Below are 144179 nucleotides of genomic sequence, written 5' to 3'. Positions count from 1 at the left end.
TTAGTTGAGATTTGCATAGGTGGTCAGTCATTAACAATAGTCATGGCTTTGCTGGTCTACACTGAAAAAAGCACCTTACAACCATTCTGGTTTATGGAGCTTTAACTAAGCCAGTCCTAGTGGGGTCATCTCTGAGGCAGCAATCAGTTTATTGAGAGCAACCACCAGATGTGGGCAGTTACAAATAAGGGCTGTGCTGGAACCAGTAACCGAGGCAAAAAGCATCAGTAATTCTCACCACCAAAGCATCCTGTCACCTAAGCCGTGTAATATCTTCACTATCAAGCCCAGCATCTAACACTGTGGTCTACCCTGGTCACAGAAATACCGTAGGCATACTGCAAAAATAAACATAAATTCTTGAATATGTGCTTTCTACCATTCACAAATCTTCAAGCAGAAGAGTTCAGCAAAAATAAATGAACTCAATTTCCAGAAGTTCTTAGATTTCCCCTGTTGTCCCTTTTTTTCTTTTTTTTTTTTTAGTACAGATTAGGTGATTCTTCAACTAGAAAGTTTTAGAAGCACTGTCTTCCACAATCAAACATGTTTATTAAACAGGTTATTATCTTTCCTGCTTTAAGTAGTTTCTAATATTTTGGTGCCACAGAGGAAGAACAGCAGCAGGTTTAGTTATTAATAATATGTTGTCATGACAATTTTTTTTGCAATGTTGGAAAAATGCTCTCAGTAGCATTCTAGGTACACCCAACTTTCAAGGTAGTTACAACGGCTGATTTCTTTGGGGAAGGGTGATAAGGGACAGGACTTGCCCTCTGTCGACGTTCCACAAATTTTCTAGGAGACAAACTGCGGTCTTTTTGCTTGCATCTGTAATTGTCCACTCAGGTAAGTGGTCCCGTGAGACTTCTAAGATTATTGGGTCTGAAGGAATGAAGAGGAACACAGCATTCATGGTACAGTTGAGATTTCTTTTTACTTTCAAGTTCACAATGCAAGGCGATCTCAGACAGGTCTTTGAGAACCTTTTTTTGCCAGTCTTGGACTCCAGAGTTCAATGACAGAAATCCTCAGAGAAAAACCCTGCAATTCCCCAGAAAGAGGTCTGTGTCAGAATGAAAAATGTACTAGAAATTTATCCATTTTGAAAAGAGGTGTTGTCTAAGCCAAGAGAGATAAGGAGGTGATTGTGGCTCTGGGTTTTCATCATCCCTAAACTCCATGACATTTTAAAGGAAAAATATTGGATATTAGCCAAATGTGACTTTGGTCTCATCACAGGAGTAAACTTTACATTAGAGGAAGTCTTTTTAGAAGACCAGAGTTACATTTTAAACTATTTAGATGCCTGACAAATCAAGGCCTGAGAAGCCTGCTAAGACATCCCATTCTACCCCATGGCAACCACACCATCCAGAATGGGAGCTAGGGACCGCTTTTAAACTCTTTGCCTGCTTGCTGCACACCTCTGAGCATCATGTGTTCCCCCCAGGCAATCAGATACTCTGGTCTTCCAGTTAGTCTACTTTGTATGAAAAGTAAATATCCATTGAACTGGAGGAGGAGCACACTTGCACATGTGTGAGGGGAGAGAGACATACTCTGCTGCCAGAGATTAGCGCACTAATGTGAAATAAGGAAGAGAAGTCCAAATCTCTGGGTGAATAAATATTTTATTATCTACAACAAGTGGAAGGGCTTGCACAAGAGAAGTCTTGCTGCTGAGAACAGTGTACAGTTGATTGGGCCTCTTCTCAGCGGAAACCTGGCCTTGAGCTCAGGCAGGATGGTAAGAGGAAAGTAAGCCTTCTGTGTTATATCCCTGTCCAGAGGATATGGGAGGAGACATTTTTCTTCTCTCCACAAAGTGTTTATGAGAAAAGGCTGACCTGCTTTAGCAGCCCCCGATTTAAAACAGCGATGGATGATTATCTGCTTTTGTGGGGCAGGAGTTAGAACCATTTTATCTTCCTAGTAGAAATACCTCCATTTCCAGCAAAAATAATTCACCACATCACAAATCACTTCTGGCAGCAAACAGCTGGACATGAATGTAACAACAAGCAGTGAGTGAACCCTCCCTAAGCAAAACTGATCCCAACAGGCATCTCATGTCCGTGTTACCCAGAGCACGAGCTGCAAGAACAGGAGCAGGATTAAGAAGCACTTTTGTGCTTGCTCAGTCACTCTCCCATGACAAAATCTCTCAAATGCTTGTCCCAGCCACCAGCCTGTCCAGTCCTGTAGAGGGTCTGACAGCAGCAAGGTGCTACAACAGGGCACTGGGCACACTGGGTTGTTCGGGGGTTTTTTATTGTCCAAGTTGGCATTGCATTTATTTTTAAGCCAAGCTGGCATTTTTTATCTGATCTAAGTGAACAGTTACTATTAAATGTGTTTAGTACATAGTGCTGTGCCACCTCCTTACATCTGAGGATGTGGGGAGGTTGCTTTAGTTTCTTAACTTCCCTGTTCACATGGATGAGTAGCCCCAGGAAGGACAGCCTCAGCTTGAGCCTGGGGGAGGCACAGGATCACTATATAGGGGAGAGATACGGGGGCAAACAGCAGCAAAGGAGTGCTGATAACCTGTCCAAGGAGGTTTGGTGCTGGGTTTAACTTCCACTGCATGGGATCGACATAGCTTTTGCAGAAAAGGCCCCATAGCTCTTTAGTAACCCCATAGATGAAAGAGGGAATGTTCTTAGCATGTGTCCTGGGTTCAGCAGTAGCAGTCATGTTTCTCCTTCTTGGTAGCTGGTGCAGTGCTGTGTTTTGACTTTCGGCCTGGGAACAGAGCTGATAACAAGGATGTTTTGGTTTGGCCAAGGACTTTGTGAGCCTCATGCTCTGCCAGGGAGGAGAGGAAGCCAGGAGGAAGCAGAGACAGAACACCTGACCCAAACTGACCAAAGAGGTTCCATACCACAGCACATCATGCCCAGCATGTAACTGGGAGTTAGCCGGAAGGGCTGGGTGTCTGCAGGGTTGGAGGAGGTATGGGTCGGTGCTTGGTCGGGCTTGGGGGGGGAGTTATCGGTCGACTGGCGGTGAGATGTTGTATTTTCTTCCCTTGTTATTTCCTTTATCATTATTATTGGTGGTAGCAGCAGTGATTTGTGTTATACCTTAGTTACTAAACTGTTCTTATCTCAATCCGTGGGAGTTGCATTCTTTTCGATTCTCCTCTCCGTCCCTCCAGGAGTAGGGGGAGGGAAGGAAGGGGGGGAGTGAGTGAACAAGTTACCTGACTGGGTTTAAACCACGACAGTTCTTTTTTGGCGTCCAACGTGGGGCTCAAAGGGTTGAGATAACGACAGATCTGTCCGGATTAATAGTCATTTGTCACAATGCTGATTTATTGGCTCTCAGAGTTGTTCCTCTTCCGCCCCCCCTCGGCTCCCCGCGACCTCACAAAGATGGAGCATGGAACTTTGGGAAGACAGGGTGATGGCCTTTTCCCACCATCCTAAGTTGTGAAAAAATTGTATATCATAGTTGTGATCCCAGCCCATGTCAGAAGGAAGAGGTGATGGAAACATCTTTGGCAAACACAGAGTGCAATGGCTTTAGAAAGTCTCCTTACCTGGGAAAACCTTGACAAAGACATGCATCCCACATCTTTGCCTCTCAAACTTTGGGAAGACTGGCAGTGAGAAGCATGCTTTCACATGTGGGTAGTGGATGCCTGATTAATGGATGGGTGAGCGCATGCATGGTGGATGGGTGCTGTATGTACAATGAAATTAGGTGTATCGTGAGGCACGTGCTATCTCACGTGTGCAGAAGAGTGCCAATCTGTGTAGCACAGAGAGCTGTGGGAGAAGTGTTACAACAAGGGGCACTCCAGCTGGGATGTGGTTGCAGGTTCCAGTAGCATCTGTACACATGAAATGCCCATAGTGAATGCAGCCCGGGGAGTCTCTGATGTGATTGTTCCGCCGCAATCGTTTGGGGATGGCAGAGGTCCTGGCTGCAGTACCAACAGGCGTTTCTGTGGGGAGGATCAGGTTGCAGCGCTGTGCCAGCTGACATGCAGGGAAGATGGCTGAAATCAGCCTGTGTTCCCATAACATATGGCTGGGCCAGGAAGGATTGCAAACGCAGTCTCTACAACTGTAGACATTTAAATCACTGTTGAGCTGTTACTGCAGTGTGGTTTTGTTGTTTTCCCAAGGCATACTAGCACCATGTATGTTTGGGGATTAAAGCATACCTTGGGTACCTGGACACTACGTGTTGTCTCGTGGCTATGGTGTGGAGTAACGTCCAGGACATATGGTTAGCTTTATTCATGACTAGCACTTAAGGCTTTTACACCTACCTGTGCTGTGACTAAGCATGCATTAGGTCACATGAGGTTTGTAAGGGTAAGTCATATGTTTATTAGAAAGGTGATGGACTTGGAAAGAAACGGACAATCTCCCAGGCACACAACTTCCTCCAGGCAAAAGTAAGAGCGACAAACAATAAGCATATCCCTTAAATCACATCATTTCCTCCAATGAAAGATTTTAGCTCTCCCTGTGCAGCTTTCCTTTCTTATATGTTTATGAGGGATGCAAACCTACAAAATCTAGTTTGTCACTGTTGTGATGTAATGGTACAACCTTGCAAGCAGTAGCCCCAGACAGGAGGTGTTATGTTCCCATGCATACTGTTCCTGGTGTCCTCACAGGCAGAGATAACTCAGAAACGCTGGCCATTGCTGAAAGAGTTAAGAACATCTTGTCAAGGATATGCAGTTATCTGGAACTTTTGTTTATACAGAGAGGCAATAAAACATTCAGCGCCTTAGACCAGTGTAAGAAGGGTCAATACAAGCTCCAGCAGTTGTATATAAATTAACCTTTTAAGTATGGCCTAATCCATAATGCTTCATTGACAGGAATTATTCCTGGAGACTGAGCTGCAACAAATTGTAGCAGTTGTAGCTAACTACAGCACCACACAGCTGCTGAAAGCTTGGCTGCCTCTTAAGATGAGGTATCTAAGGGAACATTTTAAAAGGCTTTGACAATGTATTTCCACAATACTTGTTAGAACTAGGACATCTCCAGTGATCTTATGTTCCTAAAGTAGAATAAAAGTATGAGGAATCTGAATATACACATGAAGGATGTTTTGAGAGGTTTTTGCTTTTGCTGTAGCTCTGACAGAATATGAAAAGGATGCTTCACTCCTACACACTGGAGTGGTCACCCAAGAGAGCTCATTTCTTCTCCTCAATAGGATTTAGCCAGGATAGTGCAACAAGCGTTTGATCTGAGAAGCCTGCAGTGTATTTGTAATTGTCAGAATTAAAAGTGAAGGAAGACAAAACAACCTCTCCACTCCCACCCTCTGTCAAACATGCCTAATGAATAGCTCTACATGCACTATATCAGAAACCCCAAACGTTGACGGTGGTGCGAGGCACTAATTTGTTAGTTATCATAGCTGACAAATTGTCATCATGGTTCCACTCCTTTAGAGGGTGTTGTGCATGTGACCCGGGGAAGGGCTCTCAGGCTTGAGCTAATGGGTGTATGACTTGGAACAGAAGATGATGTGCCAAGTTGGGAACCACAGAGTGGGCTGCCAAAAAAGAACAGTATAATTATCTGTGCATAATTCACGGCCGGAGAATAAGCTTTCCTCCAAAGTTGTCTGCTGTAGAGCTGTACCAGATTCATGGCTTTTGCAGTGAGCATTCACAAAGTAGTGACAATCTGTGCAGAAATGTTCACTTCTCCAAACTTTTTTTTTCCCTATTGGACTAAAATAGACATTTCTATAGCACTCTGCTCTCAGGACCGGTCTGTTAAGACAAGTGATGACTCACAGATGTATATTATTACTTTCTTGGATATTTATCTCTCCCCTCACCCCACCTAATCCTTTCACTGATGGGATTTGAGGAAAAAAAAAACCAACACAAAACCTCTGCAAGAAAAAGCACTAAAATACAAACTATTCCAAGAGTATTGGCTCATTGAATCTTCAGAACTGCTGCTATACTGGGACAACAGTGGTCCTAGTTCTCAGATTCTCAGGAGAAACACTCGGACATCATGAGCCAAAGGAAAATTTCCTTTAATTCTTAGCACTTTCAGGCAACACAACTTGCCAGTTCAGGTTCTGCTCAGCAGATGGCAAGGTATGAATGTACCTGTGAGAGTACATGTATATAGCCCACTGCTTTTTCACTTATTACTGGACTGTATGAGGGTTATTTGGTTCTTTTAACTTCATCAGAGATACCACCTCTTCATCCCTGTTATGGAAGATAGCTATTTTCCCTCAGCAATAATCAAAAATTCCTTTTCCAAACCATGTTAATTTTCTTGAAGGAGATTCAGCTTTCAAAAGAGAAAGCTTGGGAAATTCCTTAGCTAGTGAATCCTTCTGGAGGAGATCATGGTGAAGGACTGGATGTCCCATAAATTCTATTCTGAATGGGAGGGAGAAAGCTCTTACAGAAAGGCAAAGGAGATGGAAAATGTTCCCATAATTGCTGGCAAGGAAGATGAAGATTTTGCTTGGGCACATTTCTCTTTGAAAGCTGATCCTGTTTTGTAAGGGTAGACAAGGAAGAGTTGCCAAATTCGTAGGACAACGAAGTTTGGAAAGTGCTGGCAAAATATGTGGAATTGGATTAAATTTGACAAAATGTCATATTGCTTTGAAGCTCCTCAGGGTGTCCTGAACCACTTTAGTTCCACGCAGTGCAGCTTTCCTGTAAAGCTTTGGCACCACCACCTCCATCCTGAGCTGCTCAGAAATGCTGCTGTGTCCATGCTAAAGCTGTAGGGATTCCATCTCATGGGAGTTTTCCCAAAGAACTGGTGCTTACCTCCTTCTGTGTGTAGGAACCCCCCAGGGAAAGTTCTGGTGCTGCAGGGAGCTTGTGGGTATGTGCATAGGGTCTGTGCCATCCAGGGGTGCTTAGGCAAAGCTCACTGGGTCCAGCTAGGGCCAGAGGGGGCAATGCTAAGTGGACATGAGAGTCTGGATCTGGAAGCACAAATGTGCTTTCCAGGTTCCAACTAGCTGTTTCTGGGGTTGGTTGTGTGGGATAACACTTGTGCACTTGTGGTGTAAGTCTACCTTGTGTCTCTGCTCTGTCTTCCATTACTTTGATAATGAAAACTCAGGACTGAAGAAAGATGTCCTGATTTTGGCAGAGTGTTTCAGCAGTGGGATATAATTTCAAGCACATGCTTAATTGCTTTGCTGGATCAGGGTGCAAATTTCTTGGTAAATACTGCAAGACTTTCACTTTCTGGGAATGCTCTTAGAAGGAAACAAAAACATTTCCTCTATAAATGTTTGTGGAAAATTAATAAAAATGTGTGATGAATTTCCACTGCTTTATCATGTTCACCAAACAACTCAACGTAGAAATAAGAACTTAAGCTTACACAAACAGTGAGGAATGAGCTCTCAGCCTTTAACCTGAGTAAGAAAGCCTTTAGGTATGGACATGTCCAGCAGACCTGCACTCATATAAATGTCTTTGTCACACTGACCAACTGACCAGAGGGCATCAGATTGGAGCTACCTGAGGGGTGTCTACTGGAAAGAGCCCAGGGACCAGCTGGTTCTACACCTGAGGCTGCTTTGATCATAACCAGATGACTTCAGTTTCCAGACATCCCAACCTGAGAGCTTTCATCAGCCTTGCATTTACTGTGAGGAAAATACAGGGAAAAAAAAAAAAAATCATAAAAGTACTGAAAAATCAGTACTTTTAATACACATTTTTTCATACATGTAACTAGCCCCAGCATTGATCTAACATAAACGATAGCATTTATGAGGCTGATAATCCAGCTTCTCATTGATCTTGGCAGTACTAGTAGGGGGCAATATTTACATTTGGTTGAATTGCTCTTGGACAAATTTTCTCCACAGTATTAAATACAAAGAAGCCTTCCATTAACACCAGGAGACCAGGAATTTTCATTCATCTATTTTTTTTATCTATTATTAAAAAAATAAATACATGGCCTGTTTCTCTATTCTGTTGTTGGTCTTATACTGGGATAGCTGCACTCAGTAAAGGAAAGTAGTGGCAAAAGAGAGCTGGACCCTGAATATTTGCAGAAAATAGCAGACTGTTCTCCTTTTCTAAGTACAAAAGAATTCTTATCCTCCTTCTCCTAGCAAAACAGAGCAAAATCAATATTTTTTCCTTGGTTATTTCCCTAAGCTTCCGTCTTTCCTCAGCACTCTTGCCTCATGCTATTTCCATTCTGGAGATACTCTGCTCTTTTGATAAAGAGGGAAATAAGCTTTTTTTTTTTTTTTTTTGAGTATATCTTTGGATGCATTTTAGGCTAAGATGAATTGCACCATAAAGTGTCTGTTTCTTTCTGGGTAGGATAGAGTTCAAGCCCTGAAAGTGTATGTGTGTGACTGTATAAGTTCTGCCCATTGCATCTGGGCAGTCCCATCATGTCTGGCCAGTTTTATCCTGCTAACTGGTAAAGATTCTGACCCCTTATGAAAGCACAAAATAGTTGCTGTTCCTGCATGTCTCACCCCACCACTCTGGCAGCAGCTCAGGGTACTGTGATGGATGATGCCTTTATGGACACCTCCAGCCTCCTCCTGGGAACACAACAGGGAGACAAGAATTTCAGGACAGAAGCATTTATCGGCACCAGGAAGCCAGTGTCTGTGGCATATCAGCACAAACAAAGAAATTGTCTTGATAGAGAGACACACCTAGAAGTATTACAGTCCTCCCATGGGATCATGTAGCATGTGATGCATGAACCCAGGTAGTGAACCCATAGCAAGCAAGGAAGAGCAAGTTTACAGAGCAGCAGCTAGAAAAAGAACAAACAGGTAATGTGAAGGGAAACACACACACACACACACACCCCCAGTATAGTAGCTGGGAAGCCAGAACCAAGTCCATATGCAGAGCTGACCATGAAAGATAAAGGTGAGAAAATGAAGGTAAAGGTTTTTACTGTCTCACTGGGAATTAAAGGACAAGAAGCAAGTGAGATGCTGTTGCCAGGAATAATGCCTGAAACACTGGAATAGCTGATAAAGGTGTTTGATTAGGATCATGACCCTGCAGACAGAATGAGACTCTGGAGAAATATTGTATCTTTTATCCCACCTCAAGAAGCAGGAGCTGAGATAGACACCCGCCTTCCAGAGCTGCAAAATCTATGGCTCTGGAGATGTTAAACACTCCCTAAATGGAGCCAAGATCATCTGTAGGACACAATTCCCTCTTACAGAAAGGTATAAAAAGAGGAGATCTAGCCCTAGAGAAACACCTCAAGATAGCAAGGGAACAGCTAGCTATCCCAGGAAAAGGTCAAGCCAATACAGCAAAGGAAGGCAGTGGGTGCGAGGGAACAGCCTACCAATAACACATACAGAAGAGGTCAGTGTGGGAGCTCTGTAGTGAAACAACAAGAAAGGCTGAAAGAAAAATGCCTGGCAAGGGCAAAGCTGCAAGAAAGGTGGAGAAACAAAACATTTGCATCAATCCTGCAGCTTCTTAAAGAATTAGAAAGCAGAATGTCTTTCAGATACCTGCAGCGCAGCTTCAGCAGAAGGAGGGACTTTGGGGGTCCACGCACCTGGCAGAGCATGGTCAACTGCCTTCAAGACCCACATCTGCCCTTACCTCAACAGCCAGGTCAGAGCCAACTGAGTCATGAAGCTGTGATGCCATTGACAGAAGCGATAAGCAGCAATTCTAACCTGGAGAAATGTGACCACATCATGGTGATGAACAATAAAACTACCTTGAGGTCAATGGGCAATGCAGGCTGTTGATAATAAATCCATGAAACATGGAATGTTATTGCTCAGAGTTTATAGCAGTTGACGTTCAATATCAGCACCTGGGCAGAGCACTGGGGCAGTGCACAGCCTTCCTCTGGTCACGGTACAAACCCTCAGCACCTTCCACTTGTACAAGGAGACAATCTCTGTTTGCCATGACCAGGATTTGAAGAGGTCTAAAGGGCATAGCTCTCTTTCCTGTGCCACATCAGAAAAGATAACATGGCCAGAGAATTTGGCTCAGACACTGCCAGCATTGTGATCAGAGACCTCCTGACTACATGCCCCTGTGGTGTACAAAGGGTAAAAGGGCAATAAAATATTCTGCCCTGCTTTGGGCACCCATTTTTAGACATGTCTGAATACCTACACAAGCTACCAGAGATGGATCAGGTCCAGCGCTTATATGTTCCTGTTTCAGCAAGTGCATTATATTCTTTACAATAGATCTTGTGCTGCTAATTTATATAATCATCAAAAATTATGTCTTCAGCCTGTATTTTTAAGAGATGGCTAAATTCGTGGTTTGCCTACCATGCCAAGAGACTGGCATGTGGCCACGTGCTTTCACACAACTCCTTGCAGGCTATGGGGTCGAATTCTAAAACCAGTGGTGCCATTCTGCGGATGAAGATATCCCATCTACATGAGCTCAAGTGCAATCACAGTGGGACCAACTGCCTCTTTGTTTGGCATCAAGATGTATAAATATCTGCCACATCCTATGCAGGTATCTATATATTTCAAAGTAACTGACATGCTAGAATTATCAATAAAAGAAAGATAACTTACTTACACAACAATCATCACTTCCTGACAGCTGAAATTTCAAAGGAATCCGCTCTGCCCTTCTTTTAATGAAAATAAGCAACAAAACCTGAAGTTTGCCTCTCACTATCAAAACAGCTTGGCTGACCTGTATTAAAGGCAGAGTAAGAATTTTTGAGAAACAACAGGAAAGGAATAGGCAGAGATTTTAAGCTGGACATTCTCTCCAATAAATATGCGGCAGCACAGATGACCTAGCTTTAAAACATGGCCTTGTAGAACATCTGCTCTGTTACTCCAACGCATACTAGGTAAAGCACGAAACATACATTTAAACATGTATTTCTTTTGTAAATACAATTTTTGAAGCACAACTTGAGATAAGACATCTGTGCAAAAATTGTAGATATAAATACAGCATTTAATTCTCTTGGAAAAGTTACACTTCACAATATCCTTCATGGGGAATTACGGATTTTTTGTGCTGGCAAGGTACAAGCAAGATCCAAGAAGACAATCCCTTGCAGAAAGTGCTTACACAGCACTTACTTAGAAATCAGTTTATTGGGTACTGAGGACAATCATTCCATTCTGCTCCAAGTAATATTTAAACTAGAATCGAAGACGGGTGGGAGATGAGGGAGTGGGGTGGAGAAGAGAAGCATGTTAAACTGGATGATGATGCTGATAGTGGTTGTTACTAAGTGCACCTGCCTCTCAGAAGTCCCAAACTCATGCTCTGGCCAGTAGGATTTTGAAGGTGTATGTGTCCCTTGAAAATGCAATTAATACCTCGGTGGAGTCTTCAAAGGGCAGGAGTTCCTGGTTGCTGTCTGTTTCAGCAAAACCAGAAAAATACTGGGCATCCTCTGGTTTGAAGCGAAGTGGAGATAATAACCAAAGGAGAGGGAGGACAAGGGTAAATACAGTGAAAATACCAGGATGTGAGACAGCAGTGATAAGGATATGAGGGCTCTGCAGTGATGTGGCAGATTCCTTTAGCCTGTGGCAGGAATATTTCTCGCTGATTAGAACTAATTAGGGAGGATGAGGCTTGAGTCTTTTTTATTCTCCTCAGTAAATTTGCCTTTGATGCAGACTGGTTATAGCACAGCTCTGGTTCTAAAATGGGTTTTGTGCATCCTTTCTTCACCAGTCCATTTAAATAAATACAAAAAGCTCTTTAGGTCGGTTATGCACAGTAAATCTATTTTGGTTCCAGATGACTGATTTCTTTGGCTCTGCAAACAAGGTGAGAACACCAGTTTTGTTTCTTTTTAGCACTGTGAAGGAAGTCTTGTTTAATTTTGTGAGTGCTGGAAAAAGTTCAGAGAAAAGGTAAGGAGATGGTAAGGATTCTGGTTCTGCACATCTTATTGAGGTAACACAACTGACTTATGGGGAGAAAGTTCAGAAATTTCATGACCAGAAATTGAGTATGACCGGTATTAGGGAAAGGATTCAGTTGTCTGTCCTAGCACAGTTAGGACAGAGAACTGAATCAGAATCAAATCAATTAGTCAGATCAGTTAGTTGGAGGCTGAAGCTGAACAAATTCAGGTTGGCAATAAGGGAGGCAATGTATTACTGAAACAATTCACTTAGGGTTGTTGCAGCCTTGTCCTTAAGACAAGTCTGGGTGGCTTTCTACAATTCAAATGTGAGCTGTGGGTTTGGTCGCTCGAAAGCCTGGGTGAGCTTCTGCTGCCTGCATTATGCAAGTAGCCTCTAGCCTTCAAACCAACTAATCCAAGTACTCATGAGCAATGGGCAGATCTCTGAAAGTGGAAAGGTTTGAATTGCACATGCCCCAGAGACATGCAATTTGAATATCAAATGTCCCAAATGGCCAAAAAAGGAGACTCCTTGTGAAATCCAAACGTTTCACCATATTCATCAGTAAAATTAAGACCTCAAGCATACAGGAATATGCCTGCAGTTAAACATGCAGTTAAATCCAGGCAGCACCCAGCAGCTTACAAGCACACGTATGCTGTGTCAGGGAGCAGTGGGCACTTCTACACTGCACCATGGAATGTAAGTGGATTGAGAAGCCAAAGTCAGGTCAATGCCTGGCCACATCAAGCAGCCTTGATCCTTCCATCTGCTTTCTGCACCAAAGCTCACCTGCTGAACTCTGATAGGTGAGCAAAGCACAGCTGCTGACCTCTCACACAGCCCATCAGGCTTTAACTGCAGCTTCATTACTATGCTTTTAATTGCTGTGCCCCCAAAGGTGGTTGCTGGTCAGCCAAAGCCCCCCAGCTCTGCAGGTTTCTGCCTTGGCCAGTGTGTACCCAAGCTGGTACAGAAGAGCAAGATGGTAACCATAGGCACTTGGGATTCATGTGGTAAGGCTAAGTGCTGTGTGTGTGATTGAAGAAGCATTTGCTGGTTTAGTTCCTTTTATTGTGTTTAGTAAAGTGTCCTTTTTTTCTCTGAAATGCTGAGCTTTTTGGTTGGCACAGTTTGGGCTTTTGGCACATTTCAGGGATTTTTTTTTTTCCCCTCTGCAGTTAGGAAAAGCTCTTTTTTTAACCGTGAACTTTTTCACAAAAAAAAAAGCCCAAATTTTAATAAAATCTGAAGATGGCAGCAATGAAACAGTAGCAAGGCTATGGCTACAGCTTCCTGGGCAGATTTGCATCACATGGTGAAGAGATCCCCAGCCCACTGCTAAGATGAGTTTGTAAGGTCTCATATCCTGGCAGTTTGGGTCCATGGCTGAGTTGGCTAGCTCTGCATCACCAGCAGGACTGTCCATCCCTGTGTTGGGAAGGGCAGTGCTTGCCCACCATGGAAGCCCACAAGCAGAATCTGCCTGCTCTCAGAGCCCACTGGCAAGCCCAGCCCTCCTCAGCATGTTTGAACACCCTCCTGCAAACATGACACAGGTGTGTATACAGGGTAAGAGTATTTGCTGGTTTTGTCTGTACTGAGTTGATGTACACTGAGGCTTTTAGGGATGATGGTTTTACTGTGTTCATATTTTATATCCTTTCTAATATCAGCAGACTGTATCACACTGAAACTGTAAATTGATATCATGGGTTGGTCATTTCAGAACAATGTCCAGCCTGCAGCAGACAGATATGCTGTACTTAGGTTCAGAGATAAGGCTTGCTTTGTCAGTGGTAAAAGTATTATCACCAGTGTTACTGGTCGGTAGCTGCAGTCTGGAGCACCCCACTTCCTCTCCTGCTGGTCCCAAGGCTCCTCCTCTGACTTTCCCTGCAGGTAAGTGTGGAGTTCAGCAAAGTTCACCCACCACCACCAGGAACAGCCTGAGCAACGTGGCTGTGATAGAGAGTGATAAAGCAACAGCTATCACCACAAGTTACCAGCACGGGATTTATGGCAGTGAAATCCACCTTGAAGAGTGAGGCTTCATCCTGAAAAAGGGCACAGAACAGTTCAACATGCCAGCGAGCTGCTGCAGAGGACAGGAGACAGTAGGTCTAAGTGCCTCATGGAGGCTGTTTTGAGATTCTTTTATAGATTGCCAAATAAATCACAGGCATGGCAGCAACAACAGCCTTGGTGGGGTCTTTGGAGGGGGAGAAGATCCATCAGCTGCCTAACACTCGTGTCCTCAACTGTAGTGAGTCCAGAAGGTGCCCGAGGCTCCTGGCTGTGGTGCTAATGCCTGATTTCCCCCAATTAGTTGCGTGATGGTCGGTGGGACAGGAGGCTGAGAGGGTGAGCAGGTCTTCCTGGACAGCACGGTGGGGGATGATTAGGCAGGGACTGGCAGCGTTCTCCTGCTGCTGCTACTGCTACCGTACAGTGCTTCATGGAGGGGATGCAGAGGCGTAGCAGGCAAGCAGCAGGAGAGTAGGATGCCACATGGCGAGGAGGAGGAAAAGAAAGAGGTGGAGGAGTAGGCAGAAGGGAGATTCAGTTTAACATGGCATGCCAGGCCTCCACTGCTGCTTCCCTCCCTCAGGCCTGCTCATCATGAATTTAATTTGCGCATGGGGTGAGGGGGATTTTGTTGGCATGGTTTTATTCTTATTTGATGTACTCCTTTGCATGGCAAATGCTGGTAGTGTGCTCATCGTTGTGCATATAGGCAAACGTGGCCTTGAGTGTACTTTAGTATAAGGCCCTGAATCTGCAAACACATGAATAATCTAAAAAGCAAGAGGACTTAGTAATATGCTTTAAATGACACCTGCTTGTGTCTCTATCTCTTTTTCCTTCCACCTCCCAGTATACTTTTGCTTCTGGATAGCTAGTTTTAGCTCAGTATCTCAATTAAGATTTGAATACAGAAAAGATAGTGGTTTTTGTTTTTGTTTGTTTGTTTGTTTGTTTTTTGTATCTATAGGTTCACCTCACCTACATATATTCAGTAAAACAAACAAAATCCACTTGTACCCTGTCCCAGGTAAGATTCAACACAAGACACCTTCTTTAGCAGGAAAGGCTCAGAAAGGGTCAGGCTTCAAATAGTGGCAGTTGGTATGCAAGGGCATTGCTGTTTGGAAAGATTTGTCTTAACCTGACTCAGAAGAATTTAGGAATGCACTTTGGTAGATGATTGTTTGCTTCGCTCATAGGCATTAACTTGCTTTCTTAAAAAATTATATTTGGGAAAGCATCTATTGAATTTTTGAGCAATTTAGCAGAAGGCAACGCAATTACCTGTAATTCTGAAGGGGGATCAGAAAATTCACAAAAGGTAGAATAAGCATATATATATACACACGCACATATATATATATATATATAGGTTTAAAAAATCAATTCCTAAACACATTTCTAGGCTGAAAGTCAAAACACAGCACTGCACCAGCTACCAAGAAGAAGAAACATGACTGCTACTGCTGAACCCAGGACAGGTATGGAGGCTCGGAGCAGCAGCAGACAGCTCCCTCTTCTCAGAGGCTGAAACATTGCCACACAAAGATACAGAGACACAGGAGCCACTATTCAAACGTAGCCCCTCAACTTTGCCACAAGTGGGTTCTATTTTGGTCCTTGCTTTTGAGGCTGCTTTTCATGAAGGGATCAGAGTTTTTCAGCTCCCTGCCATTACATGTTGCTGTTGACCTCTACGTGCTTCTAGCTTTTAGAACTTTGTTTCCATTTCCATTTCTTTAGTGTGAAGGTTAGGGATGGGAATCTGTATTTTTACAATCTTGGCGCCAACTGCTGTGTGCTGTTGTACTGTGGCTCATTTTTACCTCTCTTACATTTCCTCTTGTGTTTCTAGACCTGAATTGTCCAAAATATCTGCTGGAATACAGCCTCTGGATCTACATATCCTGGTGACCAGGGACGTAAACTGTTGTATGGCAAATCCCGACTTGATCAAATTGGCAACAAAGCCTCAGGAGTTATTTAGGCAACAAATGACCACTGATTTCGGTAGCAGGTAAGCCCCAAATTAAGGATCTGCACATTATTTTCTCTGTGGCTTGATGTGTCCCCTTCAAAATCAGTCTTTTCTAAACTACCTTTTTCTTTCCTCCTCTCAGCAGACAGTTGTTTTGGTTATCCCTGTGCTGCTGTTACATGATCTCTGGCCAACATTTCCAGTGGGCTATCATAAATCTTCAATTTCTTGTGTTTCATGTTATCTTCCGGCAGCTCAGTTACAGCCAGGCCATGGGGAAGCTAGCAAGGGAGTGACCCTGCAGTCACTGGACATCTGCAAATTCAAAGGTGTGCAGAGACAGGCACAAACCTTGAGTACCATCCACGTATGACACTGACTAACTTATTCCAATTGACTCTCTCCTTGTACAGCTCAGTAGCCTCATACTGAGTAATAACATGACGTTTAATATTGCTGTTGTTGAAGAAGAGAGGTAGAGGTGGTATTGGGAGATGGATTTTTAGCAGTTAAAGAGAACTGGCTTTTAGTCTTTATAATCCTGCATTTTTGTGTTTGTCCCACAGCTTGGCTGGGTAACCTTTCAAGGTTATAGGAACACCTTTTATGCCTAATTTTGCTCATTACTAGCAGAACCATCTCAGCCTTTATGAATCACTGGGAGATGCAAGTGAGACATAAATGCAAAAATAGTATTACTGGTATTGTATTATTATTTTTCCCAAGGAAATCGCTGTTTTCCACAAAGCAGAGCACATGATTTCTTGTTTATTGTGTAATAATAGCCTTGTGTTCTGATGGTAAGTAGGACACAGATACAGCTTTTCAGTGATGTATAGTACTCTTTATTATCTTTAATTAAATGCTATTCCCTTGTATTGGAATATATTCTATGATTACACATGTTTACAGTATCTAAGTAACTTACCATCAAATACACTAATGAAAATCAGTGCCCCAAAGCAACTTGTGCCTTTTGTCCTGTACTATCCCACACCTCTCACATTTTTTTTTTTTATTATTACTTGTAGTTTCCATTTTTAAAATTAAAGGGTTGAATTAAACACTTCTGTATGAATTTCCTCCAACCATCTCTGCTTTTGATCTAGGGACATGTACCTATCTAGCTCTCTGCCCTTCCCCAGAACAGTAACCCCTGGGGATACCATAGAGCATAGAGATGATACAATTTAATAAAGTCACAATAAAACATCCAAGGCCTTTCATACTTTTTCACTTTCTTTAACTCAATTTATTTTTCATTTCATGGACAGGGATTTAGTCCTGGTATTAGTTTATGATTTTGCTGAAAGAATTACCAAACACATACAAAACGGAAATATTACTTTTATTATTTATTTTGTGCCATGTATACCATAGGAAAGAAAAAAAAAAAAGAATTGAAATCACTTCAGTACTGCTGTGTTTTTCATTACAAAGTTATTACATATAGAAATTACTCCAAATTATCTGAAATGAATGGAAATTATGAGGTTTAAATTCCCCAGGTTACTGCAAGCACAGCACTGGAAATTTATTTTGTCATCTTGCTGAACATAATTGCTACAACAAAATTTCTTCCATTTTACAATCGCAGCATAACTTATTTATACCAGTGTTGTTGTAATTTTACATCAATAAGTTGCATGGGAAGGAGTACACAGGTGGTAATTGAAAACAATAATTTGTAGTGGGGTCCAGGTGGAACAGTTGGCTCAGAAAAGGCTTCATCTGCTGTTCCATACATGCTTCACATCAATTTGGCCTTTGACTAGGGTGCTATCAAACCTCTGGTCTACCTAGCACCAAGGTGGCCTGATCATCCTAAATTACATTTCAAAGTGTCAGCGGAGGTGAGAGCTACCAATCTGTCATCATGGCACTGACCTGCAGCCCACCAGCAGAAGCAAAAGCGAGCTGCCTGAGGAGAAGGCAAAATCAAAACTGGGAAAGTGGCAAGCATGATCCTGGATTCAGGAGCAGCATCTTTCAAGGAACTGACCGGGAAGGAAACACAGTCCAAGACTGGAGTGTGCACGTGGGAGTGCACAAGCATATGTTCTTGGCGTGTTACAGCCAATACCAGCTGTTGCCCATAGCTTTTCAGCTTGACCTCATCCTCAGTGAGGGTGGCAATACATTGTCATTTGTTTGTCAAAGGGAATGCTGTTATTTGATCATTTTCAATTAAGATGTGAATAGTTGCCTGAGACAGAGCAATGACGTTCACATTCATACTTTGTTTCACTCTTTATGAACAGGAATGTGTAATTTGGGTGCAATACACAAGCACTCCCAGGCCAGGCATCTGCACTTCTGCGATCCGTAATTGTCAACAGGAATAATGAAACTGCAGAGGCTGGTACTGAATCTAAAACTGATGAATTTCCCCGATTGAGTTCTGTTGCCCAAGTTAAAATAATAAAAATAATAACAATAACAGTGCTAACACGTTACTATGGATATACCCTATTTAAATAAAGTAGGAAGAACATAGAGGAATAAAGGACAAGAATGAATGAGTTGCTGTTCTCTTCTGATGTTCAGATTTGGATTTTCATGATTCACAAGAGACAGGCTGGAACATTTCTGTCATGAGTTCAAGCAGAAGATTTCATTGCTATGTTCAGAGCTTATAGCCCTTTGTTAATTTAGACAATCCAAAGATTTAAAATCCTCTTAAAGTCATCTAAGAAGGGAAAGAGAAGAAATTGGTTGAAACTTGCTCTTGAAAGCAGAGGAGTTCTGTATGGATCCCAAATTTCAGGTTGTATAAGTTCTGAGGAGAACCCATGGAGGGAGGAGGGGTTCTTTGTCCCCTTCACATGCAAACCAAATCGCACATGAATATCTGTCTCTCACTAGACAGTGTTAGGAATTTCCACAGTGGAGCAAATTTTAAAAGTACTTTTTCAGATAAAAATACCCCTAAATTTCTAGGAGCTTTTCCAGGATTCTTATTTTTTTTCTTACAGCACAATTTATGCTGGTTCACAAAACTCAGCTTATTGCACCAAGCAATGATGGCATTTGTTTTCTAAAGACAAAAACAACCCTTGGATTGAAGTTGTTAGGGAAGACGTGCCAGCTTTTTTAAAAAAGCCTCCTCAGCAACAGTGGGTTTTGCCCATCTTCCTTTCTTTCTTCGATTTTTCTCTTTATTTTTTGTAAATAGCAGTCCTCACCGGGGTGTTATGTGGATGCCCAAATGGCGTTCACTGGAGGACAGAGCATATCTAGTAGATGGGATGCTTGACTCTTATTTACTTTCCCCTCTACCTTGGCCTGTCAACATGTGTATGTAAATGCAGGTGGCCCATTGCCGGTTGAGAGAAGGTGCTGGAGAGAATTGTTATCAGAGAGAGCCTCAAGTCACAAATGTAGGGGCAGGTCTTGTCCTCACTGCATTCCCTGAGAGTCCTGCAGGTGATTTTGGTGGGGACACAACTGAATCTCTACTATCTGAAAGTATGAATCTTAAACAGACCAAATTCTGCCTTTAGGAATGTACCAGCTGCATTGAGGAAAGGAAACAGAGCCAAATACTTCATTTTATCTGAGTAATAAATAAATAAATCAGTGTTTTCCTTGTGCTCTGGCTTACTGGTTCCATGATTATTACTCTATTTTCTTTTTTTTTTTTTTTTTTTTTTTGGGGTGGGGAGAGTGTGGGGAAAGATATTGTTTTGATCTTGTTAATTTTAATTGAAAAAAGGTGTGGGAGAAAACTGAACCTCAGCATTTGCACTGTTACCTGGTATGTTTAACATTTGGAAAGAATTGGAAAAATAAGACTCTGGAGGAAAAAGCAGAAAAAACAAATACAAAACAAAACAAAACAAAAAACCCTCAACACAAAACAACACACACACACAAAAACACAACCAAAAAACCTCAAACCCACCAAACCCCACAGCCCATTGACTGAGCAGGGGACTCCAGGGAAGGTTTAGAATGCAAATGTTAAGAAAATTTCATTTTCTGCTTTCACTCCTGGAAACATCAGGAAGTGACAACCACCAAAAATAAGGAGACCCCAAATGTCTTGAAAACACAGCAAAATCTGCATTGCTTTTGCCTCTCTCAAAAAAGTCTTGGGAGTGGGGCAGAAGATAATACATTTTCCTCTTAAGCCTCCATTTCACTGCACTCTCAAATATACCAGTGTCATGGAAAAGAAAATCAAGTGAATAAATGTTGCAATTTATATATATTTGAATAGATAACAAGAACAATTTTACTGTTTGCCATAAATGAAAAACCCCACCAAATCATTCCTCTAATTGAGGTTCTGAAGCTCTGTTTATGGCTGCAAAGTGATTTGATGCAAAAAAATTACACATTTTGAGTTATTATATCACCCAGAAATTTGATGCCACTTAACTATGTAATTTTCAGAAATGATATAAACCCACTGCAGAAAAATATTCAGGGAAACCCAAAAGACCTCTTTTTATCTTTTTTTATGGGTCTAAAATGAGAACTCGCAGAGATCCTTGCACTGTATGTGAAGGCTGAACTGCCACCTCGGGAACTTTATTAATATGTATGTAAGTATGATCTGGTTAGATCCTGTGTTTCTGTGTCTTTTCACAAGGTGGAGCGGCTAACTAAGCCGATCAGATCAACACCCTGTGTTTATTATTATTTCTCTTCCCAAGCAGCAACATTTAAAGATTCAAAGAGAATGAGGACAGCAGCCACATTTATGTCAAGACTGTCTCAAACCTCCTTCCTCCCTTCCCTTCCTCTCTTCCCCCCCCTCCAAGTCCTAGATCTGTATAAAAAACAATTTGCTTCTAACTTAGCATGAGCTTTCTCAGTAAAGACTGGGAAGAAACTAAAATCACATCACACAGAATCTGCAGCTCCAATTTTTCTTCCACTGAAAAGTTATTTGAGCAAATGGAGAGAAAGTGGAAATGCATTCAAAATGTGTCCAAGTGACGTATCAAGCTTATCCCCTGTGAGGATATTTTGACTTCCTCTTTGCACTGAAGCCACTGCTGTTTATGTATCTATATCCATTCAAAATTTTATCTGAAGACATTGCACAATTAAAAATAAAAAATAGAAAAATAAAAAAAAAGAAAAAAGAAAAAAAGAAAGAAAAACCCAGAAGCTGAACATGTGTATGCAGAGCTCTTGACTCAGCATGCCTTGTTGTATATAGGATAAAATGGAATATTTAACATCATATGAGCTTGATTTCCCTTATGATGAGGACAGTGTTTCTGGATGAGAACTCTTCAAGTCCCTGGTATATTATGAAGACAGAAAAGATGATTACCTTAATACAAGTTATTTTCTGCAAGAGAGTGCTTTCCCCCCCTAATTTTAAACAAGGGACTTTAGCACCTTTGAAGCTAGCTAAAAGCCTGTTCTCTTCTTGCAGGTTTTGCTCCCGTTTTGCCTGGTTATTTTATTCCTTTTGGAGACTTTTTGTTGAAGTCGTTGTTGGGTTTGTGGTGTTTTTGTTGTGGTTACGTGGAGCTGCGACCCCAGGTTCCCAGGCTGATGGCGGGAGTCCGGGCTGTACCGTTCCCCTATGGCGGGCGAGCAGGGGCCGAGGCACGGGCCCCCTTTCCCGGCCGCCGGTACTCAGCACGGCCGTGCTAGTCCAGGACAAAGCGGGGAGATGCCAGGGCCGCCGCCGCCTCCCGGGGCAGCCCTCGGGGGTGGGGGGGGGCTGCCGCCACCGGCTACGGCAGGGCCGGGGGGAAAACAGAAGCTCGGGGCCAGCTGCAGATGGAGGCGGGTCGAGGGATAGGTCAAGGTTAGAGAGAGCTTGCTATTGATCTGGCTTTGAACGCGAGACAGGGAGAGCAGAGAGACTAAAGGGGGAGCTGTGAGACAAGACATTAACAGCTTTCAGTGCTAATGATCACAAGTGCCAGACGGGAGGAAAGAGGAGACTGAGAAATCACTTTGGAATTTTTTTTTTTTTCCTTATTGGGATGTATTTTCGGAGGAGGAAGAGGAGGAGGAAGGTTGGGGGCTCGCCTCCCTCAGTCCTGCCCGCACCCGAGGGGAGGGGGCTCCGCAGCCGGGCGCCCGCCTGGTCAGTCATTGCCGGCCCTTAACTCTTGCTCTCAGTGCTCACTGGAAGACACTGGTTAATCAACAGATGATGCCCAGTAACTTCCTGATAAGCTGCGCTCCGAAGGCCTGCAGCTCGCTGAGAAACGGCCGCAGCCGCTGCGGACTGGACTTTGCCCCCCACGGCCCCGCCGTGACCGGGCCGCAGCCCCACCGAGCCGGGCCGCGCTTTGTACGGCAGGCGCGGCCAGACGAAGCCTCCCGGCCTCGCAAGCTGGGAGGGAGGAGTGATCAAAGCGGGGAGAGGAGTGAGGGCAATCCCCAACCCCGCTGACAGGCCCGGGCCCCCTTCCCCGCGGATGCAGCGGCCAACGGAAGGGAGCCCTTTCCCTCCACCCCCCGCAGGGTGCCGCATCTCGACCCCGGAGGCTCGTACGACGCTGCCCGGTAGGGTCGGCGCGGGGCCACCCGTCGGGGCCCGAGGCCGCGGGGCCCGAGGCCGCGGGGCCCGCCCTCCCCTGCCCGGCGGCGGCGAACTCCCGCCGCTAACACGCTCGCCTTTCTTTGCAGGACCCTTCTAAACAACCCAAAACACACTGCGAATAACCTGAACAGCTTCAGCGCCGTTAAATGGCTTTTACGTGTTTGCCGTGCGCTAACACAGGCGAGCGTTGAACCGGGGGGGGGGGGGGGCTGAGGAGAGGGGCACTATGAGGCTGGCCCGGCTCTTCCCTTCCCGCCCGGGCGGGGAGCTGCGTGGGGGCCGGCTGCCCTCGGCGTGCGGCCGGACCGGGTGCCGGCAGGCCGGGGTCTGGCAGCGAGCTGTGAGCTGGCGGGCGGGTGTGGGGAGGGAAAGGCAGATTTGTTGGAGGAGGCGAGAGCGATGCTGTTTAGCCAAATTCTACTCAAAGCTGATTAAAGGCACCGAGATGAATTCTGGTTCCCCCCCCCCAAAGGCTCTCACGCAATTTAATACCAAAAAATACTTAACGTGGAAAGTAAATGACAAGACTGAAGAGCGGCTCTCAGCCTGCTCCGGGTGGAAGCTGGGTTACTTGGGTTTCTGCTCCATCTGCCTCCAAGCCCTCCCCCCTTCCAAGTCCCTCGCCCTGTCCAGACCTGGTGCTGAAAAGCTGTTCGCAACGAACAGTTTCCTTGTCTGGGGGCGGGGTAGGGGGAGATGGAGGCAGAGAGAGGAAAAAAAAAACAAATAATCGCAGGAGATGTGGTGGGAGAGCGGAGGTAGAGGAGAAAAAGTTGGTTTCCAAGAATCTCCCAAGTTAGAAGCGCAGGCCGTTGTGGGCATTTACCTGCGTGTGAAAAAGGAGGACAAGTGCACCGAGATTCGGTCCCTGGGAACTCGGCGTCTCCCGATTAGTGGCTGATACTTAGTTTCTCCACGGGAAAATCCTCTCTGCCAGGATTTTAAGGGGGGTGGGGGGGAAGAGAGAGAGAAGAGGGTCGGAGCGCGTGTGCGGATCGGGTGTGCGCGCGTGTCCCGCTACCATCACACTTCGGGTAGGGAGAGAGGAGGGAGAAAAAAAGAGAAAAACCCGTCTCCCTCAACCCACACAGATATTTGTGTTGTTGGAAAACTGTTCGAAAGAAATGCAAGGGGGACGTGCTCGCCGCCGAGGAGCTGCGGCGGCGCCTGGAAGAAAGAGCGGCCCGAGTTCCCCCTGGGAGCTGCCGCTCCCGGGAACGGACGGCGGGGAGCGTGCCCCAGCGCCGAGCCCGGACGGCGCAGAACGGCCGCCGCAATGAACACCAGCGCAGCGGCGGCACCGGCGGGCAGGGCCCCGCAGCTTCCAGCCCGCACCTGCCTCCCCCGATCCCGGCCACCGCCCCCCGCCCTGCCGAGCCCCCGCCGCGCCCGGGGAAGTTTGGCCGTGCGTGAGGATGCGGATCTGCTTCTTGCCCCCCCGGCTCTCCTCCGCTGCCGGCACTCCGCGCACCACGAAAGCGAAGCTGCACAAAGCCCGGAGCGGCTCCGAGCCCTGCATGGGCTCGACTTGGTGTGTGTGCGGTGCGTGGTGTGCGGGTGCGGGTGTGTGTGTGTGTGTGTGTGTGTGTGTGTGTGTGTGTGTGCGCGGGTGTGCGCGGTGTGTGCGAGTGGCGTTTCTTGTTCTCTCGCAGGGTACAGTGTTAAAAAGCCACCGCTAGTCGCCCCCAGTGCTCCTACTCTCTGGGTCTTTTTGTCTCTAGTGCAGATTAAACGTCACGTCCGCACTTGAACTTGAATTTTATCCCATTGTACAGAGGCAGCCCCAGCCATAGAGAGACAGAGCGCTCCCAGAGAACCAGGACTCCGCCATCTTCACATTGCAATATATAATAGTAATAGCCAGCACCAGCCCAGCTGCACTGGGGGCTTCCTTCCTTCCAGTCCCAGTGCCAGGCGAGGGGGGAAGAGTGCAAAGTGGTGCAGGAGCATTGGCAAGCCAAAAGCACCCGGGCAGAGCAGTGCCACTTGAACTGGGAAAGAGGAGACACAGTTTTGGCTACCCCTTTTCAAAAAAATTCTCTCTATATATCTACCCAGCAAGGGTCAATTTCTGAAAAAACATTTTTTTTGGCTTTTTTTTTTTTTTTGTGTGTGTGTGTGTGGGGGCAATCCCAATTCTAGTACTTTTTTTTTTTTCCTGCTTTTCAGATTTTTGCTTTTTATTTTTTTTTTTCCTTCCTTTTTTACCCTCCTGGTGGAAGAACGCACTTGCCAATTTGCCAAGCACTCTGGAAAGAGAGAAAAAGAAAAGTGTCACTGGCGGTGCATATCCTCCTAAGTTCAAGAAGAGATCTGGAAGTCCAAGTGGCAGAAGCAGTGGAGAAAAGACAGTGTGTGAAAGAGAGAAAAAAAAGAGCGAAAAAGACCTGATGATGATGATGATGATTTTTAATTGAGAGGGGATCCCATCCAGTGCACCACAGCAGCGACAAAAAGGAGGCGCTTTTTCTTTTTTTTTTTTTTTTTTTTTTTAAGAAGAAGAATTCGATAAAGAAGAAGAAGAATAAAGAGGAAAAAAAACAGAGGAGGATCGGCCCCCCACTACATCCCCCCAAACCAGTGCAGCTCTCCAGGCGATGCCAGTGTAAATGCCAGGGCAATGTCCCGTCGCAAGCAGGGAAACCCGCAGCACTTGTCACAAAGAGAGATTATCACACGTAAGTTTGAACTTGGAACCAGACCGAGACGAAATCGAGGAGCAAGATTAGGGAAGGGGAGGAAGCTGGGGGGGGGGGGGGGGGGGGGGGAAGGAATGACTCCAGGAGAAACCAAAGCTGGTAAATGACTTCAGAGAGAGGGAGAGGAGAAGGGAATTAAAGAGGGGAGGGGGGTGTGCGGCTAGGGGGATGGGCTGGGGGTGGAGGGGGGGAGAAGCCCGAAGTTTGCTGTGCGTTTTTGCAGCGGTGCGGAGGTGAGGCGGGCAGGCAGGCGGCGTGGAGCGGGGAAGGCGCTGCCAGCGGGGCGAGCGTCGCGCGGGGCTCCCCCGGGGAGCGGGAACAGGGGGCGGCGGGGCGAGGCCCGCTGCTCCGGGCTGGGCCGGGCCACCCCGCGGGACTCTGCTGCTCGCCCCCGGCCCTGCTCCTCGTTCCCTGCTCCTGGGATAGCGCGGAGCGGTGGGAAAAGTTGCTTCTGCGTGACAGGCGGGCCGGGGAGGGGGAGGCGGATCAAGGTGGGCAGCGAGGGGGAAAGCAGCGGAGCGGCCGGGAGGGAACTTAACGGAAAGCACGTGGAAGGGGTGGCCGGGGCAGCTCGGGCCGGCAACGGCGGGCGCCGAGCTCCCGTCGCGGGGCCGCGGGGCAGGTAGCTGGGCAGGCTGCGCCCTGCCCGCCCCAGGTGCATTGCCGGAGGGGGAGATAGCTCTCCTCCAGAGAGGGGAAGAAGCAGGATCAGCTCGGCTAGGGTTAGAGGCAGGACAAGGGCTGCAGAGCGGCCGGGGGCGGGCGGCAGAGTCTGTTGGTGGCGGGGGCCGCAGGGAAAGCCGAGGCGGGGGACGGGGCTGGGGGGGCCCGAAATGCAGGCCGGGCAGCGGCGCCGGCTCCGATGCTGGGGCAGGAGCGGAGGCTGCACTTTGCCGAAGCTCCCATTGTGAAATGAAAACACACACATACCCGCCCCCCGAAAAAAAAATAGGGAAGGGAAAGATAGAGTGGGGGGAGGGAAGGAAGTTCCCCCCTCCCCCCCTCCATCATCCCCCCTCCTCCCCGTTCCCACCCCTAAAGCTCCGGGAGAGGGGCGAGCGCTTGCAGGCACAGTCGGGGGCAGGTCCCCGCGCCGGGCACCCCGCTCCTCTGGTCCGCTGCTCCCGCAGAGCTTGTGCCGCGGGGGAAGAGGAGAGGGTCTCCTCCCGGGGCGCGGGGCCCCCAGGGCTCTCCGCTGCTCCGCCGCCACCGACGCACGGGGAGGGGGTGGGAGGTCAGGAGGTCCCCATTTACCTCCTGTAGCATCGGACCTGTTTCGGGGAAGGGGGGGTAAAACATGCCCGGGGCTCCGTTGCGAGGACTGGGGGTGCGGAGGCCGGGATGGGGCCCCGCACCGCGCCGGGAAGGCCGGCCGGACGCACACCCCCCACCCCACCAACCGAGTCCGCAAGTTGCTGCGGGGGGCGGCGGCGCTCACGGAGCCAGCCCGGGGCTGAGCCTGAGCTGCAGCGGATCCGAATATTTATGTTGAGATTTTAAAGAATTTAAATAAATAAATAAAATATTCCCCCGGCTTCTCTCCCCTCCCCTGAAAGCCAAGAATAGGAGCCATCTGCCAGGAGCATTTGGTGCTTGCGAGCTCTTCTCTTTGTTACCGGTGATAAATTTCTGTTTGTAAGATCTCCTTGGGAATCGATATATATATGTGTATATAATTTTTCCACCTCCTGTGAGATTTTTTCCTTTCCGGAGCGGAGGGTTGTGGGGTGACGGTTTGGGTCCCGAAATCGCAATTTCTTTTGCTCTGTCTTTCCTTTTTCTTTTCTTTTTTTCTTTTTTTTTTTTTTTATGTGTGCCTTTATTTTTTAACCCATTCCTCCTCCACCCCCCCCCCCTCCCCCAGCCCATCAGCTGGCGGAACATAAATGAAGATGCATCTGATATTCAGCTCTTTCTGGTGTGTATGTGTGTGTGTTTATGTGTTTAATTCATTGTTATTTTGGAGCCAGATTTGCATCACCATAAAAGGTGGCTTTCCCCCCTCCTCAGTTTCCTCCCCTTCGTTAATTGCATTTTTGTTTTTAACCATCCTGTTTGGAAAACGTGTTTACCATTTTGTTGGTGGCTTCTTAATTTCCCCCACTTTTAATTTTTTTTGAAATTATTTTTAAAGGAAAAGCACCCACAACCCTCTAAATCCCCCTGTGCAATTTCTGCCACTTCTTTTCTGTCTCACTTGTGAGGAGATGTGGGGTGTTGAAAGGGGGTGCCTGGAAAATCTGGTTTGTTGCACGCGTCTGAATTTGTTTAAAAGGGTGAAACACTTATTTTCTCCCTGCTTTTGCTGCTGGTGAGGGTGGGGGTAGAGAAGAGAGCCAGGTAGGTTTGTTCTTCCAATTTGATCTCCTTTTCTGATCGGTTTACTTGAAAGTAAATAATGAGGCAGGAGAGCATTAAAAGGTACCGAGTTGCTGCGTGTACAATGGGTTTAGCGGGGAGGCTGGGGAGGAATGGAGAGCAGAGCGGTACGCAGCTTTCTTCCCTCCCCTCTTGCATTTATCTCCCTCTCCATCCTGAGGAAGCTGGCGGAGCAATCAGACTGCATACTGAACAGTGGCAGAAAAAAAATGAAGGTATCCAGGGGCGGTGGGGGCCGGGACGGGGGCACCGGGATGAGTAGCATTGCAGCGCACAGGCGCTGAGCCTGGGCTGCGAGGGTAGGGGGTTGCAATCTCCGCACTCCTCGGGAAGGTGTCTGTCATTCCTGGGGAAAAGCAGCCAGGGAGACTGTGTTCCCTAAAGGGGAGTTTGGAAAGTAGAGGGCAACGGAGTGGGAAACATTGCAACAAAATAAAGCCAACCCAAGACAAGCCCCCAAAGCTGGGATGAATTGATACTGTTTTAAGAAATCTTGCGTTTATGTCATGCTTATCTTGGGCTTCCCCTCCCCGCGACTCCTTTTTTGGCATCTGTCAGGAGAGTTACATTTCAGGATGGATTGGAGGTCCTTGCCAGGCAAGAAAAGAGAATGGGAGAGAGATGGGGAGAGAGGGAGAAGGGTTTTCTGACACTGCTCAGCTGGAGTTTATTGGGTTTCATGCTCTTGGTGTTCAGAGAAATGTTTAGATCCTGAGCGTAAGAGAAACAAACACAGAAAGCAGGGAGGCTGCAGTGTAGCTGTGCTCCAGAGCTGAAGCGTCTCATTAGCACGGTGGTCTTTAAGACTACCAAATGAAGTGGCCTGTTCGTCCTCACCAGGCTTACTCAGGCAGCCTTGCAGTGGGTGTATATGTAGGACCAAACGTGGGGAAACACATGGAGATGAAAGAGTAGCTCTGGACCTTTCTTCAGTGGTGTTGGGCAAGAACAAACTTTGTAGCCGAGCTCACTTAGATGGCTGGACAAAGCAAAAGGGGTGATGATGTAGAGAAGAGGAGGCTGAGCTGTGGAGCTGCTCCGTGCGAAGAAATGTTATTTTGGTTTGATTCAAATTGCTGATTTTCCAGCTTAAGATCTTTTTTTAACTTGAGAAATCTGTTTTCAAACTAGCCCTGCATTTTGCATTTGAAGGAAATGTGAAAGGCGAGAGCATGTGAAAAGCTCACTGGTAGCAGTTTTGCAGAGGGTGGCAAAGCAAGAACATTTCTGTAGAGCAGCAGCAAAGATTGGGAGGGAAAGGCACAGTAAAATCATACAATTCCAGGTAAAGCACCAGGTTTCCCAAGGAGGCTCTTCAGTACCTGGTCAACAGGTTCCCTAGGAAGAGTAATAGTTTCCTTTATTGCTTTGTATTTGTATGTAATCATTAAACACAATAATAAAAACCTATGATTTTTTGCATGTCAAAGTTTTGCAAATTGCCTCAAGGAGCTTCTCTTAAAATGGACTTAGATTTAGTGCAATTAATGTGCTTTTCCTGCAGGAAAGCCCCACACCAATGTAATCAACTCTAATGCAAAGAAAATATAAGTGATGAGTGGAGAATCAGTGAGGAAGTTATTATTATTTTGGAGATGGCTGACTTTTTCATAATATCCGCATAGTTGTGCACAGAGCGGCTTAGCATGCTTTTAGAAGGCATTACATGTGTTGGCTTTAAATAGGACAGGAAAGAAAAAAAGGGTCGGTGTGCTGTTGACTTCTAGGTTACCTTTCATTTTACTATATTTGTATCGGGTTTACAGGATCGAAAAATAAAAACTGGCACATTTTCATAGTTCCTGGTCTTTTAAATTATTTTGTAAAAACTGGCGCAGGGTGACTAGACTATGGATCTGGATTGTTCTGTCCTTTTTGGTTGATGTGCTCAGTGGCTTAAATAGATGTACGGAGGGTGAGAAATAATTTGCATTTTTTGCTGGTCGGCAGATGCAGAGCATATTTTGTCAGCCTTATTTAAATACCAAGAAATAAAAGTCTTTAGGATTTTGCAACCTGGCTGTCTTTAGTAGGAATGGTTGGAGCCCATGTCTTGCACAAAATGCATTTCTCTGCAGAACAAAGAGTTGTGTTGTGGCGTATTTGATAATAATTATGACTTAAAGGAGCGTGTGCTCATACAAATTATTGATACTGGCTACCAAATTCAGTTGACACCTCTTCGGCGGCACTTCCCAGGGCTGAGCTTGCTGCTACCAAATCCTTTCGTTTAAAGAACTCCTCGCACGAGATGTTCGCTTCTCTCCCACATTTCCTACCTGGATAGCTTTGCTCTCGGTGTTGTTTGTAGATGGGAAAATACTTTCCAAAATAAACTTTGCTGGCTTTTTCAGTTGCCTCGCAGTCTGCCTGGTGCCCCGGCTGCCAGTGGCGGGTGCTGGCGACTAGGGGGAGCTCCCGGCCCGCCGAAGGCGGCCGGCTCCTGGATGCTCTGCCCGGGAACCGGCCGCCGCGGCTCGGCCCGCCGGCGCTGCTGCAGAACGCTTTCGCTAAAGTTGTAGTATTGATTTTCATGCGAAGATCTATAGAGCGCTCGCTGAGAGGGGCTGCCAGCCAGACAAATTTATTTTTAGCTAAATCGCCGCTGATTAATTGAATCGGGCAGACAGGAGTTTTTAAATTAAAATTAGTTTTTAACAGCATCTTTTATTGTCAACACACAGTCTCTAAATTAACCATTTGTTGTCAGATTGTGATCGGGGTAATGATACCTGTACATGAGCGAGTCTCTGTGCGTGCGTGTGTGTGTGAAAACCGACGGAGGTCCGTTCATTTGTTCCAGTGGATGTAGAAACACAGAGCGAGGAAGCTGGAGTTCTAGGAGAAGGTGTGCACAGGAATAAAGCAGACACAAATGGACATAATTTGGCATTGTCAGAAAGTCACATGTACCCCTGCCGAGGGGATCTGATAATATATAGTTTACCGTACTTTGAGCCTCAGGTCCTTACAGCAAAAAATCTGTAGCTCCCGCAAATGAAAATAAGCATTGTTTATTTATTTCTTTTTCCTAGAGAATTAAACACAAAATTGCATCTGTCATACAGAAGTTGCTGCTGAGCAGCTCCCAGGCTGCTCTGTGGTGTTTGTGCTGTTCTCTGCTGCAGTTGGCTTACGCATCGTGGAGGGACTTCAGTGGTACTCTTTCTTGCCTAAACATAAAATTCTGTGGTGTACACAAGGGGAGCTTTGATCAGTGGAAGTTTATTTTACCCAACCTGACAAATTCAAGTTATGGCATTGTTAACATAGCACAAGCATCTTATTTTTAGGGTGCAATATGTGGACAAGGTTATCTCTTGACAGGAAAGCAAATTTTATCGTAACCTGAAAGAGAAGTAAATTAGGTCAGACAAAAGATCAGGGCTGTCATCAGCTGTACAAAACCCCTTCACTCTTAAGTAGAGAGGGCCAGCAATTTATCTGATGATTTCTCTACTTTGTTTAATGTTTGAATTGAGCTAGTTGGAAGCCTGTAGACTGAAGCCAGCTTGTTTGGCAGATGGGTAAGCTGAAAAGCAGTTCTCCAGGCTGCTGCTGATGCTAGTGTTCCCCAGCCATGGGGAAAACCTTCCCTTCTCCCCTCCCAAAACCTCAGGTATTGCTGACTGTGGCTTTCTTTCCATTCCACGACTGTTAACTTTTACCGAGAGAAGCAACAATCCCCCTGTCCTCCTCCCCATTGCCTCTGCCCATCCAGCTCACACTCTGCCTCCCACCATCCCATTCCCCCAGGTCGAGGCCTGGTGGAAAAGTCTCCCTGCAGAGACCTGCTACCCCAAAACGGCTCGCCGCCTCCTTGCTGGAGCATTCCTTCTTTTTGTTGCAGTTTGGTTTCCCCAGGGCTGTGTTGCAGTTGTCAGTTGAATTTGGTCTCCCCTCGGCAGCCTCCAGAGAAAGCACACAGAAATAAATGGGGGCTGGGGGTTACCGCCTGTTTTAAAGTTAGCTACTCCGTAAAAGGACTTGATGAAGCATCAGCATTGGCTGTAGCCAGATTTATATATATGTATCTTTTTAATGGGGGAGGGAAAAGGCATCAATAATTGCGTGCATTGATAAGTGCATGATTCACTCAGCTTCTCTTACTACGGCACCTTCCTCTTTTGTGTTTATTTACTTTCTTAAAATGTATCTGGGCAGGCTGCACACCGTTCCTTGGCACCCACGGTTACAGCCTCAGAGGCAGTTGTGCGTTCAGCTCCTGAATATCAGCTAAATTTGCTAACTGTCTGCCCTCCCTCACGAAAAGCTGGTGCGTGCACCGTACTGTAGACCCTTGTTGGAGATTTAAGTAGCAGCTTCTTTTTTTTTTTCCTTTTTTTTTTCAAAAGGATATATAAAAAATTCCTAAAGCAGGCTATTTGAAAACAGATTAAAGCAGAGGGACACACTCCATGTGTTGCAGGCACGCGCCACTAGAAGGGGGTTAGGAGAATATCATCATTTTACTGGCAAAAGTGACACCAGATCGGGGATTTGATTAATGGTGTAGCATTCACAGGGCTTAGTTCTGTGTTTTTGACATATGCAAGTCTTTTGTGTAGTTGCCTCAGTGCAAGAAATTCCGTTTTTTTTTTTGTTTGTTTGTTTGTTTTTTTTTCCTGGAGCAGCTGATAATTTGTGTGTGCTGAATATGCCCAAGGTACTTTCCAAAGACTAGGCACTAGACAGCGTAGTATAAAAAACGAATCCAAAGTTAAGGGAGAGGAAAGAAACACACTGGTTTACTTAACTTTTTTATGACCCCTTTTACTAAGCCACTGGAAGGAGCCATAAATTCACTGAATGTTATAATGAATATGCTTCAATGAAAGTAAAAAAAGGCTTAAGAAAATTGTATATAAGCAGCAGTGTGCCGTACACAATTGAGAAATACAGCCTCTTTAGAGCAGGATATTTAAGAAAGGAACAGAGCAGTTGTGTATTTAATACATGTTCTAAACTAATTACTTAATTTTGATCATGCCTTTTAAATACCTTTTGATCATGCCTCGGGTAGAGAATCTGTGCTTCCAATATCATTTTCTACACCAGTAAAAAGCCTGTTTCCAAATACTACTCCTTCTCCTTTTGCGGCACCAAGCACTCCTTTCTCTCCTTGGTTGTCGTTTAGTTTTAAATAAAACAAATGTATTCACTGGGGAACAAAGAATGCTTTTATATCACATCATCACATCCCATTTTTATCTGCAGAGATTTACAGCTTCTGCTGTCTATAGGAGAGCCTATGCATTTTGCACTCTCAAAAGCAGTAAATATTTTTTATGAATGTATAGTTTACTTAAGGGGAGACACGCCACTCCCTTCTTTAACGCTGTACGTAGTTTCAGATGAAATAACATCCGACAAGTGCTGGAGATTCACACTGATCCTTGGATATTCCTAGCTTTTGTTCTGTTTGGGTCCAGCATGGTCATTGTGTCATTTTCCTTCTTCTTTTCTGTAAACCCTGATGTGTTGGCTGGCTCTTTGTGGAGGTGCTTGGGCTTGCTCCATCTCAGGTGTGTACAGAGGGTTAAACTGCTTTCTGAGAGATTCAGGCTACCCTGCAAAAGGTGTCTGATTAAAGGCATTGCAGCAGAGCCCTCTAACTCAGAGCTGTGCAGGGTGCAAAGGCGTTGGAGTGAAGCAGGCTATTTCACCCATCCTCCCTGCACTGCTGGGTCCTCATCCCCTCCATCCTGGTCCTCTCGCTGTCAGTACCTAGCAGGGGCTGTGCCATGCGCTGGGCTCCATCCTTCCTGCTGTGGGCCACCACCACCAGCCATGCTGAGCCACTGTCCAGTGTGTGGGGCTGGCATGCGTGCTGCAGTGGCGGATGTGACTGGATGGCTTTGGCTCGGCAGCTGCAGGGGGGCCATGTGCGGTGCAGTGGAGATTTGCTGCTCTCTCCGCCTTTGTGCACTTCACACATGCCTGAGACTCAGAAAGTGAGGCAGAGCTGCTGCTCATAACCCCTGTTTCTGGGGCTTCCCCATCATGTTCTTTTGGCCAACTCAGCCTCAGACTTTTATTTAGAAAAAAAAAATAATACCACAAACAATTGTTTTTCAACCCTCAGAAAAAAATTGATGGCAGATAAGCAGTGCCTAGAACTGCTGAGGGTGGTGCTGAGGCAATATGTAGGCATAAGCTCAACTCTGCACCTTGCAGCTGCAGGGAGCTGCGGGAGGCTCTGGAAACAGGTTATTGATAAACTTTGACGGCGAGGAGCTGCGTTGCCCACTTTGAGCAGTGTTAGTCTTTGTGCAGTGAGGATCCTGCCACTGATCACAGAGATAACCCAGCTAAAGAGAGTGTGATGCGAGCTATTTCCGTTAAGCATGTTGATGTTAAAGTAAATGTGACATGTGGGTGTTGATTGAAGAGACATCATTTTCAGGCCTGCTTTGGCCCAACAACACCCTGAAGAGGAAGTCACTTCTTTGTGCTCACTCCCCAGCTAGGCTGAGCTCTTTCTGGATGTGCCTTCAAGACAGCAGTGACTGCGTGTGGAGATGGGTGCGCTTGGCACACTGTGGCACACTTGCAGGCAGCTTCCCATGCCTGGACAGCGTGAGCCATGTCCCAGTATTGGACTCCGGGCTGCCCCAGCTTGTCTCAGAGATGGGTGGCCCCTGGGGTAGCCCACACTTTGCCCCTCAGGTGGGCATGAGGGCAGGCGGTGACTGTGTTGGGGTGCTGGGGCAGACCGGGTACCCAGCAGCACCTCTGCGGTGAAGGCACTGGCAGCGCTTGCTTTAACCACCCTGTTATCGATTTGTGCAGAAACTGGCCGCAGAGAGGAGGTTTCACACGCAATGCTTTGGCCTAGCACCAAGCTATTCCCTCTACCCCCTTTTCCTTCCCCCTTCTGATACTGTGGGATGGGAAAAATAACTAAGAGAATAGGTTGGCAACTTTTTGATCCCTTCTTACTTTGGTTCTGCAGTGCAATAAAAAATCAAGGAAATAAATTGCTGCTGCTTGGATCCAGCCTCACCCAGACCCTGTCAGCAAGCATCCGTGGTCCTATCCTCTGAGGACTTGTAAACGATTTTTAGTAACAGTCTTTTTCACTATTAGTGGGTAGGAGTTTGAAACATCTGACAGACAGAAAGTACTTAGCATGTGCATTTGCTTTAATACTGGGCATGAGATTATTGTTTGCATGGGGCACATATGTTCTAATGATGTCACCATGCTGAAGTAGGAGCACTGGTGGTTTTGTGACAGTGCGTTTATGGAATTAAGGAATTTGTCCACTGTATACTGGTGTGGTAGTCAGCCAGAGAGCCTGGAAATGCTGCTTAGAGTCCAGGCAACAAGTGTAATGCTTTTAGTTGTAGAAGCAAATGATTCAGATCATCTGGTTGCATTAATTTTATGAAACCATCAGGTAACAACAGTGTCACTCATGTCCCCATAGATTGCACATCCCTAACTCGTTGTTCTGCCTGGGCAGGCAATGCCAAGGCAGTCCTGTTTGGAGGAATCTCTGGGTGCAGGGAAAATGCCGGGCACACCTTAGCACACCTGGAGGACCCAGAGCACGAGTCCTGGCTGGAAATAGCTCATTTGCATTTTTTTCCTTTTCCCACGTAAGGAAGATGAGATGTTTTCCATCCTTTTTTTTGGTGTGGCTTGATTTCTCCTTCTTAAAAATAATACAAATTAATTTTAAATAAATACTCATGAGGAAACACCCTCCTCCCCCCAAACCCAGCTACCAACGAACAACAATAAAACCACAGAGTTAAATTCAAATAATGTGAAGCGACTCATTTGAAACCCACAGACACAAGTGGAGTCAGAATTTTAGATTGAGACTGGCCTAAATTGTCCTATTGGTATTAAAGGACTCCTTAAACAGCCTAGGATCTTGGCTGTTGTATTAACCAGGCATGACCCGATGCGTTATGGGCTGGACTTGCAGGCTTTTTTCTCTTTTCCTTTGTGGGTTTTAAATCTCTCCTGTAATGTTACTTGAATGTAGGTTTTTAATGGCTTGAGTTGTCAATAGGAAGAGTTTGTGTGTTTTTTTTTTTTTCTTAGTAAAAAAAAATATGCAAATTGACATGGATAAAATGCATTTGAAGATCTATTCAGTATTTTGTTTTTCATTCTTTTATGCCTGTTTTCCGTGTCCTGAATAAGGGGATATAATACAGCTTCTGCATTCTTAAGTGTATGGCTGGTCTCATGCTTGATGATTTATTAAGCTCAAATCAGAAATAGAGTTAATAGCAAAAAGTCTTTTGATATTTTGAAACCCAATTACTACTGATCACGCGGGCCCAGCATACCAAGAAAACAAAAAGCTGATTTTTAGTAATGTGACGACTGACAAAATATGAAGGAATACCAGATGTTATTTAAAAAAAGTGCCATTGCAGAGTCCTTGGAAAGAGAGTGAGCAAGTGGAAGCAAATAGGCATATGTGGATTTAAATAATATTCAGATGAAGTGTAGAACTGAAAAGAAAGAATTTGTAACACTTTAGTTGGTCAAACCTCCTTCATGTTTCCACAGGCGCCTGCTCAGGACCCTTACAAGTGCAGCACTTTTGCTACCTTTTTGGAAGAGCACAATTCAAATAGCAGGCAGAAAAATATAATAAACCTCACATTAAAAAGATAATAAAGTTGAAATCTGTGCTTTTCTTTTTGTTTGGTACATATATATATGCCAAAATTTCAGCCTTAGCAATTTAAGAGATGCACTTCAATCTGAAGGCTGTACAGGAATGTTAGGTAAAAATGGTAACAAGCATTTTCTCCCTCTTACGACCCTTGGTTTAGTTCCTGTTTTTGTGTTGTCTTTTCCAGTTCTTTGTCCCATCTCCTGCGTGTGTATCTGCATGCCTGCGCGTGCCTCTCTTTATGGGTATTTTTTTAATATTTTGACACACTGCTCCCCCTTAATAGGAATTCTTCCTACAAATACCACGCACATTTCTAAAGGACCCTTTTCATAGTCCTTTTCTTTTGGCTCTAAAATGATGTATATGTAATTGGTAATTAAAGGTGCAAGCTCTCTTCAATATAAACAATATTGCTCAATGTTAGATCATTAAAGGGAACCGCAGCACTAAATAATTACCTTTTGCATCGTGACACGCTGTTCGCAGGCATCCGCTCCCTTCCCTGCAGTCCCTGTTCAGCGCAGGGTTATGGTTACATTTTCACTAAGGCAAGGAGGCACCTTTTCATGACATAAATTGGTGAATTAATTACGTAGAATTGTCTTCAAACTCCGTTTAAACTTAAATTAAGGGGAAATTAAGGGCCTTCCTGTGTCCATCATCTGCCTTAGCAGGATGGTCTGTGCTTGGGGGCTTCTCTGGGGTCCCTGTGCTTTTCTGCTGTCACTGGTGCTGTTGCTGCTCTCTGCTTTGCTGTTGATAAGCTGATACAACTTGCAATACAGCTGGTAGATATACTGATCAATTATTTATTCTGCAAGGCAAAAATGGGGTCAATTCTTTTTCTAAAATGCCTTTTTCCAGGCTCAACCATTTTTGTTGCCAGGTAATACATTTCACCTTCTACCTCTTGTCCCTTTCCTGTGGTTGGGGTTTTTTTTTTTGGTTGTTTTTTTTTTTTTTTTCAATTTTCTCAAGAGTAGGACAAAACTCTTTTTGGCCAGGAGGAGAATCCAGATCTGGATTATAACATCTGTTTATCTCAGTCTTACTTCTTTGAAATATTTGTGTGACTTATTTTCCCGAGGAAATCCATAAGCAAACCGCTTGGGCTAATGGAGAACATTTTTCCTTTAATCCTGATTCGATTAGAGGTCTCACTCACTGATTTACATACTGTTAGTTCCTGTTTTGTTCAGCCCAAATCCTGTAGTCGTTGCAGAGGCAAAACAGCCTTAGGCAAAAGTCAGTGGAAATTTTGCCTGAGCGAAGACCAAGGTTTGTATGATTTGGCAGTTACACAGCAGAACAAGAAAAAACAATCCAAAAACCACATTTTGCCCCAGAAATGAATTCTGATCCATAATTATTTTATAATGTAACAATTATCTTCTAAATACCCATTAAAAACACACTGTGTTTTATTAATTGTGAAATGAGAAGTTGGTTATTTCTTAGAAACTGATGTAGGTCACTCAGAAATGCTTTTCCAGTCTTTGGGGGTAAATGCTATGAAATCCATCAGGTCCATGGGTAAGATTTAAACAAAAAGCTTTTATTAATCTATATAGCAACTGTGGGGTTATTGGACATCAGGAAAATTGAGTGGAAGATTTCAGGCTCAGCCCATGTTCCAGTGTGTTAAAGAAGTGCCTCATTCTCTTTCCCACTGTAGACACTTCTGAAACCCCTTAACTTCTCATGAAACTATATCCTGCTTACCTTACTCTTGCAAATAGTTTGCTGTAGTTCTTGCTAATTGGTGGTCATTTAACTGTGCAGGTGTCTCTGTAATGGGACATAGTGATAATAATTTTGCATGCCACAGAGAGCCTGATCTTGCTCATGAGCTTTCCTCCTCTCTGAAATAAGAGGAAAGGTTTGGGTGCATAAGCTTTGCTGGATGGGGCCTTGGCCAGATGGCTGGGAGACATGGTGGGAATGAGAAGGTGGGATAAAAAGAGAGAAACTATTTCAGAAAGTGACTTGGGGCTCGAACGTTTGCAAAATGGCTCTTTGCTGATATCCTTGCAGCGCTGGCAGCAGTGGGAAGGAGTTGTCAGGAAAGCTATGCCAGGTCAGCTTTTCCATTTTGTTTCAGGCACGATTGGTTGCAAAATACATTGAAATCATTCTGGGAGAGCAGAAAAGCTGAAAAATAAGAGAAAGATCTAATCAAACTTGGCTTTTTGGGGCAAGGGAGGAAGGCTGGGCCTCTTGTGATGCATCCTTCAGAGTCTGTGAACATTCAAAGCAATCTCTTTCTCTTCTCCCCTCACCCCTCTCCTCCCTCTTTCTCCTTGTCCATGTAAAGCAGAGGCTGACCATGTGGAACCGGCACTCGCCGATGAGGATGAGAGCCTGGCAATAGCAGAGCCGGGTGGCATCAGCATCGCTGCAGGCGGGACAGACCCCGACTTGTTAACCTGTGGACAGTGTCAGATGAACTTCCCGCTGGGAGACATCTTGGTTTTTATAGAGCACAAGAGAAAACAGTGCAATGGCACTGGTGGTGCCTGCTATGAAAAGAGCATGGATAAGAGCAGCCCTCCCCCCTCCTCACGTGCCGAGCTCAGGAAAGTATCAGAGCCAGTGGAAATCGGGATCCAAGTCACACCCGATGAAGAAGACCGTCTTCTCACGCCTACAAAAGGAATTTGCCCCAAGCAGGAGAACATTGCAGGTACAGCATGTTTTACACTCAATCAACTGACTAGGCAATCTTTTAACGAGAGCCCTCTAGAAAGTGCTGTGAAACAGAGGCTTCAGTAGCAGGTTTTTGTAAGAGCCATCATCCTGGAGGATCCCCATGGCTGCACAGGACTCAGGAGGGCTGTCCACCATATTTAATTATAGCTATCTGCCAGCTCCCAGAGAGAGGGTCCTCTCAGTCCTCTGGGAGAACCAAGGGGCAGTCTGTACATGTAGGAAAAAGCAGAAAGTTGGGGTCAGGAGCCATTTCAGGAGCGTCCTTAAGCAAGTAACAGTGGTGGAGGGATAGGGGACTTTGGTGAGATGCTCAGTTCAGTCCAGATCAGATTCTCTTTGTCACATGCAGTCCCACTGGGAAGGATCAAATCCTGGCCCTACTGAAGTCAGTGGAAAAATCCTCTTCCTACTGGCCACAGTGGGAAGATTTAGTTGCAAAGGCTAAAGCAGGGGTTCATTAAGTCCTTGCTTGCTCTTTTCACTGAGGTAGGCATCAGCTTCCTGGTCTGCATTGCTGCCTGTGTCTGCTGTCCTGGGTCTCTTCAGACAGCTGGAGTTGGCTGGGCAGCACCCCCATTAACATGCGCACCCCAAATGGGGCTTTTGAATGAGAAGAGCACAGGCTGGCTCTGGTGAGCAAATTGCGGGCATTTCTGAAACTCTTGTATGTGGTGCAGTTAAGACTCAGAGGACCTCCTTGGGTCAGAGGTGGGCAGGTGTGTGGTGGTACCCGCCTGGGTGAGCTGATGCATGGTGGTTCAGCAGAGCACCCAGCGTGGGGCTTCCTTTGTTAAGCAGGGCGTTTCTCCCCTTTGCAGTGGTGTGTTCCTCTACAGCAGTGAAAGGAAGGCTCTGCTCCCTCATACTGAGTAGGAATTCTATATTACACAGGAGGATCTCCCCTCAGAAGGCCCTTTTTTGTTCAAATTGACTGTGTCCCATACAGAAGACCTGTGGCAATTTGTCTTTGCTACTGCTGTCCCAGATTTTCTAGGAATTGTCCTATGGGATTAGATTTGGCAGTCCAGGTCCTGCCTGTAGTAGAGTTGCTCCCATGAGGGGATCCCCAAAAGACTTGTGAGAGGCTCCTATCTTTACAATTGAAGCTTTAGAGATTCCTGCTTTTAGCATTGGAGGTCTCTGAATCAGTCCCACCATCTCTGATGGGCTTGGCCATCATATAAGTAAGGAACTGCTGAATTCCACATGATCTGCCTCTTAATGAGAGGCCACATGCCACCCATTTACTACCTTATTGTCTTCTAGGAATATTTTTTGGGTGCAGCCACCATCTTGGCTTGGGGTAGCTCTTAGCTTTGGGGGCACTAGCTCTTCCAGCTTGTGCTGCAGTGTTGTAAGCAACCTTACTGTTGCTTACATCCTTGACCCCATTCTTTCCTCATCCTTTTTCAGCTTTCCCTGTCCTTTTTCAGCTTTCCCCATCCTTTTTCAGCTTTCCTCATCCTTTTGCAGTTGTGAATGCATTTCTTGGCAGAGATGACTACCTCATGGTGTAGCAGCTTTGAAGGCTAGATTTCATTCCCATTTGGTGGGAACAGAAGACAAGTACTCAAGACCTTCTCCTCCAGTCTGCTGAAGGCCCCCTGAATGGTGCTGAGCACTTTCAATAGCTGTTGTGCAAGCTGATGGTGCTCAGCCCCTTCCAGAGGGTGCCCAGTGCTTAGTAAGGGTGGTCCAGGAGACCTGTGTTGTCATTCAGCCCAGATTTCATCTTTTTCTAATCTGTGCCCAAGTTTAGTCTGTAGTGAAATACGTCAGTGTTACATCCAGCGCAGAGCGTGCTGTCCCATCCCAGCTACCGGGGGTCAGCATGAATATCACTAACTCTTTTGCCACGCAGAAAATCTGCTGGGGGAGGGTTGAAGGGGATGTTCACATGTGGAAAAGGCATAAAAAAATATTTAAAAGCCAATCTGGAGCACCTAATCTCTTTCAGACTAAACTGAGTATTGAATGAAAATATGTAGGAGAGATTTTGAATGGAGAAAAATAAAAGGGTTTATCATTTTATTGGCATTTTCTCAGCAGTGCATGGAGATAGGGACATCCACTAAACAGTGCTGTAATAATGCTTTCTCAATTAGGAGCCCAGCTCCAAGATAAAAAGGTGCAGTGTCCTTCCATATTTTTTTTTAATGGCAGTAGATAGTTTTCAATAGTAGGATGAAAGCCTCACATTACAGCCGTGGAGGGTAGCCATGAAAAACCCACAGAAGTCATTCACTGGAAAGGCTTTAGTGGGATATACCAAACCCCTTATTTATATTTCAATAGAAAGGCTTTCTGCATTAGCCAAGAAAATCAGAATCTGCATTTAACATTAAAGGTATTTCCCAGTGAGCAGCTGTAGAGCATTGTTGTTAGATTTGTTAAAAAAAGAGACTAAATACGATTTCATAAAAGGGAAACTTAATCTCTAAGGCAGCTTTCTCCCACCCCACCACCCCCTCCCTTTATTTTTATTTTTTTTGTAATAATGCAGCAGCCTACAGTATTTTTACTTTATATGTGACGAAAGATATTCTTAGCCTTTCTGTACTGTGACAGGAAGAATGAATTTCTTTATTCCACCAAAAAATATGTAAAATAATCCCTTAGAAGTATGGGGAGATATGTTTGTTCAAAGCATTTAAAACGTTATTTTAATCAAAGGCACAAAACACTCTACATGCTGTGTCAGCTAAAGGAGACCATTACATTTTAACAGCAAATCGTGCTCTTTTTCTCCCCTCCTAGCCAGCCCCCCCCCACTTTAAAACTAACTTTTTTTATTAAATAAAAAGGAGAAAAAGATTAAAGAATAAAAAAAAAAAACAAACTTCAGTGGCTCAAATATATAAAGTAATTTAATATGATGGAAGCATTAATTATTTTAGCTTAATTGAATTCTGAGGACTGCAGTAGTTGCATTTTTGTAGACAAGCTCTGTTTATTATTTCTTTGTGTAGATTAACAGTAAAGGAAACATAGATAACTTTCAGTTATTTATTGTAAAATAAATGTGTCAATTCATGTGTAAAGCAAGCTGTTCAAAGATAATTGAGTCTTTATATTTGAAGAGGGAAGCCAGAAATCACCCACTCGCCACTCCAGCTCCCTGAAATATGCTGCCACCACTGCTGCCCTCAAATAGGTTTCAGCTCCTCTCCTTAATCTTCTGTTATTTTTGTAGACCTTTTTATTTGTTCAGAATGATTTGTGTAGCCTTCTGCAGTGTGACTAAGCCACCAAACCTTACAGCTTCCCATGTCTGAGTGCAGTGAGGGTACGTCAAGTGCTAAACTTGGCTCTGCCATTGCACCTCTCTTCCCTCTGTGAGTGAGGATATTGGGATGCAGCACCATGCTGAGCATTCACCTTGGTGCATGATGCTCTGGAGTCATGAGGTCTTTCTTCCTCTCTTTCTTTTTGCCTTTCTTTCTTTCTTGGTAACTCCATTCGCTCTGATCACTGAATGCCTCTTAATGACAAAGCAGAACTTGAGCCACTCTGAGGAGGACAGGTACAGCTCAGGAGTCCACTAGTATTTGCATGCATGCAACGCAAATCTCCAACTGACTTTTCCAGGTACCAGTAGAGACAAAGGCAACTTTATCTCTGCAATAAGCTTTTAAAGACTTTCTGACATCTTTTCCTGACTCGTAACTTGAAAATCCAAGCTTTTCAAGGCATTTCATTTAGTAACTTCTGTTGGTAAGGTGTGTAGTAGCATGTTAGCTGGCACTGGGAGGACGTGACTTGCTTAGGAGCAGTCTGTCCTGTAAAGTTTTTATCTTTTTTTTCGAATTGGCTGACCTGCTTGAAAACAATTTCTGCCTCTTGTACAGAGGGTGTGTTAGTATCAAACAGATGTACCAGATTGTTGCACAGCAAAACACAGCCGGGCCAATGGGTTGGCTGGGAGTTATCAGTCACTGCTTCTTTCACTTCACCGCTGGCAGGTATTTTGGAAAAAAATTACACCACTGTTGTGTTTTATACCTCTTTTTATATTTCATATTTATTAGATCTTGGGCCTAACCAGGTGACCTGTCCTGGCTGAAGAAGGCTCAGGGAGGTGGCTCCTGCTGTCCTTTGGCCTTTGGTATTTCCTGTCCTCCTCATGGTGCTGCTGGGCTTGTGGGCCACCAGGCTGTTTGTTAGCAGGGCTCTCTGAAGCAATCCAGGTTAAAGAAGAAGTATCAGTCAGATTGTGTTTAATGCTGTATGGCTTTAGAGAACCCTGGTGACTCTTTAGGGCAGGCACCACTTGGACCAGACCTTCATCAGCTTCACGGACTGGTCCTCAAGGTCAGGGCAGCGTACCCTCATGGACAGATAGTCACACCAACAGCAATGGTTCTTGAAGACAACGCAGCTAATTTCTGCAAAAATGGTGCTAGGGAAGGGGAGAGGGTTGGTTGGAATTCCTCGTTCATCCTATCCCGGCCGCCAGTGCTGGCCTCCATACATTATGTACTTGAACTAGATGTGCACCATGAAAAAAGGCTCCCTGTCAGAGGCAGGATTTAACTGCAACCCCTGCTCCATGAATGTTCATTTCAGGCTTTTGAATGGTAAAACTGCCAGTGAGAGAAACTAAATAACTTGCATGTGCTGGAAGCCAGAGATAAACACCGCTGCAGGTTGCCATGAAATAGGCTATTTGATATATTTAGAATTGTTATTTTTCTCCAAATTAAGATTAGTTAAATCCATGTGTGTTGTGTGAATGATTGTTAACTCAATGGCATGGATTATCCTTTTTTCAAATCATGACAGCTAATTATTATTGCTGTCTACCCTGAGACATTCACTTACAATGTACCATTATGGACCTGCGCACCCATATTAACTGTAGGACTGAACCAGCCATCGTGATGTGATGTCTTCACACGTGAGGAGAGGAAAATGTGAGCTGAAACAACCCGAGGCCTGTGGCAGCAATGTCAGGCAGGTTGGCAAGATGTGTCCTGAACAGCGCTGAGCTGGCAGAGATCTCAGGGGCCATTCCCTTCCCGAGGCTGCCATGGCATCCAGTCCTCCTGCCAGCACATCCCCAGGGTGGTGGGTCTTGCGGGAGTGATTTGTCAAAGCCAGGCCAGGAAGAACACTATGTGAAGAAGAAGAGGCTTCCAGAAGTGTGTGGTAACAGTGCCTGAGAAACTCGGGCTGTAGCTGCAATCCTTTTTGTGAGGCTTTTCTGGGCTTGTTTCTTCCCTTGCATTAGCCAGGCTTTCCCTGAGCTCAGAGGAATTACGTGGCCTCCTCCTCCTCCTCTGCTGCTTCACCAGGTATTTAGCAACGTGTTTTGCTAATTGGTGTTGCTGAGAAGTATGGGGAGGATAATACACTGGAGATGCCAGCCACTGCTCCTGTGAGAGTGGGGTTAACGAGCAAGCCTCCTGCCACAGGAGACCTCATCTGAGGTCCTGACTTGGCTCGTGGGGAGAAAAACAACCTGGGTGATCTCACCGAGAGCCCTGCTTGTGCCTTGAGCTGGGCGGGGGGCACGTCAGGGGAGCCTGCAGTGGCAGTGGCTCTCCCCTGGCTCTCTCTGTCTCCAAGCATGGTGAGGGGTCGCTGAAGTAGGAGCTTCAAGTTTTCAGGCTGACAGTGACCTAGATGGAGAACAGCGTGGGGCTCTCCAGGAGATGTAATCCCCACTTTGGGGGCTCCTATGAGGGGGTGGTGTGGAGGGTGCCAAGGGGTGGTTTGGCAGCCCCTGTCATCAGCCTGTCCCCCAAGACATGGCACGGTTGCAGCCGCAGTGTCTCTCGCCAAAGCAACAGTAAGCACCCTGATAATCCTGGGAAGAGTTAAAGGTGTGAAACCTGCTTACAAAACCCTTTCTTCCCCTTGCTTGAACTCCACCACACCCGTGTGGCACTGCTCCAGCCCCCACTGCTCAGCCCCAATGTTGGGGCCACTGGCATCCTCCTCCCTGCCACCATCTCCATCTCAACTTGCACTGGTCATTTTCTGCTGGGGTCCAGCTCCATCAGGCTCCAAGACTTCCCTAGCATCCACCAGAGTCAAGTGTGAGATTGATAACAGAGTTTTAAAAGCAGGCTGAAAAGCTGCTGGGGAATACTATGAACTCAATCCTCCCTGCCGGTTTTAGCTTTTTGTTTTGTTCCTCTCACCATCCTGTTTTTCAGAGTTATTTTCCGTGCCCTGTGTGCGGTTACCTGGATTCCCACAGGGCCAGGACAGCAGGTGCTGGTGCTGAAGGAGTGGTGGTGGGGGTCTGGTTTGTCCAGCTCTGCCCTGGCTTCAGTGGGGTAACTCCCCTGAAACAGGCAGTGCCATGCCAGATTGATCGGGTGGCGCAAGCGGGGCTCTGCCCATGAATGCATGGGGTGCCAAACTGCAAAACAGGAGCTTGCTGCTGTTTTTTCTCTGTTATCTCCCTTAGCTACAGTCATCTTCATTTTTATGTGTGACAACTGTAGGTAAAACCTTTTCGACAGAAGTGCCATTTTGCAGGCTGATGAGAGGGGATTTAAGAAGGTCATTCAGTACACGTGGCCAGAGCTTTCTTGCTCTGGGGTAGATGCGCAGCACAAGTCACTCTTTAAGAGGAAAATTTGCTTGTTTGCACCAGTGTGGCACTGCCGTTACCCTCTTAATTCAGTGGAAGGGCTCTGGACCTTCTCAGAGGTTGAGCCCGGTCAAAATGTCACCCAACAAAATGGTTTTTGCCTTTATTTGAGCCATCTTGTAAAATTACTTGGGCTCTGTGTGGAAGACCAGAAACAGTGTGTATATCTCTGATTATTACTAGCATGGAAAGATTGGTAGTTATTTTGACAACATTAGTAGTAAATGACGAAAAGGTACTGGTCAGCCAGTCATTACTCACTTTTCTTTATAAATTTGTGAGCAGCTGTTAGGAGAAAAGTAAAAGTAGTGTTCAGCCATTCCATAGGCTGCTTTTGCATTTGTGGGGATGTGACTAATATAATAGGCTTGTGCTCAGTGGAGTACTGACTGCAAAAAAAGGAGTTTGTGTTCATTCGCAGGGGAATTTTGCACTTGAATGTAGCTGAAGGAAAGCCTATTTTGTGGAAGAACTATATAACAGGAAAGCTCTCATATAAATAGAAAACATTGCTGTTCGTTTCTGATGGTGAGTAAATACATAAAGGCACAGAAATGGTTCCTTTGCTTCAGCAGGACATAAGTGCCACTATAGCATGAAGTTGACTCCCCTTGTGTCTTTTCCATAGATTGTTTTTCTTTCTCAGCCCGTGTTTGAACTGCACTGCCTAAACACACAGTGATCAAATCAGCTGTGACATAAAGGTTGAACCTTTCCAGGGATTTTGGAGATTGGAATATTTTTATATCATAACTGCAGAAAAAACCTCTGTGAAGTAATCATACTTTTTGTACAAGAAAGGCTTGGTTTTCTGTGTCATGTCATATAACTTCAAAGGGCATAGATTTCAGGCTGAGTTTTTAACACTGGCTTCGGTGGCTGAGTGGGAAGATGGGAGCCCAGAGGGTGAGAAGTAGAAGAGAGATGCCAGGTATAGAAATAAACCCATGTTTCTCAGTGGGCAACCCTGGAAGCCCTCGGCTTGGGAGATGTGCGTGCTCACTCTGACAAGAGCATCCTTTTCAGCATGGTTCCTTCTCCCCTTTCCCTCCCACCTTGCAAATGGTAATTGGTGGGCTGTGCACTAGAAATGTTATGAAAAAAAAAAAAAAAAGAAGAAAAAGTGGGTGGGTGGGGTATCTGGGGATTTGGTGTCTAAGCTCAGGAGTTAAGCCGGAAATCCCAGAGATGTAATGAAAACAAAACGGACTTTTCACTCGCGCTGTGGCATTCTGGCAGTGAGAATGCTTTCGTGAGCCAATGTTTTCATTGTAGGTTTTCTCGAGAGAAGTAGTGGAAACGAATCGTTAACCCCTTAACAGGAATGAATGTGGTTGCTGCAGCGGGGAGAGGAGAGCTGTCTTGGCTCCTAGTTGCCATGTAGCAGTGCTCTGGGGTGTGTGTATGTTTGTGTGTAGTGGGGATGGTGGGGTAGATACTGCCTGTAAGGAGTTTAATAATGTTAATGGCAGATGTGAAGTGGTTACTTAGCGGTTGTTGTTTTTTCCTCTTTGCATGTATGCCTTTGCAGAAAGATTCAAGCGCGATCAGCACAGACCATCGTTAAATTCAGCGGCTTTTAAACTCACTCTTTCTTCTGGCATTTGGTAGCATATTTCTTGAACGAGAAAAGGGGGACACTGCTGGCCAGTCCCTTGGCAGAGTCATAAAAGCTGCAGATGGAAAAGACCTACCAAGTAGCAGATCCCAGTTTTCTTGAAAAGTGGAAGTACAGGATGCGTTCTGTCACAGCCATGTTATGTATATAGCTTTAAATGTCCAGGAGCCTTGGATGGCGTTCAGCCTTGCAGGAGTAAGCCCCTTCATTAAAAACAAGGGAGTTTGGGGAGGAAGGGAGGCAGGAGTGTTTAATCTAATTTACTTTAACAGCCACTTTTGGTGAAGAGATTGTGTATCCCTGTCCTCCATGCTCTGATTAGGATGCATTTTATATTGATATTTTATTTCACCTTTTGATCACGGCTGGCACTTACCATATTTCTCTCTCCACTCTCTCATTAGGGTATTTTATCTGCAAGTATTCTTGGAAACGGTACAGAGCATTAGCCCCCTGCTCTGGCTAAAGAGAATCTCATCTAGGCTTTAGCATCTTGGAAGGACAATTAAAGTCATTGCACACCTTCTTCCACCTGTCCTAGATTCTGTGGTTCAGTCTTTGCATGCAGGTTGTGGGACTGTCGGTGCTGTGCAGACTTGGGATGTAATTGCATAACTGCTGCAAGGGGCTCTGCCTCTGCAGCTGACCTTGCTCAGTGCATCTGGCCTCTGAATAGATGTTTGCCTTCTTTCTTCCCACTTTGACAGCTCCCCTCACGCCCTACACTTTAGCCCCTCACTCTGCCCCAGCCCACTCCTTGTCTGCTCATGCTGGGAAACCATTGCAGTGGCAAGGTATTTGTGGCTGAAACTGCCTTGGCAATGAACAGAGGCTGAGGAGAGAATCGGTTCTCTCACATGCCCCTGTTTGAAGAGGGAAAAAATAGCGAAGGAAAGAAATGCTGCTGAATAAATGATGGTCCTACATAATTTTTTATACCACACTGCTTTCATAATGGTCATTTAAACAAGGTGCTGTGGTGGGGGAGGAGAGAACAAGACGAGACTGCAGACAGGGACTAAATAGCCCTCTTCTTCTTTTAAGACATTTATTATTTTCGGAGTCAAACCTGTAGCCAGCTAATGTAACTGTAAAAGTCTCCTTTGAATTATTGGCGAGGCCCTCTGAAGTCTGCTGTTATAGCTGATGTACTTGCGCTCAGGCAAAATCCAGATTTGAATTTAGCACCTACTTGTTTTATTTTCCTTATTAAACCAACTCCCAGTTCAATTTTTCCTTTCAATGACTGCTTTTCGTTTCCCGTTTTCTAGAGTGCCCTATTACTAGCTCAGAAAAAGAGTTAGAAACTGAAGGGAAGTTTCCCGAGCAAGGAGGAATTTTCTTTTTTGGCCTTTTTTTTTTTTCTTTCCCTATGGGTTGGCCAGGAGCCAACCTGTCTTTCAACAAGTAGAGAGCCTTTCCAAGTTGAAATTTATAGAGGAGAGTCCAGGTTCAAGGGCTGAAGCCCGCCAACAGCTCCAGCCTCTTTGTTACTGATTAATTGTGCAAGCGGTTCAGCTGGTTTGCTCACTTATGCCCACTCTTCACAGCACCACAGTGCTTTCGAGCCGGCTGTCCCTGCTTTCCCCCTTGCTTTTCAGCAGGGCTTTCACCTCTCACTGTACAGCATCCCCCCAAATTAATTTTAACCTCATGCAGTCCAAGCTGCACCAATTTGACTTTATGGTAAATTTACAGAAAATTCTTTCCCTCCTATTTTTTTTCCCATTCTCCCCCTCTCTTCTCCCCCCCCTTTTTTTCTTCCTTTCCCTAGAGCTAATTTTAAATGTCTGGAGCTTCCCACTTCACTGCAGCTCATACTAACAATTGTTTCTTGGCATCACTTGGAACTCAAGTTCCCAGGTTTTAATTAGTTTACTCAAACGCAAGCAGCGTGGCAAAATAGTTTCTTTCAGCTTTACCTGCAAAGGATGTTTCCTGTCTCAGCAAGAGGGTTTCCCTTGCAGAGGGATTTGAAAGGCAGAAGTTTTCAAGTGGTCTCAATATGGGGCCCCACAAAAGTGAGTGTGGGAGATGAGGGGGAGAAAGAGCAGGAAGGAAAAAGGAGAAAAGAATTAAAACAACAAAAAAGAGTTTAGAAAAGTACCTTAAAATGCAGATGGTCCCAATACTGCAACAAACTGGATGTCAAAGAATAACCCTATTGACATTAGTGGAGCTTTTGCCATTGGCTTTAGCAAATGCAGGGTTTCACCCGTAGCCTGCACCAAGCTGTGGGTATGTCAGGGGTACTCTTGCAGTCACCGGGATTACTGATATGCAGAAAGTTAAGCATGTCTGTAAGTGTTGGCAGGACTAAGATCTGTGCTGGTATTTTCAGACCAAGTGAAATGCATGTGGGAGGTTTTTAAAGAAGAAAGTGCATGGGAGTTGAAAAAGGAGAATATAGTCAAGCCTGCCATTTTTAAGTGCCTTGGGGAAAAACCTGGGTTGCTATTAAAAATATCGGAGGACTAATGTGTTGCTAATTGTGACACAATTAATTTCTTAAAAGTATTTGATTATGAGTCCCAGGAAAATAAAAAGATGAGAATGAAGAGCTAGAAATTCAGGCCTGTGTTTCAGTTTGAACATTTCTTTTTTATTAACTAGAAATAAAAGCAAGCCTTGAGGTTCACTTTACCTTGCATTCTGGTTACTTTACTCCTAGAATTCTACTTTTGAGTAGTTATTTAAAGAATTAAAAAAGAACAACAACAAAGAAAGGGAGCTCAAACCCAGCAGCTGTCTGAGACTCCTAGATGTGGCTTTTCCAGAAAGCTTTTTAAATCTTGTTTAAATATTTCTCCAGTGCTGTTACTCAGGAAATAAAAATGTGTGCTGTTTGTCTGTAGCAGATTAGAAGTTTACCTTTAATGTGACAGCTTCTCCAGTCTGGTGTCAGAAATATGCCTCAATTTTAGGGTATTATGAAACAGGTCTGGAGCAGAAACAATATATTTAACTAAGAGAGAACGAGATAGAATTTGTGGGTTTCTTTCTTTAATGGTTTCTAACCAGAAACCTTTTCTGTGTCTGTCTCTGAAACTTCTGTGCATGCAAGTGGCCAGCACATGTAAACTACACTTTGAAATTTAACATCTAACCTCAAAAAATCTTAAGTTCAGCAAAATGGAACTTTTTTTCCTAGTCTATGGACAGCTCTTTGTAATGATCTGGCAGAAGAATCTAAAGTGTGATGGGTTTTTTTTTCTCTCCAAAACATTCATAATTTCAGCAGTAGAAAACTGAAGTACACCCAAGCTCTGAGAAGGCTCTCTCACATCTGCCTCTGCCTGTGTGCTGATTCCCTGGGGTCCCATTTATAAGAATCTAACAAGATAGAATCTGCCTTTGAGTATCAGTAAATATGGCTAAAGATCACAAAACTGTACTCATAATTGTTCAAGACTAAAAGGCAGAATATAGTGTTTGATTAATGTTTATGGTACAGGGCCTTTTTGCAGAAAGAATTTAAAACAGTAGCCCCTAAGCCCCCCTAAAAACAACCCCTGAGCCCTCACTCCAGCCCCCTCAGCCTCCAGTGAAGGATGCTATCCTCATTGTGCAAAGCACATCATTTAAGATGATACATTTTATTTTTGATTTTTAAGCTGATCAAGGATAACAGATTTGAGCTATTGAAAGGGATGCCGAAGGTAGTTTTCTGTCAGCAGTGCTAGTACACAGGAGCATGAGACATCTTTACTGGCCACAAGAAGCACCCATCGCTCAGGTCAGGGGGCTTTTGGCAGTGCATTGTCTTGGACTGGCCTCATCCTTACCATGTCTACTCTATAAATGAGGAAAACTACCCCCAGTCCTCAATGCTCCCTATCTGACAATTAATGTTCATTAGAAATATTAAAGTGGGGACATGCGGTGGTGTCTGTCAGAGGAACCTAGCAAAGGCATTTGCTTGTTTTGGAAGGACTGATGAGCTCGATTGATGAGTTCTCTATTAATGCTGGAGCCTTGGGGCTGCTCAGGCTAAGGTTTGCGTTTGCAGCAGGCATTACCTAGGTGGGGTGATGCCCTGGTTGTCCTCATTGCCTCCATAGGAAGCCTGAAAACTTCTGTTGTCTTTGCTGCTGGGAGACTTCCCTGCTGTATGGAAAGGTTTATTTTTTTCAGTGGTAGTGAGTGGAGAATACAGTACAGACTGATCTGCTTCTCTTTCATTAGCTCTTCTAAGACGCTTATTTAAATGCGTTCACTTTGCTTCTCAAATGGTGAATGCCAGTGTTTCAAATATCACTGCTAACAAGGGGAAAAAAAAATATCTTTGAAAAAGCCCAGGCCAGGACTGTTAAAATACTGGTTTAGAAATGGCAAAGGTGAGTCTGGATGTGCACAAAGAGGGGAAGATGTGAGGAAGAGTTGGTGCTAGTTTACGTTTAGGGTAGGTCCCTCTCCTGCCAGGGCAGAGCCCAGAGTAGATCATGTGGCAGCAGCCAGCAGTGGGGGTAGAGCTGTGGCTAGCAAGAGGAGATGGGTGCTAGTGAAGGTGTTCAGGGGATGTACTGAGTGGTGGCTTTTGCAGTAAAAACCCATGTTTTGGGGAACAGGGTAAGGGTACAGAGAGAAAACTTAGGTGGCCAGATATGTATATGCTCCAGTGGAGTTTGTTTCATACAGAGGAAACTGTGGCCTTTGGGTCAAGGCAGTAACTGGAGTGTGCAGAGTAGAAATACCACCCCAGTGTGCCACATGGCACTTCCAAAATCATGCTTGAATACTTGTTTCTCATTCTCCTGTTCCTACATTTCCCTTAGCCCTGCCTGTGTGATGTCAGTGCTGAGCAGAGCCTAAATTCTGTTCCCCATAACCCTTTTCTAGGGTAGATCTTCATGGTTTGATGGGTAAAGCAAAGGAGACCATCAGCCCTTTCTCTAGCCCTGCAATCCCACCCTTGTTTCCGGGAGTGGGGCAAGTCCAGGGTTTTTTAGTGCTAGTTGATGTCAGTTTTAACCTTCCCATCTCTTTGCCCCTGCCAGCTTTAAATTGCCCACAGGAGATATGCGCTCTCATTTCTCAGATGAGGCAGAAAAGATGCGAATGGCTTTATTTTCCAAAGTACCAGCTTCATCTGGCAGGGGTTTGGGGCAGCCTGTAATACTCAGCACCCTTTTGGATTAGGCCACAAGCATTACCATCCAAAGTGACAGCAGGGAGCAGAAGTGATGGTGGGGCTATGGCTGTGAGAGCCTGCCCTCTGGTTCATTGCTCACAGCTCTGCCCTTTTGTGCATGCACAGATTTTTTTGAACAAGCCCAAATCCCCCTGGGTCTCTGTGCTGTTAGCATGCTCCCCCATCCCCAGACTCCTCAGCAAAAAGGCTGGATTAAGCAAATATGAAATTACAGGCAGGGCACTGGGGAGGGTGGTGGTCTGTCCCCCCTTGCAGCCCGCATGCTGCCTGTGAGAATGAATGGAGGATGGGAGGCCACTTCCCAAGCTTCATCAGTGTTGCCACTGCAGGCATGGGTCCAGAAGATTGCTTCTGACTCATAACTGAATAGGCATCTAAGGAAATTTCACTTACGAGTGTGCAATAAGGCCCTTCTTGTGTGCAGAAATGGGAGCCCTGGAGCCGGGTGCCTTGGGTGAGATGCTGAGTTTGGCTGGATCCATCCAAAGCTGGATGCCCTCAGCTCCAGTGTGGGTGTCGGTCCCTAGAGGATCAGGGTGTCCTCTGCACAGCATCCCCGCAACTGGGTGCTGAGGAAGAGGCAGGAGGGAAAGGGGGGGGGGGGAGAGAAAAGGTCTGTGACAAAATCACGCGACACCCACGTAAATATTGTTTGTATGAATTGGGTTCTTCATCTTTTGTTAGCAGCAGCTTGTTAATTAACAGCAGATTAGTGCTGCTTTCTTCTGACACATGAATATATTTTGGGCTAGAAAATACTTCTACTCAATAAAACTGTATGACTGAACAATTCAGAAAGTACCAGCAGAGTGCCATAATGGATTCCCTTTTCATCCCCTCCCCCCCGCCTCCTCCTGCTCTAAATGCAAGCAGATTTCTGCAGTCTAGTGCAGAAGAGACATGTTAAACACAGCTAAATAAATCATGTTTACTCTTGGCGTTCTTGGTAGTGAAAAATCTGTTGGCTGTTTTTACTTCCTTATTTCTCAGCATTTGCTTCCTACCTGTTTTTGAGCCTGTGCCCAGAAATAGTAGTTTTGTCAAACGAGTGGATTATGCCAACCGGCAGTTCCCTCTGCCAAAGAAGCTGCTGGATCACAAACCCCGGTGACTTCTTTCTTACAGTGATACTGAGATTCTCCCCCTTCCTCCCTCCCCCCATCTTAGAATATAAAAGTATTAAAGTCTGGAGAGGGCAAAAATGTAAGCAGATCTGGCGGTTTAAGAGCCCAGATGAAGGAAAGTTGGACTTCTGTTTCAGAAGCCCTCCTTTAAGCTGTTTGTGGAGGTGAAAGCACTGGAGAGGATAGCAATAATAGAAACCAGCCATTTTCCTTTTGTTGTTATCATTCTTTGTCCCGTCTCCCCTTCTTCCTACCCCCGTCCCCCATGGGTGTGGGTTTTGTTTCAGTGTTGAGGGGGTTTGGGTGGATTTCTTTTTTTTTTTTTTTTTCTTTTTCCCTCTGCAGAGAGCTTTACAGCTAGGAGGGAGAGGTACCTAAGCTTTTATTTTAACCAAGTTGGCTTGTGAGTTCTGCTGTTCCAGGCAGTGGATGAGCTCTGATTTTGGGGCTGAATTCTGCTCCTGACCCTGCTTTTCTGGACCACCCTGTAAACCCCTTGCTTTGGTGAGGGCTAAGCCAAAGGGTCGTAGCTCCCTTTGCAAGGTGGGGTGAATGAAGATGTGACAAACCATGCTATATGTGCATGTATTTTTACATATATATATGTATATTGCATCTCTGCTGTCATCAGCAGAGCTGTATCGACTGGAGGGTAGCAGAGCGTAAAATGTAACTAACTCCGTTTTAATGCAGTCTTGGGTATTAAGCACTCTTCTTTGACCTCATGTGGCAACTTTTTAGTCTGGACCTATCCTCCTCACTTCTTTTATCCCAGATGTCAATGATCCCAGATGTGACTGTAACATGGATTATGAGTGTGGTGGACTCTGTTTGGTTTTAAAATTAGAAAAAAGATTCTTTTTCCCATCAGAGCTTTGCATGTATTTACTCTTTGATCACATTGGAAGGGCCTATCCTGTCTCCAGAGGAGCTTTAGTTCTGCTTTCGGTGGTAACAGGGATCTGGCCCGTGCTGAATATTAGCATTTTAATAGCTTACTTAAAATCCTATTGCTGGTGCACTCACAGGGCTCCCTGCAGGAGGAGAGTCCAGCTCTGGGGTTTTGTAAAGCGATGTTGCAGGCTGCAATGCCTGCTGAAAGAGAGAAGTGAGGATGGCCTATTTGTCATAGATTATTAGTATTGTCAATAATAACATGTCTACAGTAGCCAAATTAATTCCTTCTTCCACTTTACTAAGTCCAAGAAATACCAGATCAGTTTTAGAACAGGGGAAAAAAGAAACTGAATCAAAGTTTGTATGTTATGATTCCTCTGAATTTCTGGTGGGAATACTCTGTGATAGAAATGATATTTCCACAGAGGCATTGGCTGCCAGTTTGCTTAATTACATTAAATAGTGGTATAAACCTCGGCAGAACATAAACCTCTGTTACAGCCAGTCATTAGAATATTGAATCATAAGGAATAATGATACCAGTGCTAACGTGTTACAACAGTCTTTATTATATTAGTGATTAAAGCGTTATTTAAAAAATAAGGTTTGTTGTAGTGGGTTAGGTGTGCATGCATATTTTCTCTGATCACCTATTAAGAGCCTGAGGACTGGATTTGAATTTATTACAGGGAAATAAAAGGCTTGCTTAGAGGAAGAACTACTAGATTGCTGCTTATGATTTTGCAATTTGATTCCACTTGTCCTTAAGGAAGATTCATAATGCTTACTTCAGAAATGCCATCTACATCTAGAAAATTAGGGTTAAAAGGACTACTTTGTTGAAACTAATTACAGGCTAGTTCAGTTTTTTAGTTGGTGACATTTTAGAGATTTTGCTTGTAACATAAGAGGTTATAGAAAGATTTGGTTGGACTGTGATATACAGTAATAAGCTGCTGTTTGAGTATATTGACATTTTCATCAGAAACAAAACAAAAAACCACTAGCCTTTATTTTACGGGGATGATAGGTATGAACTTGGTATCACTTTCTCACACTGGCTGTGGATGTTTGAAGGAATTCTTTTGCTTCACCTCCGTTTGTACAGTATCTCTGTTTATTTATTTATTTATTCGAATACACTTTCCTGGGTAATCAACTTCAGTTTCCATTTCAAGCAGATCTGATGGTAAAAGTCTTTTTGTGTCTTACACTTTTACCTTGCAGAGAAAGTTGCTATTCTGTACAAATAAATGGCTGAATTGAGAGCTATGGGGAAATCTGATCCAGAAAAAACATCCCTCAGAAAAAATGCACTGTATGCAGAACAATTCATATTTTCTTGTATTTGTCTTTGCTCCTAGTTCTTGTGTCATACTGAAAGGAGCAAGACCTTCTTTATGTACCATATTGTGTTTTACCTCTCCTGGTGCAGGGTTCAATTATCCTATCTAATTAGCACTTGTGAGTGCCCAAATCCTGCTTAGATTCAAGTCTTTGGGTGAAACTTTTCATTGTATTATTTAGCAGCAAGTTTGCAACATGCTTCCTTGTGCAAATGAAACGTCAGTTTATTATTTCCCTGTTTTAACTTACGTTATAGTCTGAACTGGATTCCTGGTTGCTGTTTTATTTTTCTGCTTTCTTTCATTATTTAAAAGCTAGTTAATTTTCTAGCCTCTCTTCCATTAAAAGAGCATTATTTACTCAGTTGTGCTGGTGTCCAGTAAATTGAGGGCTGAAGCTTTAGATCCTTAGGGTTCCCCTCATTTGGTGGATTGTTTTACCGTCTCAAACTGATGGCTCTACTCATTTAATTTGACAGATTCAGTTATCAGACTTGGTCCCCCTTGTACAGATGCAGCTGGATTGGTTTTCCCTTGAGAGATCCAAAACTCAAAGGGGAAAAAAACTAATTTTAAAAATCTCTGTTGCTTCCATGACACCCCCTCCCCAGTCACTTGACCTGCTTCGCTTGCTTAAGTTTGCTTGGTGTCAGTGAAATGCTCTGCTGAGTGTGAATGTGCTCCATGCACAGGGCAAAATTTGCAGATTATAAACATGCACGTTAATGCAACCCCTCCAAACTTGAAGTGTAATATATGCGTAGGCAGGTAGACTATTTTTCACATTGAAATTCAGGACTTAAAAAGTGCCTAGACTTATATTGCTTTTGGCAAGGGGTGAGCCAAAAAACCCAGGAGCTGTGGTTCTCTCTCAAAGCTAATTGTGTCTGTATATTAAGTTTGTCCATCTGTGCTTTGCAGGGATATCTGCATTACCTGATGGTCCTCCTTCGCATTTCCAGCAGTGAAACAGTTAACAGTGCTGCTGCTTAGTATATTGCTGTTACAGAGTCTTTATAGTTTCCAGGACATTTAACTAAATCAAGTGGATGTCATTAGCTGATTTTCACAGATGGGGAGACTGAGGCACAGAGGGGCAGAGTGATTTCATCTGCCTCTATTTCCCAAAGTTCCCTCCCCTTCCAGGAATTGTTTGTGCTACAAAACAGCTGAAAAGTTGTTAAAGCTTCATCTTGCCTAATTCCACCAGTTTTTTTTTTTTTTTTTTTTTTTTAGTGTGGGATAGGGACAAAATTCAAAAATACTAGCAGAAGGCAGAGCAAGGCAGAGATACTTACCTGAGCAGAAAATCCTGCTGTTCTTTTTTTTCCAGAGGTCATATTCTGTCTGAGGATACTTGTCTGCAGCACAGTCCTGAATGGCCAAGGCAGAGAAGTCCACCAGTGTTACTGACTCTTGCCCATCTGGGGCTCTTCCCTGGCCACTTCACTTCCTTTGGTTTAGCCTCTTGACCGTGCTCTTGTGTTCAAGCCCTCTGATTATTTGTAGTGGTATTTCTCTCTCAAGAGCTTGTATATATTATTGTGCCCTTTGCAAACAGCTCTTTCCATCCTCTGATTTCCTTTCTTGATTCCAGGGCCTGTTAAATTGCTGTGATCGTCTGTTGGGGTGGTTATATGTTTCAATTATATCAGGAATATTTGCTGGTGTATAGAAATATTCATGGTATAATTAGGACAAAAAATTTTAATCCCCACAAGGATTTTTACAACCATTGAAACTCCCCAGGACTTAATCACAAGAGTTGGGGCACAAACTTGGGTAAATTGATGAACTGTTTATTGTCAACCCTTTATGCCTCTTGGAAAACAAACTGCACAAATCAGGGTGATTATTGTTACTTGTTAGTTTATTGTGGTAGCTTCTGGACATTGCAGCTCAGATCAGGGCACCATTGTGTTAGGCGCTCTGCACCCCCGCAGCGAGAGCCAGGCTCTGCTTGGAAATGTTTCGGGGCTGAACAGACCAGATGGGCAGAGGGTGGGAAGGAGAAATCTTTGCTCTTGTGAGAACATGTACTGTAGTCTGTGTGGCCCATGTCCTGGGGTGTGCTCCCCAGCCCCGTTCCCAGCCCAGAGACCTATCTGCGAGATGAGAAAATGCCCTGGTTTCGTATCACATCTGTTTACATGCTGTATTTATCTCTGATGATGTTTTTAGGCCAAATCTTGCCCTTTTTTCTCCTGCTTTCCCGCCTCGTTGCTGTCATAGCAGGGAATATGGTACTCCTGGGACAAAGCCTTGTGTTGGTGGGGTGGGCAGAGGGCACAGAAGGAGAAAGTGATGAATGGAGCCTTGGGGTAGGCAAGAGTCTTTATTCTTGTGTGCTTAATCAAGGTGAGCGAAGATGCTTCAGTTTTTGCTTAGCTTCATGTTCAAAGCATAGGCAATGGGCTAGGAGCAGGTTGAGATGAGCATCAGGTGGGAGGAGGGCCAGGTGGTCTTACAGGAGCCCCCACAAGGACCCAGCTCATAGGGATGCCGCTGATGTCTCTGTGTGGCACCTGGATACCGACACCCCTGCAGGCCCCAAGCGGGTCCAGCAACAACTGCCATTTCCTAAAAGATGGGTTTTGGCACTGCATATGCAATTTTGCAGGCATACTGTGGGCTACTTCTGGGAATCCACATGGTCTCTTAGGTAAGTAAAAATCTCTACAGCCTGCCCTCGATGTTTGAGCCTCCAAAATGCTATGTGCAAATATGTGGATGACCTAAAATGCGGATTTTTATGCAGTAAGAAGAGTTGCATGCTCAAAACAGTAAATTTAGATATATTAGGATATTTATTAACCACACGGGGTGTTCCAAGCTCAGTTTATTTATCTTTGTAAAGTGCTTCCAGATCTTTGCATGGAAGGCACTAGAAAAATGAAAGGCTTATTATTATTATTATTGTTATTATTGTTGTTGTTATTATTATTACAGCATCTAACTACTGACAGGCAACCACAGCTGCATGCTCAATTCAAGCCACTTAAATTTAGGGGCTGATTTTTACACTATTGACTCTTAATACTTTTTCCCATTGACTCCATATGCAGAAATGTGTGTTCACCTGCCCCGCTGAAGTATCATTATTCTCCAGAAATATGTAAATGGAGTGCTTTTAAAGAAAGGAAGAAAATGTGGCATAAATATTAAGTGTTCACATTTTATGGTAAAACTCAACTGCCATTTAAGAAGGGCTTCAAAGCAGCCAACTGTATGAGCTGGTAGTTGTTCCTCTATCATTAAAAGAGAAAATGCATTGATTAAAATAAAACCAAGGAATCTTGTAGACAAAGAATAACATTTACGGTGTTCTGGGGTCTGAGATGAGCTACGAGCAGCCCAGGAAATGGAGCCCTGAGTTTCACAGTCAAGCGGTTTCACCAGCACGGTTGTGCACAGCCGCGTGTGGGTTATGTAATCTCACACTTCACCCACCCACACCTAAAGACAACAGGCACCTTCGAAAGGTCTTGGCATTATTCAGAAGGAAGGCTCCCAGCAATACCCCTACACGGTGTTTAACCTTATCTCTACTTACCTTTAGGAGTTCCTTTCTCTTTTCTTTCCTCTCCTTCCTTCTTTCTACTTCTTTTTTTTTTTTTTTCCCTCCTTTTCCTTCCTGTGGTACATCAATAGTGATATTTTTGTGTCTCCAAAAATGGAGCAGATATAGGGAGAAAAATCCCATTAGCACCATGATGTGTTTTCACGGCAGCTCTGAAGGTTTCGGTCATGGCCGTTTTGTGCATTTTGTAGCATTGTCCTCATGCTGTTATTCTTTTTTTTTTTTTTTCTTTCTTTCTTTCTTTTTTTCCCTAAGTAGAGTTGAAATGTTACATTCTGAAAACACCAGCTAAGTATTAAATAGTACCTAGCCTATGCTTTCTTTAGGTTTTAAAATAGGAAATAATTAACCAGTGGTTTTAAAGATCTCCAGAACAGTCAAACAGGCCTATGAAACCCCAGGATCTAATAACAAAGGTGAGTTGGTTTTCCAGTGCCCTGAGAGTTTGAAGATACCCTTACTCTGGCTTTTGAGTTACAGGAGCTCAACCATGTTTCATTCTGGTATAGCACGGCCCTGAATTTAACTGATTTTCGGAAAAAGACAAAGAAAACCCCAAAACCCAGCAATGTTGCTGGCTGTTAATTAGATGTATTTTAACTGCAAGGTCATTTTAGCAGCTAATATTGTTGTTATGTGTTTCAGTGTGAATCCTTAGTGAAGCTATTAAACTGTGAGAGCCTGAACTTACCAGACATTTTGTAACGTGGCTGGATTTTTGTATCCTTGTTCAGAAATCTGTGGGGAGTGGAGGACCTTTCTGGCTCTGACATGGAAAACACATTTCTTACCAGCTGAATACCAGGGTGGTCAGCTGAGACCTGCTTGCACCTTCCTTTTGCACCTTTTTTTTAGTCTTTAAATTTTTCCCTACCTGGCAATAAGATTTCCTTTTTCTGTTGCACTCCCTTCCTTCTCTCCCTGGCGGTAGTCAAGCCCCATGGTGCACCTTCTAGCTGAGGATGCGTATTTAGCAGCAAGGACTGGTCTCAGTTATTTCAGGATACTTTTGACTCCTGCCTGTTGTATACGACAGGTTGGCAGCTCTCAGTAGCCGGTGGGCTCTCAGCATCAGGCAGGCTCCTGCTTTTGTAAAGCCATAGCCCACAGCAGATAGCAGACTTAGCCATCATTTTCCGATCGGTTTCTCACCCAGAATTCTTACTTTGTAATTGCTGGGTTGCATTTCTCAGGGTTAGGATTTTCCCCCGCTGTCTCATTGCATCAGTTGCTTTTATTCTCCTTCGCACTCTAAAACAAAATGACTGATACAATATCCAAACTGATGAAAAAGAAGGGGATTTTTTCCACCCTTTATTAGCTCAGATTTGAATTGGGTTATCTGCCTATCTTGTTTATGAAATTTTGTGCTGTCTTTTCTGCACAGACTGTTACTCCCAAATCTTCCACAGCTCCATTTCCATATTCCTGCGTGCTTGTTCTTTGTTAATCACTTGGCAAGCGCTTATTTGAATATTAAAAATTTCTTTAATCATCAAAGGCAGGAGCACAGCTTCATGAATATTCATATTTTTTTCCTCCTCAGACTGGATTCTAGTTCATTACCCTGCAGTAAAGCCAAACAGTCATCAATCGCGCTCATTACAGCCGCTGGCGTTTTGATTGGCTGCCTGCTGCTGGTAGCCCGCGTCCCCCATCCTCCCGCTCTCCTCCATGAGCTGTCGTGTACCTGCCAACAACAACAACAAAAAAAATATCAACAATGCAAGAATAAATTTCTCCGGTTGAAAAACAACTTTGCAAACTTGTCAAACAGTCCTTGTCACTTTTTTTAAAATTTTTTTTGGTTTTACACCAGAAAAATTAAAAAAAAAAAAAAAATTAGAAGGGAGAAACTTGAGCTTTAGAGATGAATATTTGTCAAGAGAGTTGACGTAAGTTTCATTTGCATAATGACTTTGTACTTCTGCATTAATAAAATTTGCATATGAAGCCATGTTAATTACTCCTGATCATGCTTTTTGCATTCATGCATAGTAATTTTCTCCGACTTGTGAGAATTAATGTCTTGGCATGGGGGGAGGAAGGGGGGGAGTTGGGGTACTGTCAAATTGCTGTGCCAGTGCCCCTCACTCACACTCTTTCTCCTTCTTGCTCACCACGTTGCTGTTCTTGATCTATGACTCATTTATGCATTATCATTTGAAATTCTTGGGAGAAAGAAATGTCTCAATTTAAAGGGAATCCTTGTCTGCCAAAAAAAAAAAAAAAATTATAAATAAAATCCCTGAGCAAAATATAACAAGAAATCCCTTCCCTGCCCTCCTTCTTCCCTCCTCAGTGCAGCCTTTCCATTTCCAGCTCTAGCAAAGTTTTGTCTTGGCATCATAAGTCGGTGGAGGGGAACTGCTCCAAAACTGCTCTGTGTGTGCTGGGGGAAGAGGTAAAGGCTGGTGTGCAGGTGTGTCTGGCTGAGTGCCGGACTCTGTGCCTGAGTGCATATAATAGCGTGTCTGCCTGTACCACTGAGTGGTTCTGCCTTTCCTGGGGAATGCTGTCCGTGTCTGCCACTTGCAGGGTGTGCATGCATTACTCTTCTAGTTGCTGTTGGAAATGTTTGTGCATCTGTATCTGTGTATCCTCTGTGTGTGTGTACATGTGTGTGCTTGTGCATGTCTGCTTCGTCAACCCTCTTGGTGTCTGTATAGAAAGGCATGGTAGAAAGATAATACCAGGTGGGAGCAGTCCATATGAGAGGGTGTAATACATATGACATGTCTTGTTTTAGGAAAAGCTTGAAAGAAAAGTCTGTTGGAAAGGTTAGTGAATAGATCTGTCTTTCAGCTTGGATGTGCCTGTTCAAAGCTGCTGCAATGGTATATATAAAAACCATCTCAAAACATCTGCAGTACTGTCCCTGAACATGATGGGCACAGGGCAGCAATGAGGCTGCAGCGTGCACTCTGCATTTGTAGCTGTACACTGTTTGAACAGATGTTTTTATTGAGTTTTTAATAATGGAGCTGATCTTTAGTCTCTAATCAGCTATTGATTGATTTTTCATCACCAGACAGGCACAGAGAGACACACAGAAAAACTTGGTTCGTGCCCTGTTAAGTGGCTTACATGTCCTCCTGCGCGCCTGCCTGTCTGCCTTGTACACAGATACACACCTAGGCACCCACCCAGGCAAGCATACAACACCCCAAGGGACACACCAGCTACATGTGGCTACATGTGGCTGCATTTACATGTGACATGAGACATAAAACAAGATCTCTTAAATTAAGGTTGAGTCCCCTGGTCTCCACCATGCTGAGGTAGGACATTGTGAATACTGCTTGTAGCTCCATCTCTGTGCTTCGCTCAGGGACTTTTCTGCAGATGTGCCAGGGTAGCATGGTGTTTTACATATATCACATCATATGGCCAGTTTTGCCTAGGTTCAGGGAGAGACACACAAAAGAATTCATTTTATGCCTTGATTGTGGCTTTTGTCATGTTCATCTAGGCTCTTATGCACATTTCCATCTTCTGGGGTCAGGTCCAATTTACCTTATTTTCTTCTTTGCAAGTTTAAAAATAGAAGAGAGCAAAAGAATTACTGTTAGTGGTGTCCAGGAGTCAACATAACCTGGGAGCTACTGCCATGTACAGGCACCAGCCTCTTAAAGCATAAGGACAAAATCCTCCTTCACCATCAGCAATGCAGATCTTTTATTTACATGGTGACAGTCCCTGTGCATGTTTCACACTCATGCTGTGTGCAAAACTCCCTGTCCCATTCCTGCAGAATGAATGCAGAATATGTAATTCAGATCTGCAGTGCAGGTGAGTGGTTTCCCAGAGCAGACCAAAGAGGAAAATTGAGCCTCACACATCTTTGTCAGCAATGTCCAAGTGACACAGAACTGTACGTGTGTGCCTGTTCATGCCTGCTCACCCCATCCAGATTGGATATTTTCTCTAAGATTGCACCGCGGTTCTTGTGGTCTGCTTTCCCTTAGTGCCAGTTGTGGCTTTGCTCTTTGTGGCAGTCAGGGGCTTGCAGGAGCGTTTTCTTTTTGAAACCTATATGCAACATGATGTGGTTGATTGGCTGTAGAATTCCAGAGACTGGCTCCCCTCCCTCAGGTGGTGCTGCATGGGTTCAGCAGAAAACTCAGCACCACCTCAGGATACCATCTGTCTATCTGCTTATGTCTATTTATCTTTTAATCTTTGTTCATTTTGTGTTTGTTCATCAACAGTAGAGTCCCTGTCTTTGTTTTCAGCTTGAAATAGAGCCTTTATGGGGAAAAATCCTGCAGAAGAGGAGCTGGAGAGGTAAAACATGGGCATATTCCTAGTGAACACAAGCTGAGCATTTCTGAGCACTACTGTTATTCTTTCCATAGCAATGAAGAGGTGCCGTATACCTCATGGTAGAGAGTTCCTTTTTGCCATGCCTTTCCTCGAGTCCAATGGTTACGATTTCTCCCTTCCATGATTTGCTACTAGATCTCATTCTATAGGACCGTCCTGATTTGTGAAGCAAAGAAGCAAACCCTAAAGTGGCAACAAAGATGAGGAGGAATCACCTGATTTGACTTTGATTGCAGTGGCAGACAAAGTCTCCTGGTCTGGGAGCTCCGTGGTCTTTGTCTCTCAGTGCTGGACTCAGGAGTGGTGGTGGGACACCCTGAGCATCTGCCAGAGTCTTTCTTTGCCCATTCTTCTTCATTCTTACAAACCCTTTCCTTTCTGACACTAGGTTAGCGCCTTTTAAATTTCCTCATATATACATCAAAGGACAGAAAAAGATGTAACATGTTCAGTTCCATGACTCAGGTCAAAAATACCTGACTAACATGTTCCAGTTCACTAGCAACTGGTTCATATATTCCTTCACATAAATTTGTTAGGTACCTTATTAAAGGGGATTGCTGTCTTGCTCCTAGTACCTCTGTTGGAAGGCTCTTACAGGATTCCTTTGCCCAGATGGTTAGAAACCTCCTATTTGAAACCTTAGCTCCCATTACACACTAGAGGAGATGTATTGGACAAGAGCAGGGCGTGCTCCCTGTACCCATTTGGTGAGTTCTTAGCATCTTCTTGGATGCCTCAGGTCTGCAGATTCTGACAAATTCATTGCCAATGGATAGGTGGGACCCACCAGGACTAGAGAAGAGAGAGGCTGTTGTTCTCAGGGTAATGTTGCATGCTAGGACCAGTGCACCACCATGTTAAAACCTGATGCAGTTGTGGTTGATGGTGCACTTGGTGGGCTTCATATAGTACCTCTATATCTGTGTTTGAAGGAAATTTGTGTTGATTTCCTTCAAAACCTGTAGTCTGGCACCATGATGCACAGGGGGCCGAATGACTGCAGGACGTGTGCCCTTAGTCATAGGGCGGCTGCAGGCATGTCTGAGTTGTAGTTGTCCTGTGGTCCTACTCTAAGTCCTGATTTCAAGCTCTCGGCTTTCCCAGTGAGGATGAGTACCCGGGCAGCCCAACATAGCCTATGCTAAGCCTAGGGTATTTTCTGTAATCGTAGGAATATAGGATACAATTGTTAGGTCATTGGAGGGAATCATTGCTACTTTTTGCTTGTTCCATGAAAAAAAACCCCACAACCTTGTTATTCAGATATGTTACAGTGGCAATAGAGTGGTTCATAGACACATAGAAATCCATGTCTGATACCATTTTTCAGATGCCTAGCACACGCTCCTGCCTAGAATGCAACATAGGTATAATCTGGATAGTAGTTATCATCACATGCTTGTGTAATACTTTCAGTGAGATCAAACAGTTACGAAAGCCAAGCAACTGAGCCCCCAGAATGAAAAAAACCCTTCCTCATCCCATGAGCCACATAGATGGCTTCTATTTAAAACCAGTCCTCACAGAAGAGCACAAATTTTATCCTTGATGCTTGAAGTTCAAGTATTTACACAGGGAATTGAGACTCTTCACTTGTGGTTTTGGCAAAAGCTTCACACAAATGTTTTGCACTGGTGGTCTCTTAGCCATTTAAGATAAATGACAAAATCAAATGCAGTCCTTGCAAACTGGAGCAGTGGATGTTGTGCCAAGGATGAAGTATCCCCTTTTGCCTCGTGTAGCTGTCAGATCAACATGCAGGCCTAGTTTCTGAATCAGGACTCTCTAGGTGGAGAGGCTCCCTTGGAAAATGTTGCATTTTTAGGGTTGGACACTGCAGCCACAGTGTAAGCTCCTTTAGAAATTTTTTTTAGCGTTGGAGGGAATGCAGATAGATATTTGTTCTTTCTGCCATGTTATTTGCGTGCATCTGCATGGCGCATATGCACACACAAGCAGATTCGCCACCATTAAAAAAAAGAGAGCATTTGCCAGAAGATACCCCCCAAGTAACACGTATATTTCCTGATCTAAATACAAGGGGAAACTGTGGTTTCTGATCTACCACTGTGCGGTAACTATTGGCAAATGCCAGCTTTTTAATGGTGACCACTCCACCGGATATCTTCATTTAGAAGCTGCCCTTGATGAGTAGCTACCCTGTATTTAATAATTAAGTGCTAGGCATAGTTTTAAATGAAGGGGGCGGGATTCTTGGTGGATGTAAAGTGATGCTGTTTGCTTGACTTCCCTTTAAACTCTGCTAAGTTGCACCAGTCAAAACTGTGAGTCCTACCTGATTCTGTGTGTGTGTTTGTGCATATCTGTATTTGTGCAGGTGTATATTGATATTTAAGACTTGTGTCTTAGTTTTTCAAAGCTGTGGAGCTCAGTTTGGACTAGTGCCAGGAGCAGGAGAAAACTCTTCTAAGTACAGCTTATAAATGGCAGGTGATTCCTAGAGGGGTTAAAAAGAAATAATATGGTTGGAGGTTACAGTATCATCTTTTAGCTACCAGGAGCGAGGTTGCTCCCTCCTTCGCAGGCTCAATAGGGAAGCAGCCTGCATAGCTGGGGCATGCAAAATGCACAACTGGCAGCAACTCAAGCAGCACAGCAGCCGCCAGTGCTTCCTTCTGGGAGTTCGGCTCCTGGCATCTCACTGATGCCATTTGAGCTCGAAGTCACCACATTTTGTCCAGGCTGGTGCGTGGAGCGTGCTTCAATAGCGGCTCGGCAGAACGCCTGCTCAGTTTTGTGTCAGCTCAATGCATTAACACAGCCATATAAACAATAATCCCCCTTTTGATTCAGTTCCTGAGCAAGTGCCGGTGGTGATGTCCACTGTCTCTGTCTCTGCTCTGTGCCATGGCCAGTCACCCCCCTCCGTAGCAATTTTTCCCCATTCTGTGCCCCCCCCCCCCCCCCCCCCCCCCAGGCCCCCAGCTCTGGTTTGCAGGTCCCCGAGGTCTTTTCTTGCTCTTCCCCCACCTGGTGTGAGCGTGCCAGCCTCAGCCAGACCCAGAGAGAGGCTCAGACCAAGTGTGTTGCGCGTTAGGCAGCCCGCACCCGCCTCGCCTGTTTCCCCTGATGATGCCTCCTGTGTCCCTTCAGACTTAGATCCAACTGACAGTTTTTTCTATTGTTTTTTCTCCAGGGCCGTCCAGGCCTGCAAACCTGCTGGGGGCTCCCATAGCTGCCTCCTCCCACCCTCACACATCCGTGATCACGTCACCTCTCCGCGCACTGGCCTCCCTCCCGCCCTGCCTTAGCCTGCCCTGCTGTGGTGCACGTGCAGTCTCAGTTGGCGGGACTCAGACTGAGATTCAGACTGAGACGTCAGGCACATTTGGATGTCATTGTCAGTTGTCAGGTAATAGAAACATTTTTTTTGTTGCTATCTGAAGGTCAGTAGTGCTGCCAAGTGATGTCGTCTTTGCTGTGGGAGAGCTGCCTTCGCTGGGTCATGTGGGGAAGGCAGAGAAAATGTCCTTAACGACCCCCTTTCCCTCCCTTCTTCCCCCTCCATCCTGGTGGAGGATGGGGAGTGGGAAAGGGCCTGCGACTCCTTCCATTTCCGCATCCCTCCCCTCCTGCCTGCCCACCATCAGCTGTCACCAGTGGCCACTGCTGGGCTGTTTGTGCCACGTTGTGAACAAATGTTTGAGAGTCCTCACAGAACGTGATACCCCAGTATCAAGATTTCATCTCTCTGGGGTGTTTATTTAAAGCTTAATTGGATAACATTTAACATCTGAGGCTGGTTTGTTGTTTTTTTTTTTTTCCTCCTTTTTTTTCCTTCCTCCCTAACCATTTGTATTAAAAGCTCTCCTCTGCATCCATGTGCATGTAGGATGTATGTGCTCCATGCCATTGTCTCCCTTGCTTTGAGGAAACACTCCTTGGTAACTTGCCATGGATCCCTTGCCTCTCCCCTGTCAGCTTTTCTTTCCCTTTATTCCTTTTGGATGCCTGACTTTTGTCACCGCAAGGAGGGGAAAGTGATGTGGAAATGAGGGTGTACCAAGCTAGCCAAAGAGGACACGGACATATTGTTGCCAGACCCCATAATTTCAGACCCAGCAATCTCTTTGAAATCAGTGGGTGTTTCAGAGCGTGGCTCAGTTGCAAGACTGGGTCTATGGTGAGCTGCGGGCTGGAGAGGTGAAAATGGGGAGTGCTTAAAGGAAAATGCAGCCGTGGCAAAATCCACAAGTGTTTACGGAGTCTCACTGTGGTGGGCCAAACCCTGCAGCCCTCATTCATGCTAACATGCATGGAGTTTTAATAGGGAGTTCCCAGAACGATGCTGGATAAATGATGAGTGAGGACCAGAGGATTTAGAGAGACAGCAACAACTGTCAGGAGAAAAGCCTTTGGGAAATTGCTTCTCATGCCCTCCTGAAGCTGGCAAAACTTTGCTGCACTCAGCTGTTCCTTCTGCAGGCAGTGGTACCACATGGCTGCAGTACACTATATTTTATGGTAATGTCCTTGTGCATCTCTCATTGTAATAGAGCAAGACAAAAGCAAGAAATTTAAATTTGTATCTTGGAAGCCCTTGGTCCTGAAAGATGAATGTTCTCAGGAGGAGGCTGAGAGCATGCTGCAGGATCCCTTTTCGACCCTGGGTAAAGCTCAAGGCATGTGAGGAAGGCTCCTGTGCCTCCTGGGAGAGGCTCGGCCTGCACCCTGCCACTTGCGCCAGGATGTAGGAGTGGGCTTGCAACAATGCGCTGTGTGATGTGGTGCAGTCAGTGCATCCATGGGATTTGGTTAGATTTCCTAATTCAAACTGCCATATTAAGTGTGTGGGGATGCTGTTTTAATAAGGCTGTGCTTCATCAGCCTCAGCAAATTGTCCAGCTTGCCTGAGACAGGTGCAGAGAAGGGCTCTTCCAAAAGTGAGTGCTGGATCAGAAACTAAGATAGCTGCTGTACCTCCCCAGTTTCTTCCTCTGTGCCACCAGTAATCCAAACTGGAACTGACTGATATTTTGCTGTTCTCTGTCTTCACTGGTGCAATATGCACACAGGTGCTTTTAGTAGGCAGGTAGTTGTAGCAGTGAACTGGATGCCCTGGTTCCCTGTTGCTTCTGATGCCAGCAGCTTGTGGGGAGGGAAGCAAGTACAACTAAAAATAGAAAAGGAAGGAAGGAATAACTTATTAAAGAATGTGGGAAGGCAAGGCTTTTGTACTTTCCGTACTTTGAGTTCTCGCTGTGGATTTGTGCACTGTGAATTTTCAGAATTGCCTGTTTGCTGGGAGAGTGATGCCAGCTCTGTGGAGAGAGAGATGTGTTATCATGGCTTCCTGTAATTACTGCTGCAGTCTGCGGCACTTAGAGAATAGGTTATATCAAAGAGCATGCTAACATGTTTATGACAGTAGTTGGTCAAGGTCTGCTTGGAAGAAACATTTTCTTCCCTTGAAAAAAAGAGATTATATCTACTTAACCCTTTCTTAGCTCCCATAGTAATCACTGTATATGAGACTGCACATGGTTTAAACTCTGTGGCAAGGGTTATGGGATCTTTCTAGCTCCCAGAAGGTTTTGTGGAAATGAAAGAAAAGTGAATTCTTTGTGCCGGCTAATAATCTAGTGATGATCCCTGCATTGTGCCCTCTCTTTTTAATATAGACATTTACAACAGTCACTTGCTCCCGCTTTAGAGATCTGCTTGTCTTTCTGACTTGATTAGCCTTTTATTCTGTCAGCCCTGTTCTTGCTTCTGAGGAATTGTTTCCTTCTTTGAACAAAAGCCATCATCAGTTCCCGCCTCTCCCCCTCCTTCATCATTTCTTACCTTTCCTGTTTTTCAGCATTCATTTAAGTCAGGACCTGGAGTTTTTCTGTGCAGTTCTCAAGGAGGCTGTGACTCTGAAGGCTTGAAGTTGCAGGTACTCCCAAATCTCTGCTGGGCACTCACAAATCAGACCCTCAGGGGTCCCAGCAGTTTTGTCATGGAGAATCTAAACTTCTGGCTGCCAGTGGGATTTGAGGTACATGTGTGAGAAAACTCCATTTGGAAATCTCTGATCAAGATAAGAACAATTGCCTGGAATGCTGAGTAACGTTCAGTCATGCACAGGGGAAGTCATGCTGCTTCATCCAGACGTGTTTGTGATTTTTAGAAATCGTGCTGGTGGTAATTTCTATCACAGTAAATAATGCTGGGAAGACCACTTGGGTGTCGAGCGTACTGCTTGGCTGATGCTGGTCCTGGTCCCCTCTATCTTTGTTCAGTCGTTTTTGTTCAGGGCACCACAGGATGAAGAATTTGCTAGTAAAGGTGTGTGTTTTTCCATGTGATTAAAAAAAAAATATATATATCTACCACTGGAACAATCTCTCTCAGTCTCTTTATTTTTATTTTTTTTTTTTTTGTCTCAGAGGCTTCTGTCTGTTGAATTGGGTTCTCCTGTTTAAATGTTTTTAGTGCCTATTTAATTAGAAGTTGGAAGAGAGTCATGAAATTCACAGGGTTGTGTAGCTTGGAACTAAAATATAAATGGGCAGAGCATTCATTTTGCTTTACCCCTTGCCAGATTAGGGTGCTTTTTTGAGCCTGCTTTTTATTTAATTTCAATGAATTGCAACTGCTCAGAGTAACTGTAAAACACACACGTTTTTTTTTTTGCGTAACAGAGGCATGCAAATGATTGTTGAGAGATGTAATTATGTAAAGAAAAGTATATGCCCGTATGCAGGCACATATACATTGCAATGCTTTTTGTGGGGCTATTTTTTCACAATACATCTTCATAAGGCTGTTTTTATGATGCTGATTTATTAATATTGTACATTAAGGCTTAAATTGTCAAAGCTGCCTAAGAGATTTGGATGCCCCTTTCCCATTAAAGTTAACGAGAAATGAGCTTTGAAAATCTCAGCGCAGAAGTGCGTGGCACTTTACAGTGTGCTCTCCAAAGAAAGAAGTCCCTGCCCTGAAGATACTACAGTGCAAAAGCTCCCAAAATGGAATTCTAATCAGCATAAGACAATGGGGACTGTAATGGCACAGATAATAATTTATCCCCTATGCCACAATTCAGATATATACCTGATCCAAGATCTTTGGACCTGGGCCCATGAGTGAGGTTTTTATATACCTCTGTAAAGATAATTAAATCTGTCCAATACACATATATTCAGCTAACCAGTGAAACTGCTTACTTCCCACATGTAGGTTGATGGAAGAAGGTGGAAAGCCATTGCGATACTTAGTTGCATATATAAAAACAGCATGTGGGCGCGGACAGCAGTGATTAATGGACATGGCTGTGAAGTTTTAAGGTCTAAAACAGAGAAATGCATGGGGCCATAGCAGAGAAGACAGGAACAAGCTCCTGTTATTTCAAGGAATCAACTGTATTAGTCATTAGGATGTTTTGAAAATCATGCAGTCATCTTGTAAAGTTAATATCGGTTTACTTGGCTACTGAAATTCTACTTACAGCACCATTTAACAAGTCTGGTGTTTTCTTAACAAATGTTAAAGTGCCAGTACAGAAAAAGAAGTACCTGTAAGTAAATAATAGGTTTAAAAAGAATACTTTTCCCTCCTTCAATTATATCACTGTATTCATTGTGTTGGTTTTAAAATGGAGTCAGACAATAAGAAGAGCTAGATTAGACCACCCTGCTGTAAAAATCTTGATGCAATTAATACAGTCTGTCTAGAAAGTAGTATTATTTCAAAAACTTTTATGTTAATGATATAGTATGCACTCAGCACATTTCTTACTAGAATGAGAAGCAAGCTTTTGTTCACTCCAGACTGTGTTGTATTAACACAGGAGGATCAATGGAAAACAAAACAGTAATCAGAGTGGAGAATGCAAACTCACCCAGCAAAAACCTTCAACTCATCAAGTCCAGAAATCCAGGATGATGGCTAGTATTCTACTCTTCATATTTTGTCGAGTAGAATCTCAAAAAAAAAAAAAAAAAAAAAGAAGAATGAAGAGCCCACTAATACTTGATATCTGGTCAGCACTGAATGTTTTTTTGAGAGGATAGAGAGGAACTGGGTATATGTGTCTGAGGGCAAAGACCTGTAGTTTCCCTGAGACCCTTTGTAAATGTATCTTTTCATCTTGCTGCATAAAGAAGAGGTTTGCATAAAGTAGGGGCTAACATTCCGGAGACATGGCCCTATCAGTCATCGTCACATGTATTTATTTGTTTTAGTGAAATAGTTAATGCATGCTACAGTGGAACTGACTTTGTAGACAGTACTTACAGAGTGCAGGGGTGTGTGAGATGTATATACTGCAAACGGTAATGCATCAGTCTGAGTGCATGCATCCATCGTTTCATCTATCAATCTATGTGTTCATCCATCTATCTGAGTATTAAAATCATATGCGACCTGTCTGTCTATGCAGCTCTCCATCTCACCAGATATTAAAATCAGATTCAAACTCAAAATAGATGGATCTAATCACAAATTGATTTTTTGACTGAATGGTGTGTTTTTCAAGATGCAATGAAGAGACCTTAAGACAGCGAAGAGGCAACTAAAATTAGGGTGCTGCATAGGACAGTGGCATTGGCAGTTCGAGCATGGCTGAGGCTTTGTTCTAGACAGATGCCCGATCAGTATGACTTTGTAAGTCCTAATTATGTCAAGTTAAGAACCAGCAGGAGCAATAATGATATTTAAAGGTGCTTTAAAGTGGATGCCTGCCATTTCCAGACATACCAGGAAAAAATAAAAGTCCTTAATTACAATATTAACGGGTGGAACTGAATCTGATAATCTCGGGACAAAAGAATTTAAGGCAACATTGCCTGCAGTGAAGACAATGCCTTCAACATTGAGAGAGTTAACTCGATCGCATACCACTATGATGAGCCCGAGAGTCTGAACTCTTCAAACGCTCCAAATGGAGAGCTAAATCAAAGAATCCTGTTTCAAATCCATCCAAGATGTTGCTGTTTTTCTCCTCTGACAGGAGAAACATTTGGAAGTGCAGTTTCTTTCTTTTTTTATAGCTGTCTTAAAAAGGAGTTTGGATGTTTAGCACAGCTGGTGCTCATTACATTATGCACTATCAATAAAATAGCATGTGTAATTAATTTTTAATGCAGTGCTGTATGCAGTGCTTTAAAGCAGTTACTGTATGGGGAGAGCTGACACTGGTCACTGACATCAGAAATATTGAAATAGAGGGCTAGATTTTGCATTTTTAAAGGGTGTATGTGTGAGTGGGGGAAGGATAATTCCCAGCCCACAATTCTCTAGCCACAATCAAATTTAAAAATATAGGGACAAGATGGATGAAGGTGATTTTATAATTTGCTTATTGGAATGAACAGATTTATTTCCTTTTAGAGTTTGCTGAGTGATGGCTGGGTTAGGAATAGGTGACTTTGGAGTATAGGTAAGCACCAGGGGACAACACAGCAACTGATCCATCTTTGTTAAAGCACAAACAGACTTTGGTGGTATCAGGCGGGAGATGAGGCAAAAGAGGAGGTTATGAGAAAGCAAGCAAAAGACATTTCTGTTCTGTCTCATTGAGTTTTGTGGTTTTATTTCATTTATTTATTTACAGGGCTCCTTTCTTGTGCCTTGTTCCCATTACTAAAACCTCCTTTATTACCCTTTTACCTCTTTTTTTACTTGATTCATTATATGTTTGGGAGTATCAGTAGTTTGGAAGGGAGAGAGCAGCTTGGTTACAAAAAGGCACCGCTGATAGTAAGGTGCCTGCTGCTTTGGCAGAAGACCCAAATAAATCACAGGGTCTTCTTTTGGTGTTTGTGCAGTACTTTCCAGAAGACGCCAGCATAAATAAAAGACTGCTTTAATGGGGCTTTTAACAGGCAAGGTTTGGGCACTACCGTAGCTTTGAGCAGCCATTTTGTCCAGAAACACCTTGGTTGTCCAAAGGAGGAGCAGACCTGTTCTTGAAGTTGTAGTATGATGCCTGTTCATATTCAGCAGAGACAGGAATGGCTTTCATGTTTCTGCAGCAGAGTAACCAGCAGGGATGGTTTGTAGGATAGGATAGGATAGGACCACCCTCTCTCTGCTGCCACCTCCTTCCCACCCTTTTCAGGGAGTTGAATGCCTCTTGGTGAACACTTCCTAAAAGGAGAAGAAATCAGATGCAGGAAGAGAAGGAAGGAAGCAATCACCTACAAAGCGATAAAATTAAGGGTAGTGTTTGTCAGGTGCCTTGACTTTTGGTTGAACAATGCACCAGCTTTCTGAGAGGTGTTTGGTTTTTTTTTTAATACACATTCACGAGGCATAAATGTTTGCAATTATTCTTTCAGTAAATTTCCATTAATTTGTACATAGCATATGCTAAACAGTTCACTTGTACAGCCTCACCTGGCATATTCAGGATGGAGTTTTCTCCTGCCCCTTCAGCAGTAGTTTTTTGTCAGCACTTTTCTTCTTTCTAATAGATATTTGCGGATGTGTTTGTCTGTCTGAGCCAGGAAGTGAATTGGGCTGTTCAGCTTGTGAGAACAGAGATAAATCTCTTGTATACAAATATAATGCTCAGCGTCAAAGAAAGTAGGGCAAGTCATGGTGTATGGTATAGGTAGTTGCAATGAGAACCACTCTTAGTTCACAAGCCAGAGTGGGAAAAGTGGAGGCAACAGTGTGGCGCTGTACATTTTGTAATGAAATAGCTTTATGTTATTTTATCTAGAGGAATTGGATCACATATTCCTGGGGTGGCTCAGGTTTAGGCCAGAGAGCTGCAGAAAAAATTACCCTGTGTCCCTCCAGAGCTGCCTAATTCAGAGGCCCGGGGTTCTTTTTTCTTTGTTGAGTGCTTCATAAAAATAGATAAAAGTAAGAGTTCTGTGCTCAGATGGGATGCTTTATGTTCAGAAAGGGATTTGAGTCAAAGAAGCCATGCTGATGCACCTCGTGTGTGCCCCACTGGGCTCCTGTGTGCTGCATGTTGGTCCTTCTTTCTGCTGAGCAGTAAACAGCTGAACAACTGTTAGCAACATACGTTTTTATTCTGTTTGCTTTCTTTTGGACAGGCTTTTCCCAAGCATTTTTGCAGTGTGTACAGAAATCTGGTAGGCTAGAGTATGGTACATGCCTTTGCTATCTTTATTTCCCTCCTGGTTTTGTCTTAATCAAACCACTTCTGTGTTCCTCTTCCAGCTAACACAACCTGCTATAGCACAGGCTGGGGAAGCCAGGTTCAATGAGTCAGTAAAACATGCATTTGGAAGGAAACAAGCAAAAATCCCACATAGCAAAGGCTTACATTTTTTATGAATTCAGCTGTAAGAGTCAGAGGTCCTGGGACTTCTGGATTGAGGTTAATGCAGGCACTAAGCAAGGCGGTGGGGAGACACAGGCGCTGGAATCACACCGTGAAATGGTGCGTTCTAAATTATTGTCTTTACTATTAACATAAAGAATCTCTGGTTAGAGAGAGGCCAGTTTGCACAACATACCTGCAGCTTTTATGATTGTTTAAATGTCACTTAGCTATTTGGACCCAATTGTAGATGTATTATTTTCAGTACATCCCCTGGCAATATGAGGGGAGCATCCTGTCCTTTCCGTGTGTCAGACTGTTTCATGGCATGTCCTGTATTGACCTAGATTATTTCATGTGAGACCCCGATCTAAACCTGATCTTTACATCTCTTCCATGGCTGCGTGACAAGCATGATGCTTCCAGGGTATGCTATACCATGCTAGCAGCCCACTGATGGCTGGGTTAGGGACTGCCTGGGGATGCTTAGTTGAGCATCTTTCTGTGAGGTGTTTTCTGACTTCAGTGGTGTTGTACTGTTGTGCCAGCTATGAACATTGCCTGTGGAATTCAGGAATGTACAGAGATTTAGGTAAGAATCAGATACATACCATTAAAACTGTCCACTATGATAAGGTTGGAAAACAAATATTCAAGGAATCTTGTAAGACCTCAGCATAGTGCTAGCACCCTTTGCCTGCAGGGAAACTATTTTTCAGTTTGCATCTTCTAGCAGATATTTGGGTTATTTTTTCCTCCCCTCTGTTTGAACAGGGAGAGAGCAAGTTCATTTATTATGGCACAGACAGGCTTATAATGCAAGCTCTGTTCAAAAATTAGGTCTGAGTGTTTACGGATTGATTAATCCAAATCCGTTATAAAAATGTGTGAACTGTTGATTAAACTGGGAACAGGATCATTGTGGTTTTGCCTACAGTGAGGGCAAGATTAATGAGCAACTTTATCTTTCTGCAAAACCTCATATAAAATATAATAATAATAATATATTCTTTTCCTGTTCTTTTCTGGTTTCTCCTTCAACTGACCATACCTCCACTGTAAATTTGAGGTAGCAACTTAAAAGCTCTATTGACTATTGAAGCCAAATATTTTACTATCATTATCAATAGATACATAGAATAGTTGTAAAATAATCCTGTGAAATTGCTGTAAACTCTCTGCCAATTTCCTTTGTACTTTCTCTGCACGTTCTCCACGAGGAGCAGTGTGAAAGCTGCAGTAGTGCTAGCTCCTGCCTCCACCACTACTGTCAACGTTCATTAATGCAGTTGAGCACACTCATAAACGTCTGAGCTGTTCCCATATTTAGAGCTCTCTAGCCATCAGATCTTCTCTTTTGACTGAAAACCCGGTGATCAGGGTTTGAGGTGGCTGCTTGAGGTATAATTTTAATTCTGTGTCCTGGTATCATCCAGAGCTGTAAGGAAGAGTGTGTGGGAGACAGCAGCATTGCCTTAGGTGATTTGCTCCTTGCCCTTTCCCTTTAAGCTTGCCAGGCCATATTTTGTGATTATAAGCTGAGATTTCTTAAATTTGTTTTCTCCTTAATAGGTAAAGATGAGTGAATGCTATTTTTCACTTTCTCCTCACTCTTCCTTCACAGATGTCTTTGCTCTTTGGGGCCAGCTGGGACTACTGGGGAGGTATTACCCATGGGATTTCTTTGCCCCAGGGTTAGATTTGCCTCTCTGCATGGCAGCCCAGGGCTGGATTGCAATATAGCTCCTTCTCAGCAAGTTTCAGTGAGTCACCATCCTACTTGTTAGGCTGTCTGATGGGAAGAGGCTTTCTCTGCCTGTGGCCACCCCACCTGTGGAACTTCTCCCTGTCTGCACCTTTCTCTTCCCCTGCTCTGCCCCAAACATTCATAGTTCTTTCTGTGTTTAAAATATCATTTAAATTTTGCCATCAAGTAGGTCCTTCATTCATTGCTGTCACTGCCAGTAGTCCCTGCAGTAAGTTACAGCATTTTTTCCTGAAAATCAAGTCCAAAGTGAATTTGCTGGATTTTGTGTTTTGATTTTTAACTTCTCATTTTTTTTTAAGTGGAAATGACTGCTGAAAGTAAACACAGCGTGCAATGGACAGACTTACTGGGGTAGCATGAATTTCCTTAATAAGCTGGGGTATACGTGTGCGCACGCGCATGTGTGTTTTTTTCCCCCGTAAACCTTGCAATAAGGGTGCTGTCTCTTTAAATCCTAACTCAAACTTTACTGGCGATTTTACAGAGCCTGGTTTCATTTATAGTGGAGCCAGACTTGCTGTGTGAGAGCCGTCCGCATGCTGGAATTAGTCTTAAGCTTGCTTCTGTGGCGTTGCCAAATTCCATGTTTGTGTTTTATTTAGAATTCTTTTCACGGCCAGTCGAATCTGTTCAGGCACACATAAGCAGTGTTGCGCCCCATGGAGAAAATAAGCAAGTTTGCGTTTTCTTTGGCATAGGCCATGGCCACAAAAGACTGCGGTCTAAAAAAACATTTTTTAAAAGCTATTTTAACCCATAACAGATGTATAAAGTAGGCACACGCATGCCAGCTTCCTTAGTTTTAATTAAAAAATAATTACAGCTTTAATGGGATGCTAGTGACAAATTTGGATGAATGGTGGGTGACATTATCTCAAGGCTTGCTTCAACTTATAAATTAGTGCATTTCTCTTGGCCAGTGGTACAGATGAAATTAAACGAAGGAGCAGATTAATATTTCTTAAAGTTACATTGAACCAAATGAAAAATCAAATCAAATAAACCAAGGCCCCTTCCTCCCTCTCTTGCTCAGATTCCTGTTTGCATGAGATCACAGAACATGCAGGAAAGGTTATTTTCCCTGGCTGATAAATGATCTGGCTAACGATAAACTGAGCATAGGTTTGCCAGATACCTGTTCCTTTTGTAATTTCACATTGGTAGCCACATTGCCAAATTATTGTGATTAATGTCAGCAGGCGCGTCTATTTATAACCACATCTAACTAGCTAACATAGTACCTCCAAGCCAGGAAATCTTAAATATAAAACAATCCCTACATGCTGCATGTTGCAATGGTTCTCTCTCCATACCTCAGCTAACTGCCTCCCTTTTGGGCTGCAATGCTGGCTGCGATCCTTCACATCTTTAGGCTATTTTCAATTTGGGGCTTTTAAGGCTAACCAGAACTGGGCTAGATGTACAGGCTTGCATAGGTAACAACAGTTTATATTTCTGAAGAAATAAACAAAGAAGTAATAAACATGTAATAAGCTAACCCCAGATGGTATCTCTGCTGTTACTATGGTCAGGTGCATGCAGAGCTGGAGAAGCGAGAGGGAAGGATCAGCATGGGAGGCTGTGGATATTGAAGGAGAAGGAGAGGTCTGACAGAGTCACTGGAAAAAGCGTATACCCTCTTTCCATGCAAGCCTCCATCCCACCTGTGGACACCCTAAACAGGTGCTGAGAGGAGATGTGACAAAGCAGAACAATTTTGCAAGGTGTGCAGCAGAGCCCCATTTCCTCTGGACTTGCTTGTCCTACCTGGGTGCTTTCCAGCAGCAAAGGCAGCCCAGTGCAGGATGGGGCTTTCTGGATGGGAGCAGATGATGGCTTCATGAACTATGGCACAGGCAGACGAGGATCATTTTGTTTGACATTCTCAGATGGCATTCTTTCATGAAACTTTTCATCTGCTTAACATTTAGATCTCCTTACAAAAAAACCCTGAAATGATGTGTATACATGTAATCTAAACGATGAGAGCTCTTCTTCACTCAGGCATTGCCAGTTTTCTGTAACAAACATACTACATTTTTTCCTCATTAAAATACAAACACATTTTTTGAAGAAAATTGAAGAAAGATAGAGTATCAGGTGTTCGGTGGGTAGCTGCTTGCCTTCCCCTAGACCAGTCCAGATTTGTCTTGTGGTCATCTACAGATCTTTTGCTACTAATTTTCAGGCAAATGTGGCAGAGTCCCTCACCTTGCTTGCTGAGAGCTGTCTGCCATGTTAAGTTGGAGAAACCCAGCAAGAGGAAGCTGCTTGAAGTTTGAGCTAGTCTGGAGAATGCGAGCTCCTCAGGGGGATCTGTTTGATCCCTCCAGGAGGGCAGTGTCTCTCCTTGGTGTGCAAGATGTCCATTGCCTGAAGCTGAACCAAGCCAGACTCTCCAAAGATATGACTCTTAGGCTTTGTTTAACTGCAACAAAAGACAAAGATATTTTCCTTTGTTGATTGAATGAGGATTTCTGTGGTAACATTTTCCTGAGCTTGAATTCCTCATGACTGAAAATGAAGTTCCAGCATTAAAAACATGAGTCACGCAGTGCAGATGAGAGTCATTTTTGCATTCCTGGAATTTTTGGAAGGGAAACATTACATTCACAATAATCCTTTCAATTATACCTTATTGCTAAAATAATCCATGAGGCATTCTGCAGTAGAGCCCTCTGCTATTTCGTTACAGTTGAGGCTTTGAAAATAGCACCTGAAAGCTTTTAGTCTCCTGTGTGTCAGTATCTTAATTTTCTTTTTATGTTGCTACACACAGGATGGTCTGGTGTCTTTTTTATTTACTCCTTAGGATTTTATTGTTTAATAAATAAGGCTAATTCGATTTGTTCTGATCTGTCTCAAGTATCTAATTGCTGCTGTAGAGAATGATTAATGTCCAGTTGAAAGGATTCCGCATCTGTAAATGAGAACTGAAAGCAGATGTTAGTTTGATGAACGTGTGCTGCCCATTCCTTGTCTGCACTGGCTCAGAGAGCAGGCTGCCAGGGTATCGCTGTCTATCAAAAGAGAGATGTTAGATGCCACATACAGTTCAGAGTCACACACCCATCATGAGCTGAGTGAAGAGTTAACAAATAATGTATCCCAGTAGTTTTTTTCTCTGCTTGTGAAATATCTATACACAAGACAGTGTTATCCTCAAATTGTTAGAAGTGCTTGACAAATTCCAGTTCAGGAGAATGCACTGTGAATTGATTACAACCAGGACTTTGTCTTTCAGTTTTTAGTCAGGGGGTAGCACTGGTATGTTATCCAAGGGCAGATAAGTTCAGTTTCCAGTGCTATTGCACGTGCAGTGCTGATTCTGCAGTTAATTCAACCCACAGAAAAAAAAAACAAAAATGAAGCTGATAACTTTTCTATCTGTGGACTGGCTAGGTGCTCAAGCATTTCTGGCAAATCAGGCCAATTGCTTTTCAGAGTTCACTAGTCTGAGTTCATGCAGGTCTGTGGAGAGCAGACAGTAAAAGGAGCAAAAGATGGAATTGCCTGGCCACAAGATCAGACTTTTTAGCGTCCAGCCAACTTTGACATACACCTGCACATAATACGTGCAACAGCTTTTTAGATAACAGCAGGTACAAACAGCATCTTTTTGCATGGGTTCTCCAGTTTAGTAATGCATGATGCTTTATGGTCCTTTCACAAGTGGCTCTCTCTTGGCCTTTGTGGTTCACCTCCCGGGACAGTGTGTAACAGCAGGTTAACAGCCAGTGAGTGCCAGAGTGGAGGAGGAGAAATTTTGGCCAAGGGCAGGCATTTCTGATAATGGCAGTAGGGACAAGAGAGCACTTGCTTTTTAAGGACTCTTCTCAAAAATAGTTATCTTAGCAGATTTAGTCACTTTGATTTTGTTTGTTTTTTTTTTTTTTTTGTGAAATAGCTATTCAGGTAATGTCTATGACTAGAACACTGTTTCACAGATGGACATATGGAGATGTAACGACCAACACAAATCTTCCTGTCCTTAAATCAGGCTGAGTTGGTATGTGTATATGGCAGGAGGAGAAAAAAAGAGAGAGGAGGGGAGGATAAAAGAGACAGAGGAAGAACATGGAGTCATGGAGGAGGATATGTACTGGCATCCCAGAGCTCTGGATGAGTCAGCTTCTGTACTGTAGTCATGTCAAAACTGCAGCAAAGAATGCTTCCAGTGAGACCTTCCATCCTCTGGTACCTGAATAGGACTGTATGTACAGCAGGCATGTGAGACAGAGGAGAGACTGGTTTTACATTTAGCTTTTCCATTTGGATTGTAACTCTAACAATATTAATTTGGATATTATTATTTCTTAAAATCCTTGGATTTTGTTTCACAGTACTGAACTAAGCAGTGAAACTTTTTCAATTAAGTTAACTATTCTTTACTAGGGTAAACCTTGCCCTGTTAGATTGTTTCTGATGACTTTTGCTAACCTGTCTGTGATATAATGTCAGCAGCTCCCAACTGATACCTCACAAAGTGACTGGAAATCTCAAAGTGGCCTAAAGTAGAATAAATGGTAGCTTACTCCCTAGCAGGTCACGTTTTCAAGTTATTAAAAAACAAAGCCTGCTTTTTGTATTCCTTTACTTCTCTGTTTTCCTTCTTCACTCTCTTAGCTTTCTTTTCTTAGAGAGAAGAAATGTAATTAATGCAAGTATGACTGTCCTAAATTAAGCTGGTGAGATACTTGTGGCTGATACCATTACTGGTCAGTCTGCAGCACATGGTAAATTAATTTCTGTGGAGGATAGCCAGGACTGAGGTCTAGAGATGAGGCACAGCTTACAGTGCACTCAGGAAAAACTGTTGGAGTTTCTTTTGTGCAGTCTCCCAACTTCTTGTTCCTATATCCTTACACTGGATAGAAGACATCCTTGAACAAATCTGTAAAGAAAGGTGTCCTTTGTAATATGGTGGCTTTCCTCATTGCAATGAGCTCAGCCAGCTGAATGATCTGCAAATATGTAATTTTTGCAGAGCAGGGCTTGTCTGCAGTATTTTTGTTGTTTCTGGAAGTGGTCACTAGAGCAAGTACACATGTGCTAGGGGTCAGTATTGGTTTGCTCTGGCTGCTTCTTAGCAGGTTTTCCTATGACTGAAGGTGTGCCTGGCCCTGAGCAAATTGCGGAACTCCCTTGTGTTGGCAATGGGAAGGTGTTAAGTGGTTGGGAACTTCATGTGGAGCACATAGTCCCGTGCACATCAGAGGCTCAGCATCTTTGGTCTGCATGGGCAAATACTTTGTTTTCCTTACACAACTGAGGGCGTGGCTGTAAGTTTTTAATCATGCATCTAAAATCAAAGGAGAACACTGCACAGGGAGTGTTCCTTGGAAAAGGCAGCTTTAGGAGACCAGCAACAGGTCTTTACAGGTGGAAGAAATGAAAGCATTCCTGTCCAGGAGTCCCCAGTGATATCAATGTAAGGACCCTGTATCTGGCTAAAAAAGAAAAATCCATGTTGAAAAACAGTCAGTGGATTTGAGAACTTGCTTTATTCTTTTATTGCTATCTAGTGAAAAGTATTGATAAGGAGATTCTTGTATTAGATGTCCTATTTCCTACAGTTTGGAAAATCTAAATGCAAGCCTTCACTGAAATTTCCCTGTGATCTTGGAAAAGTCACCATGGAAAGTCTTCCACCAATTCAGTAAGGAATTCCAACTCTTCATTCTCTGATGAGAGTGTTGTCAGGAAAAACTTGGAAGTTTCTGAGGTGCTCAAATAGTAAAATAATAAAAAGCTACAGAAACATAAAATGAGAATTGTTTAGGCTAATTTTTGAGGAATTGCTCATCCTGAGATTTATTGGATGTGATGGAAAGGAGACTTGAGGCCATTGATGGTGAGTGATGTTTGTCTAGTGTTACTGTGCTTAAAATAGTCACGTGTGTGTAAGAGATACTACTGTTACTCCTCTCTGTGAAGGGTGGCTCAAATTGTGCTCTCAGGTACAGCAGCTCAAGACCATTGCAAATTAAGCCACTGGAAATCAGTGGGGTTGCACACTTGTAACTGAGATCAGAATTTGGCTTGGCCTTGTGTGGTGCTCTCTGTGTTAATTCTTGCATATAAACCTGGAAGAAATAGCTTTTTTATTACAGCAGTGCTTGAAGAGACCCCAGAAAGTAACGTGTAAATATTAGAGGCTGCCAACAGCTAGTGGCAGTTTCGGCCTAATAAACTCAAAGTAAATAACTTGGTGATTAGCTGGAACTGGCAGGCCACTTGAACACAGCACTGACTGGGTATGTGGTTTTCCCTGTTCACACCTTAATACTATATAACAGTAGATGCCTGGATGATACATGAGCCTCAGCAGAACTTGTTCTGAATCTACCTTGACACATCTATTTGTGAATAATCTCAATGATAATAACAACAGTAAGTACTTACTTAGAACCTTTCATCCCAAGGAGCCCAGAGCACTTCTAATTTGAAGAGTGAGCAAACTATAAAGAAAAAAAATTGAGGTATTACAGCAAGGATAGGTTTGCAGCTCAAATGCTGAACTGGGAAGCCAGCATAAATTGGGGTTTCTTGCTGCTGCCTCCTCCTTTCCACACCCCCCCCCCCAGCTCCTCTGTGAACTTGGCTAGCTCTCTTTCCCCCCAGTGTGTCTCTGTAGTAAGGACTTGTGAGGCTTAATCTCAGGAAAGCGGGTATGTGAATAAAGCAAGCAGTGCAAGAATCTAAACAGAATTATTGCGAATAGACTAATAGACTTGTATGTTCAGAGGAATTCAACCCATGGAGATTCATTCTAGGAAGAAATACGATGAAATAGCAAGGGAATAAATGAACTCTTTCAGGGCAGGACATAGACGAAGTCCGTGGGAGTTATCAGAAAAATCAATTGCTATTGATTCAGTGAGCATTAGATCAGGCTTCTTGCTCCCTGGCTGCCATAAAGTTGTATTTCAAGAGACTACAGGGCATTTGGGCAAGGGCAGTAAGAGAAAGTTTGGCACAGTCCACTCATTTTTGCCACTGCCATGCTTCTCTGTCTTCTTACATGTGTGTAATATAAGTAGCAAGAGAAGATTCTGATTCGGTTGTCATTTGCTACCTTTTCTGAGTTGCACTTTAAGCTCTAATACACAAGCTTGCTTTAACATTTTGTTGCTGTTCCGGATGACTTTACTTTTTCCTTTGCAGCAATGAGGTTGTGCTGCAAGGAGGAATTCCCCTTTCCTATGTAATAAAATGACCAGACTGGGTTGGCACTGTGTTCCCAAAGAGAAAAGGATATAAAATACTCAAACAGGCTCCCTGACAGAATTAATGCTTCACAGTATTGTGTCATTCCTGCAGCCTCTGCTTTTCAGTTACCCATCCCTCTTAGTCATTTCATTAGTCATTATTTTTGGTAATGGGTGTAGCTAATCTGGTTTGATTGAAAGCACCAGGGTACAGTGTCCAGGTTTGTTACTTATGAATAGTGGTCTTCATGCTGACATGTAGATTCCTAAGAATTTAATCTGTGTAGGGGTCAGAGAGTATAGTGTTTCTTGACTCTGATCTCTGAAGTGCAGTCTTTTGGTGGTTTAGAAATGGAGTGATAATCCTTAAAAATGCTGGAACTTGCCTGAGATTGTGCAGCATAGTTCGTCTTTGTGGTTTCTCCCAGTCAGCCCTCACAGGTGAGTATGACCATTTTACAGGCAGAAAAAAAAGCCCTACAGGGCTTGGGCACAGACTTGGTTAGTAAGTTCTCAGCCTCTAGAAATCTTTGCCTGGTCATGTCGCTACATGAACAACAGGAATAAAATGAATGTATGGTTGAAAGTGATTTGCTCTGGGTTTGGATTAGGTCCGTAATCCAGGTCAGCAGTTATCAAATTATCTTGCAGAAGACAGGAGTATTTTGGCCCAAGGTAGTCAGAATTGAAATGCATGACAAAAGTGCACCTAAAATTTTCTACTTAGGGGGGCTAAAACTTATGCATGGAATATTTCTGATCAAATCATAGGATTTTTAAAAGAGGAGACCTGAAAGATTTAAATAAAACTAATTTTATTTTGTTAAGATTCAGTACTTGATTCCTGGAGCCTCCTAGGAAAAACAGGGTTGGCTCTACAGTGTGAGTCTCTGGGTTTTGAAGAAGCCAAGAATCTAGAATGGCTGCTTTATGTGGGATTTCTTCATTTCTGCAGCCTCTTGGGCGAAAGTCAGAGCTGTGTGAAGGTAGGTGTGCACAGTATTTTGCAAGCAGACATGAGCTTGTTCTGCCCGAGCTTCAAGCCAACTGGACACAAGCCAGGCCTGCACCAGAAGCTGTACAGCTGCATCAGTGAGGATGTTGAGCTCCAGCCCTGTCTCTCTGAACGGCTTGTTAGCTTGGGTTTGGGGTTGCACTAAACCACAGCTACATGTCCTCTGCATTGGTGCTGGCTTGCGTCTGGCCAGTTTGGAGTGCAGGCAGGGTGAGCCTTTGCCAGCCTGCCACATACCATGTAGACATACCCTTCCTCACCCTAGGTAGCAGTTTCTCAAGCACTTCATTTTCATTGAAGTCAGCATGAGCAAACATTAGTCATCTTGGGTAGCAGTTGCCAAAGGAGGTCCTTTGTGTAATGCATAGATTTAGCAATCTAGGCATTGACTTTGCGTTGCTAATATTTGGTCTGCTTTCTCCCAGTCCTTTCTACTCTTCTTGGTCACTGTCAATCTCCTTTCCTGCTAGCTACTCCAGCACATAATTGCACCTGACTATGGTGATACAGTTGTCAGCCCTAGAGAGGTTTCTAGACATTATTGCTGCCCTCCCTCAGGCAATAGGCAATGCAGTTTGCCACCAGCCCTGAGAGGCTGGTTTGGAGTCTCTTGAAATTGTTGAGATCTCGACAGTGCATTATGGTGATACTGCCCTTTCTCTTCACCTTGGAGAAGGGAGTGGCAATTCAGCCATGAGAGAACAAGTGACTTCAGCAAGCTGGTGTTTCTTCCCTAGGGAGCATAATAAAGGTTTCACCCTAGAGGGTACAAAGTATGCTTCACAGTGTCAAACAAAAAGAACAAAAAAGAAGCTGGTGTTGCCTCATGTTTCTAAGTTGTCTGAGCTTTGATTGTTTTCTGTAATTCAAGGAATTGTAGAAGTACATTTTACGTTTCCTTTTATTGTCTGTTACTAATTCACTATTCCTTCCTACTTGGCATCTAGCTGAGGAAACTTGAACTTCATAGTCATATAAAAGCTTGAAATTGCCCAGAATAATTCGACATCCTTCACTTTTTTAGGTGCTAGCACTGGTGTTCTGAAACATTCTAGGTATGAAACTGTGGTCTGTTCAACTCCTCAGAAACTTCATGGTGGCTTCTGTCAGGTTTTTCACAAGCATTTTCATCCTAAGAATTGAGAAGAATAACAAATGTTCGCTTTGCATCCATTATTAAAGTTTCAAATTGTGTTTTTCTTCCTACTGGAATGAAACCTAAACTGAAAGATTTCTAAGAAATGTAATTTTGTTTTCATCTTTTTAGGCAAACCCATGATATTTTGGTTCAAATCCTGTGGCTTCTGTTTCAGTATCAATGTTGTTTCAGCATATTTCTCCCAGACCATTTGCAATCTGACAAAAGCAGTTGAATATGAGTTTCATGAGTACTAGGGCAGGTCCCCGACCATTAGGCAACTCCCTCTGTCTTGCATACTTTTTCTGATGAAACTTCACTGAAATTCAGCTCTTAACACAAGACATCTTGGCTGTCAAGAATCTTGGTAACTGTTCTGAACAGCTCTAGTCTGTGGTCTTCAAACTTGTTATAAGTACATCACATCTGTAAGGTAAGATCTGTGGTGTCCTGTGAAAAGGAATGGGCTTTTTACATCAACAACGTTGCTTGGCTGGTACAGTTATCCTCTAAGAACTGTTTAATGTGATGGACATAAGAAAAGCCTTCCAATTGTCTCTTCTATGCCATGCATATCCCAGCTAGAATCCAAATAGGATCTGAAAGTCCAGACATAGGTCACTCAGCTTTGGGGTGTTACAGATGCCCTCTTAGACCTGGGAGGAAAGGAGTGGAAGCATACATTGTAGAATGAATGCACTTCACAGTTGGAGAGATGTAACCTAATTTATCAGCTATCACAAAACACTCATTTCATTTCCATTGGTACAGTTTTGGCTAGAACTGTTCAAGCCCTACTGGGTTCAGTTCACATGATTGCATGTAAACTAAACCCTACTCTCAGGTTGAGGAAGGGTGGGTGGAGAATCAAACCTTTCAAGTTTGCTTAGAGGATGAGTCTGAGAAATTAACACCTTCAGATCTTCTCATACTTCAGTCTTCCTCTACTCACACATGCACTGAGCCCTCTTGTACTCTTTACTCCGGACTTCACAGTGATCTTGGTAGTACTTTCTGTGTTTGCATTTCTGTCTTTCTCTGCTGAGTCACTCAAAGTGCTATACAGCGCTTTCCTCTCCTTCAGGGCTCTAGGTGCTGCCACTAATTAGTTTTTGCATTGTTATAAAGTACATTCAGGATCTGCTCCACACTGAAGGTTACCTGGTTGCAGATTTGATCTCTTGCTAATTCACATGCGAAATCTGTCTCTCTAACCAAGTTCATGAGAAGTGTAGTTTATAATTTGTAGAAAATACGATAGGGCTACAGTTCTACTCAAGCTACTTAGAGCAATCACCAGTGCAATACTGTGGCTTGTTAAGGCTATTTGCAGCAGGATCTACATTCAAATAAAACCCAACCCTGTATCTAGTAGGCAAAATCATGTTTATGTTCCACAGCCTTGATGTGGCACATGCAAGAACTCTTTTTAATTCACAATTGTGTCCCTGTCAGTGTCCCCTTCTTGAACATTCATATTAATCCCAACTCTGTTTCGGTGTGTTGGCCGTATTCTGTTCTTGCTTACACTCAGTTGATTACCATGAATTAAATACTTGTAGTGGCAAAACATATTAAAGATGAGATAATAAAACAGGATATTGTGTATGCTTCCAATGACCTTAATGAGTATATGTATTTTTACTTTGGCTGTTTTAATGTGGCTCCTCAACTTGGCACAAAGTAAATCCTTTTCTTCCCGTAGGTGTTCTAAGAAAGAAGAATCCAAGCCTGTAAGTGATTTAGCTGCATGGTCCACCTCACTTTACTCACAGTGACAGTATAATTTCTCTGTTTAAATACAGTACAAAACAAATGGCTCTGAACATGTGGATTTTGGTGGAAGACACAGATTCCCTCTCCCCTGGGTGCTAGAAATAGCAATAAGCAGTCAAAATATTTCAGTCTCTCATTCTAACTGTATTCTGAGTATCTCTGAGTGTGCCTGTGTTTCATGTCCTGTTATGAATGCAGGAAAGAATCCCCCATCCTTGATAGCTTTTTTTTGGTGCTTTTTGCAAACATGAGAGTGAAGAAGTAAGGGGGAGCTCTTCCACAACAAATATCACTGCATGCTCTGGGATCTTTTGGAAACAAACCTGTTCTTTTTTTTTTTTTTTAATATTTATCTTCCAATAGTCCTTATTATTAAGATATTCATTCTTATAAGGGGATGTTAAATAATTAAGCCTGTGGAAGGGGCAACATCAACAAATGCTGGAATATTTTTGAATAATGAAGAACATGTTTAATTTGTACATGTAAAATAATTGTGGGCCGATGGCAGGTTAAGCATTCATATTTATTAAAATGTACTTGCGTCTCCTTTAGAGGAAGAAGATTGTTGTTTCCTATACAGTCCCTCAGCCTCAGCCACTTCAAGGCTTCCTTCTCTTCAGTCAAAAAGAATCAATTATGCATTGTGGCTGCTTTTCCCAAAAATACTTTGATTGCCTCATTTTGTTTTAGCTGAGAGCACTCAAGTCATCCTCTCTATACAGGAGGGAAGAGGGGTGTAGAAATTACCCAGTCTGTAACCAAATAACCTGGCCTTTAGCACAGATTCCTAGTGATTCAGGATATTGACAGCAATCAGGAGTCTCAGGCTGTTGAAACTTCCCCTCTAATTGAACTGGGAAAGGTAAACCAGTTTCAGTGCTCCACACACTGTAATTGCAATAATTTAATTTAGCTATTTAACCTGTAATTCAGTGGTATTTATTAAAGAGCATAGGAGAAAATGAGGCCATTAGGAGCCAGAGATGAATACATTGAAATGAAAATGAACACTTCTAACTGCTAGTTGACCTTCGTTTTGTAGCAGTTTTTATTAGGCTGGTCACGGTAATTACTGGGACGTGAATCATGGAGAAAAGTGAATAATTCTGTAATGAACATTTTTATTCATTATCTCACATTTTCAGGAATCAGAAAAGTATCATGTAAAGCTATCTCCAATGTTCTTCTTTTGTTTGTTTTCTGAGCAAATAATGGTTTGTGGACAATAGCCCGGTGCAAAGCATCACTCCACTGTGAGAATTCATGTCATACTGAATTGATGGGACCACAGTCTTCTGCATGTAGTGTGTGGGGCTGTAGAGAATGCTGGTGGAGACTCAGCAGTTTGTAAATCAAGCCGGAGCCATAGTAGTAGAGGTAGGACATACTAGTCACTTGTGTTAAAACTTAGAAGGGCATACTTTTTTAGTGTGAGGTGTCCCTGCCCATGGAAGGGGGTTGGAACTTGATCTTAAGGTCCTTTCCAACCCTAACTGTTCTGTGATTCTATGATTCTATTTTGGGACAAAAGCTGAAGTATTAAAATCTTCCAGTCACTTGTGTTGGGCTCTCTGGTCTTGAGTCCATTCACCCTGGCTCCTGCCAAGGGCAGTTTGATTGGAAATAGGTCTTCCTGACCATCAGCAAGCTGTTCTGGGAAGCAAAGTCAGCATCTTTGGAGGCTTCTGAATGCTTTTTTTAAGGCAAGAGTGAAGTCCCTCCCAACACCACAGTGTGAGCAGTAGAGCATCCTCCATTCCACAGCCAGCCTAGCCCTGAAACATGCAGGTTGCCTCCTCAGGGTTTGCTCCAGAGGAGAAAGGGTAGAGGGAGAGCAGATTTGTGGCCCTGCGTCTTGCACGGCTGCTCTGGGACTGCAGTCTTGCTTGGGAGCAGGAGGAGGATCAGCACCCTATGAGGAGGTGAGAGCCCACGTGCTGCCCTGCACTGGTGCCTGCATGCTGTGAAGCACGGTGGCTGGGCGTCCTGTCACCACAACCCTTCCAGCCATGTTGTTTCATTAAATCTGCTCCTTTGCTGCAGCAAATTGTTGGGAGTTAGTGTCTCAGTGAGGAGGAGAACGGGCAGCGTTTTGGCAGTTGCGCTGTGATTGATATTCTGTTCACTGCTCTTGAACACTCTGATCGTTCTTTTTACCACTCTTGTTTTCTTACTAGCGTTATTAAACCAGCCAGACTCTACAGGGACCTGGCCTCCTGCTCTCCCGTAGTTCGCAAGATCTGGAGGGGTTCTTTTCTTTTCTTTTCTTTTCTTTTCTTTTCTTTTCTTTTCTTTTCTTTTCTTTTCTTTTCTTTTCTTTTCTTTTCTTTTCTTTTCTTTTCTTTTCTTTTCTTTTCTTTTCTTTTCTTTTCTTTTCTTTTCTTTTCCTTTTCTTTTCTTTTTTCTTTTCTTTTCTTCTTTTCTTTTCTTTTCTTCTTTTTTTTTCTTTTTTTTTCTTTTCTTTTCTTTTTTTTCTTTTCTCTTTTTTCTTTTCTTTTCTTTTCTCTTTTCTTTTCTTTTTTCTTTTCTTCTCTTTTCTTTTCTTTTCCTTTTCTGTCTTGTCTTTTTTCCCAACATTTTCTTTTTTAGTCTTTTTGTTTTTGTTAATTACTGCCCAATATAATGAGAAGTAAGTTCAGTGAGAGTGGTGCAGTGAGGAGGGTTACTCCCCATATCCCTCCAGCATATCTTTACTCTTCATGGACACAGTAGTTCTAGATGGATGAAGAGGGTGAATTTATCGATTGTAATTATTCATGCTGGAGAGGATGCTAATAGTTCTAGGTTTGAAGTTCTGCATACCGGAGATGATCTTTGCTAGTCATTCTTTTCCCTGCTTAAAAGTAGCCAATAAACTACACAAAGCAGCAGTGATGGAAGTGTCTGTCATCTTGAAACTCTGATTTTCAGCTTGACTTTGAAAAGGAACATAGGTCTCATTTAGCTTTAAAATGTCCCAGTGAGTCACATTCCCAAGATAGTTTTCCTAATTTCTTTCACTGTCTTCTGGCAAATCTCTCTCTGGGGCTGACATTGACTTGAGGCTTGGTATTCAAACGGCTGAGGCTATATTCTGTGTGTTTAAGGTGGTAAAAACAAATGGAGTAGTAAGTGATAAGGTGTAAATACTTTCAACATTCACCTGGGGTCAGAAATTGAGCATGATTTAAAAAGGGAGATTGGAAGAGTGTGCTGGTAAGAGAGGCCCCAGGGAGCTGGGCTGAAGAAAGGGAATGTGGTATTTTCCAGTAGACCGATTTTCCTGCCATATTCCCTTACCTGCAAACTACCTTTTACTGTGTAGCCTAGAATCCCAGCCTGGTAAAGATACCACTGTTTGCACTGATTTTCTCTACCTGATACTGATTTAACCTTTACCTCACCAAAGAGTCTAACCTGAGTGCTTGCTGGGGATTGGAAAGCACTCACCCCCTCTTTGGAATTTGGCAGTATGATCTCAGGGTGGCTTGCCAAGTCTTTTGTGGGGGGTTTAGTTACCTATGAATAGCTTTCTTTAGAATACTGCAACATTTTTCTGGGCCTCTGTTGCTAAATGGAGATGTGCAAATTCATGTCTGACCACCCCCATTCAGTTATCAGCCAGAAAACTTAATCTTGGGACAATCTAATCAGGTTGAGGTTTATTACTAGTAGTTTCCATCTGGGGTGGCTAGTTAACAATTATGGATGATACGTGAACGCTGACTCAGTATTGTCAAGATACTCAAGGATCTGAGAAGGCTTAATGCAGCTCAGAGTTTAAAAACAATTAGCAGATTCTAGGCTGCATTTCTTCTACAGACAGTTATTTGCCTTGTTTATTTAAATGGGCAGAACTAAATGTCCTTGATGTACATTTTTCTACATCTACATCAAAGATACTGTAGTGGTGAGAGTTACAGACATTCCTGTACAAATAGATATATATTCAAGATATTCCTTTTATATTCAATATGTATCTTCTACACACATGCATCCATCCGTATGTTTATGTGGGTAGGTAATAAGCAATTTTACCCTTACATTTTTGTTTGGAAACAAATGCCGGCCTGTGATAATGATATACATTTTCTAACATAGGATCTTTTTAAGCCATAGACTCTGCCACTGGGGACTGCACTATGAGATAACTGACCTCCATGTGAATTATATGTCCTGAGTCTAAAGCAAGGGCACACGTAGTGGCATCAAAATCAATTATCTTACAATCCATCCTCCAGTGAAAAGGGCTACTGCTGTTAGAATAGACCCATGAAAAAGATTTGGATATTTTAAAATGTTTTCAATGACTTAATTCTTAGAAATATTATTATTGCATTAGGCAAAGAAATAGAATAATAGTGCTGGATTAAACTGTACTAAGCGTACCTACAGATGGACTTGGTATGAACACTCAGTAGCTGGGTATGAAATCTCATTGGGGTATCGCTGATGGAGTATCACCAAGGTTGTAGTAACTGGGTTGCCTCCATTGCTGCCATGCAGGTGACTGTCAAATAGATGCATCTTCGTTTTCTCTCTGGTTGCCATCTTTTTGTGTGTGTCAAGGAGCATCAGAAGTAATGGACAGAGCTGCAAAACTCTGAGAACAAAATTCTACTTCCACTATCCCTTGCAAACCCTCGCCAGGGTAAAACTATTTGGAGAGAGCAAAGGTATTTAGAGACAGGGATGGTGTCTCCAGTCAGAGCCTGATCACCCAAATGATCATAGCTAAACTGTCATGTACTGGAACTTTGAAACTCTTCAATTGCCCAGTTGCTTGGTTACAGGACCATTTGTCATCTCTTCTGGTAGCAGGGTGAGAGGTGGGGGAACTGGAGGGAAGAGGGGAGAAGATTACATGGGCTGTTGAAAATGCAATGAGCACATTTGATCATATCTAATTCCCATTTATATTACTGTGGACATCCTTACTGCCCAGCTGCCCTCTCAAAGACTCAGAGCTATGGGATTTTTTGATGCATGAATGGAGACTGGGAAGAGGGCCAGCATGCAGGCTTCTTCATCATTTATTACCTTCTAGTTTTAATTGTTTCCCTGCTTCTCTCAAGATATTTATCTAGGAGGAATTGTACTATGCAATACAGACACGCGAGGTGGCAACTGAAGATTGCTTGTTAGCTCAGTGCACCATAAAGTAGATAGATCTTAATAAAAGAGAGAAGAGTATTTACATTAATAGAAGAGGCCCATTTATAAACCTTTTATTACTGAAGTGCATAAGTCTGACTCCTGTTTGTCCATTATAGAGGTGTGGGTTATATAATAATCACCACATAACTACATTGTCTGTATCTTTATAGTAATGAAAATCAGATGTCTCTGTATGCCACATCGTTGCACCCTATTGTGTCTGCAAGGCTACATTTATCTCTGGTGAAAGCCTTGGGTAGATTTACAGTAGGGCAAAATTTAGCCTGCTTAGATTCTGACTGGTATTTCAGCAGTGGAAAATTAAACAGGAGCTACCAGAAGAGCTCCTGATGATAGGAGGTAAAACAAAGGGGAAGCTGGCAAAGGAAGGAAGGATAGTTAGTAAGGAAAAGATAGGCATGGAGTGAGTGCATCACAGAGCGCGATTAAAGGGAGGAATTGAGATCCCTAGTTCCTTGTATCTTCAGTGGTGCTTTATGGTCCTTTTCTGTGGTCAGCTTTTAGATATTACCTTTGCTGCTGTTCGGATTCCCTCATCAGAGCCCAGTGCCTTTGCCTCAGGCAGTACCTCTGGCTACCTTTCATGGTCCCTATGCTGCTTCCCAGCCCTGTCCCATCCTGCCGAAATTGCGCCACAGACTTTCCTCCTTGCAAATCTGGTGGCAGCTGTGAGGGGGCAGTGCATGGCCAAGGTGCAGAGGAATTTGGTCTGTGGTCGGTCAGCCTCCTGCACCAAAACCTGACACAAACACATTGCTGTACCCAAGGGAGAGAGAACTGGCAGTGACATCTATGAAACAAAGCTCCAGCCTTCACCAGTTGGTGCTTTATATTTTCAGAGCACCCCACACTGTGCAGAGGTGTCAAATCTTCATCTCCGAATCTCTGAGGAAGGTCAGGCCTGTAGGCTGAAGCAGGAGTGACCATTTTGATTTAAGTCTTCTTTGATTTGAAGAATAAAAAAATGCAAGTCTCTTTTCATGCTCTGCAGGATAGGGAATTAGGGGAGTGTTCATGCCTCTGTCCAATTTTAGTCTTCAGGAAGGCAAGGTTTATGCATTACTCCAATTTCTTTTTTCAAACACAAAGAGTGTAGTTGAGAGTAATTGCATGTACATCGGGACTTGGAAGAATTGAAGGCCACTAAATGCAGAGGATCTTCCTAGTTGGAGAACGTGGCTTTAGAAGCAGGCATTTTTGAATTGATACCTCAAAAACTATTTTATTATTTCTCCCAACATTTCAATGACCTTGAGTGTTTATCTCACCTTTTGGGGGTGTGAGGGGCTCCTCATTTTGTCATTGTGAAAGTTCATGTTATTCACTGAAGGAGTCAGGACTCTTCTGTTTGTCTGGTAGTTAGCATTCACTGTTAGTTAACTGGAAGAATATTTGTTGACTTTGATGGGTCTGCTGAGCAGAGTCCATGTTGCCAAGTTCAGTAAACAAAGTGTATACACCAGATTTATCCATTCCTCATCCATCTTGACAAAGGGATAAATATTGACTCAAGTGCTCAGTCCTGTTTCCCTCCCATCCCTCCTCCCAGCAAAACCCAAAGAACATGTTTTATGGATAGAGCCAAATGACCAAGCTTACATAAAAATACTTTGTGCTTGTGGATATGAAATTGAATCAATTAGTCTGATTAACAGATCATCTTTCCCAAGACAGTACATATCATTAGGTCTAAAAAAAATAATATGTAATTTATAAATATATATCATATCTATTTCCTAATGAGTTAGGAAAAGCTTTTTACCATGTTGTATTTTTAATTGTGTAATGAATGTTAAAGTATGTGAATCAGCTTGATTTTAAAATGCAAAAAGCTGAGTACCCCTAATAATAAATCCGTAGGTGTTTGTTGGGAAAGAGATGCAGTTTGTGTGACTGATGAGATATTAGCAGTTTTGACCTTATCTCTCAGTGACTGATATTGATAACGCTCATTTCTAGAGAGCACTGAGGCTCCCATACGGCACAGTCTTCCTTGAGGTTGGAAGGGGGTGTGTGCAGCTCATGCTGAGTCCAGTGTTTCTAAATGGGGTACTTGGAGCAACTCGATTCCATTTTTGTGAATCATGGCCGTAAATTTAGAAAGCAGAGAATGCCTGTTTCATAATGCTACCCTGGCTCTAGCAATGCGACATTATTTTTGTTGTGTACTCTCAAGTGCTCCTCCTTGTCTGAGACGCCTCCAGGTCAGGGCTTCTTTTAAGGATTTGCCGGCCTCCTAGTTAGGAAATGTTTTCCTGATAATCGGCCTACGCTGTCACTGGCTCAATTAAATCCCATTACTTCTTGTTATACCCAGTAGGATCCCTCAAACAATTCCTTGGCATCCTCACTATCTGTCTCCAGTCAGACACTCCTGGATGCTCATTTGGAGCCTCCCGCCAAACTCTGGCTATAAGTCAGCCTGATTGCTGTCTGCTCTGTGCATGTCCAGAGTCCTTCTCATAGCCCTCAGTTGCTTTTTTCTGGTAAATCTGGTGTGCCATGATGTTTTGGTTAGAAAATTACTTCTCTGTAGATTTAAGCATTTGCCTGAGATTGATAAAGGCACAACATTCCAGACTGAAGGTTGTCAGTTAATCCCTTTGTCACCCACCTCTGTCTGCTGGTCTCAGGGGTCATAGAAGAGGGAAGGTTCTTCTTGATCACTGCTTGATTGAGGGACAGTGATATCAAGCTGTGGAAAATACTGTTACTTGTCAATCTTTACACTCTGGTCAACCTTTGTTATGCACATGGGCCAAATTCAGTCCTCACTTTCACCATCGCAGGTTGTTCTTGAAGTCAGAAACTGATCCACAGCAAGGCTACATGGGAAACTCTTCCACAGAACTGCGACCCAAGACTGCATATAATTCTGTGCAGCTTGCTCATTGGAGGGTGTTGGCAAATTGGAGGTAATTCAGAGAAGAACAGAAGTGATTAAAATGCTGCCAGGATCATTTGATACAGAAAGATGGAAAGAACTAAAAATATATGAGCCAGTTAAATAAGGAGCAGGTAGGAGTATGATTCAAGTACCAAAGAGCATTAGGGGTGATTCTGTAGTCTGACAGCTCCTCCAGGCTCCATTTCCATAAAATCTGGAGTGAGGTTACAAAGTCCATTAAGCCAATGGGGCTTCAGTATTGGTTTGATGCTCTGTACCAGCTACAGTCGCGAATAATAGGTAAACTGAGCTACGTGTCAAATGACCATTAGGAATAACTTCCAGGCCATGACTGGTTTTCAGGTTGTAGAGTGTTCTTCAGAGGTGGAAAAATGCCAGGTTTCAGCATAGTACTTATAAACCCATCGCCTAGCATGAATGTGTCTTCCTTGTTTGAAGCATTTAAACCTAGATTAGATGTTAAACCTAGGAACAGAGCAAGAAACTATTCAGGCAATCAGAAATCAAGGGCAAACAAGCTAAAGGAAGGATGGTTTGGGAAGGAGCCACCATATCTGCCTTGTGTCCAATCCTGAAGTTTTTCATCTGCTATTAGTTAGAAGTCAGTCTCCTGTGGAATTGGTAAGGATTTGCTGAAATAAGAACTGTGTAAAAGCAGAGAGTGTGATTTTGCTGTTGGTATCACTAGGGAGTATTTTGCAATGGTCTGCAGCCGTAACATGCTCAGGTTGCACTTGGCAGTGTAAGTGTCCCTGTTAAATGCCCTGTGAGGCAGGCACCAGACATAAAGCTGATGCAGTTTTTCTCTCACACCAAACAGAAGTGTGGAACTCCTTGCTGCAGGATATCACAGGGCTGAAAGTAACAAATGGCTTCAGAAAAGGACTAGGCAAAATTAGGAAGATTTGGTGGGAGGTTAATAAAAGCATTAATCTGGTCTGGATCAACCCCTGGCACTGAAAAACTTTAAATCATTGACTGCTAGGAGCTGGGAGATCTGGATAGGGTCTACCTGTGAACTTTTTTCTACCTTGATTCACCTGATGTTTCCCTAAGCTTCTGCTGGTGGTCGTGGTTGAAAATGGTATCCTGCCTGTGGGCATGACCAAGGGGTTTTATGTTCTTGCAGAAGCAGTAGTATCTGGCTGATGGAATCTCACTGATTTCACTTTGTCCTTACAGAGACCTCAAGGTTCCAGCCCAGGATGGGCTCTTACAGACTTCCTGTGCAAAGCCAGTGCAGCATTTGGGTCTGGCCTGAACACCCTCTTCCACTAGTTTAACTAAAGTGGTCTTTTAGCAGGTTCCAGAATACTTCAGAGTACAGATTGTTTTAACTGATTGCCACCCCAGTTTAGCTGATGTGTTTTAGCGTACCTATAGACAGTTACAGTGAGAAAATTCCTGATAAAGCCAGTTTTAAGCTGGCAGAGATAGAGGCCACACTGGGGTTTGCACTGGTTAAAGTGAGTCCTTTTGATTAAACTTGTGCCAAATTCTGTGTGGACAAATCCTCATATTGTAACAAACCCACACATTCTCCCTTTCCTCTGACAATCATATCAGGCTGGTGAGTCCTATGGACCCAATCTAATAGAAATGGATTTTTTACCATGCAAATCTTATTACCTAAAGTGCCAATGAAACTAATGGGATTTTGGATAGTAAAAAATACTCTATATGTGATACATAGTTTGGAATATAAATTCATGTGTATGTGTGGAGGGGGAAGTGTAGAGGAAAAGTAGCTGTTACTGCATGTGGTCCTCTGGAGGACCTGTTCCAACACCCCTCAGCTCCCCCTTGATCTCAGTGGGACAAAAGTGGTCTTTTAGCCTCTTGCTGAAAACACTGAGCTCCTTGCAGAATTTGATTTTCAAAATGCACAACTACGTGTCTGTTTGGTTTACAGTTCATTTGAGGGAGGGGAACAAATAAAAAATATCCCAAATGCTCTACTCCAAGGACAGACATCTAGAGGAATATATATTTTTCCAAAGGGAACCATTTTTGCTGTGAAAGTTGGCTGAATGCGTCAAGAACACAGGGAGCATTTGGACATATTTTGACAATCTGTGGATTAAAAAAAAACAACAATCCTGAATCTATTTAGATAACATTTTAATTTAAGCCTTCCCAATACACTCACATATATATATGGTGTATGTTATATATATCTGATAGTGGCCTTAGGCTGCCAACCTGCGTGGCAACTCTCAGGCTGAAGACAATGTCAGCAGATAGATCCAGAGTTAATAACTGAAGTTCTGCAAATGCTGCAACCTTTAAAACTATCTCCTGTAGTTCCTATATGTTGTGATAACAGCACAACTTGCAGAGGCTTCAACACCCCTTGTCATTGCTTGGGAAGAATTTCTACTGACTTTTCTGGGAACTTAGTGTATGTGTACATTCAGGCCCCAAATATTTTATATTAAAATCTTTTTAATAACCTACAGTGTTGTGCCATTTCAGTGGTGATGCTGATTACTTGGTGCCGTGGTTTAACTGAGCACCACGCAGCCACTAGCTTGTTCCCCCTCCAGTGGGATGGGAGGGAGAATCTGAAGGGTAAAAGTAAGAAAACTCATGAGTTAAGAACAGTTTAATTATGGACATAAATTAAAATATAATAATAAATAACAATAAAATTGCAAATGTGAAAATAACAAAGAGAGAAATAAAACCCAAGAAAAAAAATTATGCAAATTGAAAACAATTGCTCACCACCAAATGACTGATGCCAAGCCTCTTCCTGAGCCATGGCCCCTTGGCCAGCTTTCTCCCTAGTTTATATGCTGAACATGATGTCATACAGTATGGAATATCCCTTGGGTCAGTAGGGGTCAGCTGTCCTGTGTATCCTTCCAACTCCTTGTGCATCTCCAGCCTGCTCACTGGTGGAGCAGCAAGAGAGCTGAAAAGTCCTTGTCTTAGTGTAAGCACTTCTCAGCAACAACTAAAACCTCCATGTGTTAGCAACATTATTCTCATCCTAAATCCAAAATGAAGCACTATACCAGCTACTAGAAAAGAAATTTACTCTGCCCCAGCCAAAAGCAGGACACTTGTTTTTCTGTCGCCTTGGAAGCAAAGATGCAATAAACAATACCTTTTTTTTTGTTTTTATTTTAATGAAGCACACAGAAAAGGCACTTTAGAAAAGTGGAAGAAAGAGGAGGAGGTCAGATAAAAACAACTGCAGTGTGATGTTCGTTTTTGTGGCGTTGATAGTTCTTATTCCCAAAGAAAATAATGTCCTTTTTTATTTGCTTTTAACATTTTGCCCTTGGCATCTGTTCCATCCATTGTGGACTAACCTAGACTCTGTTCTCTGACGATGGGTTAAAGTGAGCACTTACTGAAAAGCATTCTGTACTTAATTACTTTTCCTTCTTCTGGAAGCTATTTTTTTTATAGTCACATGTTAATTGTGTATTAGTAGGCCTTTCTGATTAGTTGAAAACATAATGAAACCTTTGTAAACAACAGGGAGAAAGAGGGAGAGGGAGGGAGGGAGTGGGAAGGAGGGAGAAAGGGCCAGGGAGAAAGAGAGGTGTGAAGTGGGGGCTGGACCCGTTGGGGGGAGGCTGGTGAATTTTGAAAGGCAGAAATAATGCCGGTAGAAATTTCTGGGTTTTTTTGAATGACAACTTCCCTCACCCAAATTAATCAACTTACTTAACGAGAAACGAGATGCATGGAGATGCAAATTGCTGCCGATCTCCAAAAGCAGGGTGGCAAAGGCAGCAAGTTGGAATGGTGTGGAGGGGGGCTGAGCCGCAGCTGTCCACTAACAAGTCAGTCCTATTTGTAAAGGCCATGGAGCTGAATAACGGTTTTGTTATTGTCTTTCTCTCAGCCATAGGTAGAAATGCTGCATTTGTTTCCTGAGACTATTTCAGCGAGATAGATGTCCTCCTCTTCCATCTCGCCTGCCTGTTTGATTCCCACAGTGGAGCCCTGTGTTCCCCATGCACCCCAACCTCCCTTGATGGGCAGAAAATCTGGATGCATGAGGAACACAGTCTCAGGTGCTGGGTCTCAAACATGCAAGGTAATACCAGGAACCATTAAGTTATCTGCACGCCCCTTAGAAGGGCAAGGAAAAAAAATCCAAAACCAAATAAACAGTACTTAGGACCCAATTCAGTGATACTCGGAGCTCAGCCAGCGCAGATCAGATTCAGTGAGTCAGCTGAATCAGGCCCTTTTCTCAGCGATGTTTTCTTTTCTTTCCCTGGAAAGCTGCTCCTTAAACACAATTCACATTGGTTGTTTTTAAAAGGACTATCCTCTGCAGCGCTGGGTTTTGAACGGGCAGTCTCCCCCCCAGCTCCAGTCCTGTGCCTCCACCCCTTTCTGTTGCTGCTTTAAAGAGCTGTGCTTATAGGGATTTTGCAGCTCTCCGTGTGTTATTAGAAAACGTGTGGCTGGGACGGTTAAAATGGGAGTGCTACTGTATGCAAGAGCAATGTTCACTGTAAGCAATCCAAGGAAATCCTGCCAAGGCAGTATATGAACAGCAGCCAAACAAAACACAGGCGCCTTTCCAGTGAAAACCAGCACACTTCTGCAAATAGAGGAAAAATTGACTTTCTGATTTGGAGTGTTTCTACAACTAAGAAGAATTACTACAGTGATTGTTCTAAAAATATTTTTCGGCAGCACATTCTCAAAGGGATGCTTAGCATTGTTTAATTACACTTCTCTTAGGTGATCAGTCTGGATTGTATAGAAATAAAATAGGAAGTTTTTATGATTTTCTCTTAAGCCAACACTGGCATTATTTTCTGTAGTGATATAGTGGCGTAAATCACCACCTATTTAAAAACCAAAAATAGTACTTTTATCTTTGCACTTCAGGAAGTATGATTGGAGATTCATCTTTTGCAACTTCATAGTCATAGATTGCAATTTAACTGCTTAATCTAGAGCAACCCCCAAGACCCCTACTTCTGTAACTGATGGGTGTTATTTTTCATCTGAAGTATTTTATACATTCCTCCTTCCTTGCATCCTCTGTATTTAGCCTTTTAAAGCTTCTGGTCGTTTTCTACTTTGTTTACCCTGTCTCGGATTTTCCTTTACAAGATTTTTGAGTCTTGTAGGAACCCTTTAGTGTAAGATGCCTGGAGATATTTGGGCATTCAAAAAATATCCATAATGATGGAAATTGAATGGAATTCCACAAATTTGTTTATTACCAAGAATAAATGTTATTTAAAAAATGTTTTGTTAGTCACAGCTACAATTTTTTCAAAGAATTATTAATAATGGAGTTTAAGAATGCAGTCAGTTTATCTGAAGTGAGCTAAAGAAATAGGATAGATCTACAGAGAATTATTATTATCCTTTTTTACTTACAAAATGCAACATAATATCAGCATTAGAAAAAGCGACAGAATTGTCAAGGATTAATTTTAATTTATATATTAATGTATGTATTTGTCCAATTTCAACAGTCTTTCTTTTAACTATAAATAGAAAAGATGCCTTGTTAGATATGTCTCCATTTATTCTTCTAAAATATTTACATCTTTAGGCTTATAGCTGCTGTGAACTGAATTTTTCTTCTTTTAATTACACAACCACATACCAGATTTATTCCTACATTGAAGACAGTGTCTTGAGGCTAACAAATCCCAATGTGAAAGAAGATCCTCATCCAGAGCCCATTGAAACCAGTGGAAAGATTCATATTGACCTTGGTGGGTTTTGTAATGGGATATTAAACATTAATCTCCTCTTTTTTTTTTTTATTTTAACTACTCATTTTCAGGGTGAGGTACTCTTTACTTTCAACAGATCTTAAAGTTGCCCTAATTTACCACATTAAATTGTGCTGTATTTACCATTCAAGCAAAACTTCAGTGGGGTGGAGCTGTTGTATAGGCTTCTCCCAAGACAAGACTGTGGTTTTGAAAGTCTGGTTGGAACAGATGAGGTAGGACAGACCTCTGCCCTGTGCTTGGCCCCCTTCCTCCATTGTGCGTAGTGCTGTATTCATAGCCACTCTTAGAGAGAGCAAATCATATATATATACATATATCTATCTATACACACACACATCTATATGTATATATGTAAAAATAAAAGAAAGCTTGAAAATGTAAGCATTTCTGCTTTGAATGTGAGGGATATCATCTGCTGTGTTCAAATTAGAACATGGAAGTTGTGGCATATGCCGTGTCAAGGCACAGCAGCACAATTCTGTATCTTTAAATGTTGATGCATCACGGTGAAACCAGGTGAGATCTGGCCCCAGGTGCTGGCTCTGCATGCATTGCTAAACAATTTTTAAAAGATGCAGATTGGGTGGTTGGAGGAGGAAAAAGTAGGTCTTTTTCTAAATAGACCTTTTTTTTTTTGGTGAAATATGTTGTAGGTTTAATGCAATGATTAAAAAAAATGATTGACTTAAGCTTCATACATTCCTCTGATAACAGCTCAGTATAAGCCAGTCCTGACCTGGCTCCACCTGATGTGCAGTGCTAGTTGTTGTGGAGCCTCAGTTATGCCAAGCTGGGTGAAGATTTTGTTGAGACTGTGAAACTTGTTTCACTGGTGACTGTACACAAATGCTGAATTAAGTGTCTTTCACAGAATTACTCTACAGGGAAAGCTTGGATGCTGAAGAGGTGCTCCAAGGACTGCTTCTGCTTTCCGTGTCTGCACATCAAGAGCCTACATGGCTTGAAAAACATCTCCACAGCAGTTTTTTCCTTTATTCCTTTCAATGTAGATCCAGTTTTGAATAATTTTGCCTTCAAGTCCGTAAGTTCAAATTCTGTGGTCATGAGAGATAAGGCATCGAGGTAAATCTGCAGTTAATTTGGATAGTGGCCCATGCTGAAGGTGTAAGGCTTCTAAACCTAATTAGAGGTGTAGTTTGTTGTAGGCAAAAATTATTGATATACAAGGAAGGTTTTATTCGAATACATCTGTAGGTTGGCAGCTGTGCCAGCCATGTCTGTTCTTCTAAGTAACAGAAGCTGTGCAGTGGGAATAGCAGTGTTTTGGTGACAAGTGTTGAGAATATTGGTTGAACTGCATTATCAAAATATTTTCGTTATTTTTATTATTACTGTTCTGCAAGCAGAGTTGAGATATGAGCCTGCCTATGTCTGTGTGCGTGAACAGATGAGGTAGAGAAGGAGGACTGCTATTTCTATTTTTTTTAGTCACACCTCCTTAGCATTTTGTATATATCAGCATTCTAGCCGAGTGATTTGCTAATTGCACTGGAAGACCCACTTTAAATTCAGGAATACTGAAACTTTGCAACTGTAACATTTTGACTGGCGAGAATGACCAGTCTTCTTTTCTGTTTCGCAGTGAGCTAGTTGAAGGAAGCTGGCATTGTCGCAGAGTGAAAGCTCTGCAGAAGTGCCGCAGGTTTTTCATATGGAAATGTGAAATAATGGGGTGATTAAATAGAGCTGTATATTAAAGTACATCTGACATTAGAATTAGCATAATGTGCTCTAGCCCTAGGCTGAGTACTTTATTTGCCATCTGCGTCGGACCAAAATCCCCTGGGGAAGCGCTAAAATATTCTGAATAAACTCAGCCCGAGTTCTTATTGAGAGTAAAATACCATTTGTGGCACGTCGTATTGATTCGTCTTAATTGCGGTGCAGAAAAGAACATTCAGTTGCTGATGACTTTTGTACTCTGTGACAAGTCGGCTGGAGTTATTCTAACACTGCAGTTGGTTAACCTGAACAGACTGCCGCGTTCGGAGGAGGAGAAAACCTTATCTTCGGTACCATAAACTACTGTATCATTTCCTGGCTTTACTCCTTCCTGTCTTGATGCAGCATCTTTTTCTTTCCTTTATTTTTTTTTAATATGTATTATTCCCCTAAACCAGCAGTGAACGAACTGAGGAGGGAATAGGGCTTCATTGAATCAGTCCAAAAATTCACATTCTTACCTAGTTACTCTCCACAGTCTCCCTCCCCACATTTCCACCCTCACATCTTCTTAAAAAAATAAAAACCCAGAAACATCTGACCAGCTTTCATCTAAGAGGGTGAAAATCTGTGGAACTTGTCCTTGAGGATCCATCTCCAGAACCATTAGTTCAAGAGATTTATTATGTATATTCTGTAAAAAGCTGTGGCTTCTCCTGTGTGTAAGCCCAGAGTCTTAGTCAGTTGTAATGGTTTGATTTTTGTCAAGTCTCCACTCAAATAGGTTGCTGAATACCTTTGAAAAAGTGCTTATAACATGCATAAAAGATAAATATTTCATCTGAAGGAAAATACTTTGATGCTCCATGCAATTCTGTAACATTCATAAGGTCCAGTTTTTACCCTATAATTGCCTATCATTATACACAATTTACATATTCAAACATTCTCTACAAACCTTAGTCTAGCATGTTTTTATTACAAATTCAGATCAAGGGAATAACCTTTAACTTCAGAGACAAATGAGACAAATTTACAAGTGCATGTCTGCTGTTTTCTTGTGTTTTATAAATCCCTGCAGACCCGAACACTTTTGCTATAACGCCACTCAGAACAATATACATATATTACTACTTGTTTGTAGTGCTTCAGTAATGAGTCCCCTTTGTATTAGATAACCTATATAATTCAGCATCTAGGCCCTCCATAACGTCAATTATCTCCTCATAGCTAAATGTACATTCCATTAAAACAAGATTTACAGCCTTTATAATACTTCTTAGGATTGAACATGGAGGTTTTGTGGATTTAAAGAAGCAGAGATGGGAGTTAGCATTTGTTAAAGAAGCAATGAATTAAAACAAAAATGCTATTTCATTTACTAACTATGAATAGGCATCTAACACCCTTAAGAAACAGTTGTAGTAAAACAGGCTGAAGTACTCCTGGGGAAAAAGAAAAAAAAAAAGGGAAAATTTGTTTTCACCCTTTGGCTTTTTTATTGTTTCTTAATTTATTCTTTATTTTTCCATTATATGACATGGACAATTTCCTTTATGTATCTTCCTTTAACTTCCTATTCAGATTACTGAGAATTCTTGCTTGTAAAATGAGAAAATGTCACCTTAGAAAAGTCTGTGGGAAAAAAAAAAACAACACAAAATCCCAGCACTTGCCAGTTTTCAAACAAAACTACTTACAGGAAACCAATTTAAAGGGAAGCTGCTGGCATATTTCATATATTGTAGAAAAGACTGACATTATTTCAAATGCATTAGAATACCTTATGCAAAGAAAAGGCCTAAAAGTGTCCTTGAGCAGTACAAGTGTTTTTCATGAATGCTTTAAATGGGTTCCTGTATATTAAACCACCACCAGTGGGTAGTTCTATGGTCTTTTCATCTCATGACTGAGTACTTCTGCCCTACACCCCCAGTCCCCCCCATATTACATTCCCCATTCTCAATGATTTTTTCACTATTTTATGCAGCAGGTTTGTAAAGCATCCTCGCAATGTGCTAGTTGATGTCTTAGGTTCAGAGAAACTAACTAAAAGACACAAAACTGTTTAGATGCTAAAGGTGGAGTCAGTTGAAACTGTTGTTTCACAAAAGGCTAATTTAAAAGTTAACTCATTCACTATTGATCTTTTAATATTGATTTTCCTGCTTGCTCCTTACTTTTTGCACTTCTCTCTTTCTCTGCTTTATAAATTGCCTTTGTATTTTAGAATATAATACCAATTAGTAGAAGGTGTTCAGAGATGACAAACATGTTTTTTATCTTCCTTTTTAATAGCGCTTCTGGGTCAAAATCCCTGTGTCGTGAATTCCATTTTTGGTATGCAATTTTCTTTCTTTTTCTGCACAAAGTAAAAGCACTTCTTACACTTCTGTAGGCTGAACATTAACTTCCAGTAAGCTGCGAGCTCTTTTAAGGAATAAGAAATTTGACATGCAGAAGGAAGTTGCCCGAAATGACTATTGACATTTTATACCTAAAAATATAATATTGCCATTTTGTAATGCACTTAGAAATTAAACTGAGCTATGCATTTGGCTCATTTATGTGAATCTGGCAGTACAGATCTGAGGTATGATTAAGTCTTAACAGAAAATGGGACTATTGAACACAAGCTGCATCTTCAGCCAAAGGTCGCCTGTGTCCATTAAGAAGCAGGAAGCATCTGTTTGTGTTATGCATGGCTGTAGTCTGTCTGCAGTCTCCTTCTTTTTTCTAAGTATAAATGCCAGAGAGGACATATAAAATGCTTCTGGGGAAAGTTTAATTGGAAAAAAAAAACACCAACAAAACCACCACAACTTGGTATATTCGTGTAAGCCTAGTTAAGATCCCTGTTTGTGATAACCTGGTATAGTTTATGAAGAAAAATTCAAAGCCTGGAATGGTTGTCATCAGAGCTACTTTGAAATCATAGTACGGTAATTGAAATCAGAGTTTGGCTAAAAGTATGATTTTAAGGTATTATGAAAGGATTGACTTTAGACACACAGCATGACAGTCTGACTTCTCAACTACGTGGCTGGCAAATAATCTTTTTGTTTTTTTGACTCACATGATAAAATAGTTGATTTGACAAGAAACATATTATTACAGGAATGATAAACAGACAATCCTGCCTAATAGAAAAGGAACATTGCTGATAAGCCCAAATGGCTTCAGAAAAAAAATAGGCTCCCAAGAATGGGGCAACATTTAATCCACCAAAGACAGAGTTTGGCAGTTGGCTTTAGCATAGAAAGAATTAATAGTACATGACTAATAGTAGTGTAATCTAAATACATTTTAATATTGGTGTTAAGCAGTGTTATTGTAGACCTTTTTCAACAGGTAGGAAATGCTCTCAGGAAAATTCACACTGTTAATTAAAATCAGTGCTGGGAGTGAGAGGGTCTTGTGGGGTTTGTAGGTTCTCTTGGCATAAAGCTTCTTGCATAATATCTGTAGAGAACTTGCGCTCTCACTAGTCAAGGTAGAAACAGGACGGGGAAAGCAGTAAAACGCACAAGCAGTGTGTGGGAGAAGAACATTGCATGAAGTCGTGATTTTTCTTCAGTTTGAAGATGGCACTGGAGGAGATAGGCCATTCAAGGCAAGGTAGAAAAAGAGCACGGGGTCTAGAACGGGAGGAAACAAAGTCTGTTACTGAGAAGTAATACTTTTCGATTACTTCTTTCTTCAGACACCCTTATTTTTCCATCCATCTCTTAAAAATGTTTAATTTTTGTTTCCCTGTCACATTCCTTTCACTGACCTCATCCTGAGTTTCCCCATTTCCAGACGATGACAGGCTCAGTGACCCCTCACGCTTCGGCTCTTGCACCTAAACCTTCATCTCCTTCACTGAGATGCACTTCAGGTCAGCTGAGCTTTACAAGAGAGAATGGCTGTTTATCTGAGTGGAGAATTGGAGGTGCTTAGGTTGTGAGACTGCAGGCGTCTTGCTAAGTCATAAAATACCAACTTTAGTTGCCAGTTGATGCTAACTTTACAAACTGTTGGTGATAGTCCCTGTCACCCTTAGCAGGATGTGCTGCAAGACACTATTGAGCTCTTTCTTTAAACAAGGCAGTGTAGGGATAGATGCACTGTTAGCTCTGGGGATGTGAGAGGAGTTGACTTTTTTTACTTCTTCAGTTCACGTTGCCATCAAAACAAAATTAAAATGAAGAGAGGTAGAAAAAGAGATGGTTCCCTTGAGTCTGGTGTTTACAACTAGTGACTGGCATTGGACTGGCAGTGGTGATCTTCACCCAGGCTTGGACCCTACTTAACACTTCTGTCTTTTTTTACTGAGACTCAGTACCTCTGAAATGGAGGTAGGAGCGCTTCCAAACAATCTGGGGAGTGCAGGAAGGATAAAACTCTTGATATTAGGCGTGCTCAGCATATGTTTATTCAATCAGAAACACATGTAAGTAAATGTTCTTGCTAACTTGGACAATTTAGAGTGGTAATATGGCTTATAAAACCTTTTCAGCAGAAATACCTATGTTAGAGATATTTTTGTGTACCCGATCAAGCACTGGGTATGAACCAATTATCGTTCACACTGCAGATCCACTCTGCAGACACCTGGAAAATATTTGGCCCTTGTCTAGGTGACCTGTCAAACCACATATAACCATATATTTTCTTCATTATGAAACACTAAATCTTTCCAGTATTTAATGCCCTTCTCTTTAATGTCAGCTGGTCTTATAAGGAGACTTGTTAAACTACTGTTCTCAATTATGGCATTTTAATTTAATAATAATTCAATTAAAGGTGTGTTTTTTATGGAGCATCCACACTACCTTTTTGGCATTATTAGAGTAACCATCATAATAACAAGGAGTAATTATTTAAATGTTCATTAAAAATGAAGTGGTGGAGAAGAGAATAACAGTGGTGGAAAGATTGTAGGAACTTAGTACATGTCTGTTCCTGAGTGCTACAATAAAAAGTGTCCTTTCCTTAGAGCTTGCAAGTTTCTACTTTTCCTGAACTTCTAAAGGTGCAGTAAAGCATTATTAAGATTCTTTAACATTTTTATTGCTGATGTTGTAACTTTGTAAAGGGAACCAGAAATGTTGCCTAGGAAGTACTGCTAGAGGTATGGCAGTGGTTACGTGGACCTAACTGCAGGTCCTCACTGCAGTCCTGGCAAGGGTTTATGGGTGGGTGATTAAAAAGAGGGGGAGTTTGTTCTCTGTTACAGCTAATGGAATTATTCAAGCATGCTGAGAGGAGGATTCATAAGGCACTGGATGTCACTGTAGCCCAACAGAAAATAATGAATTCTAAACAGTTCTTATCATACACTGATTATTGTTTGATAGTATCCGGAATAACTGAGGATATTTTGAGGGAAATTTATCTCCAGGGCAAAGGTGCTCAGTGTTCAGGGTGTATATAAAGTTAAGTACCTACTGGGCAAGGAAGATCTGTGTATCACTAAATGATACAAGTCAGACTGCAGAGGACAGATAAATCGGGGGTTCAGGCTGCCCAGTGCAGTGGGATGAATGCCCACAGACCCAGGCTACTCTTGTTCTGGGCTGGGCAGACCAACCTGTCTTTTCTCACTGCCCTCCATAAGGGCAGAATCTGGGAGGCAGGATCTGAATTTAGCTTTGTTGTGTGCTGTTCATGAAAGAGAAAGAAGCTCATTATTGCTTTGACATTTTGAACAGATCATAATCTGTCATGCAGTAATGAAGGGAACACATTTTAATATTTCTGGAAAAGACCATCTTTTGTCATAATACTCAGAAAAGGCAAGAGTTTTCAACAAGTTCATAGTTTATAATTACCTGCTTAGGGAGATGATGCTGGAGAGATTTTTAATCTACCAAGTAAAAACATTAAACGATCTAATGTTGGCAGTTGAATTCAGCAAGTTGGAAAGAAGAAGTTTTTTTTAATGCTGAAAATAGTCAACCATTGCCACAGACTGCTCTGATACTTGGTGAATTCTCTCTCACTTGGCATTTCCAATTCAAGTTGGGAGATCTGTTTTTTAAGACATGAAGTGGTTCAACTGAAAATCTTTGGGCTGGATATCTGTATATGATGTGCAGACTAAATTGCTTCCTATGATTTTCATGTATATGTAGGTAAGACAAAATATAATCTCAAATTGTATGAAGAAGGATTTAAATTAGGCATTTGGGGAACCTTCCTGATAGTAAAGGAGAAAAGGAATGAGGTAAACTTTGGGAGTGTTATAAACTCTCCATCAGGGGGGCCTTTGAAGTATCTGACATAGATATCAACAGATGCATAGATATGGATGTCCTTTGGGTCAGGAATCGGGCAAGGGCAACCCTTAAGGTTTATCCCAGTCCTCTCATTCTTTAATGACACCATCCTTCCTAGCCTACAAAACAATATTTCTGAACCTCAGTAGGACCTCAGTAGGATCCAGGCCTACAAACCTGCCTCATGCCTGAGTTCCAGTGACAGTATTTGTTTGGCTTTAGAGCAACCTTAAAGCTACTGTTGACTGCCCAAGCTGTAGCCTGGATGCCGCATCTCAGTACATATACCACATCTATCAACTAATGTAAAGATAAAAAGTTATACTAGAGCCATCAGCCCTGAAAGTCATGCCTAGTTACAGAGTGTAGGGTTGAATCCATGTGCAATTCATTGAACAGTATTAATGAAGTCTTTGCTTGTGCTTAACTCTAAACACATTAATAATTTCATCACTATCCAGCACAGCACTTCAGCCTGTGCTTAAGTTTCACTGATGTTGATTACTCACATGGTCAAAGTCAAGCACATGCTGAAGTGATAAAGACTGCATGTGGCAAAGCCTATATAGCTGGTTGTCATAAAGCGGGTATTTAACCAGACTTCAGTGCAGGTGGCAAGGGATTAAGATAGCCATATATCAAAAGTAGCCTTATAACAAAGAGTTTTATAGTGTAGGTGCGCTGCATTATTAAATATAAGGATCATTATTGAGCAATACGTGGCTGTTTCTGGGCATGTTTAAAATATTTAGCAAGTTTTTGAATATAAAAATGTTCGGAGTGGATCTTCAAAGAGTTTTTGACATTGTTCTGTTCTTAAAAGTGAGCATCTATACTGCTCAGGGCAACTTCTAGGCAAGATACCATGAAGTGATAATATGAAAATGAACATTTTCTTTTTTTTTTTTTTTTTTTTAAATGGGGAGTCTAGGGAGAGTCTTTGAGGGCTGTGAAAGTTAAACAGTAGACACACAGGCATGCACACATGAACACTCGTGAAGCAGCCAGGGATTGATAGCTAGGTAGCCTGCAGTCAATTTTGCCATCAGGTTAGGGTCTCTCAGAGTTAAAGAGCATAAAAGCTGAACAAAACAAAAAGGAAGACTATTTTATGACTGCTAGCTTGTAAATCTTAGCACTAATAGGACTAATTTGCTCTCTTCAAAAGAAACTAAAAAGGAGGGGGATTTACTTTCCTCACTTGAATATTACAGAGGTGAAGTTTTGGAGGACAAAACAAAACACCTCAGTTCCATGTAACAAGTAGTAGCAAGCATCCAGCCAGCTGCCATTTTGAGGATAATTTCTTTAATCAGCCATTTCAGTTTTAGATTGGCCTTGATCCTCAGTCTGCTCAGGAATTTTTCTCCTTACGTATGTGCTGAAGTAAACGTGTTGCTGTTGTTGTCGTTGTTGTCTAATACACAGCTTTCTTCATCCTGTCAGCTCATGAGCTAAGCAAGGAGAATGCACGCACATACACACTCTCACACTTAATTTTTTTAAAGAAAAAAACCCACAACAAAAAAGAATGAAAAAGGAATACATGCTGTGACTTTAAAAATGAAAGAATCGAACAGCTGTGGGTAATAAATCGATTAATTAGAGTGGATAAAATGAAGGTGAAGGGTGCAGAGCACTCTTTAATTTGAAGATATATGACCTTGTAAGATGCTGCACTTCATTTGCTATTATATCACACTTCGGAAGGGGCTTTATTAAAATCTATTCTAGGGTGAGCTGAGGTAAAACATATTGTTAAAAAAAAGCGTTTGACAGAGTATGTTACATACTTTAGTCTGCTTCAGTGATTTCTGTCACTTTTTATACTACAGATGTTGCTGTGCAAGAAAATTAAAGGTCTAGACATTTTCATCATATTTCTGTAAGAAACAGAAATTTAAATATTTGAAGTAATAATGGGAGCATTTAGTGTTGCTTTGGCTGCAGAGCTGACATAAAACTCCCTAACTGCCTCAGTGCTGAGTAGATTTTTAAGGGATAATGTATCAGTTCCTTTCCGTGTTTGTATGTGGCTTTCATTAATGTCAATAGCAGTTAGTGGCACTTTTTCCAAGCTGAGTGCAGTTCCCAAACTTGTGTTTTTTTCCAAGAGCAGTTGTTAGAGAGTAATCAAAACAACTGGCTCTGTCCCATACAACGCAGTGTGCAGGGTCGGGGCACAGGGGCCATGTCAGAGAGGCAGAAACGCCTGGTGTGTTGTGTGCGTCTTTTCTTGGATGTAGAGAGGCAGCTTCTCTGAAATCAGGGTCTGAAGCTGCTATCCACAGCAGTAGCCCTACTAAATCAATAGGAGCTCGAGGAGCTACACCACATTTATCACCTACCTTTGTAAATAAGTCTCAATCTGATAGATGCTTTTTCCTTTACACTTTTATGGATGTACATTGGGTGATAACATTAAATAGACTGACAGGCTGATAGGTAGGCAGATAATCCTCTAGTCTCCTTGTCTAAGGTTTTGTAGGTTTTGTTATCAGTAGCCGTTCCTGCAGCTGCCAGCAGAGGGGAATTCAGTCAGCAGCAATCCTGCTTCACCTGGTGTGCTCGAGTTTAATTTTTTTTCCTTTATTTTTTTTGGACTGCTATGAGTCATTCCTCTTTACAAAGGTAGTTTTGATAATAGAGCTCTGTTCACCTTATAAGCTCATTCTCAAGCTCAAGCATTGGGCTTTTGTGAATTGCAGTCCTCTCCATCTAGAAAGGGGTTACATAGTTCAGCTTTGGATCTGTGAAGGGGCTGGGATAGGGCTTCATCTCAGTTGTGCACATACGGGTTAGGTGGGAAGCTTGGTTCAGGCTTTGAACTTTCAGGAAGTTTAGCACCTTTAGGTGCAGTGGGGCCATTGCTAGCCAAAATATGTGCTTTCATAAACAAACAAACAAGCAAGAAATTAATTTTAGATATTCTAAAATGGGTAGTTGTTTTTCAGGAAACCTCCCCCTCATTTAAAAAACAACAACAACAAAACAAATCCTGGATCATGATTTTCAAGTTGACACACGTTTATGAGTTTATCAGAGTCTTGAAGAAGCATTGAAAAAAACGAGGAGAGGGGAGAAAGTGCTTTTTCGAGATAGCACATAGTTTATATTGTGCTCAGGTCTGGAATTTTCTAGCTAGCAAAATTATGACTGTAGTATGGACTTGTCCACACCTGTCCTTTATGTAAAGCTGAATCAAGGTTAAAGGAATGCTTTCCACCTTTATGCAGTCGTTCAAAAAGGCTAGAAAGGCAAACAGAACAATGTTTTTGGCTCCAGTGAGAGTTTCTGCATTGGAGGGCAGGCTCAGGCTCAGAAATTCTTGGGACCCAGTTCAAGCACGGCCCGACGTTTGTTACTGTTAATTGCAACTATGCTGTTGGCTTTGATTACCGGATGTTTCATTTGAGTGGCTTCTTGGTGTTTTGGCAAAAAGAATGTCAAAGTGGTTTATGCAAGGGTATGTTTTCCAAGCTCCTGTTGACTTGAATAGAACTTGTGCAGCTAAATACCTATGTAGTATTTTAAAAATGGAAGTGCTGGCATGACTGAAGCATGTATAAATTAATTTTAGAAAGATCTCAGGGGACTGCTGCATGAAGTATATAAAAATATAAAATGACAGAGTGAGAATGACACTGAAGCTCCTTGCAGGTGCCTTGTAAAACCTACCACACTGCATTTTCCTTGGTTTCTGTCTGTAGTAATAAATCCCTTGAAACAAAATGTTTTTGTGGAATAAACATGTGAAAGGATGTGGATCCTTCTGCGTCATAAAGGAAGGTTTTATTTGCAAGTTAGAGGATATAAACACATATAGCATCAATGCGTATGTGTGATATTTGTCATACATGTTAAGTGAATAAGTGTGGTGAGTAAATGTGCTGTTCAACAATTTATATCAGTCAATACATTGCAATTAAGTCCTTCTTTCAGAAATGCCAAGGAGGAAATGTGTTAGCAAAATAAAGTGCATGCCAACTGTATTTAAATGTTCTCTGCTGTATTACTTTTTGAGTGTTCTTTCTCTTTTTCTTTTATAGGTAAAGATGAGCCTTCAAGCTATATTTGCACAACATGCAAGCAGCCTTTTAATAGCGCTTGGTTCTTGCTTCAGCATGCCCAGAACACACATGGATTCCGCATCTACCTGGAAACAAGCCCTTCAAGCAGTTCCCTTACTCCACGCATCACTATCCCTCCTCCTCTGGGACCGGAGACTGTTGCACAGTCCCCACTGATGAATTTCCTTGGAGACAACAACCCTTTCAATCTTTTGCGAATGACAGGACCCATCTTGCGTGAACACCCTGGCTTTGGTGAAGGTAGGCTCCCAAACACACCTCCGCTGTTCAGCCCACCACCTCGTCATCATCTGGATCCACATCGCCTTAGTGCCGAAGAAATGGGGTTAGTTGCCCAGCATCCCAGTGCCTTTGACAGAGTTATGCGTTTAAACCCCATGGCAATTGAATCCCCAGCGATGGATTTCTCCAGAAGGCTTCGAGAACTGGCAGGAAACAGTTCCACCCCTCCGCCAGTCTCACCCAGTCGCACCAACCCTATGCATCGCCTGTTGAATCCTTTTCAGCCAAGTCCTAAATCACCTTTTTTGAGCACCCCGCCACTGCCTCCCATGCCCCCCAGCAGCACTACACCTCCCCAGCCTCAGGCCAAGAGCAAGTCCTGTGAATTTTGTGGGAAAACATTCAAGTTCCAGAGTAACCTTATTGTGCACCGGCGCAGTCACACAGGAGAAAAGCCCTACAAGTGTCAGCTCTGTGACCACGCTTGCTCCCAGGCCAGCAAGCTAAAACGCCACATGAAAACGCATATGCATAAAGCTGGCTCCATGACGGGCAGGTCAGATGATGGACTGTCCACCACTAGTTCCCCTGAGCCAGGCACAAGCGAGCTCACTGGAGAGGGACTGAAATCCAGTGAGGCCGATTTCAGGAATGAGAGCGATCCTTCGCTGGGCCATGACAATGAAGAAGAGGAAGAGGAGGAGGAAGAGGAAGAGGAGCTTGAAAACGAGAGCCGGCCAGAGTCAAGCTTCAGTATGGATTCGGAGCTGAGTCGTAACAGAGAAAATGGCTCCAAGTCGCTGCCAGATGAGAAATCCCTTGTGTTGGGAAAAGTCATTGAGAATGTAAGTCTAGGTACCATCCAGCAATATAATGACATGATAGCTGAAAAACAGAAGAGGAGTAGCTTCATGAAAAGGTCTTCTGACCAGCGAGACTTGTGTCCTCGAGACCTCTGTCAGAGAGATCCAGCTGATGAAGACTCAGTGGTAGGAGAGCTAGACCGCACTGAGGAAGGGACAGTCAATGGAAGAAACTTTGGCCCAGGTGAACCCTTCCCAAACTTGTTTCCCCGCAAGCCAACACCTATCACAAGCCCTAGTTTAAACAATTCCTCTAAAAGAATAAAGGTAGAGAAAGATTTGGACTTGCCACCAGCAACAATAATACCTTCTGAAAACGTTTACTCCCAGTGGCTGGTAGGGTATGCAGCATCACGGCATTTCATGAAGGATCCATTCCTTGGATTCACAGACTCCCGACAATCCCCCTTCGCAACCTCCTCCGAACACTCATCGGAGAACGGAAGCCTGCGTTTCTCCACCCCACCAGGGGACATGCTGGACGGGGGGCTCTCAGGGCGCAGCGGCACGGCAAGCGGAGGCAGCACCCCCCACATCAGTGGTCCCGGCCCTGGTCGACCCAGTTCGAAGGAAGGGCGCAGGAGCGATACATGTGAGTACTGTGGCAAGGTCTTTAAGAACTGCAGCAATTTGACGGTGCACCGTCGGAGCCACACTGGAGAGCGGCCTTACAAATGTGAGCTGTGCAACTATGCATGTGCCCAGAGCAGTAAGCTGACGCGCCATATGAAAACGCATGGCCAGATAGGGAAGGAGGTCTACCGCTGCGACATTTGCCAGATGCCCTTCAGTGTTTACAGCACCCTGGAGAAACACATGAAAAAGTGGCATGGAGAACATTTGCTGACAAATGACGTCAAAATTGAGCAGGCAGAAAGAAGCTAAGGGCCCTCCCCATCCCCCGCTAGGTTAAATTTCAGGGGTCTAGGTAACATTTTATTTGTACAGTTTAACTATTGCCAACTGAGAAAAGATGACCTAACTTGCCTCCGTAAACATAACTTAGCATAAATACGGTAGGTGCCAGACTTTGGCACTTAAATATAACCTGTGTCTGCAAAGTTCTATTAAACCCGAGGGTTGATTAAGGCAGTAAAAATTGTGGAGCCTTTTAACTGTGCAATAATTTCTGTATTTATTGGGTTTTTGTAATTTTTTGGCATGTGCAGGTACTTTTTTTTATTCTTTCTGTTTAAATTTCTTTAAAAATTTTGTTGGGTATCCCTTTTTAATTTTACCCAGTCGTAGCCTGAGATTACTTGCATTGTAGAGGAGAAACATATCTTTTAAATTCTAATTTTTGGGCCGCTGCTTTGTTGAAATTTAAGCTAAGCATGTGTAATTTCTTGTGAAGAAGCCAGCATTTGAACAGAAATACTCTTTTTTTTTTCTTATTTTTCTCCTCTCCCCCCCCCCCCCCCCCCTTCCTCTTCATAAATAACCTTAAAGATTAGGGATTACAAAATTGTACAGCGGATAACAATCTTAAAATTAGCACTTTCTTTTGGAATTGGATCAAATATGCAGCGCTGACAATGTCGCTGACGATAGAGGCCTTTTCTAGATAGATTTAATCACTAAAGTTGTTGCAACGGATAAAGCATAGGTGCAGAAGGCAGCTACATACAAAATCCAGAAACATTCTTAATTGTGTGTTACTATCAGATGGTCTCTTCTTGCTCTTAAAAGTGATGGCAATATAATGGTGCCATTTCATCACCTTTTGGGTTTCTTTCCCACTGTCTTCCCTTCCTGCTACTCTTCCCACAGACAGTAAAAGTATCCCAAGTATCATATATTTTCAAACCTTGGAGGAGCCAAATACCGTCTTTTTTCTTTTAAATGACAAAATCATAAATTTGTGTTCAGGACATCTACTTTAGTCCATATTTGCTGTAGTTAAAATAATTACTAAAGGATGGGAGAGTGAATTTTGCAATGAAAAGCCTCAACTCATAGGCATTTGGTTTATGAATAGAAATATTAGAACTATCTTATATGATGTGCAATGATGTTATTATAAAGAAGGGAAAAATAAATTCTAGTTGCTTTAGCTGTCTTGGCAAGATTCAGCTCCTACTGAAGTCGGTAAGAGTTTTCTCCTTGACTTAATTAGGACTAGAATTGCATTCAGATAAAAGCATTACAACAGAAAAAAGTAAAGAAAAACACACCTGCTCTACTTTCAAATTCCAAATTTTTTAAAGCCTTTTACGACTAATACTAGCCAACAGTGGACAATTATGGTTAGATATTTTAATTATGTTGACCCGCACTTTAAAGCTTTTGTTTGTGGTTAAGAGCAAAATGGCTTCTCAACAAGAAATTACATCGTATTCTTCTATTTGGCCCAAAGGTGGGTTAAACTGTAAGGGAACAACTGAGATTAAGTGTCAGTATTGCTAAGCATGGCATTCACAATACTGGCACTATAAAGAAAAAATAAATTGAAATAATTTATTGGACAGTTTTTGTACTGCCATTCAATTTGATGTGAGTGCCTTGAAAACTGATCTTCCTATTTGAGTCTCTTGAGACAAATGCAAAATGTTTTTGTGAAATGGAAAGACTTTAAAAAAAAAAAGTAAAACAAGAAAAGTACATTCTTTAGAAAAAAGAGCCACATTTACTTAAAAAAAAAATAAATTACTGGTTGAAGATAGTGGACATGAAAATGCCATAAGACCCAATCAAATGAAGATGTATACCCAGCACAACTTCGGACATCCATTAGCTGAATTATTCTCAGCCTTTTTTTTTTCAGGACAACGCTGCTTAGGAAATGGAATGGAAATGAGTTACTGCTGAATTAAAACGCAAATGACACAAATTACAAGTTGTTAACATTGAATGAGAAAAAACAATTCAGGAACAACGGCTAATTTTTTTTTAAAGTTAAATTTAGTGCACTCTGTCTTAAAATACGTTTACAGTATTGAATACATACAAGGGTAAAAAAGAAATTGTGTGTATGTGTGTTTGAGCAATCTCTTTTTTTTCGAAGTTTGCTTAATAGATTATTAAAAAAATGCCATAATGGCCATGTGTATATTGTTTTCTTTTGGTGACGGGGTTTTAGTATATATTATATATATTAAAATTTCTTGATTACTGTAAAAGTGGACCAGTATTTGTAATAATGGAGAATGCCTGGGCATTTTACAAAACCAGAAAGAAAAAAAAAAACTTCTTTTTTCCTTGAAAATGTTGCAGTAAAATTTAAATGGTGGGTCTATAAATTTGTTCTTGTCACTGTAACTGTAAAGTCTTGAGTTTTAGTAAATTTTTTTCTGCCTTGGGTGTTGAATTTTTATTTCAAAAAATGTATAGAATCTTGTATTTGGGGATTAAAAGGTGATTGCTACACCCTGTAGAAAAAGTATGTAGAAAAAAGTGCTTAATATTGTTATTGCTTTGCAGAAAAAAAAAATCACGTTTCTGACCTGTACCTATTTTTCTCTTTTTTTCTTCCCTTCCCCCCTTTTATTCCCCTTCTGGAATGGATATTGATATTGGTTGATTCATATGATGTAGGCACTTGCTGTATTTTTACTGAAGCTTGTAATTTTTTAACTGTACGCTTGTCCTTTTAAAGGGATTTAATGTACCTTTTTGTTAGTGAATTTGGAAATAAAAATAAAAACAAACAAACAGGCTGCCATAATATATTTTTTTAATTTGGCAGGATAAAATATTGCAAAAACAAAAAAAAAAAATTTGTATGTGAAGTCCTTATTGTACAGGAAAAAAAAGGGGGTTGTTTGACGACCTTTGAGTAAAAGAAACAAAACAAAATAATTAAGTGCTTTTTTATTTTTAATTTTATGTTCTTGTTGTTCACGAATAATTTTAGTTGTATATATTTTTTTTGTCAGAAATGGCCTACAAAAAAGTGCTGTTCCCACAGGGCTCTAAATAACTTCAAAGTTGCCTGGACCCCTTGCATCAAGGTTTTACAGGTATGGTGAACCAGGCTGGATGGTTATTGCCTATTTGTGTGAAATGAAATTCCATTCCCATACAGGTGTCTGGGGTGACATCCCACAGCTTCCCCACTGATTTGAGAGAGAGGAGATTTTTCCCCCCTGCCCTTCCAAACAAGATGTCCAACACATCTTCCCTCTCCTGGCCAACCCACACTCACTGCTGCCCACACCCTGCCACTGCCCTCTGGAAGAAAGTTGTTTTATAGCAAAAAGTGAGAGCTGTTGCATCCACTTTGAGAGAAAATGGTAAAATGCTCTGCTGTTAGTATAGCTGTAACCGGGTTGAAGTAAAATTAGTCCAGGCACAGCCCTCCTCTTCCCTGTCAGAACAGGACCTACTCCGTGTACAGGTCTTGCCAGTCCATGTTATTAGCTGCTTTGCTGCTGTTCACTCCTTATTGTACATTCCATAAATTTCTGAATGTTTGAGGGACTGGGATGAAATCCTGTGCCTTTTGATTTCTCTCTTCTTTGCAGTTCTTTCTCTCTCTCTCTCTCTCCTGCTCTCTTCCCTTTTGGGTCGAGGGGAAGACAGGTGGCAGAAGAGGCAGTGATGCTCTAGTGAAGGGGAGAAGGAGAAAATGCTCACCGCTCTTGCAGGAAGTGACGGTAAAACAAAACAAAAACAATGACAAAAAATATTGCCATACCATGCAAGATTTTTCTTCTGCTTTAATCTTTGCAGAACTGTTGAAGCAATTGGAGAAGGATGGGTGTAACAGCAGGGAGAATTTGGTCCAGCTACCTAACAGATAGATATATGTCTTCCTGGTTTGAGCAACATACCCTTAAGACTTCTGGACAAATTCTGGGTCTCAATTGAACTGATATAAATCAGGAATTATTCATCACTCTTAGTCCAGCATAGCTGAGGCTGGAATGTGGTCCCTTAAAGGTATATTTTAACTTTTTGGTGAAAATTCAGATCTCTGGCATTCATATAAACCCAGTCATGTCACAGAACTCAGCAGAATCCCTTGGACATGCATCAGTGTAATAAAGATCAGAAGTTAACTGCATATTTTCAGGCCACAATTAGTTGATTTAAGAAAGAATTTAATCTTTCATTTTAGTGTAAGTTGCTTAGGAGCTCCAGTCTCTTCCTGTTGTTTTCAATTACCCAGGATGGCTAACACCAGCAGTTATCTACTTTTGTGACTTAGATCACTAAAACTAATAAGTCGTCACCCAAAAGCACAAGGGTTGTGTTTCTGCAGACTGTAGTGATAATGAAATGGCCCTCCTTTTTTTCTTGCTTAGAAGAACTATAGTTTACTAGGCCATAAGCACAATATAACATAGACGTAAATAGCTAGAATGCTGCCATAGTTATTTTCAAAATTTAAATGGGTTTAATTATTATTTTAAGGTTGAATTTCTTGCTTTCATTGTGTCTCGTCCTGTTGCCTTTGAAGTCCAGAGCAAAACTCCAGTCAACTGTCTTGGCAACAGAACAGGTCCAAAAACCTGGTTTTAGAAATAAAAAAAAAACCAGTTTTTAAGGAAAGGGTCAAAAAATCAGCATTTCATCCCAGTCCTATGTAAAAGACAGTCCAAGGTTTTGTTTATCACAGGAAAACTCATTTTTATGGTGCTCTTTGTATTTTAGAACTGCAAAGCAAAGTAACATTGATTTAAGTTGTTTGCATTTGTACCGGCAAGGCAAAATATTTTTATTACCTTTTTCTATTACTTATTGTATGAGCTTTTGTTGTTTACTTGGAGGTTTTGTCTTTTACTACAAGTTTGGAACTATTTATTATTGCTTGGTATTTGTGCTCTGTTTAAAAAACGAGCACTTTTTTTTTTATTATGGATAAAATGTTGAGATGGCTGGAGGTCATTTCAATATGGCTTAGTGAAATATTTATTGTTCCTTTTATTCTCTGTACAAGATTTTTGGCCTCTTTTTTTCCCTTATTGTCACAATGTTGAGTTCAGCATGTGTCTACCATTTCATTTGTACGCTCGTTCAAAACGTTTGTTCCAGTTTCAAGTTATAAAAATAAATTGGACATTTGACTTGATCTCCAAATCTTGTCTTTCCTGTTTTTTTTTGAAATTGAAGGGTGGGAAGGGGAGAATAGAGAGGAGTGAGGAGCTGAAGCTTCTTCAGTACAGATAATAGAGCTCATGCTGTATTTTCTGTCAGTTCTCACAGGAGTCAGTCAGGAGAGAATTCTCGTTTGGGGAGGACATATGAACACCTGCGTGATGCTAAGCAGATGCTCAAGTCCTGCTTACATCCCTTGGACTTAAATAATAATGTAAAGTCTTTCCTGAGTAGGGCTCTTGAGAAAAAATGGTAGAATAATGCTTGAGACAGTCAAACTTCTCATATGAAATGATGTTACGTTTGGGACAACTAGCGCAATTTTCTGAAGACAGTGAGAAGTTTTGCTTTTGTGTTTCTTTCCATCCCCATAAACTTAACTGTGTGCTGTGTGCACCTAAGTTTGTTAATGTGTTTTGCTTCTAGGATGCCAGCCTAAATAGGGAGAACACTTACCTATTTAACTGGGAACTGAATTTGGTTATTATTATTTGGTATTATTATGTGACAAGCACCAAAAGGCAACTGCAGCTTAAACATTTGCTCCTCCTCCTCAGCTAGGGACAATGGCATGCAGAGTTAAAGGCAGAATTTTGCACAATTTGCAGTTTGAGGATAACAGCTGACAACTACAGGCAGTTCATTATCCTGATGCTCTTTATCAAGCCAGCCTGTTAGCAAATGCATGGAAATCTTAAATGAGAGTATTGTTATTGAAAGCATTATTGGAAAGCTCAGGAAAGATCTGGAGTGTTGGAGACCAGATTCTGTTTTCCTGGAGGCCCTGGTCCAACAAAACATGTAACAGGCTTGTGATTCAAAGCAGGTGGGTAATTGAAATTCATTTCAAAGGAACTGCTTGTGGACTTTAAAGTATTTGGCTCAACTCAGAAGTCAGGAGGGGAAGCTAAGTGGTTTGTGCTACAGAAGAGCTCTTACAGATGGTCCCTTCCTGATCTCAGGCTCCCTGAATCTACAATCTAAATTTAGCTATGTTTAAGTGCTTTGAAAAGTTCCACTCATGAAAAACTGGTGAAAATGAAATCAGAACCCAACGCTGACAATTACATTGGTCAATAGTTCACGCTGTAATTCCCAAACTGCCACACTTGTTTTGAATACCTTCTGCAGTGAGCTGTAAAAGCTGTTACATTTTACTTCTAAATTTTGTACAGTTTGCATTTGAAGGGGGTGCTTTTGACACCCCATAAACATGACTTCTCTCTAGTGGATCTTTACACTGCTCTGTCATTTTTTCAGCTTTAAAGGCATTGCAGGCCTTGCTGATGTGGTGGTGGAAGATTTAGCAGCAGTAGCTGCTGCTGTGCATCCTGGCCTGTGGCCATGAGGGTTTGGAAGCACAAGGGCACTTCCCGTTCACTGCTCTGCTAGGGTAGGTGTAGTTAGGTGTTTGCCCATCAAGGAGAAGCATGGATCCCCTGGAAGCAGTAATGCCTTAACTCATCACTATTGGATCTGCTAGCACTTGTCTGTCAGAGCCCTGATTACTCACATAAGTTGGCATGAGGGAAAAAGCAGGATTAGGCCCTTTTGACAGAGTAAATGTGAGAAATCACACAAACAAAGCTGCAAACAACTAAATACAAATGAGTTTCTCAGCCACGTCTTCTGTCTGGATGCTCCTGTTTTGCACACGCTTCTGTAACAGAAGAACTATTGTAATCAGTAAAGGAAAAAGGTTCAGAAAAATCTTTGCTAAATCCAAATGAAACTAATGAAGTTCAAACTTTGATATGAAAGAAGAGGTATTTTAAGTCAGCATTGTAATTATTATAATGAAGAAATGTGTTATAAAGGTGATTTAATTTCTGAAGGGCCTCATTCCTCACACTGATTCTACAACATACTTCTTCAGATTCAACAGATTTACTCTGGGTTTACATAAGTATTCTGTGGATTCAATCTAGCTTAATGGTTTTACATACAGAAAAAAAATAAATAAATTATAAGAACACATAACAGAATAGCACTGGCCATTGAACTCTAACTCCATAACTGAGATGTTTCCTCCAGAAAGTGTAGTTAGCAAGTTACATTTACCCTATCAAAGGACAGAAAGATGCCATGTGATCTGTACATCCAATTACAACAGCTTGAAAACTGAGCAATCAAAATGAAAAGATTGTGGACAGACCAATAATTATACATGAAAATCATTCAGGAAATAATTTTGAATAATAAATATATTTGAGAAAATTGTGATCTATATTTGCAGATAGCTTGTAAGCAAAAACGAGGCAACATTTGCCTAATAGTTGATTTGCTTTGAATTAGTCTCCTTGCCCAGTTAAACACTGACCTTTAGCTGCTCATTGACAACATACACTTCATTGTCTGAGAGATGACAGACTGTTCTCTGGGATCACATGTGGTAGGGGTGGAAAACACCTATTCACTCCTTTTGCCCATCCATGACCAATGCAAGATTATATCTTTCAGCACTTTTCCTCAACAGGACATTATGCAGAACACAATAAAATTTAATTTTATACCTACCCACCCACTGAAAAAAACCCTGGCTGTTAAGAAAAGATTCTTCATTCAGTTTAGTCACTGTCCATTTCCCCATGGGTTTAATCACAGGATATAACAACATGGTACTACATTTATTAAGAGCAGACATCTGCTTTGGGGCTTGCTTGGACTGTAGTTTGAGTGTGAGACTAGTTCCAAAAGATGTCCTATTTCCCATAATAATCAGGAACCCACTGCATTATACAGACAATTTACTGATTTACAGATTATTTTTTCTGCACAAAAATTAGATGTTGGGTTCCTTTGATATGTATCTTTTTATTTATTTCTTGTTTTGCCAACCTGTGAAATACCTCCTGTGCAAGTGAAGACCACTTACATATTTTCATGTAGAGTTGGCAAGTGCCAGTGCTGATTATGGTAGAAGTCATAGGTATCATCAGAGAACATCAAAGCTATGGAAAATGTGTAAGAAAACTATCATGTTTTAAAGATTCCTATAAACTGGCTAGAAATTACAGTAATGCAAAAAATACATGTTGCTTTTTAGAAATATTTTAAGCATAAAGAGTGGATGTCCAATGGCTAGCAAGTTATATGCATGAGTGTGTAAAAACTATGTATGCATTTCTGTGTACTTAACAGATTCAAATTTCAAATGCACTTGTACAAAGCTACAGTATAATATTGATTTAATTTGAATTTCTCCTAATTACACTATATCCTTAAGATTGCCAATTTACTTCAGCACAGCTGATTTAAAATGGGTATTACAATGATAAATGAAGACCCCTTTCATCCCCTCTAGAAATCACAATTGGAATAGACATTGCATGTGGGCAATGCCCATATGACATTCTTGTAGACACTATTAAAGTCCCTAAGATGCTGGATTTTACTAGAAACCCATCATAAAGCAAAGTTCGGTGACTAGCCAGACTAATGTGGGGCATGTGAAGTTTCCACAATGTCAAATTACCACTACGAGGTGTGTTTATAATTATTTTTCTCACTGTATTTATTAATTCATATGAAAAGATGGAGAAAACTATCTGCTTGGGGGATATAAGTCTTCACTTGTCATGGTGCATGGGTCTTCCCACTGGTGTGAGATGTGGAAAGACAAGTGAAACTAAGATAAATGACAAAAGCCAAGGACACATGGAAACACTCCAGAATGAACGCTTGTCATTTAACTCTCCGTGATGAGATGGTGTGAAGAATTTTTGCAGTGAAAAAGGAAGCCAAAGGAGTAAAGTCTTCATATGATATATTCCCAATGTGAACCATCAGCAAAAATAGGGAAAATTGATATTGATAACAATAGTAGTTTCTATTCAGGATGTGGCTGCAGCAATCTAGTCAGAAACCAGGCACTTATCACAGAATACTTTGAATTCTTAGCAGTGATGTAACATAATGCAGCTTCACTGAGAAAGGCACCATTCCTGCAAAATACCTCAAAATGACTGACAGAACGAAATGGTACAATTTCAGAATTAGAAGACGAGAGGGAAGGAGATATTAAGAGATATAAACAAGGGAGAAAGTCATGTTTCACATGGTAATAATGTTCAGATGAAAGGAATGTGTTGGAGGATCACTGATGAATCAAGCCTGTTAGACATTTCAGAATACCTAAGTGAAATGGTAGTTTAAATCCCAGTTTAGAGGCAACTTCTGTTCTAAGACTCACTGATTTTTAACAAAAAGCCTTGCATTTCCAAATGACTTTTGGAAATAAGGCAGTAGTCAAAAAATATTTTAGAAAAAAATCTCCTGTCATATATATTATTCTGCTCATATTCCAGTGGCTTAAATTACTACTTTTAATGTCTGAACATTTTTGAACATAAAGAAATATGAATGCCAGACTTATCCTGTTTCAGTTTATGGCTTAACATCATCTTTATGAAAGAGACACCTAACTCCTCATATTTCAGGTATAGAAACCCATCACTGTACCCAACAGAGAGCACAAATTCAGGGTAAACAGCACATGGCCAGGACAGCGATCTAACCATTTTACCACATATGGCAGACTGCAGAATATTTTCCAGATCAGTATGGCTCATAAGTGTTCTAGTAGTCCTATGGAGAAAGTCCACCCATGATCCTACGATACTCTGCAACAAATACAGGACAGTGGAACTGACCAATGGAGATGGAGATATGTTTATGAAGATGGATTCTCTTCCCAGATGTGGATCTGAAAGCAGGGTATTTTTTTTTTTTTTTTCAGTAGCAACTTAGCGAAATACATTTTCTAATTCTACTTTGTGGGGGAGCAAACCAAAATGGTGTGAATCAGCTTTGCTCCCTTGTGCCAAGGGAGCTAGGCTTACTTGCATATCACCTGAGAGTTATTTTCACATTTTTGCTGTCTACCCCAGCTTGATAGATGGTTTTAATATCTATTTTTCAAAAATACTAATATGTTTTTCATATTTTTTTTTAAAGCAAGAAGTGTTTTAAACCATATTACCTTGATTGCTTTGAGATACTGAGACATTCCCAGTAAGGCAGTCCTCAAAAAGAGTAGCAGGAAGCATTATCTCTTGGTATATTAGACTGTGCGTGTCAGTAGGAACTTCTGTGATGTATGTGAATGATCAGCCAGCAGAATTAAGTAGTTTTTTGTCATTTCAGTCTGACGTAATCTCTCAAGCTATTTTTCCCAGAAGTATGTACTTGTCTTGATATGCAGAAACTCTGGCCACAGAGTTCACATGATTTTCCATACTCAGAGACTGTTTCTTTTGTTAGCTCTTATTCAGACATGATTTCATGTTACCAGTTTAATCCTGGTGATGAGTGATTCCTCAGTGCAAAACCAGTATGTTTCTCTTCACCATGCTGTTTTCCCACAGATGAGGTTTTGGTCAATCTTCCCCTAGCCAGGCAAGACTGGACGCTGAATTCTCCCTAAATTGTTAATGTGAACTGATTTGTGCAGGTAATTGTGCCTCGAGGGAAGTTTCTCAGTTCCTGCAAAACGCTCCAGGCCCAGAGGACTGGTGATCTGCTTTTGCAGTTCTCCCACACAATAGGCTGCTTAAGAAAAATAGAAGCTGAATTCAGATACTTTGAGCACAGAGGACAGTAGGAAAACCCACACTCTTACAGGAAATGTGTTGTTTGGCTTGCCTCTGTGTCTACCAGGCATGCATCATATTTCAGTTTGTTCGAATTCCTACATGCTCCTGATTTTCTCTTCAGGGTATCTTTTCTGTTCAGGAAGAGGGACATACAGCCTGAGGGGAACAAAGCCATCTTGGAGGAGTCACTCTCAAATCAGAGCAGGTTTTAAGGGATCAGTCCTAGGTGAAATTCTATGCAATGTTTCATTAAAACCTTAGATGTTTGGCTGGAGATACAATTTATTATATACTGAGCTAAGTTTGGTATGTAATTCTGTGATTCTGTGATTCTAAGTTGGAAGAGATCAGAAGTGTGTTGAAGGTTGGTGGTGGTGTTCAAAGTGATTTTAATATCTCACTAGGTTCACTAAACAGCTTTTGGTCATGAGAAAAGAACATGATGTATCACAAGTGACAGGGAGACAACAACAATGCTGTTGCAAAATAAGGCAGATACCATGGGATGTATCAACAAGAGAGTGCCTGCAAATTATATCATGTCCATTCTGGCCATCATTGGTGAGGACTTTGGACATTCAGCTGTGGGTTCAGTTCTTACTACTGAAGAAAAATGTAAGCCAGTTGAAGGATTTTCCTGAAGGGAGCAAAGGAAGTGACCAGAAGTCTACAGTGTATGTTTGATGAAAATACTGAAATAATTGGCATTGTTTATCCTAAAAAGAGCAAAAGAAGGAACCAAAATGAAGCAGGGAGTTAACTCTTCCCAAGTAGGAAAAGCCATGTTGTAAAGATGTTCTCCCCTTCCATGGTTTCATCATATGCCTCCATGGTACCTAGAAGAAGAAACATATCCACTGCACCTTCACAAAGAATTTCACCCTATACAACTCTCAAATCATTCCTTTGGCAAAGCTTTCCTTTTCTCACAAACCAGTGGTCGTGGCTCCATTGATTGGCATCTTAAAAGAGCAGATACTTTTTAAAATGTTTAGTAAACAAGGGAGTTCAATGGCAACACTTGCCTTCAGCCAGGATTTATCAAGCATAAGTGAAGACCTGTGGACCAGATTCAGCCCTGGTGTAAACTAGTGCAACATAACCTTTGAAAGAGTTCCTCCTTCTTCCACCAGACCCGAATTTAGCTCTTAATTTAACTCAGAGAAAAATGCAAATTAGCCTAATTAAACATACAGTTCAAGCAATCAAGATACTGGTTTTATACTATATTGATCTATTTTAAAATATCAATGTAGGACAGCTAAAAGCAAAGGGGGCAATTAATGTCTTTTCCTGGAAAGGTGTGAAAGGTACCTGTCAGGTTTCATTAACTGTATTTATTCTTTCCTTTCAAATTGTGTCTCATTTGAGCAGACCACTCTTCTGGGTTAATGGTGACAGAAGACAGCAGCATTGCTGTAAGCATCCTACACAGCAAATGTAGCCTATTAGTGAAAGATGGGGAATCCTGAAAATGAAATACTTTATTGTTAATGCCTGTGAAATACCCCATATGCTTGTAACTGTCTCGGAGAAGCAATGGTGGAGCTTGCTACCTCTGGCTTTGTGAGAAACTTAATACCTTTGGGCAGTATATATAAGCAGTAAGAATAAAAAAATATTACAGGAGCTTTCTGAATAGGGATCTGAAACACAAAAAAGTTAAATTTTTTTCCAAGGTCATACAAAAAACTGTGACGTAACCGGTTTTGTGTGGATCTCCTGAGTCCAATCTTGGTGGGTTTTCATCTTGTTTCTCCTCAGTCCTAAAGGAACATCCATCCTTTGGCAGATGTGGCAAGCTGAAGGTATAAGAAAAAATGCTTTTCCATACAAGCATTGCCCAGAGCTTGTTCAAGTCTCTGAAAAGACTCCCATTGTTTTCAATGGGCCAGCCAAAAACTGCGAGGGACAAGGCCATCTTCTCCTCTCAGGGGGAGCACAGCACAACTGTGCTGGACCACAGGGGATGAGCCTGACCTCATCCAACCAACACACCTGAGAGGTCAGAGCCTGACCTGACATGGAGAGTAAGAAGCAGGAGGGTGTTTTCCTACTGGACTTGCTGCAGTGGAAAGGATGGGAGGAGAGACAAAAGAAGTGAGAAGAGGCAATGGGCAAGGGGACTTTGTATTTCCTGGCAAAACCTGCGCTGTGTCTTGTGTGTATTTCTGTGAGTTCTTCCGGAGCAAGTACTGCAGGGCTGTGATCACAGCCATACAGTTTGCAAATAACCAACAAATGTGAGCAGCCATAAGTGTCTGAGTTGTGACCTTTGACAGTGGAATAGATTTCCCTCATGATGCTGAGATTGACAGCTGAGCCTGACTCCAAGTTTACATGTTTTGTGAGGCCAACATCTCTCAGGGTTTGTGGTTAGGGTGGCCTTAGTGACAGTCACTATGTTCAGTTCAGGCTGTGAAAGAGATGCTGGGCCACAGCAGCAATTATTTGGATATTTCTCCAGTTGAAAATCTGCAATCTCTGAGCCTGACATTTTCTTCTCAGTAGTTCTTAATGTTTATATGGATTTTTAAGAAGTATAATTTATGCCAGTGCCATTTAATGATGTACCTTTAACCAAAGATAAAACACTACCCATGCTGCTTCTGATTTAGCATTTTTGGCCCAGTTGCTGCACATCATTTTAGCAAGGGAAAGGTTGTCTGCAGCATGAATCCCCCAACCAGGGAAACTACTTTGTCTTAATTACCTCAGGACAAGAGAGTGCCCCTGAAGCAATCATCTTTGTTTGTTAACACACCCTATCTGCTGCACTACTCCCCATAAATAAAACATGACCAAGATTACAATGTCATGTTCCCATGGACTCCAGACCTTGGTAACTGCTCAAGTTGAATGCACAAAAACATCCCGCAGCAACCTGGTACGTATTGGAGGGCATATTGAAGGGATGTTTCTCATTCCTAAGCAACCACATGCATACTGGCTTCTAATACTAAACACGATGTTTGCTTGAATGCTAACAGGACATATAAGACATACTCTTTCTCGCCTTTGTCATGGGTAAACAGCAGATCCCAGGCCACAACTGTAGCTACTAAAAATCAGTAGAAGCTGAGGATTCCTGAATACACAGAAACATCTCTGGGCTAGAAAGTTGCTAAGCCACAAAGGGCTGGGAACTGGAAGACTATTTAGAGAAATGTTGTACATGTTGCCTTGGTTTTAGCCACTTCATATGCACTTGTATTGGGGCACTGTTGGAGAAAGAAGTTTGTTCTGATCCCACACATTGATGCTATAGTCATATTCAGGGGCTGACAGTCAAATCTGCATGGCTGGTGTTATAGGCTGCTGTATGAGCTTCACTTTTGAAACAGTCTTCAAAGGCCCTTCTAGCCAGGGCCATGTCATATAATTGCAGCAGCGCTGTTGTATTTGTTCATTCATAATATCTCTGTTTCTGTCACCTATAATGTACAAAAAAAAAATCCTTCTATGACCAGTCAGCTCTCAGTGCCTCTGCTCAGAGAGTAAATTGTGCCAACTGCCCTGGTGTTTTGTTGTGAGAGAGACAAACATCTCCTGCAAGGGGAACCAACAGCTCTTTTTATACAGGACACCAAACAGACAGCAGAAAGGGCACACAGCTGACAGGCTGTTCCATAGATTATCAAAGGCAACTGCCTGCCAGTGCCTTGACCTAATGCTTTGGTCAGGCCACGTATTTCCTTCACTTGTGATTTCTAAGGTGCTTTTTTGAAGGTAAAACCTCTTTTCTCAGCTAGTTACTCTAAACACAAGACTCTAAGTCTTTGCAGAATACTCCACTCCTTTTAATGATTTGTGCCATGTCATTTACAGAGTTCTGTCTTTTTCCCAGCATTGCAATAAAGTATTTCCCTCTCTTGCACTTTCTTCCTACTACTGTACTTTCAAGTTTTGTTTTGTTTGTTCAGTGTTGTCTTGATAAATTCAATATTGTTCTTCCTGCTTTCTTCTCTCATCTTTGTCTTTATTGTTATCCTGATTTAAAAAAATCTGCTTTATTTCTTGAGCTTAGATCTGTATATCTGCCTTCTTATCTCTTGCAGTTGCCTTGTTTCCTCAGATACATCCCTCGCTTTTATCCGGCATCTCACAGCCTCTCTTGGCAGCTTTCTGCTAAGCGTCTTCTGTTTCTTCCTTTGTAGCACCATTATTCAGGTGGGTTTTACGCTGTGATTTGCTAGTTTGCATCACTCAGGACAGCACACTGGAAGCTATAAGGTTAAAAAGTCTAAACAAAGGAAGGGGGTGAAAAAGAAGGATGGCCAAAGCAATAGAATAAGCGCTAATCAAAGTTTACTGCAAGAAGAATCTGCTGGACAACAGCTTTGGTTTGCAGGGAAATATAGGGAGGCGTGTGTGTGAGCAAATCTCCACATTGTATCATATCAGTGTGGCTCAAAGTCTCTCTAGCCAAGGGCTTGGCCCTGGTTGGTAATTCATTTATCTTGCTCAGAGACCTACCATCTGCAGAATATTTCAGTCATTTTGCCGCTGAGGAGAGAAACCTGTTGGGGCAGATTTATGTGTCCGTGCACAGGCGTAAGGCTTTTGTGAACCTGCCTGTGCCCAGGTGTGCGGGTGGAGCTGCTTCCCTCTCCCACAGGCAGGTAGACAGTGGCTCCCAGGGACAGTTGAGCTGTCATGGGGAGGGTTATAGGCTGGTTGTAAATAGTGCTTCCTGCTCTGAGGAAAGGGCAGGAGGGGTCTGCTTGCTGCCAGAGCTGCCTCTGAGCTTTCAGCCTCCCAGGGCTGCTCCTGGGCTGACTCACTGTCATCACCTACTGCTGTCTCAGGGCTGGGCCTGGAGCTATGATCTGAGCCATGATTTGTTGATGAAAGGATCTCATAATACAGAAAGTCTGAGTTACTGACCCCTGAGCCCTATTAATTAAAGGCTGGTAATCAAGGAGGGAGGGGGACCTGAAAAATCACATTTAGTCCTATGTAAACACTGGTTATTGGAGGCCACTGTTTTCACATGCTGACACTAGGGGAGACTCCAGACAGACCAGCAGAGTTAGCAGATGGAAACTGGCCTTGTAAATCCGAACTGCCAGTTTTTGCGACAATGAACAAAAATATAATATTTTTAACCAAATATATGTGTCATAACTTGGTGACCTCAATGAATACACTTTAAAGTCCTTTTGTTGCTTTTCACCCCTTTCCCCCAAAGCAATTCCAAGTTTTTGAAAGGAGCCAAGCAAAGTCTGTTGTGATTATTATGTATCTGACAGAACTGTGAATGACCCACAACTATAAAACCACAATATACCAGCTCCCGTCTTTGGCTTTTAGGCAGGACTAGCTGTAGCCATTACCGGGGTAATGAGAACTTCTCAATTCTGTATGATGTGTTGCAGTCATCCTTTAGGGTGAAGCTGTGTACCAGCTGCCCTGAGCCTGCACTCTTCTTCAGAAATCAGGGGACCCAAGCTGATGCATATCAGCTCAGGATTTGGCCCAGAGACATTTGCCTTTGTCTTGGGAAAGGAACATTCTGTAACTATCACTGGAGTCGGAAACCTGGCCTAAAGGCATGAAGCATACATCATAGGAGCTGCAGGTGGGATGGAGCTATGGAAGCCCTTCAAAAAAATTTCAAGAAAAGGTTCAGAAAACCTGGGTGATGTGGAAGATGCAAAATAGGGGACAGAAAAAAGTAGCAAGGAGAGAATGAGGAATGCATGGGAACAAAATCCAGGCCAGGGAAATAGGAAAGCAGGGAGAAAGAGCAGGACTTTGTGGGAGGTGAGGATCAGAGTGTTTAGCTGGGTTTCAACCCCGGGCACCTGAGCAGGAAGTGGGAGAAGGAGGAAAGATTTGGAACTTGGAAGTGCTCTCTTCCCAGTTGGGATAATAAGATATAAGAGGACCAGGAGGTCCCAGCAAGCTGATAACAGGTATAATCTGAGGCAAAGGGCTATCTATGAGTGGGGCTGCTGAAGGATATTTGAGAGTTCCTTGCAGAAGCAGGTGGAGAAAGGAGCTTGGTTGAACAGGTAATTATTCTGCTTTTGCAGACCTATGGAGAATGTTCTGAACTCAGAAGAGGATCACAGAGAGACCACTGAAAATAACTAAGTGGATGATCTCATTCCATTATTTTTAACTCCATATACCATTGATAATTAATTTGTCTGACACCATATTGATTTTCTGTCTCTTGTTTTATTGTCAGTGTTTTGTTTGCAATATATAACTGGTAAAGTTACAATTAACCCTTATAGACCTGTACAAACACATCTGTGCATGTTTAGAAGCACAATATGAGCATGATGACTTGAAATGATGCTTACAATGTACAGTAAAATATACTAATGAAAAGAATTATGAGTGGGGTCCTTTGATGGATGTGGGTAGAGCTAGAACTGATGTTATACTAAGCCCTGTTTGGGGAACACAGTAGATACCTCATCATGAAATTATTCCTGTTTCACCCATATCTAGGACAAAAGACCTGTACAAAATATTCTTCTGTAGATTTTTTTACCTAACTGATTGGCATTTCTAAGGGAATACTTGTGTTCAAGCCAAATCAGAATACTTAACATTTCTTAAAAGAAATTCCCTTCTGATAACATTAAAAACCTTGATATGCATATGCTAAACTTGTGATTCTCTGTTTTTTCTTGGTGGCGTGACATTGTGTTCATTATCTTACATGTAAGCTTTCTTGCTTCCAGTACAATTAATTTGAATGTCCAGGATAGCTAATATGTGTATTTACACACACATTTTCCTCCTTCTTTGACTTAGGTTTTCAGTCCCACACTGTGAAACTCAATCACCAGGAACAGCAGTTGCTTTTGGTAATTTACTATCATAGGTTCACCCTCACTATGTAAGTAAAAACATGCCCTGTCTCTATAACCAAAATGCTAAATCCAAACGAGCAGCAGTGGTCTCCTGTGCAACTTGGCTTCTGCACTGTCAGCTCTGTATGTCAGGATTGCTTTGCTTTGACATCAAAATGCACAGGGTCAACTGGAGACTGTCCCAGAGAAGCATCTCCCAACCACGATGAGAGTGGTCACATGTCCCCTTCCCCTCGCAGCTGTTCATTCTCTGGAACTGAGATACCCAGACCCTCTAAAATGTATAATCCATCTGCAATTTCCCTGATGACTGCCCAAAACTGCCCTCCTGGCTGCCAACAGCTCTCAATACATCCTGGACAAGCTGACTAAACATCCTCCTTCTTCTCATGATACATGCCAGCAATCATGCCCATGCAGTGTTGTAACATCTTGCGACAGCTCCTTCTGGATTTTACACTACATTATAGTCTGGAGGTACCTGAGTCTTTAAGTTCTGGGAGGATGAGTAGACTCCTAGCTCTGAATCCCCAGCCTCTGAGCACATGGGAGTTCAGTCTTAGTCACCAAAGCTTCCTCCTGAAGTTAAATGGCATAAAAATTTGTTTCAGAGTTTGTTTGGGGTGTTAAATAGAGCTACAGTAGCTATATTTTCTCTTGTTGTCATAGCTCATAGTAGATCATTAGGCTTTGTCATTTCTGATCAGAAGTGGGCCCAAGCCAGAACTCTTCACTGGAAATCTCTGGGGGACACCTGAGATTTATCCACTGAAGTTTGTAGAAAGCTACGTAAATGGTGTTCTGGTGGTGGTCACTGATAATTTTGTTCTTCCGGCTCAAGAGAGCACTCTTGGGTAAAGCTTGTCTGTGAACAAAACACAGCCTTAAGGAAGCTCTTCATCTATTAGAACAAAAGCTTAAGAAGCTAAGGACCATCACAAGCCTCAGAGTCTTCCACTCCAAGTGTGAGACATGCTTTGTGACCTTGCTTTATCCAGTATGCAGCAACATGTGCAGATAAAAACAGAGAAAAAAAACACAACTAGGAAAACAAGAGGCCTGGCGCCACATACTCCTCCTCCATGGGGAGATGATGAGAGAACAAAGAACATGTGATGGATGTGAGGCACATCACATAATGTGATGTTCTCAGATACTCAGATGAGCAAGTATCCAAGTTTTGACAGGACAGAAAGACACCTGAATTTCTGCAACAGATTTCAATTGAAAGTGAAAATGCTGGGGTGAGTGATTCAGTGCCACAGTACTCTTCTTGCAGTGACTGTTCATGGATCATCAAATTTAGTGGTTAATATAGACATGTTTTCTTCTGGACATTTCATGGCATTCCTGACTTAATTAAAATCATGTGTTGTACTGCTGTGCTTTTTATTTTATTTTTTATTTTTTTTTTTTATTTTATTCTTCCTTGTATGTAGAATGTCCTAGTTTGACTGCTGGTCTGGTGGCTATTTTCCAGGAAAACTGTTTTGTAACAGCTGGCACAGGTTCCTTGACTTTAGCTCATAGACTATCAGAGTTGAAAGTCTGCCTGTAATCATGTAATGGAGAAAGGGCATGTTTTTAATTTACGTAGTGAGGGTGAACCTATGACAGCAAATATCACTTTCCTTACAGGGAAAACTATAGATAGGCAAAAAGAAAAAAAAAATAATTATGACTGAAGGAAGAAATTCTTCAGTTCTGCTCCCACACTGAGCGCCTGGAAATCTGTGGGTGCATATTGCTGGTACCTACTGTGACTACTTGCCTCTGGGAGGATTAATAATAACCAATTCCAATGCTTCCCAAAATGAGGAGCTGTTTTCAGTGGGGAAAACAAATTTCTTAGTCGCTTTTTAGGAGTGGACCTTTGAAGAGAATCCCTCTGAAAATGAAACTTCAGACAACCAACAGCCATCATTTAATGCAGTCTCACTTAAATCTCACAGGGAGAACTGAAATGATAAAGGATTTTGGGACTTTGCTGCCTGTAACCATCAGACAGATCAAATTCCAGTCTTCAGCCACATACTACACATGTAGTATCATAGAGATTGTTGAATGTGATGCTTTTTACAAATTCTGATAATCTGGTTTTGTGATTTTTCAGGATGTACAGGAGAGAATGGTTCACTGGGCAAGAGATGTTTGTGATATATTCAGGGGAAAACAATTAATGGATTTCTTTGTCCCTCTGAGTATTGCCTCAGTTGGTGGGGTTTGGGAAGATGTGTAATGGGAAGGCCTGACAGGGTTATTGGTTAGCACAGGAATTGCCTGTCTCCTTTACTTCCTCGGCTGATCCCTCTCCCATGATTTACATTGTTCTAAAGGAAATGGCCAACAATTCAGGACATTTTCAGCTTGCTTGTCTCTCTGAATTTGAGTTGAGACACAGCAAATTCTGCCCTTAGAAGCCTAAGCCTGGCTCTAGTTGCCCCTCTATGGCAAACTGTCCTTGGTGCCTGGGGCTGAGAATCAGAAGCTCTGCTCACCTATGGCAATGTGCTGCTGGGCAGGCATGCTGTGCATATCCAAACCTGCTCAACATATTTGCTTGTACTGGGGTACTCAGCCCCTCAGTTTTATTTACTTATGTTCCATCCTCCCCTGCAGAAGACAGCTGGCTTTCTGGGTGACATCTCCAACCAGATACCTGCTGAAACGAGACATGCTCTTCTAGCATAGATCTAGTCTGCCTAGTGTAAAGATTCAATCTGGAAAGCAGGCTCTAAGGCACATAATTAAAAAGAAGTTGAAAATTATTTAAACATGAGTCTTAGCAGGGGAAAGCTGCGATCTGAATGTGTGCTTTAGCACACTGCAAATATTTAGTGGCTGTAGATACATGAAATGTATCCATTGGCCTGGCTTCCTCTTGGAGGTGGGTGCCTTGATACGGTGTGTGAGCTGCACACTCAATTGACATAGGAGGACATAAACCCTGCTTAGCTGCAAAAAATGGGACATCATAAGTAGTGGGATAGTCACCTGCCTTCTTGCAGTCAGCATATTTGGGTTCATTATCAGCTGGGTTTATCATGTCAGGTTTAATGCTTTGATGTCTGTGGCTGAGTGTGGTTGGCTTAACACACTGGCACAATGTTAATGTCTACCCACATTACAACATATAGACATGCTATGTCATTGTTCCTATGCTGGGCAGATGGTGGTCTCAACAGAAAAATTAATTTAAAACAATGGAATTTTCTGTTGTAGATAATAAGAAATGGAAGTGTTAGATTTTGGGTCACAGTGTACAAAAAACACGATAGGAAAAACAGCATGCATTGTTCCTGCAGATAAAACCAAAATAAACAACAAAACAAAGGCCTGCAGAAGCCAAAGAAGCTGCTAGAGAAAATGTGAAATCCACTTAAAAGAGAAAAAAGGAGTAAGTCAGCACAGCACTAACAGGTAATGCAAAAGGTGACAAATAACATGTCTCTTTAGAACCCCAGACAATGCCTTCTCTTTTACAGCTGCTGTCATTTCATTTGAAGGACATTAGTAGCTTCATCTTTACTGCACTCATGGGAAGAAAGGAGAAAAGGCAGCACCTAGAAGTTATACTTTCCTGAAAGGGAGTGTTAAGGGTTATTGGGTAAGCTAAAAAGGTGAACAAAAAGTGAAGTGATGTCCTTGGTGTTTGATGTTCAAACACAAAAAGAAAGAGAGCCAAAGCAGTGCATAGTTCAGGTTTTAGTCCTTCCTACATATATAGTGTCCTCTCTCATGAGGCACTTTTTGAAAGCAGAGTTTTTGAAGATATCAGATGTAAATGTATCACACAAGCAGCCTATCAAAACACAATATCCCTTCTTGGGAAGCCACCTTTCCTAATGTGCTTTTTTTAGAGTACTTGAAACAGCAACATTAAATGTGGTTAGCAGAACTTTTTTTACACAGTTAAATTTCTCAATTGTCTAACTTAACATATTTCACACCAAGTTCTTTCTTTTGTAGTTTTTATGAGCTTCCAGCTTGCTTGGAGAATTAAGGTATTTTATTCTGGGTTTAAGAGTTACTTTTTTAATGCCAGTATTGTACAAAGTCTTGTGTTTACCTTGCAGGCATCTTGATGTTGGTGCCAATGCAATTTATTCTTATGATGATAAAAGACTGGCTTGTACTTGGTTCTTCTGTAAGCAGGGTGTTTTGAAAGCATGTTCTGATGTTTATTGGTTGTTTTTCTGCTATGTTCCTTTCCACATCCTGCTGACTGAGTCTCAGTACCACCTTCATGTTAATGTGCTGAGTTTGTAATAGTGTGTATCTGTGATATTTGTGAATAATATGCCCAGCCACTGCTCTGTGAGATGACTGAAGCTTTATCTTATCAAGACACATACTTTCCTCACAAATACATTATTTCTCCTGAGCTTACATTTGATCCCAACAGGGTCTCCTGATGGTAGTTTTGAGATGTTCCTAGTTCATCACCTATTTTATGCTTTGAACTTTGAGTCTCAATTTTTGTCTTACTTATCTTTTCACTGTTGGCTCTAATAAATCTCTAACAACACAGGGACTATCTGCATTCATCTAGATATCAGCCTGATAAGGTCTTGGGTGGGAGCAATCATCTCTCTGTATTTTGTATTCTCATTGAGGTTTTCTGTATGGGGCAGGAAATTTTTTCCTTTCTCTACTTGACCAGCCTTCACATGTACTAGTAAATTGTTCAAACATTGCTAACAAACTAGTGTCTATTGTCTGAAATTACACAGTGTGGGATAACATTCATGATGAAATGCTTTACTGCTTTGTTTGGAATGGTCACTGTGTCTGACAGTTCGTCTGTTTCCAGGAGGGCGGTTTTATATTAAACAGTATAGCATGAGCATATCCCTTGTTTTGACCAGACCTTGTTTTTTTCTCAAGATGCTGTTCTCTGCAGTGCCCTGGCCAGCCTCCAAGTCAGGGAATAATTTTCTGTCTATAAAAATCCCTCTCAAAGTTACAAACAGTTGAGTTCTAAAGGCGCTTGAATTTAATTTGCCAGGATGAGGAAATGTCAGCTTAAGATAATAAGGAGAAAGACTGAGATTTTTCTTTCTTCTCTTTTTTTTTTTTTTTTCCAGATTTTGAGGAAATAGAACTTAAGTTTTTATTAAAAATCTGCAAAATGTATCAGAATGTTGAACATTTTTCTCCTATTTTTTAACATATCCTCTGTTTCAGGCAGCTGTTGGGGTGTGTATCTCACAAATCAATCTGTACTTCTATTACAAAAGAAAGATGTTATAGGATTGAACATCATCCTGTAAATCATGTCTTCCAGTGTAATGAATGATCAGTTTAAAATAGCATATTTTGTTTAATAGATATTTTGATAAGAAATTCAGTTTTATTAAAAAATATATTCATAAAAACATATTTGTCTCTTCTATTTTCCTCAGTTTTCTGAACTGAGATTTTTCTGCACTGAGATTTTGTTTCCATGCAAATCCTTTCAAAAGAAAATTTTATCAGTTTTCTTATTGCATAACTAAAATTGCCCAACCATCTCCAGTATTCAAGTAAAAGGTTTGAAAAATGTCTGCAATGAAGAAGGAAGGTATGATTTATGAGCAAAAAATGGCTTGTATTTGAGCAAAGAAGCCTGTTTATCAAGACTGTATGAAATCCCAAGTCACTGGAAAAAAAAAAAACAACAACAACAAAGAAATGCACACTGGCAGTGTCACGAGGATGAAAACGGAAGTAGGAAATTTATGTATTGTACTGTATGGAACAAAATAGTTAAAGGTTGACATGTTATTTTTTGGAACGAGAAAAATGGAATTAGTGACAAGTCCCTTTGAGATCCTTTGGGATGGAAGATGGCACATAGTGGCAGGATGCACAGTATTTGCTGTATTATTATAATCTTTCTAATTGTTCTGAGAAATAAAATGTACTTTGCTTGCCATCCTGTCCCTCAAATTTCCATCCCCTCTTAGAATATGCATTTGAACAGTATAAAATGATGTTTTGGCAAGCCATGTTGAAGATAATTACACAGACACTTTATTTAGGTCAAAGCAACTGAGACTACAGTTTCTTCTTCCAAGTTCCTAGAGATTGTTATTTTTGTGGAGGGGTCATCTGCATAACTTAGAAATGAAGAGGCCCTTGCATTCTTTATGAGGGTGGGTTTTGTTGTTTTTTTTTTTTTTTTTCCCCTGTTTGTCTTTGATCTGCACAGAATGAAGAAAACCTTCTCCAGTTTGAATTTCAGAATGACACGAATTCTGACTTTGGAGAATCACAGTGTACTAGGAGGAAAAGGGAGAGCTGGTTAATCTTCTACAATGTTTTCTGTAAGAAAGGAAGGAAATAATAGCATGTTGTAACAACAAGTGTGTTGTGTGTGCATGTGCACGCGTGTGTACACGCATGCTCATGCCTCCAACTCTGTGGTTGGATTTGGCGCAGAGAGCCCAACTAATAAATAAAGCCCTGACAGGTTGTGTTAATCATTGCTACTCTTGGAAAACCACTTTTGTAGGCTTTAGTTTGTAAATCTCGCGTATTACTCAGATGTTTAGTGCTCTCCTTCTGGGGAAACATTTTGTAAACCACATGTGCAATTTCTCCTCTGTAAACAGAGCAGGAGAACCTAATTTTGGGGTTCTCCAGATTTACAAGGTAAATTTACAAATTTGCAAAAGCCAGTCCCAGGCTATGCACTAAAAGTTGCAGTTACTGATGCATCCTAAATAGAACATGAGGCACATTTTACAATGATATTGCCAGTAAACAGTGATCTTATGTGAGGCATAAGCATAGGAAAAGCTACAGCAATTCACCCATCATCCAATTCAGTGATGTTTCAGAAGACCTGAGTTTGGCTCACTCTTTTCTCATGCAAAAGTAAGACTAAGAGTACTTGGATGTCATATATGTTGATATTTTCTAAATAAATGAAGAATTATGATCTCTTCATGCTTTTCCATGAAATATATATCTGATGTGTTCCATATAAAATTATTAAATAACAGGGCATCATGGGCAGAACTCCTTTATTCCCTGACACTACAGTAGATGATTTTCCTATTTTTTTATATAGGACCTATAGAACACCTATGTACTCATTCAATCTATGAAAGCATGATCACATATTTTATGTGTATATTATCATAATTGTGTTTTAAAAAATAATGATTTCATATGTTAATTTAGAATATTTATTAATATCAGAAAATGTCAGAAAAGCTCTTGCTGTCTTGAGACTACAAGCTGAAAACAGAGTTTTTTTTTGTATTGTCACAGAACTTCAAAAGTCCTTCTGTAAAACTGCAGCTGTGTGGTGCTCTTCGGGTGATAGCAGTGTGGAGGGATGGCATCAGGCTCCTGCTGTTACTTACCAAGTGATTCCCTCTTTGGCTTAGTGCTAGGGGAATGTTCTCCTTCAGTTATCCTAGATATTATATATATATAGACATAATTTTATTTTTTGGAAAATAAAGGAATCTTTCTTTAATCAGAAACAGGAGAAATTTAGCATATAATTAAGTTTATTTTGGGGTGCTTTTTTTTGAAAACGTATGTGCTACAGGCATGCTGAATTCCACTGCATCTTATGTTACTTATTTTTCAGAATTGTTTTCCATTCTTATATTTCTTACCTTATAACAGGTGTAGAAGCAAAAGGACCAAAAGGAAAAGAAAGACAGGAAAAAAAAAACACCTTTGCTAAGGTGATGGAAGTTTATACAATCCTTTATTTACTCAATCAGAGGACTATACAGCTGTCCTGTGAAGTGGAATCATTTAATTAGGAGATGGTACAAGTATTCAACCGAAGTGCTACAGCTAAATTCTGTAATTGCCACATGGAGCATTAACTGTATCTTCTTGTATGCTGTCTGCTTTTATAAGATTGCATCAGTATGATCTATTGTGCTACCAATATTACTTCTCATATTCAATGGAAACTTCAGTGAGACTCTGCAACCTTGTCAGACCCCTGAATAATTTGGAGTTGAGTTGGTTATAATAGGATCAATTATTATAAAGGAAAATTATTAAAAGTTTCATCTGCCAAAATTAACTTTTGACTAATATTCATTTAGTAGCTTAGACTGAAGTATCACATTATCCAGAGTGACTGTGTTTTAAGATGGCAAACAAAATTAAATGATGGTAACTGCAAAATAGTTATATAGAGGGAGGAATCTTCCCTAAATTCTTGTCTGTTCATGTCTATATATTTATGGACAGGATGGTATAGGTACCCACAGACGTTGAAATAATTTTGGAGAGTTGTTTGAAAGGACCAGCTCAGGAAATTCAAAGGGAACCTTACAAATTACTAGGTAAAGAATAGAAGGAAAATAGAAAGTATGATTATGTTATTATGCATGTTCATGACATATCTGTATCTTAAATACTGCATGCAGTTATGGTTATCCTATCTCAAAAGAGACAAAGGTAACTGAAAGAGAGAAATGTGATGTGTTTTGCCAGCTGCAGGAATGCCTTCCATACACTGGATTGGAAAGAGCTTCTGAGGATAAGACAGAAGTCAGTAACATAACTAATATTGCAGAAAATGTGATTAAGCAAGGATTAGGCTTTGTTTTTCACAATCTAGTGAAATCATTAGGGTTAAACCAAAACCTTCCTTTTTTTATTTTATTTTATTTTATTTTTTTTGCAGTGCCTAAGCAAAAAATGGGAATAGGCTGTAGGCTATAGTGGACTTGAAAAGTAAAAATGAGTTAAAAAAAGAAATAGGCTTATTAATTGAAATCCAGAGGTGTTTGTTAAACCATATGTTCCAGAAGTAAACTCTGCTTCACAGGGTCTTTAAAACTGACTGAGGGAATCTTGGCAGGTAAACTGGAGCCAAAGCCCAATCTGGAGCTCCACCTCTGCTGCTTCCCCAACTATCCATCACTGGGCACAGGCTGGGCAGATTGCTGCGTGATCCAGGATGAGCGTTATGTTCTTATGCGTCCAATGCTTAGAAATCTTGTAGATTTGTTATTTTTGTTAGCTTTTCTTTTTACCATCTTGAGACCTTTTGTGTGCGGCTCTTCTCACACTCCTAAATCTGGTCAAACAAATCTGGGAGACAGTCCCTGTGCTACTAGATTTGAGTATAAAAACAAGCTGTGGGAGAGTCCACAGGAGCTTGGAGAAGTGACTTGCTTTTGCTTGCATAGCACTGAATGCTACTCAGGAATAACTTTATCTATCTGTGGTGAATTCTTGACCTTGTTAAAATCAATGGTATAACTACTTTTGGCTCCAAAAGAGTTAGCTCTTCACCCTTTGCAATGAAAATTCTGTAGACGTTAGTATACTGTATTCTAAATTATGATATGTATTAGAATAGGCTAGTGCAGGCTAGAAAAGTAATTAAAGACTGCTCTTTCCAATTAATGGAAGCCTATTTACTTTCAGAAACTCTGAACTGCTTCCATCACTGTGCGTGATACTTATCACAAACTGCCTTGGTGATTATCCAGTAAGGAGCTGCAACTCTGAACTCACAGAGAGCTCTGAGAACCCAGCAGAGGCAACAGACAGTACTTAAGAGACAGCGTGTACCCAGCAAAATCAGTTTTAAAATTAGTTCATCCATTTTTTTCAGGTATATATATTCCTGCCCTGCACGTTGGTCCTCCAAGGCTTACTCTGTCTAAATTTTCTACCTGCATAAGTTAACTTCAGTATGGAAAACCCCTGGGGACTATAGAGGTGCCTGTGAAAGGGGGACCTGGATGTTCTTGATTACAAGATGTATATCTCAAATAGAGTAGGAATGATTTTAATCCAGGTTATGACATTTGTATTCTTTTCAAGTTAGTCTGCATAAGGGAAAACTTATTAACATCTCAAATCTACAGTAGAAAAATTATTTTCCATATAAAGATAAAAATCTTCAGGTTAATTTTAAATGTTACATATTTGTTTTTTTTTTTTCTTGGTTTACTTTTTCTTCATGAGATTTCTCTTGTCCCAGTGTGTTTCATGAATAGTAATCTTAAGCCTTCAAAATAACAATAGCACTTGGATTTTCTTCCACATTAACTGGACTACATTTTTTGAACACATGCTAGAGATTTGGAGCCACATCCTTGTGAAAACTGAATCAAAGGAGCTTTGTTGATTTACACAGCCTGAAGACTTTTCTCTGTGTTCTGGGCTTTGCTGCTAGCCCCAGATTTCATGCTACAAGAAACCATGAGAGTTTCCATCATCACTGTGTAACTGGCTCTATGCTCCCAAAAGCTAGGAGTACAAGAAATACAAATGGTCTGGAGAATATTAGTACTAGAAATTGTTTAAAATTTAGTACTACAAAGTGAAAAGTATTTCACTTAGAAAACAATAACAAGGATTTCTACTGGCAAAAGGAGACTCGGTTAGACAGAGCAAATGATTGCACCTCACACATTGCAGGCTAATACAGAGATGTGCCTAAGCCATTAGCAATGACGGGGCTGTTAAAAAGGGAATGAAGTACCAGGTAAGACATGCCAAGCAGAAATAGAAAAATATTAATGATACTATGTCGGGCATCAGAAGGATCTCCTCTGGAATGCAGTGTACAATGCAATTCTGCTCACTCTTACTGAGTGAAGATTAATTTAAGTGGAGCAAAAATGTATATGTGAATTTACTGGGAAGGAGGCAGGAAAGCAACCTGTCTCAAGAAAATGGATGGAAAGAGCTCAACAAGAGATGCTAGTGTCCTGCCTCAGCCCTTGTGCCTGAGAGCATAATTTCGAGCTTCAGAAGCAAAAATGGTATAAAAATAGTCCAGACTACCGTCCTCTGGTCAATGGTTGATAGCTACGTGTAGACCCCAGAAACAATTGTTTCTTATGTCCTTTGAGATTTCACAGCTTGCTTTCTCACAAATGAATTTTAATACATCTATCAGTCTGCTTCAGCTAGGAAAAGTAGCATACAGTATGCCACACTGAAACTATTTCCTATTCGCTCTCCATATGGATACCGTCAGAGTAAACTGCTTCACATAAGATATTCTTAGTGGGAGCATAACAGCATCTGTGTGAGAATTGAACAGGAGATTAATTCTCCCTAACTGTAGGTGCCTAAGGTGTTTCACACAGCAGCTTATTTGTATCCAGAGGGCAATCAGATTTTAGGTGGATTGGAACACCCTGGGGAGATGTCCCTCTCTTGACT

General features: G+C 42.2%; 1 protein-coding gene and 2 long non-coding RNA genes across 6 annotated transcripts; all 3 read left to right on the top strand.

Moving 5' to 3' along the window:
- Positions 1 to 24019: 24019 nt before the first annotated feature.
- Positions 24020 to 115955, top strand: BCL11B (BCL11 transcription factor B). 4 transcript variants are annotated; one of them, XM_061463957.1, is made up of 4 exons: positions 24020 to 25069; positions 38431 to 38799; positions 66633 to 66848; positions 113433 to 115955. In XM_061463957.1, exons 1-4 carry the CDS (start codon positions 25012 to 25014, stop codon positions 115442 to 115444), a joined length of 2655 nt encoding a protein of 884 aa, XP_061319941.1. In that variant the 5' UTR covers positions 24020 to 25011; the 3' UTR covers positions 115445 to 115955. The 4 variants fall into 4 exon arrangements, with proteins under 4 accessions (XP_061319941.1, XP_061319942.1, XP_061319943.1 ...); XM_061463958.1 differs by having other exon boundaries at positions 24021 to 25069; positions 38434 to 38799; XM_061463959.1 differs by lacking the exon at positions 66633 to 66848 and having other exon boundaries at positions 24025 to 25069.
- On the top strand, positions 58119 to 61103 carry LOC133274572 (uncharacterized). Its single transcript, XR_009745186.1, has 2 exons — positions 58119 to 59562; positions 60693 to 61103. It is a non-coding gene; the product is annotated as an uncharacterized LOC133274572 (long non-coding RNA).
- Positions 115956 to 134684: 18729 nt separating the features above from the next.
- Positions 134685 to 138942, top strand: LOC133274795 (uncharacterized). The gene is made up of 3 exons (XR_009745272.1): positions 134685 to 134758; positions 135645 to 136445; positions 138544 to 138942. It is a non-coding gene; the product is annotated as an uncharacterized LOC133274795 (long non-coding RNA).
- The last annotated feature ends 5237 nt before the right edge of the window (positions 138943 to 144179 follow it).

Source organism: Pezoporus flaviventris, unplaced genomic scaffold (assembly GCF_033815535.1).
Source record: "Pezoporus flaviventris isolate CSIRO_AGI_PZ_B2104156 unplaced genomic scaffold, CSIRO_AGI_Pfla_v1 ptg000036l, whole genome shotgun sequence".
Lineage (NCBI taxonomy): Eukaryota > Metazoa > Chordata > Aves > Psittaciformes > Psittacidae > Pezoporus > Pezoporus flaviventris.
The sequence above is the reverse complement of the archived record's forward strand: the minus strand, read 5'-3'. Positions and strand labels throughout refer to the sequence as shown.

Bases quoted from the DNA above. Each gene is read 5' to 3' on its own strand.
- BCL11B (XM_061463957.1), top strand. From the start codon at position 25,012: ATGTCCCGTCGCAAGCAGGGAAACCCGCAGCACTTGTCACAAAGAGAG. The intron at 38,800-66,632 runs GTACAGCATGTT...TTTTTTCTCCAG, and splicing joins CAAGCAGGAGAACATTGCAG to GGCCGTCCAGGCCTGCAAAC. The intron at 66,849-113,432 runs GTAATAGAAACA...TTTCTTTTATAG, and splicing joins ATGTCATTGTCAGTTGTCAG to GTAAAGATGAGCCTTCAAGC.